This window comes from Acartia tonsa, chromosome 8 (genome assembly GCF_053477335.1).
Source record: "Acartia tonsa isolate MP-2025a chromosome 8, ASM5347733v1, whole genome shotgun sequence".
NCBI lineage: Eukaryota > Metazoa > Arthropoda > Copepoda > Calanoida > Acartiidae > Acartia > Acartia tonsa.
In genome coordinates this window covers 35,658,159-35,802,337 of record NC_137267.1, presented here as the reverse complement: position 1 = coordinate 35,802,337, position 144,179 = coordinate 35,658,159, and the positions used below count along the sequence as shown (strand labels likewise).

Genomic DNA, 144,179 nt, shown 5'->3' with positions numbered 1-144,179 from the left:
ACATCAAGTTATGTGCAATTGTCTTATCCCTATAGATCCCTGGAATTTATGTTGACTAGTTACTTTATATTAATAAGATCACTTGCTTATTCAAATAATTTAGCTTTTATGTATATATGTATATTGTATAATTTACCTACATTTATTTACATCTAATATTCCATTTATGTAATTATTGTATAATAAATTATTTATCATTTATTCTATAAATGTCACTTAATATTCAAAGGACTGTAGTAGTTGTCTGTTTGTCTGTCTGTAATGCAGAAGTAGTGCAATTATTTCAGATAGAGAGGGGACAATGAGCTGTTTGTTTCACTACTCCACAAAGTTTTATAATAACGTTTTCTTGATCGTAGCTAAACAACTTTGGAGACTTTTGATTCGTTTGATTTTAATTCGTTACTTCAAACGATTAAACCACTAATTGTTATCTACAGAAGAGGTAATTTTGTTTATCATCGGCCATTGTCTTATCCCTATAGATCTATGAATTGCGTTTCATATTATCTGGTTTTAGACGGATATTTTAAACACTTTGATTTTACTAGGGTTGGGCCGGATATCCGGTGTGGCCGGATATCCGGCCATTTTCAATATCCGGCCGGATACCGGATATTAAAACTATCCGGCCGGATATCCGGCTCTATAATTTTTTATACTTTACACCAAAAATCTCTGCTTTTTAAAATCTTAAATGGCTATAATTTTCTTATTATTGAAGCTAGAAGAACATTTTTTCTGAATAAGTTTAACTTTATGTAAATTTATATAAGATTTATGAAGAAATTATTTTTTACTACTTTAATTCTTGGTAATTAGGCCGGTTATCCGGCCGGATATCCGGTAATTTGGCCGGATAACCGGCCGGTTACCGGATATCCGGCATTTGAAATCAGCCGGATATCCGGTATCCGGTATCCGGCCAAAAATGTATCCGGCCCAACCCTAGATTTTACCAAAACATTTGATTTCATTCATAAAAGTATATCATAGATTGAATGGTTAATTGATGAAGCAAGAAAAAGTGGCTCCAAGTTTTTTTAGTTTGAGGGAGATTAGAGGTTTCAAAGGTTTTAGAGGGGCAATCCAAAGAATTTTTAAAAATATTAAGGGAGGTACAATGAGGATTTTCAGAGTTTGAGGGGGAAACATACACATAGATAGATAAATAGATTCATGGTTAATAGATTTCTTGATAGATGGATAGATAAATAGATTCATTGTTAAAAAATTTTCTTGATAGATGGATAGATAAATAGACAAACAATAGGATTAAATCGTGTCGGATATTGCCTTTGCAAAAGGATTTTCTTCCTATGGATAAATAAAGGGACACTCCAGGGGTTGAATATGTTAACAAGAATTATAATTTCTAATCCTTAATCCCTTAATCTAAGGGACATTGGACTGTAAATCTTACTATTGACAAAAGCATTATGATCGTGTTCTCTTAAACGTTGGCTTTAAAACTTTTATGAAATCTTTAGTGTGTACTATCAAATATTTTTCACCAATAATTTTTACCTAATAATTTTGTTTATCGTAACTGGGGGTATACATTATTTTAATGTCCGTTTGTCCCTTAAGATCCCTAACTATAAATGAAAAGCACTAAGCGCAGAGTTACTCTTTAATATATAATAAGTATACACAAACAAGAGTATTAACAAACTTATAATTATTATTACATATATTGTATATGTATGTACAAATATATATTATATTAACACGCAAAGTGTGTTATATCATGTTTTCAATCCGTCACTTCATTCAGAAGTATTTCAAATAAATCCAGACTGATAAACATTAAGAAATAGAATATTGTTTTGCATGAATTTTACTTTCCCTCAAATTGCCTTTCGTGCACTTAATCCTCCACCCTTATTATTGAAATCCAGTAATAAGAATGAGGGGAGGGTGATTTTTATCCCTATACTGAAACTCTTCGGAAAGCCTTTATCATGCGAGGGAGTGTAGGCGGAGAGCCTTTATCATGCGAGAGTGTAGAGGCGCCGAATTTTATTCAATGTCTCAGTTTTTAGATGTTATGGATATTGTATTTCTTGTTATAGATTATAATGTAGTATATTGTTCAATAATAGGTTGTATCATGCAAGAAGCAAGTAGCAGCATCTAAATGGGAATTTAAGGAAAGGTTAGAAAACGAATAACGTTATTTTAGGCCCGGTAGAATTGTCTCATCGATTTGAAATTCTATATTTTGATTTCTGTAATATTTAGGATTACGATACCATATGTCCACACAGTACCTTCGAAGGTGCTTTGACTTTAGTGTCAGAACCTAAATTGGGACATAGTGCATTTCATTACCCTAGGTTAGGTAACTTCATTTCACTTTTCAATAAAATCTAAAATGCAGCGGTTTTTGAGAAAATTAGATTTAAAAATTTCAAGTTCAATTTTCACCCACTAGGAGCTACCGCATAACCATGACAAGAAAAGCAAAGATTATTTATTTAAAATTTTGAACAACTTTGCTTTTATAAAGTCAGTCATAAAACCTCTCTATATATGATTTATTTAAGGCTGAATTTCCGTGACCTTAGCAAAACAATTGATAAAAATGGCCATTAATTAACTCACTTCAGGAGTGGTTTTATGAAGAACTTTATAAAAGCAAAGTTGTTCAAAATTTTAAATAAATAATCTTTGCTTTTCTTGTCATTTATATCTTATTTGTAAAGCGTAGATTCTCCATCTTGCAGTTCATTTAAGAATTCTTTCCTCTAGTTTGTATTCATTTTGTATTCCCAGTATATCGTCTAACGCACCTAATTTCGAAGCCTTTTCGTTAATTATCCTTGTCGAACGATACGTATAATTTACTTCTATTCATAATATTGCAAAATCTTGGTGTAGAAGATATAAACAGTAATAGTTAAATACACTAAACTCTGACCTTACATTTAAAATAAGGCAAAATCTTTTAAGAATGTAAAACAAACACATAAATTTGTGGGGAAAAAACAATTCAAAATTTTAAAGTTTTAATTATTTATTATTTATAGAAGACCATTTGGTTTGCAGACATGTAAACAATTGACTCGCATAACTTTTAAAATTGCTTCAGGCTTATAAAAACTTTAATTAAATTTAAATTAAAGTAATTATGCTAATATACTTTATTTTTATTATAAATGTAATAAAATGCAACATAATACAAACAAACAATAAGCATACATAAATCAATAAACAGTTTAATTAATTAATACTTTTTAGACATTTTCTATTTAAAAAGGAAAATTTTATCAAAAAAGAATTCCTTTAATTGTATGGATGTATGTAAAAATTATAGGATAATATTATATTTAACATTTAATCTGTGTATGTTATAGTTCTATGTAATACAATTTGATATTTAATACTGTTTTTAAAAAAGATCAATAAGGTTAAAATTATCGATATAGACCGGATCACGGAAAGAAAATGAAGTAGCGTCTTTCGTTGTATTATCACAGTAGCTTTTGACAGGATATTTTCGTTTAGGTTAATGATATTCATTGCCCCGCAGGGTTAGTGTCCCCTACAAGGGCAAATTATAGGAGAAAAGCTACTGTGAAAATACGACGAAACCCGCTAATTTGTTTTCTTTCTCATGATCCAAAAAAACTTTGCTTTCTAAAGAAAAAAATTTTCTTTCACGTCTTAACTGTACAGAAAAGGTTGAAGGTCTCGTATAATACAAGTAAATTTTTAATAGTATTTTGTGATTATTATAAATACGCTTTTTTTCATATACGCGGACAACTAAGCGAAGAATCCATAGATGAAACTCGCCAGACACATTACTCCAACCGCGCAGACGTTCGTTATTCTGAAATATTTAATTATCGCATCGTATTAAATACAGCTTTCCGCAGATATTATTATTATTAAGGTTTTTGGATCTGAAGGGCAGAAGGCCCAGGCTAACAAAACTGGCATTTATTCTATGATTTTTATAATATTCGTGGAAAATTGACTTCTATTCCTATGCCATACATGATTTTTCAGTATGGCTGAGAACCGGTTCTGATCCATCGTATAATTATCGATTTTGAAGCCATACTGAAAAAAAGATTTTATAAAAAAATAACCAAGAACGGGAAAATATGAAATAAGTGCTGCATGTTCATCTTTAATAAAAGCGAAGCTTTTCTATAATTAGGGTCGGTCCGTTATTAGGCCAACGTTTTTTATTTATTGGCTTAACTTCTTTGAGGATTTTAGTAAATTTGTATTGGTTGGTTTATTTAGTTGGGTGTTTAAACGTTTCTACCACTAATTTTAATCTACAGAAAGGGTCATTTTCTTATCCCTTTAGATCCCTGGAGTTCTGTTAGAATTTCAACTATTCAAAGGTATACTTCAAAATATGCAAAATTTGTAATTTTTAAAGCATTGTTTCAAACATAATTTCTTAGTAATCTTTTCAATGGAATAGGCAAGAATAAAGTTATACTGATATAATATAATTTCGTTCTTACATGTTAATAAAATTTGTATAGCTCTTTATAGTTGCCTTAAAAATGGGTTAAATTTAAAAACTTTTGGCCGAAGTATCCCAAATGACGTCGTATTAGAATAGTCCACAATACTTCGGCCAAAAGTTTTTTTTTTAATTTATTCCCATTTTTAAAGACATTATAAAGAGCTTCAAAATTTGTTTTCGTAAAATTATAAAAAGATGCTTAAAGAACTTTTTGTTTGATTAAAGAGATAATACACCATCAATAGTATACCTTATTTTCACATGAATCATTGTAAGACCTATACACGTCTAAAACTACGCTCAGAAATTTCAATTGTGGATAGATGAACAAACCCAAAATAAAAATAAGTCTTTTTTAGTAGCGGAGATAATCTATAACTAGAGTAGGTTCGTCTGTATATCCCTCTGTTACAACGTCAAATTACTTGACAAGGTTTTGTAGTATTTTTTATTTGCAGCTTATTCAATTATTAATGTTTTTTTGTAATTTTACCAACTTCCAGTTTTTTTAGATTACATTTTACTGTTTTTTATCCAGGCTGTAGTTAATTTCCAATGCTGGGCATAATTGTCATTAATCTTTTCTAAGTTTTCAATTTCACCTTTTCAAATTGGACGTTATTGTCATTGTATCTATGTCTTTATTCCTGAAGTTTAGTTCTTAGAATTTTGAGTAATCTTTTCAAATGAACAAATTCATTATTTATTGTTGTTGGAATATTTTAAGATTTTCAGTATTATATTCAAAATTAAATTCTTTATTCAGGAATTTTATTTAAAGATTTCCTTGAATTAAATCAAAATGAATAATCTATCATGAGTAAAGGTATAAATTTTGCTTCTATCTAATATACTAGCGGCTACGCACCTACATACGGGCTCTATATTTAAAAAGGGGTAAAAATAGCCAAACCCATCCTAAGGTTTAATTCTAAAAATAAAAAAACAGAAAATTATGGTAGGTCCTATATGAAACTTCCCTTGAAGGAAGAACTCAATCAGTTTTGTAGTTATTAAGATTTTAAGCTTTAAATAAAAAAAAAACAACACTACTCTATATAATAAGATAAATTAATCTTCCATTTTCCTCACCCTGTTTCAAGTAACAACTGGAATGTACCACAAACACGAATGTTAAGGGATAAGACAATCGACAATAAATGAATGTAATTAACCAATTTGATAATCAAAATGATCCATTCATAGTTCAAAATTATTGGTTGAATAGTTTTGACAGAACTAGTTTTGATCAAAAAAAATAAAAATTTGAGCCAACAAATAAGATAACTTGGTTAAAAAACTTTAGGTAACAAGTGTAACTTTCAGTCTAATGTACTACCTTCTCGTCTATCTCTCCCAGACCAGAAAGGAATCTTTAATGATAAGACAAAACTGATGCACATCCCCAATTATGATAAGCAACATTTCCCATTGATTAAATATTTTGTTTCATGGAAAAGTTTGGGCACTGCTAGTTTTTCAGTATAGCTTCGAAACCTATTAATATTCAGTGGATTAGAACCGGTTTTCTGCAATACTGAAAAATCATGTATAGCATCATATCTCAGACAATTTTCCAAGAATATTAAACTCAAAATCATAAAAATTGGCCCCTCAGGGCTTAAAAAAAGTTTCAATCTAAATTTTCATATTAATATCCGCAAAAAGCTTTCTATAATACGATGCAATAAATCACTATTATTTTACCAAAAAAATACCATAACAACATTAAAACTTTAGTCTTATATTGATATCATAACAACACGCAAGTTAAGACACAGCCGCTTGTCTAAAAAAAAAATGTAATATATAATATGAGATTGAAAATTATCTTAATCCAGAATGTGAAATATATAATGTAATAATGATTAATGAAAACATAGAGCATGTTTATCAAAGATAGGATATCAAAATATTCCAAAGTTTTCAATTTATTTTGATCGTTGGTTCCAAACTTTTCAACCGTTAATTTCAATCTACAGAAAAGGTAAAATTGATTGTCATTATTCGGGATTTACATCCATTGAACGTCCATTGTCTTATGCCTTGTGATCCCTGGCTTTGAATTTCTGTTTAGTATGTTTCTACAATGCAGAAAATGTTTTATGTAGAAATAAAATAATGTGCCCTTCATCGACATACAAATCTAATTAGTTAATTATGCCATCCATAACATTGATTCTTATACGTTTATTGGTCCTTTAAATTAAAAAACTTTGTCTGGAAGTCTTAATTGATGTTATTAAGTTAAAACTGAATTAGGGTCTTGGAATTCACAAAAGCATAAAATTTAATGTCTTTAGTAAGTTGAACTTACCAAAAATTGTTGTAAAAAATATTTAAAAATCAACTTTTTTAAAATGGACCTACGTACTTTCTAGTAATAATTAGTGAATTACTGAGCGTTTAAAGTCACAGCTTAATTTATCATGAATGATTATGCCAAGTTTGAAATCGATAGGGCATTACTTACTTGCTCAAATAAATGATCAAGACTATCCTAGAATAGCTTTATCAGGAAAATATGCAGGTTAGCATACACATCAGGGATCTAAAGGTATTAGACAATGGCCTATCAATAGATATTCAGTTCATCCCCAATGATGATATCAAAATTACCCCTTCTGTAGATTACAAGTAGTGGTGGAACAAAGTTTGAACAAGGAACCGACCAGTCAAAATTCAGTAAAAAATCCCTAGATGTTAAGCCAACGAATAACAAAACGTTATTTTGGGCTTTGGGACTAATGTAATGAACAGCCAAATGTCCTCTCCCTCCCTGATGTGACATCCTTTTCTCTGAGAAAAGAAATGAATCATTTTAGCTGGTTCTAAAAGTCTTACATTAATTCACTATGACAGTAGAATTCCTGTCTTATTATGCAGCTTTTGTGTTCTAACACCTCTGTATATTGTACCTTAAGTGCCAACTTAATATAGAATATGAAAGTATGGGATTTCGAGTCAGTTAATACCATAAAAAAAAATCCATGACTAGGGTGCGACTGTTCTGTGAATTTACAGTTTCTGAATGACATAAGACCCTAAACATCTCTCTTATGTTGAAGGTTAGGTGTCATTTTTACAAGATTTATGGTAACATCATTATTATAAGCCTAGCCTCTCTAAAATCTATGATATTTATTTTAGCGCCAAAAGTTTAAATTCGCAAAATACTTTTTACAACAAACTAAAAAATGTAGTTTCTTAATTTTTTAAGTCTTCAACAATCCACAGAGATCTTAGACTGTTGCCCTCCAACACTCTACATTCTCCATCCTCCACCCTGCTTGCTATCTATTTATAAACTAAACAATATTTCAAAATTGATTAAATTATAAAGTGAAAAGTGAATAAAATAAAATTAAAATCACCAAACAAGCTAACCAATGATCTAAGAAACGAATTTGCTTTGTTACAAAATCTTTTACTTCTAAATAATGTGTTAATTTAAAATGTACTAATTTAACCTACCATACTAATAAAACAATAATCATAAGTATATTTTCTCTGTATAATGTTTAATTTAATGAAATAAATATCCTAAATAATAATAAAAAATACGTTAGCTACGTTAAGTGTGCTGAAAGAAGTATAGCTTATAATAATACGAATCATCAAATACTTTGTTAAAGTCCAACTATCATTCAAATGCCTTTGTAGTATGTCCCAAGGCACAAACCTCTCAACTAACACTTTGATTGTTTGACCTTTGTCTGGAAGTAATACCTGGTAGTGCGCAGATTATTGGCCAAGACATTCCCCATACTCTTACTATTAATATCACGCCTCTGACATAGTGCAGGTACAGCTCTTGTCATATTTAGTTAAGACTAAATTTAGATTTGAATCCACTCGACGACAAGCGATGCTACTACAGTCGCTGATATCTATACCTATTCATTAATAATTTACAGATATCTAAAGTGATAAATGGCCGATAAATTGATTATGATACACGTAGATTAAAATTAGTGGTTTAAACGTTTGAACACTTAACTTAATGAAACAACCAATCTATATTCACTTAAGTCCCTAAAGTTGTTAAGCCAACGAATCAAAAAACGTTATTATAAAACTTTGGGGACTTGCCTAATAAACAGCCCATTGTCCCCTCTTTGATGATTTACCTCCTTATAGTTTTTTCTTCATAGAGGAATTCAGCTGCGTCTATAGCTTGCTGTTCAGCGCTCAATTCAGGTTCTTCAGTCTCAGCATCCATCTAGAAAAATAAAGTTATCCGAATATATTAACCCATTAATGGCGGCTGTTTTTGACGATTTTTGCCATTCCCGAGGTTTTCATGGTAACTTTTGTACGTCCAACCGGTTTTTGTCCCGATGAATTTTAATATCAAGCGGGTTTTATATTTTTGGAAATTATTGTTACGGCGCTGATAACGGGAAGGATGATAACATCCATAAAAGCGAAACTTAACAATTAAACAGAATTGACAATTTGACAAACATAGTGTGACGTAGGTACTGGTATAGAGATATATTATGAATCAATCAACAAGGATGACAACTTCCATAAAGTGATGGACGAACCAACGAACATAAATTTGTTATGAAAGTGTGGCTTAATAACAGGAAATTTTAAATCGACAAACTAACTTGATTATAAGGTGCTTCGCATATTACATTTTGCCTAATCGTCCTTAGAGTATGAATCACCATTTCAAAATAACGGTGATAAAAAATTTTCTATCTAAATATCGAAGTTCAAAACGGGCAAACGTACTTTTTGTTAACAATTATAGAGTTTGTAATCGAAAGGACAATTCTAACAAGCCTAAATTGACTATCAGGGCTTTCAATGAATGATCTTTCAAATTGATAAAAGATTCATAATATATGCATGTCATAAATAAATATAAAATTAATGTTATGTGATTACATACATATCACATATATAAATTAAACATGATTATATAAGGTCACCGTAAATACATTACATTAGAGGGTCACGAAAAAATATTCTATTATATTTTTCTTGCGGATTCGCCTCTAACCTCTAGTCGGAGTGTTTTTTTAGAAAAGAAATATAGCTATAAACCTTCCCAAAATTTCTATATAAATGAGAATTTCTATTGATCAAACCAAAAACCTTACTTCCCATATTTTCGGAATTAAGTTTATAAATTAAATATATTATTTCAAAAAGTATATGTATTATAATATCCTCAGTATTCTTTTTTTTCAATCTTCATAGATATTTTATTTATGTGCATTTTAAAGTAGAAAATTGATGACAATTAGAATTAGAATTTAATAGATAAATTTACATTTTTAAGCCAGTCTACTGAACAGTTACGCTATGGAAAAAAATACTTGTGGACAACTTTTTTTCTTCAAGAAAAAGTTTTCTTTGTTTTGTTTTTGGTTTTTGTGTTTGAAGATTCATAAAGGTCAATCGCAGGAATCTTAAGGGATAAGACAATCGACTATAAATTTATGTATATAGCCAATGGACACAACCCAATCTGTCCCGATTTTGTATCACTTTTGAAAAGTGCGATTCCTGTGACGTCATATAAAAAGGGAAGGGGGGAAGAAAATCTCTTCCCTTTTCTCCCATCTCTTTTGAAGAGATTTTCTCCCCCCCTTCCCTTTTTCTTTCCCTAAACGTATATGACGTAACCGGAATCGCACTTTTCAAAGTGATACAAAATCGGGACAGATTGGGTTGTGTCTAGCCAATGAGGATACACGTTTTTATGCCCAGTCTAAACTAAAATTATTAGTTTAAAGTTAAGGCACTGCTTTTAACCAACCATTTAAGCAAACACAGATTTAACAAAAGTTTTGGATAGCATTATAATTTACAGTTCTCTCCCTCCATGAAATTAACAAGGATGACAACATCCATAAAAGCGAAGCACTGAAACGGTAGGACAAACGGACATTAACATTTGTATAGTGTCAGAACTGAATAATCAAAATATAAATGTATAATAGTCGAACCAAAATTGTAAGTAAATTTGTTGAAAAACTGCTGGATACAGGATAATGTTTATGAACATACTTACATTTTTAGGACTTGATTATAGAGTTGCTTCGCTTATAACATTATACTTTGTTGTCCCAGGAATTAAAATACCAAAAATCAGATCAATGGGATGATTAGATCACATGAAAATTTGTTGTTAAAAAAGTAAAAAAATCGACATGTTTAAAATGGACGTACGGACATTCTGGTAATGATTAGAGAGTTGCTACGCTTTTTAAATCGTACCTAATTACTAAAGGAATCACCATGCAAAGTTTGAAATCGATAGAACAATTCTAAATTAACGAAAAGGCTATCCGTTACGGACGGACGGACCGACCCTAATTATAGAAAAGCTTCGCTTTTAAAAACCAAGAAATCTAGCCACCCCAAAGAAAAAAAATTTCACCCGTCATAAATTATGCAGCTTTTTTATTTAAACAAAAAAGGGTGTGTGGGGGGTGTAGTAAACCTTTCTATTGGAGAGAGAATCTTGTAAAATAATAAAGCAACGATTCCAGAGGGGGGAGGGGGCGCATATTACAAATATTATGCACAATTAAATATTGATGTAGTATTAAGTGCAGAAAATTATCTTCAATATATTGATAGGAGAAATATTCCAAAAACTAAAATAGTAAGGACATCATTTTATTTTTTGTTTAAAAATTTTCTATTTATGTATTATTCAAACTTAATTATAGTTCATTTTCTTAAAGTTCAATGACATAAATTTATTTCAAGAAAAATTTTCTCTACCTCTGTATAATTATATATGATTAAAAACAGAAAATTTCGATATTGGATAGGATTCCAATAAGAGATTTATTTTCAAGTATACTTACTCTATTCATATCTAATAATCTCAGAATCTTGTAGGATGTAACCAACCAATCACAAAAAAGGACAGTAAGCTTTAATACACTTTTTTTTAAAAACAGTTTTCTAAAATATATTTCTAAATTATTTAGGTAGCTATAGGTGAAAGGAACATGTGATTGTAAATTACACTGGTATCCAAAGTTTTATAACTACATTTGGCTCAAAAACGTTTGGTACTTGTGTTTTCTTTTGACTGGTTGGTCCAGGCTTTTCAACAAGTGATTCAAATCTGCTGAAGGTATAATTTTGTTTGCCATCATTTGAGAATGTTATCAATCAAAAAAGTCTATTGTCTTTTCCTTTAAGATCCCAGTGTATGAAAAGCTTAATTAACAACAGACGAACAGGGACCTAAAGAGATTAGACAATAGTCGATAAATTGATGTACATCCAATATGATGATACAAAAATTATCCATTCTGTAGATAAAAATCAGTGGTTGAAACGTTTAAACAGCCCATTGTCCCATCTCTATCTAACAGATCAATATATTTGCCTATGTTTCTGTATGTGCATGCTTCATTGTGTACCAGTCAGTACGGGTGGAATTGTGTTTTAATGTTATTAAAATTTTGGAACGCAATAGTATTACCTCTGGGCAGATTTTAGGCCATTGTGTTGGATTATTTTTTCAAAGAAGCTTAATGTTGAATTTTGGAGAGAAAAATATTAAGTTGGGAAAAGAACGTAAAACCATCTAATTATATATCATCAATCAAATATTAACAAATTTCTTCACAATATGTTTGTTTACTTTTTAAAAGAGAAGCTTTTCTACTTTTAACTTTTAAGATTTATCCCTCTGTCCGTACTTCTGCTATCGATAGCTCTAATAGTTACTTTTTATCTATTTTCACATATTTACTTATTTCTAATCAGGGCTCGGCAGCCGTGTCTCAGCCGCGTTAAAGCCTCAAATTTAAACCCACTTTTAAGCAAAAAACAAATTCCGAAAAAATAGATTGTCTGTTATAGTTTAAACATCCAGCTAAATTTTAAGTTATAAAATGACAATTTAACTTAGGCTTACAGGTGGCTTACGCGCGGCTGCCGAGCCCTGTTTCTAACATAATATGAAAACTGAAAAGCATTCCACTTTGAAATTTGCAGCATTTAATAGTACATACATCCAAACAAGTATTTATATCATTCTCAGGGAGGAAGGGAGAGGATAATGACTGATGATAAATTAATATAGAAACTGTTCAAAACAATTGACTAATACATATTTTATTACCCAGATATTGTTGCACATTATTCTATTATTCTAATTCATACCAATCGAAACTTACCTTTCTAAGATTAAAAATATATTTTATATATGATATTCGTTTCTGTTGTAAACACAGGGAGGGAGGGGTGAATGGTCTGTTTATCCCACTAGTCTCCAAAGTTTTATAATAACGTTTTTCTATTCGTTGCCTTTACAACTTTGGGGACTTTAAGTGTAACTTGATTGGTTGCTTCATGAAGTTGAGTGTCTAAACATTTCAGCCACAAAAGGGGTAATTTTATGTAACATCATTGGAGATACAAATCAATTTATCGGTCATTGTCTTATCCCTGAGATTCCTGGTTAAAGGGATTATTTTTTTATGTCATACAATAAAAATACTTTCTCTTTCCTTTTCTTATCTTTTTTTGCTAATGAAAATAGTATCATATAAAGGTTCCAGTATTAAGACAAGTATTTTGGGTATTACTTAAAATCTATAAAATAGCACCTTTTTATATTTTGGAAATCCTATTTCCTTGGGTAGTTTTGTGAGTGTGTGTAAGATGTCGAAAACAGTTTGAATATTAGGTATAGAAATTTAAGGCCATATTTAATGCAATAATAAAGTTAATTTTAAAGCAACAACCCCAAAATATTACTGTTTTCCATCAATTGACTTATTGGTCACAAATAACCCCCCCACCTCTTATTTTGGATGAATTTAAAACAAGGAAGGGGGTGTACTTCTTCGTCAGGTCAGGAAGGTTATGTTAAATTGGTACTGGGTGTTCCTAAAGCGTTAGGTACAGTGGAAAATACTTTTAAAATAATATTGGGGGGTTCAGGGGCGCCCAAGCTTTTTATTTTGGGGGGGGTAAAAATTTGTGAAGGGGGGGGGGTAATTCGTGTTTGGGGGGGTAAAATGGCGCGCGAAGCGCGCCGCAAATTTTTTTTACCCCCCCCTAAATTTTTACCCCGGGGGTAAAATTTGCTTGGGGGGGGGTAATTACCCCCCCTGAAATCTGTTGGCAGGGGTAAATTTAGTTTACCCTCCCCCAAAATTTACCCCCGGGGTAAAATTTTTGGGGGGGGTAATTTAAATTTTATTAAATATATAGTATTAAAAATGCGCGCGAAGCGCGCAAAATTTTTTTTATTAGAGATTTTTTATTTTTTTTTTTGGGGGGGGGGGTATTTACCCCCCCAAAATTGTTTGGGGGGGGGGTAAATACCCCCTCCTAAATGGTTAGGGGTGCCTACGGCACCCCCAGGGTAGGGGTAAATTCTAAATGGGGGGGGTAATCGCCCCCCCCTTGGACGTCTATGAGGGGGTTTCCAATAATCGACCAACACTTGTGGAAAAGAACTAAAAAATGTATTTTAAAGTTTGAAACCATTATGTATTCACATGTCTATTGGGTATTGTTTTAGTAAATACAATAATATTGCTGAACGATAGGTTTATAATTAATTACATGGAAAACTATAAATAGAATCACAACGCCAGCGTGAAAAAAGTAATGTGCAGTGTTGATTGGAACATTCTATCAACTCTTAATAATATGTTTGTCAAATTCTGTTGATGTACTGAAGTTGTGATAGTAAAATTGAATTCAGTTATCATATACAACTTGTACAGGCTACCCTCAGGCGGTTTCCCTTAAGGCGCCTAGTCGAGCAAGATGTGTTTTTTTTAACAGACTATTCACTTAAAGAGTTGTCATGCTCAACAAAGTAAAGTGTGTTTCTATTAATTGTTTTTCTTCGAATAAATTCCAAAATTAGACTTTCTGCAAGCAATTAATCTGCTCTTAATAATATTACGTAATCAAAGTTTTTTTTCTTCATAAAATATTATTACTAAATGACTTAGGATTTTATTTTTTTTGTTAAAATTGATTTTGTTTCTTTATTCGTACTTTTAATAAGATTAAATTTTATAATTTGATTGCAATAGATTCTTTGATAGTGAGGTTCTCAGACACTTGTTTTAAAGCTACTAGTTAGCATGAAATAGAATAAATTTTCTTTTCTCAAGCAATTTCGAACTATTATTATGGTAAAAAAAACCTATAGTGGAACTACATAAAACATAGGTAAATTTGGTTTAGCGTTTTCAACTTGTTGTAACATATAATTTGTATTTAATATAAATGTTCACAGTTATAGAATCTCGACTACAAAGATTTTTTTATCCAATCTTGACAAGTGAGGTATTTTTGGAAAGAGGAATATACATAGAAAACGCCTATGTAAATTAGAAAATCCGCAGAAATCATATTTGCAAGTTATTTGCAAAAATCTGCAATTTAATTTGCAAAATTAATTTCATGCCTTAAATGACTTATTTAGAAAAAAATCTTTTATGAAATGTGTTTATCTATAAGTTTAGAACATACTTAAGGCAAAAAAAATTTCTTTAGTGTTACTTTTTTCACCTTATATATGAAAAAAGTAGTTTCTCACAATTTATGATAAAAAAAAGTTATAGGAATAAAAATAATGTTTTTTCTTGATGTAAACACAATAATTGGCATAAAATCTATCATCCTAAATGTAAAAATCAGATATAGACTCCTTTTTAGAGCAAATATAGAGCAAAAAGTAACCAAGTTATTTTTGCAAAGTATGAAAATCTAAAGAAAATAGTTCTTTTTGCTTTTGATATACATATCAGATAAATGTATATAAAATTAGTGATCAAAAACTATAAAACAAGTTATAACTTTTTTCAACCCTATCATTGATTAAAATGCACTTTTAGGTTTACTCATTACCAAAGTTGCACATAAAAACTCTTTTTTTAAAGTTATTAAACAAAATAAATTCAAATCAACAATTGGGCGTTTTTTATAATGCAGTAGGCCATTTTGTATTGTTTTTTTTTGGGATTTATTTTGTTTAATTACTACATAAAAAAGAGTTTTTATGCACTACTTTGGCAATTCTTAAACCTAAAAGTGCAATTTAATCAATGACAGTGTTGAAAAAACTTATAACATGTTTTAAAGTTTTTGATCACTAATTTTATATACATTTATCTGATATGTATATCAAAAGCAAAAAGAACTATTTTCTTTAGATTTTCATACTTTGCAAAAATGTCTTAGTTACTTTTTGCACTATATTGACTATAAAAAGGATTCTGTATCTGATTTTTACATTTAGGATAATAGATTTTATGCCAATTATTGTGTTTACATCAAGAAAAAACATATTTTTTGTTCCTATAACTTTTTTTATCATAAATTGTGAGAAACTGCTTTTTTCCTATATAAGGTGAAAAAAGTAACACTAAGGGAATTTTTTTTGCCTTAATTATGTTCTAAACTTATAGCTGAACATATTTCATAAAAAGATTTTTTTCTAAATCTGTCATTTAAGGCATGAAATAAATTTTGCAAATTAACATTGCAGATTTTTGCAAATAACTTGCAAATGTGATTTCTGTTGATTTTCTAATTTACATAGGCGTTTTCTATGTATATTCTTCTTTCCAAAAATACCTCACTTGTCAAGATTGGATAAAAAATCTTTGTGGTCGAGATTCCATAACTGTGTGTTATATATATTTGAACAAACAATAAGAACTATAATTTATATTTCAAAAGCTAATAATAGAACAAAGTGTAATTATATCAGAGGGGGTAACGGACATTTATCTTTTTTTTGTTGGCTTAACAACTTTGGGGTCTTTTAATGAATTTCAATTAGATGGCATATTTAGTACGATGTCCAACCGTTTTAACCACTAATTGTAATCTACAATTGGGGTAATTTTGTGTATCATCATTGGTAATGTACATTAATTCATTGGTCATTGTCTTATCATTTTACATCCCTGTGTTTTTGTAAATAGCTGATGTGACCGAGTTTTAAGTGTAATTTTTATTGCCTCATTTAATTACAGTAAAAAACTTAAGAAATCAAGAGCAAGCTCATTATTTCTAATTTTAAACGATACAAGGACAATTATTTCCATATGTAGCTAAGCAAAAAACTGGCGAAGGAAGGCCTTCCCATATTCAAATTTATGGGGCTTTTTGTTGACACACACCAACCGCACATCAGTACTTTTTACAAAAACTGATATATTAAAGTAATAGCAGCACTGCCCCTAGCTTCTATGTAGTCTAAACCATCCCAAGATCTATGCCTCAATCAATTCAGTGGTTAGCGAAATTCTTCGGTACACACAGACAGACACAGATCCTGTTACTTTAGTATACGGATAAGGTATAGACTATCCTCGCAACTATAAAATTTACCTTGGGTAGACAGCAAACGTAGGAAACAACTTTGTTCATGGTTGTTGGAGAATTTGTACCTGAAAAAAATACAATTTCAACTTTTTTTGCTTTTTTAGCGAAGAGACCAAAAATGCAGGTTAGCTTCGCATTAATAATAGTGTTTTTCTTGTACAAAATTTGAATGTTGTATAAACTTTAATATAGGATTCCTCCCCCATAATACATAAGGGGAGGAATCTGTCATGTATTCCACTAACCCACCATAACCGCGGGAATTAAACATGTAAAAGTATCCTCTGAACTTTACCCCTGAATTATAATTTTAAAAGGATGTTAGGAAAGATGTTTACATTGGTTTATATTATTATAAAAGTATCAGGATGTTTGTTAATCTATACCAAAAGATTTCTCTGACTGCTGCACCTTTCTCCTATACAATAAAGGTACTGGGAGATATTAATTGATTTCATGGAGAGTACCACCAGCCTCTTAAGATAAATCACCAATAGTAAAAACACCTCCAAAAAATAAACTTATTTTTTCTTTTTAAATTAAACTTAATGTTATGAATTGACTACAAATTTCACCTTTCTCTTTAAAATGACCGTAGACACATTCTAAAATAATTCGTAATAATTAAGGTCTTTCATAAATGCTGAAAATTGCCTGGTGCCTATAAAAAAAATTGACGTCATATAATACCAATGACCAATGATAGACCAGTGTACATTTTATTTGACCAATGGTAAAATGTATACTGGCCTATCATTGGTTATTTGTATTGTATAACGTCATTTTATATAGGAACTTTAAGTTGCTTCCTGCTGCGCTACTTAAGGAGAAACAAACAACTATAAAAAAAATAATAAAAGTACATTATAAATTATAATATTCATATCATTATTTTTAAGTGGCACAAGCTTACATAATTGTTATTAAAAATACACTTAAATACCACTTATAAATTTATTTTTACTTTAATTAGGTATGAAAATAAGAAATCTAAAAATAATGCTTTGGATAAAGTTTTCTATTTTATTAAAATTCATGAAAAACTAGGAAGATTACGTTTAATAGCCGATGTACATTGTAAAAATAGATGTTTGAATGATTTGATTAAGATTTCTAATTTTCAAATGAAGTATAACGTCAGAGCAGGTTTTAGTCTATTTGGCGGAAGGTATTAAACCCCATACCCGCCCCCCCCTAGATATACCACACTTTTCTGGGATCTTGCTGAGTCAAGTATCAACTGTTGGGAATATTTAAGGATGACTCCATGCAAAATTTGAGCCGGATCCGGCCAAAACCGGCCGTGAATTTTATGAAAAACCGGTTTTTTCCGGTTTTTAAGGGGTATCTGTAAATCGATTCAGCTGGAGCAAAACTGGTTGGAGGTACAAAAAATTTTACTTCACATGAAATTTAGCCAATGCAATTGCCTACAAAAATGTACTTCATCATAAACTTGATTGGACAACTCTTTCCCCTCCTAAATGTCCATTAAAACCTCGGAAACGGCAAAAATCGCCAAAAATCACGCCTTCGGCGGCGAATAACGGCTAAACGGTCAGCTGGAGGCGAATGAAACATAAATAAAGAAATGTCCGCCTCAAAAAATTGTTCAATATCAAAGAGATGCTTGAAGTCTCTAAAACGACTCCTTCCCCTCCTTTAAGGGGATAAACTGAAAAAACGTGATTTTCAAAAGTATGCCCACTTCGTGGGTGTGAGGGCACTGAACCCGTCACCCCAGGGTCACCAAATATAAAGTCTACGCGGCCCACAATGCTGAATTTTCACCAAGTGAAAGTCTTGTGTCAATATCTCTTATGAGAAAAAAGTTATTAATTAATTAAAATTTCAAATTGGATTTTTTGATGGATTTATTTGATGAAATGACAGGCTGGTCAATTTTTAGGCCATTTTTTGCGGTTATTGGGCTGTCACGCCCAAACGGTTTGAGATAATCTCACGGGACCTTTTGCCCGACCTAAGTCTGGTTATTTGTGAGGTCTAAGAAAAAAAAATCCCGGATTGGATGAAGCACACCGTCGCTGTGCGCCGTCAAAAATCGCTGGTTGGCTCATTTTGCCCTCTCAAACCCTCACCTCGTGCCATTTTTCTGTGTAAAGATTATAATTATAATCTTTTGCATAAGTCTGATTTTTTTTCCTAGACCTCACAAATAACCAGACTTAGGTTGGGCAAAAGGTCCCGTGAGATTATATCAAACCGTTTGGACGTGACAGCCCAAAAACCGCAAAAAATGGCCTAAAAATTGACCAGCCTGTCATTTCATCAAAGAAATCCATCAAAAAATCACAATTTGAAATTTTAATTAATTAATAACTTTTTTCTCATAAGAGATATTGACACAAGACTTTCACTTGGTGAAAATACAGCATTGTGGGCCGCGTAGACTTTATATTTGGTGACCCTGGGGTGACGGGTTCAGTGCCCCCCACACCCACGAAGTGGGCATACTTTTGAAAATCACGTTTTTTCAGTTTTTCCCCTAAAGGAGGGGAAGGAGTCGTTTTAGAGACTTCAAGCATCTCTTTGATATTGAACAACTTTTTGAGGCGGACATTTCTTTATTTATGTTTCATTCGCCTCCGGCTGACCGTTTAGCCGTTATTCGCCGCCGAAGGCGTGATTTTTGGCGATTTTTGCCGTTTCCGAGGTTTTAATGGACATTTAGGAGGGGAAAGAGTTGTCCAATCAAGTTTATGATGAAGTACATTTTTGTAGGCAATTGCATTGGCTAAATTTCATGTGAAGTAAAATTTTTTGTACCTCCAACCAGTTTTGCTCCAGCTGAATCGATTTACAGATACCCCTTAAAAACCGGAAAAAACCGGTTTTTCATAAAATTCACGGCCGGTTTTGGCCGGATCCGGCTCAAATTTTGCATGGAGTCATCCTTTGATATTCCCAACAGTTGATACTTGACTCAGCAAGATCCCAGAAAAGTGTGGTATATCTACCCCCCCCCCCTTAAAAAAAAAATATAAATCGTTTTAGATTTTAATGACCTCCCCTCCGATGACAAACGAAATTATCCCTTTAATGGAGTAAAATTATTGGTTAAAAAGTTTGGATACTAATAGTTTGAACCAACCTATCAATGCAAGGGATCTCAAGGGATAAGAAATTAAATGATAAATATAAAGAGCCTCATTGATGATAAACAAAATACCCCTTTTATAAATTAAAATTGGTGGGTGAAAACTTTGGACACTACTTGTTGAATCAAACCTATCAGCATTTAATAAAAGTATCCATTGTTTTCAGCCAGCGAATGAGAGAGCTTGTTTATAAGTCTTTTCGTGTAATAATAATAAATTACAAGAAAAGAACGTAAAACGTAGAACAAAAATAACTTGTAGAGTAGTTTCCCTGCTAAGATAAAATCTAAATATAAAGATTATTTCGAATTAATATGTAACTTTGTAAAATATAGAACATTACAGAACAAGGATGATATCATCTATAAGTAGCGAAACTCTTAAATAAAAGGACAAATGAATATTAACACTTGTAGAGTGGCCGAACTGAATAAGCAGAATACTAATGCATAAGCCTACACAAAATTGTAAGTAAATTTGCTGCAAAACTTCTTGAATAAAGGATTTTGTTTGACATACTTACATTTTAAAGACTTGATTATAAAGAAAAAAAGTAAAAAATCAGCTTGTTTTAAATGGACGTAGGACTTTCTGGTAATAATTATAGAGCTGCTACGCTAGAGTTGATAGGACAATTATAACCAGTTCAAATTAAAACGTAAAGATCTAACTATCACGGACGGATGCAACGACCCTTATTAAAGAAAAATTTGCTTTCAAAAATTTATAATCTTTTTAAAAAATACTTAATGACTTTCCCTCCGATGATACATAAAAGTAGAACTTCCATGGATTAAAATTTCTGAACATATAGATCATTATAGAGCAAGGATGACATCATCCATAAATAGCCTAGAACAAATATCATGGATGGACAAGCAGATAAAATGAGTTATAAAGCAGACGTTCAATTGTCATAAAAAATGCTAGGAGAGAACATTCCATTATTCAAAGAAAATCACGAAACATTTAAAAAGAAATAAGCATATTTGTCTTTTTGAGATTGACCGACAAACTGACGGGACAAATAAATTTTGTATTGGATGCTCATTTAAATCTTCAGCTGTCTATCTTATGTAGCAGTCAAGAAAATCAGGTTAACCTCATAGCGATACGGACGAACAGCAAAATCGTTATAGAGTAGCTTCGCTAGTCAAAAATAGATAAGAGCGTTCAATATTATAAAAAAGTAACCCTACATTTTAAAATTTATAATGATTGCTTATTTTAGACAAATGCAAAAACAATTTTAGAAGCTCCTAATAGTGTCTATAGAAATGATTTCATACATTACAAATGACTAATGTTAGGCCAATACACAGGCTTCCAATTTCACAGCAGCTGCGCTACGAAGAATAACAATACCTTCGTTTCTATTCTTTTCTACTTTTTCTTCCTCATTATGTAGACTTTCTCTTACTTCTGTGCTGTATCTAAAAATATAATTGGTATTTCATTGCATATCATAATCACAAAAATTTAAGAATCTTTATGATAAAGTAAAAGGATCTGTCCGTCTATGTGTGTGTGTGCCAAAGGATCTTGCCCTCCACTAAACCGATATGATTCTTCTTTCCAGGGTAGCTTTTTCATCAATAGGTCCTGGATAGGTTTATAACTATTTTTGGGGATGGCATTACCAACCTTGCATGAAAAATCGCCCATTGAAGAAATTACCACCCCCCCCCCTCTCCCCCCAAAAAAACTTCGGGTATTGTCCTTTCCACGACATCCCTCCATAAGGAGCGATTAGTCGTATTTTTAAAATGGCTTTTTATAGGTTATTTTAGGTTAGGTTAGGTTATATTAAGTTAGGTGATTGCCCCACAGGGTTAGGTAATTGGCCCCGCAGGTTTAGAGCCCCCCGCAGGGGCTAGAAATAGGAGAAAAGCTACCGTGAAAAATACGAAGAATCGCTCCTTATGGAGGGATGTCGTGGAAAGGACTATACCCAAAACTTCTTCACACTTCTAGGTCTCAAGACAGTTTTTTTTATCGAGTTTTACTTTTAAAAATAAATCTAAATGACTTTTCCAATTGAAACACTGTTAGATTCGTAATAACAGTTTATTTTTCATTTTTTCTATAAAATATAAGTTGAATGTACGTGCAATTGTTAAAACCTAAACAAGTTTACATAAAAACTTTTATAATAGCTACGCAGCTATGAATGATGTTTACTATCATACCTGGTCCAATATGTCAGTCTCCAAAGTTTTTCCTGAACAAAAAGTTTCCAAAATTATTTCACTTCTTCATTTAATTTAGAATATTTCATTAAAACATATTCAAATTTAGTCGTGAGTTTTCTAAAGTAGCTGGATGTTTGTTTGAATATGTCAGTAATGTATATAATCTGAATGGTCCCTGCTTGTGCTTATACCAAACAACGAAATTAATTCGAAAAAAAATCACGAAACCAATATCTAGTTTTCAGTTGTCTTTGGGGGCAACACTTCGTAGAATTGAGGACCTTTTCATCTGTCCCCCAAATAACATTTTTGATTTATTTCGCTTGTTGGCTATACTTTATTCATGGAATGGTCAATAGTTTGTTGTGCAGGTTTTAGGCTATCAGGCGAAAAGAGGAAGGGTGGGATTGTAATGTAATAATAATTAACTTCTAAAAGACATACTTTTTAAACATAAACTTGAAGAGTAGAATTACCAAAATCTTTGACATTTTCTATTATCAATCTCAAAACTTCATTTTAGGGAAGAATGTTCATTATTCATTTTTTTATTTTAATTAAAAATGATCTTTTAATCCTTACCAAAATATCATGGAAAAAATGAAAAGTATATTAAGATAACAATTTAATATGGACCTTTACTATAGCAAAATCAAATATAAAAATACACCTTAAAATTTCTTTTAAGAAATAATTTTACCATTTAATTGAAATATTTAAAATCAATTGCAAAATGAATACACCTTTCTTAACTTTTACAAACTTTTATTAAACTTTACAAAAAAATGAATACTTCTTTTACGTTCAAATATGATAAATTAAAAAGTGCAAACGAACCCTGCCTTTTCTAATAAGTAGCTTTTTATCTATAAAGAATGGGGGCTTTTATTTAGTAAGTTTGGAGCGAAAAATCAACCAATCATAATTAGATAATAGCACCAAAAGACATTGATCCGACGAATAATGATAACGTTTAGTTATAAAACTTTGGGTGTAATTTTCAGTCCAATGTCTCCTCCCTCCCTGCACATAACAAACTAAATGTAGACACGTAGAGAGTTAAAGAGTAGCTGCTAAATAAAGAATGCTTACAGGGCTTGGCAGTCGCGTCTAAGTTACTTGTAAGCTGCTTATGCTCGTCTGCCAAGCCCAAAATGACAGGAATAAGGTGTAGCCAAAAAGCGAAATAATATCTGGAGGGCAGATAAAAGAGGGTCAATGTGTTGCCCCCAACGACAGCTGGAAATAACGTATAGGTTTTCGTGAATTTTTTTCAATTTAATTTCTTTGTAGGTATAAGCTGCCGAAATACTAACCTTTGGTATAGGTTCCGTGATTAGGGATACCACAGTTGCAACACAAATAACAAGAAGAAATGAGAAAGCGCCAAAATGGAGATAGTGAAACTTGTCTACCGTAGCTATTACAAACTGAGATCTAAAGGAAAAAAAGTGATTTTCCTTTTAGTGACTATCAAGCACTGGAAATATAAATAAGTAATAAGTAATAATCAAACAAACAATCACCAGTCCCTATCATTTTCAATCTGTTTTAAAACTAAGGAGGGAGTGTTTTAGTGCTCTACATTACATGGCACTTGAGGGAAACTAAGGGGGGAGTGTTTCAGTGCTCTACATTACATGGCACTTGAGGGAAACTAAGGGGGGAGTGTTTCAGTGCTCTACATTACATGGCACTTGAGGGAAACTAAGGGGGGAGTGTTTCAGTGCTCTACATTACATGGCACTTGAGGGAAACTAAGGGGGGAGTGTTTCAGTGCTCTACATTACATGGCATCTGAGAGAAACTAAGGGGGGAGTGTTTCAGTGCTCTACATTACATGACCCTTGAGGGAAACTAAGGGGGGAGTGTTTCAGTGCTCAACATTACATGGCACTTGAGGGAAACTAAGGGGGGAGTGTTTCAGTGCTCTACATTACATGGCACTTGAGGGAAACTAAGGGGGGAGTGTTTCAGTGCTCTACATTACATGGTACTTGAGGGAAACTAAGGGGGGAGTGTTTCAGTGCTCAACATTACATGGCACTTGAGGGAAACTAAGGGGGGAGTGTTTCAGTGCTCTACATTACATGGCATCTGAGGGAAACTAAGGGGGGAGTGTTTCAGTGCTCTACATTACATGGCACTTGAGGGAAACTAAGGGGGGAGTGTTTCAGTGCTCTACATTACATGGCATCTGAGGGAAACTAAGGGGGGAGTGTTTCAGTGCTCTACATTTCATGGCACTTGAGGGAAACTAAGGGGGGAGTGTTTCAGTGCTCAACATTACATGGCACTTGAGGGAAACTAAGGGGGGAGTGTTCAGTGCTCTACATTACATGGCACTTGAGGGAAACTAAGGGGGGAGTGTTTCAGTGCTCAACATTACATGGCACTTGAGGGAAACTAAGGGGGGAGTGTTTCAGTGCTCTACATTACATGGCACTTGAGGGAAACTAAGGGGGGAGTGTTTCAGTGCTCTACATTACATGGTACTTGAGGGAAACTAAGGGGGGAGTGTTTCAGTGCTCAACATTACATGGCACTTGAGGGAAACTAAGGGGGGAGTGTTTCAGTGCTCTACATTACATGGCATCTGAGGGAAACTAAGGGGGGAGTGTTTCAGTGCTCTACATTACATGGCACTTGAGGGAAACTAAGGGGGGAGTGTTTCAGTGCTCTACATTACATGGCATCTGAGGGAAACTAAGGGGGGAGTGTTTCAGTGCTCTACATTTCATGGCACTTGAGGGAAACTAAGGGGGGAGTGTTTCAGTGCTCAACATTACATGGCACTTGAGGGAAACTAAGGGGGGAGTGTTCAGTGCTCTACATTACATGGCACTTGAGGGAAACTAAGGGGGGAGTGTTTCAGTGCTCAACATTACATGGCATCTGAGGGAAACTGTCAAATAATTAGATAAAATAGATTAACTAGGATAATTATTTCCATAAGTGCTGCAGCATTAACAAGTTTAAATGAAAAAAAAAACAGTATAGTTGAGCTTTTTATTCAGTAGAATTCTAATAATTATGTTTGATCTAAAGTTTTTAAAATTCGTAAATAAACTAAAGAAGTATCAATAAAAAATGTTCTAAATTTTAGGTTAGGTTTAGGTTTGTTTACGGGTTTCACTTTAAATGAGAACCTTATCGATCCTGTGATAAGCGAGATCTTATGCTTCAAACAAACAACATCTAGCTACTTTTATATTTTAATTACCTTTCATCAATTAATCCAGAACCACAAGCCGGTGCTTTAAATCCAAATGCCAGGATAAACCTTTAATAAAAAAAACCTAAAATTTTGGAGAAAAATTATTTTTTATTAAACGTGTTTCCTCCTAAGTTGATAATACACTAATTACAAGGATGACAACATCCAAAAGTAGCACATACAAATCATGAATGGGTAAATATATGTCTAGATTAAATGTTCAGTGGTTATAAAGAAATGTAAAAGAAAGAGAGAGGTTATGTGTGATAATCAAATTAGAAAATCACTAAAACTTAAAAATATTAATACCGTAATTTGAACATGTCTGATAGATCGACGTACCTAGTAAATTGTAAGCTAGATGCTCTTTGGTATTGGCATCATCAGCAAAAAATCTTTGTTAAATTAAATAGCAGCCTAGAAAAATCACATTTTCTCTGAACTCTATACAAAAGAATTGATTTATAGAGCAGCGCCGCTTTAACTTGGAAAGATTTGTTAGGCATTGACATTGTTTATATTATGCAAGTTAATTTAGTTAAAAATAAATTTTGTTTATTAAACATGTTGTTAAAGTCAAAATACCAAGAATTAATAAGAGTAATAATCTATATATAAGAATATACGTTGATATATTGACAGAGGAAAATTTGTCGTCAATTCAGCTTACTAATGTGGACCTCAATTGTTGGTCAGTTCGATCATTCAGTAGGAGGGTAGGGGATGCAGTGAAGAGAGTGGATGAGGGGTTTCGTTATTTTAGCGAGCATCACTTTATCATAGTACATAAAACTGCTGTAACATTAAAGTAATAATATATCAATTTAACTAATGTATTTACCTAATAATTCCAATGCCAAATCCAACAATTAGTCCCCAAAAAGCACCCTAATATATAAAGTAATAGCCTGAAGTATTACTGCGTTTGTTTATTCATCTAGATATCTAAATATCAAGATATATATTTACTATATTATATATCTATGTAAAAAACTATATTTCTCTCCAATTACTTATCTTACTAGCAAACTATCTATATAACAATCTACTCATATAATTATTCAATATTCATGTGATATCTTTTCCAGTATGGCTTTGAAATTGAAATATCCACTGGTTTCGAATCGATTCTAATTTCTCAGCCTTAATGAAAAATCATGTATAGCATTATATTAGTGACAATTTTCTATGAATAATAAAATAAAGGTAAAAAAATAATACCAATTTAGTAGCACGGTCCTAAGGCCCCTCGGGGCTAACACATCTTATGATTTCTCATTTTAATATCCGCGAAAACCTAACTATAATACGATGAGAAAAATAACTATTTTTTTTTACCTGTTCATTAATTCTGTCCCAAAGAACTCCAATAACAAAAATTGCACTGATGGGCGGACACAGAAAATTTGAAACACTCTGGAATTGAAAGCATAAATATATCAGAAAATGTATGTTTATATGTTTTTCTTCATTTATAAATTTATAAGTTCGTTTGCCTGTCTCTTTGGGGGAGGGTATTATTTATTACTTTTATAATGGTGCTTTCCCTCAAAGTGCATAAGGAGCACAGGACCCCCCCCCCTTTATTCTTATATAAATTGAAAATAAAAGGAAGATTTTTCTTAATGTCTAATCCCTTTAGCCTTCAGGGCCTCTACTCAATATTACCTTATAATAAGAGCTGGATTGGGGGGGGGGGGGGGTCACCCAATAATATGTTAGATGTAAGGAGTTTCAATATTATTGTCATTTATACAGTTAAAATTCAGTTTGCCATAGATACATCCATACTTTTCTTAATGCACTGGCAAAATTGCATTCACTGTATTTTTGCTGGATGTAATGGCATTCCCCCATTCATATATGTATGTAAAAAAAATTGTTAAAAAGAAACTGCCTAATCGCTATAATAATTTTAGTTTTTGGTTTGATTAGAAGTACGAATGTACAAATCTAATATATAGAAATGCTTTGCTCTCAAAACCTTGGGATATATTTAAAGATTAGGAATGTGCAAAATTTAAATTTTATCTTCTTTTGTTTTATTACACATAATTTTTCCTTGATCCAAAATTTAGTATATCTTAAATGTGTATATTTTGTACTTTTAAGATCACAGCTATAATATAACAAGGGTATGGCCGGTTCTCAAAAGGTAGCTGTTTTTTTAATTTAAAATTAAAACACACATTTTAAAGAAAAAAGTATTTCTAATCATGACAGCCGCCTGTTATTACCTTTTTAAGCACATTAGAAAAATTTACCTGGATATAAACAAAAAGCTGTGACTCTTTGAATCCGGTAATAATGGGAACCCAAGCTATACTAACTCCTAAATTATTTAATACTTATATTTGCGATTACTTTTATTTAATGAAATCTTCCAATTTTTAACATTTACAAAACGGCCTGCTGTATTGCATCAAGATCCATGACAGATCTATATAGGAAATAAATGTCTATAAACGAGCTCAAGTTTTCCAAAGGTCAGATGTTAAAAACTCATACTGGTTCAATAATCAATAATAAACTCTCAATGACCACAACGATAAGACCCATTATTTTACTCTATAAAGAATAAATTAAATTTTTTATTTCATGTTGCTATTCAAATTATATTGAAGTATTAAATTTCTATTCATAAAATAGAAAATTTAAGTTTATAATATAGTAAATCAAGGAAAACTAAGTTTTAATGTAATATGATACTAGCGACGCGCCCGAATGTGTTCAGATATTAAACTAAAATTTAACATTTAGCTAAATAGTTTAACCCTTTCAGGACGATAATTTTAAACAAAAAACATTAGGATCCTAAAATATTTTAAAGAAAGAGAGACAAAATTATAAATACGGTTTTAAATAAAAATAATGAAATGAAATTAAAGACGGAAGAAAAGGGAAGTGAGAGAGAGGGACATTAAATATTTTAAAAATGATGAATAAACGAAACTATAAAAGTCGTAGTAATCTTTATGAGTAACTTGATTTGTAGTACGGTTCGGAGAGAGAGATTCAGGGATATGTCAATGGAAGAAATAAGATTAATAGTTGGGGATAGGTAAATGGAAGAAAAAATATTAATAGTCGGGGATAGGTCAATGGAAGAAATAAGATTAATAGTCGGGATAGGTCAATGGAAGAAATAAGATTAATAGTCGGGGATAGGTCAATGGAAGAAAAATGATTAATAGTCGGGGATAGGTCAATGGAAGAAAAATGATTAATAGTCGGGGATAGGTCAATGGCAGAAAAATGATTAATAGTCGGGGATAGGTCAATGGAAGAAAAATGATTAATAGTCGGGGATAGGTCAATGGAAGTAAAATGATTAATAGTCGGGGATAGGTCAATGGAAGAAAAAAAGTTAATAGTCGGGGATAGGTCAATGGAAGAAAAAAAGTAAATATTCGGGGATAGGTCAATGGAAGAAAAATGATTAATAGTCGGGGATAGGTCAATGGAAGAAAAAAAGTTAATATTCGGGGATAGGTCAATGGAAGAAAAAAAGTTAATAGTCGGGGATAGGTCAATGGAAGAAAAAAAATTAATAGTCGGGGATAGGTCAATGGAAGAAAAAAAGTTAATAGTCGGGGATAGGTCAATGGAAGAAAAAAGTTAATATTCGGGGATAGGTCAATGGAAGAAAAAGGATTAATAGTCGGGGATAGGACAATGGAAGAAAAATGATTAATATTCGGGGATAGGTCAGTGGAAGAAAAAAGTTAATATTCGGGGATAGGTCAATGGAAGAAAAAGGATTAATAGTCGGGGATAGGACAATGGAAGAAAAATGATTAATAGTCGGGATAGGTCAATGGAAGAAATAAGATTAATAGTCGGGGATAGGTCAATGGAAGAAAAATGATTAATAGTCGGGGATAGGTCAATGGAAGAAAAATGATTAATAGTCGGGATAGGTCAATGGAAGAAATAAGATTAATAGTCGGGGATAGGTCAATGGAAGAAAAATGATTAATAGTCGGGGATAGGTCAATGGAAGAAAAATGATTAATAGTCGGGGATAGGTCAATGGCAGAAAAATGATTAATAGTCGGGGGTAGGTCAATGGAAGAAAAATGATTAATAGTCGGGGATAGGTCAATGGAAGTAAAATGATTAATAGTCGGGGATAGGTCAATGGAAGAAAAAAAGTTAATAGTCGGGGATAGGTCAATGGAAGAAAAAAAGTTAATATTCGGGGATAGGTCAATGGAAGAAAAATGATTAATAGTCGGGGATAGGTCAATGGAAGAAAAAAAGTTAATAGTCGGGGATAGGTCAATGGAAGAAAAAAAGTTAATAGTCGGGGATAGGTCAATGGAAGAAAAAAAATTAATAGTCGGGGATAGGTCAATGGAAGAAAAAAAGTTAATAGTCGGGGATAGGTCAATGGAAGAAAAAAGTTAATATTCGGGGATAGGTCAATGGAAGAAAAAAAGTTAATATTCGGGGATAGGTCAATGGAAGAAAAAGGATTAATAGTCGGGGATAGGACAATGGAAGAAAAATGATTAATATTCGGGGATAGGTCAATGGAAGAAAAAAAGTTAATAGTCAGGGATAGGTCAATGGAAGAATAGGGTTAATATTCAGAAGTGAGATAACGTAGAATATAATTTTTTAGGTGGTGCCTGCACCACCGATTCACTAGTTAATTATAAATTTAAAATGATAATAAACTCTTAAATAAAAAAAGCAAGAAAAAGGAAAAATTTTTCAAAAATAAATACATTGCTTCATTTATGGAAATATAAACCTCAATAAAGTCTTATTTTGGTCAAAAATTCGGAATAAACTTTGAATTAGAATAAAAAAGGCTAATTATTAATATAATTGAAAGCTGATTTAAAGTTTTGTAGGATATTAAGCAAAAAATGCCATTTTTAGGACAGCTTAATTTTTAAATACCTTACTTAAATCCTTCTCAACTCTATCTTATCAAACTAATTTCTTGGTACAGGCCAAATATGTTTCAAAAACTAGGATTTCATTGTCTGTAGATTACTACCTAACTAATATACAAGGCATAAATAAATTTCACTTGTATTTGAATTGTTACCTAATAGAACAATAACAAAAGATCTTCCAACTATCAACATTTCTCTATCTGAAGCTGATTTCCGAAACCTAGAAATCAAATGATCATTCTTTTATTTATTATCTGTGTCTAAAATTAAAAGTTAATTTCCTATATATGGACTTCTGAAATTTCTCCAAAAGATAATATTTTTACACGGTGCATAGTTTGCTCAATGTTTTTCAGTTTGAAGACTTTTTCTCTCGATGTTTTTTTGAAAAATATTGAAAAACACTAAAAAACATTGAAAAATTAAGTAGAAAAAATACTTTTAAAAAATTGGAAAAAATACATTTAAAGCATGATGTTTATGCGAATCACTAAAACTTAACAGTGTGTATAAAAATTTAAATCTCAAAACATTGAAAAAAACATTAAAAACCTAATCTTTATAGGAATTCCCACAATTTTCTGGTGCTTCGGTAGAAAGCATCCATAAATTATTGATTTTTCACTGCAAATCCAAGAAAAAGTACCTTGCCCAAACATCAATAGTGAATATAGTTGATGCTGAATTAAAGACAGAGGTCAAGGATGACATTATAGCTGCCATCATCACTGCCATTATCATTCCTCGCAATCCTGCACAGAAAAATTCATTAATAGGTTTATTGATAGATTGGATAGATAGATTGATTGATTTATTGCCAAATTGGTTGGCAGATATATTGGATAGATTGTTCAATAGATAGATAGATTGACAAATGGATTTTAAATTGGAATGGTTGATACTGATAGATATAAGGATTGATAGATAGTTCAAAGAATTTATAAATTAGTTGAAACATGGATAGGTGGATTGAATGATAGATAGATAGATAGATACCTACCTACAGGAATAAGATCTAGTACCATAAGGAAAAAGGCTATGTCTGTACATCCACTCTTGTATAGACAGATGGATAGATAGATACCTACCTACAGGAATAAGATCTAGTACCCTAAGGAAAAGGCAATGTCTGTACCAGTGTACATCCACTCTTGTAAAGACAGATGGATAGATAGATACCTACCTACAGGAATAAGATCTAATACCAGAAGTATAAATGCTATGTCAGTACATTCACTCATAGATTGACAGATGAATAGATAGATACCTACCTACAGGAATAAGATCTAGTACCAGAAGGACAAAGGCTATGTCTGTACATTCACTCTTGGATTGACAGATGAATAGATAGATACCTACCTACAGGAATAAGATCTAGTACCAGAAGGACAAAGGCTATGTCTGTACATCCACTCTTGTATAGACAGATAGGTAGATAGATACCTACCTACAGGAATAAGATCTAGTACCAGAAGGAAAAGGCTATGTCTGAACATCTGCTCTTGTATAGACAGATGAATAGATAGATACCTACCTACAGAAATAAGATCTAGTACCATAAGGAAAAAGGCAATGTCTGTACATCCACTCTTGTATAGACAGATAGGTAGATAGATACCTACCTACAGGAATAAGATCTAGTACTAGAAGGACAAAGGCTATGTCTGTACATCCACTCTTGGATTTACAGATGGACAGATAGATACCTACCTACAGGAATAAGATCTAGTACCAGAAGGACAAAGGCTATGTCTGTACATCCACTCTTGTAAAGACAGATGGATAGATAGATACCTACCTACAAGAATAAGATCTAGTACCAGAAGGAAAAGGCTATGTCTGAACATCTACTATTGTATTGACAGATGAATAGATAGATACCTACCTACAGGAATAAGATCTAGTACCAGAAGGAAAAAGGCTATGTCTGAACATTCACTATTGTATTGACAGATTGACAGATTGATACCTACCTACACGAATAAGATCTAGTACCAGAAGGAAAAAGGCTATGTCTGTACATTCACTATTGTATTGACAGATGGACAGATAGATACCTACCTACAGGAATAAGATCTAGTACCAGAAGGACAAAGGCTATGTCTGTACATCCACTCTTGGATTGACAGATGGACTCACAAACCTCGGGGTCTGAACATCCAACTTCGTTTCTACAACAAAATATTAAATTTTTTAGTAGTGTAGCCTCTGATAAAGTATGCAATGTTTATTTATGTATCTTTACCTGTACAAAACCCTGGCGGCCATACCAGGTAGGAACAGAAGTGTATCTATCTATCTATACCTGTATAGAACCCTGGTGGCCATACCAGGTAGAACCAAAAATGTATCTATCTATCTATACCTGTACAAAACCCTGGCGGCCATACCAGGTAGGAACAGAAGTGTATCTATCTATCTATACCTGTATAGAACCCTGGTGGCCATACCAGGTAGAACCAAAAATGTATCTATCTATCTATACCTGTATAGAACCCTGGTGGCCATACCAGGTAGGACTAGAAGTGTATCTATCTATCTATACCTGTATAGAACCCTGGTGGCCATACCAGGTAGAACCAAAAATGTATCTATCTATCTATACCTGTATAGAACCCTGGTGGCCATACCAGGTAGAACCAAAAATGTATCTATCTATCTATACCTGTATAGAACCCTGGTGGCCATACCAGGTAGAACCAAAAATGTATCTATCTATCTATACCTGTATAGAACCCTGGTGGCCATACCAGGTAGGACCAGAGGTGTATCTATCTATCTATACCTGTATAGAACCCTGGTGGCCATACCAGGTAGGACTAGAAGTGTATCTATCTATCTATACCTGTATAGAACCCTGGTGGCCATACCAGGTAGAACCAAAAATGTATCTATCTATCTATACCTGTATAGAACCCTGGTGGCCATACCAGGTAGAACCAAAAATGTATCTATCTATCTATACCTGTATAGAACCCTGGTGGCCATACCAGGTAGAACCAAAAATGTATCTATCTATCTATACCTGTATAGAACCCTGGTGGCCATACCAGGTAGGACCAGAGGTGTATCTATCTATCTATACCTGTATAGAACCCTGGTGGCCATACCAGGTAGAACCAAAAATGTATCTATCTATCTATAACTGTATAGAACCCTGGCGGCCATACCAGGAAGGACTAGAATTGTATCTATCTATTTATACCTGTATAGATCCCTGGTGGCCATACCAGGTAGGACCAGAGGTGTATCTATCTATCTATACCTGTATAGAACCCTGGTGGCCATACCAGGTAGAACCAAAAAAGTATCTATCTATCTATACCTGTATAGAACCCTGGCGGCCATGCCAGGTAGGACCAAAAGGAACAGGGGTAAAAACTTCAACAGACCAGCAAATAAAACTCCACCCTGCAAGAAAAATAAGGCTATAGGACATAGTATTAATAATAACAAGAAAAAAAATGCTAGATATTTGGAAAGATTTAAAAAAGATATTATGTATTTTTCAGAATACAGGTCCACTGCATAGGCTGCTTTACTAACAATTATACGTAAAAAAAATTATGACGTAAGGACATCGTTGTACAATGAAGAACAATGGGTGTAAAAAAGTGAACAGAGACATTGACAGGTATTCAACAAATTAAGCAGTTTTAAGTTTTTTTTCCATAAATAAAGGCTTTTAGGAACACAGTAATAGTGTCTGACTGATTATGACGTAACAAAAAAAATTAGCCAATGAGAGGCCACTATAAATTTTACCATTGGTCAATAACGGCCTCTCATTGGCTAATTTTTTTTGTTACGTCATAATCAGTCAGACAATATTACTGTGTTCAGGCTTTTAGTCGTTTTCTTTTTTATCTTTTTTATCTCTTTTATTTTTTTTACTTTATCCGAAGCTTTTTAATAGTGCCCATAAAAAAGACATAATACTGGCCTACCATTGGCCAATTAAAATTATACTAGCCTGCCATTGTTTATTTTGTGGTTTTATTGGCCTATGATTGGTTAGTTTTTTTATTGTGTCATATTTTATAGGCACTATAAAGAGCTTCACTCTGGCCTTTAGGTGATACATCACACCAATATTATAGATTGAAATCTATCAAAATGTTTTTAAAATATTTGTCTATGCTTAAAAAATCATTTGTTTATCAAGAACTTTCTTGTTTAGGCCTGTATGTTTAATTTCCTAAAAGAAACCCTGTTTAATTGATATTGAACAAGGATATCAACATCCAGTAAAGAAGTAAGTTCATTAGTGATAAATTATATATGTTTATACTTATATTAATATGGGGCAAAATTAAAATATACAAACTATTCCCAACATTTAAAAAATTCTTTCTTTTCTACCGTTACTATTATACTATGCAAAAAAACTTCGTTTATTATTTCACGATTATTGAAAGGACAAAAGCAATAAAAAAAATTTTAGTTTATAAGATACAAATAAAGTTACAAAGAAAAGAAAAGATGTAGTATTAACTTTGTTTGCTTATTTGGCTAGTTAATTGATTAAGACTTCTTAAACAGCTGGGGCTTAATTATTGCTTTTCTGGAAAGTAAGCATATAAAGTACTCCTCCTTCTTTCATAAGTAGCAAGGATAACAATATTCCACAAGTAACGAAGCTCATAAATATAACATCTTATTAAAATAAAAATTTGATTGACAGACAAACGGGCAAAGTTGTCTTGAACAACAAATTAAATTTCCCATAAATTGATCCATCAGAACATTATATATAAACCAACGAACCAAGTAAGATTAAGAATTTTAGCTGAAGAAAAAAACATTTCCCCCAAAGAAATTTTGTGACCACAAAAACATAACAGAAAGACCGACGAACTTAGTTAGTTGCAGCGATACTTATTATGATTAAAATTAGTTATAGTGTAGAAATCACGAAACCTTACCGAGATATTAATACAAACCGTTTTCAATGTCTTTTATCCATGACCGACAGACTGACGGAGAAAGTAAGTAATACACTTGATGCGCATTGATACAGGCAATCTTTACAAAAAAAATTCAGGCGTCTATTTTCAATAGCAGACGAGAAAATTGCATTTCTCTTATAGCGTTACGGAGGGACTGACGGACAGATAAAGTAAACAATTGAGTAGCTTCGCTACTATAAACACTTTATACCACAAGGCATTAATTTGATTAATAATGGGTAAAATGATCTATATTATTACTATCTTAAAGATTAGAAATATGATTCTTATTAAAACTTAACAAATATATTAGTTTTCATAATTGCATAGAATTACCAAGTACGTAGGGAAGGACAGTTATACTAGGGATCTTAAGGGTTAAGACAATGGCCGATAAATTTTATACATCCCCAATGATTATACACAAAATTCCCTCTTCTCTAGATTACAATTATTAGTCTGGACACACATCTTAATAAATCAACTAATCAAAATTCATTAAAAGTCCCCAAAGTTATTAATCCAACGCACAAGAAAACGTTATTGAAAACTTTAGGACTAGTGTAATAAACAGCCCATTGTCCCTTCCTTCCTGCAGTTCGTGAAAGTGGTCATCAGGTTTAAGGTCCTTTCAATTCTAAGTGTTGCCTGCCCCTCCCCCCCCCCCCCAAACGACAGATGATAATAACGTGTAGGTTTCGTGGTTTTTTTAGAGGCTGAGCATACCTTAGCGTGGGATAAATTCTTGGCTGACAGAGTTCTTTGAACAATTACTTGATCAGCACACCAATACCAGATAGAACCTTAATAATCAGGATACAGTTACTTAACCTTGACAAAGACAAATAGTTGGATAGTCGGACAGAAGGACAGTTCAAAAAGTCTTATCCTGGGATGCAAAAAAAAGATGTTTAATTGCATTTTGAGTCTAAAATACCTATAAACAATTTTTGCATGTTTTGAAATTTTTATGAAAATATGTAATAATTATTTACCTATTAACATGCCAGTAAAAAGTCCAGTCCATGGTAAGTCATCATTCGGAGCGTCGGCAGGACGTAGCATGTGCAAGAAATTTTCCTGGTTAGGTAGATAGATAATATTAAAGTAAGTTTTTAAAATTCACTATATTTTATTTTAAAAATCTATAAATGCTATCGTTACTGTCAGTATTAGAAGATAATTGTAACTGAAGATTGCTTTAATGCATGAAACATGATGTTTTAAAAATAATCTTTTCTTATTCATGCTGTGTGGACTATAAAATATCCTATAGGAAGGTAGGTTGTAGGATATCCAGATAGATATATAATAAGATATATAAGTTGGTAAGAATTTTAATGTTAGAGGGAGATTTGAAATCTGCATCAAATTTTAAGGATTTTTTATAAAATTAGTTTTTTATATAATTCTTTATCTAAAAGCGGAAATACAATTTAAGTTAATTAATTTTGACCAATAGGATAGGTGGATTGAAAGCTACATGCGCTCTAATTGGTTGAATGATGTACGACACTTAAGCTTCTCCAATCAGAGACAGATAGTTTTCATCCACCAATCACAGATGTCAAAATTAATAACCTTAAATTGTATTTCCGCTTTTAGATAAAGAATTATACAAAAAACGAATTTTATAAAAAAAAAATCCTCAAAATTTGATGCAGATTTCAAATCTCCCCCTAACATTAAAATTCTTTCCAACTTATATATCCTAATATATGATAGGGCATCACGTTTTTAACTTGTGGGAGGGGGGAGAGGGGAGTGGCATGAGATACACACGAACTCATCGTTTTTGAGGTCACTAGGACCAAACAAATAATAAGAAAGCACTGCACTGGTGGAAAAACAATACAATGTATGCCTTTATGAAGTAAAGAAATAAAATAGAAAGATCGATAAATGTTGAAGCATCTTATAGTGCCAAATAAAAAATGACGTTATACACTGTACGTGATCAATGATAGGCCAGAATACGTTGTAATTAACCAATGGTGAAATGTATACTGCCTATCATTGGTCATTTGTATGGTATGACGTAATGTTTTATTAGATATTTTAAGCTGCTTCATAAACTTTTGACATATTCATTAATAGATGTGAAAATAAGTGGGTAGACTTACTTGGATGGGTTTACAAGAAATATTTTGACCATCTACTAAATGAAAAGCTGAATAGTTTGCGTCTGCCTCCGAAACTGCATATCTAAAAAGAAAAGACTTAAAATTTAATAATTAAAAAAATCAGCTACATCAAGAATTCAGTTTTTCGAAGTGTAAAGGGTAGTTTATAAAACTTCCCTTTCCCTTTTTTAATAACTTTAAATTATTATGTGTTTCTTTCACTAAAGGTATTTTGCACAAATCAAATTAAAGTTAAAAATTTTAATAAACTGTTATCATCTATTAATAAAATTTTCGACTGAACTCGTTTTAAAACTTCAAAATTTAAAGTTCCAATACCTATTCATCAACATCTCATAGCCCCCAACTTCTGTCAAGGCATAGCCCATGACAATAAAAGCTCCAATGACCATAAGGATTGTCTGCACGAAATCAGTCCAAATTACAGCAGACAACCCACCTCCTAAAAAAAATAATTATTGATATGTACAGTCCTTCTTACCAATAGTAAATATTGTAGCTATAATTAGTAGAATAATTATTAAGATGTACAGTCCTTCTTACCAATAGTAAATATTGTAGCTATAATTAGTAGAATAATTATTGATATGTACAGTCCTTCTTACCAATAGTAAATATTGTAGCTATAATTAGTAGAATAATTATTGATATGTACAGTCCTTCTTACCAATAGTAAATATTGTAGCTATAACTCGTAGAATAATTATTGAGATGTACAGTCCTTCTTACCAATAGTAAATATTGTAGCTATAATTAGTAGAATAATTATTGATATGTACAGTCCTTCTTACCAATAGTAAATATTGTAGCTATAATTAGTAGGATAATTATTGATATGTACAGTCCTTCTTCGCCCTAATCAAAATCAAGGGATTAATAGTTATTTATCGCATCGTATTAAAGACAGCCTGCCGCGGATATGAAAATGAAAAATTATTAGGTTTAAACCAGTTTTTTAGTCCCAAGGGGCAAAAAATGCTATGTATGATTTTTCAGTATTTCAAAGAAGCGGTTCTAATCTAGCAGATAATATTATGTTTCGAGGCCTACAAAACAAAATATTATGACAAGTTATTGTAATTATTATATGAAATTTATTTTTTAATTCCTTAAGTCCTAGAGCATATTTGATGTAGAGAGCTCCAGAGTACAGATCAATCTAAAATAGATACATTAATAGGTGGATAGATAAGTAGATAGATTCATAAATGAATTTGTAGTTTCAAAGCAAAGATTTGAAAAATTGAAATATATAAGAATAGTACCGGCTATGCCCGCTAGAGGTCTCTTGAGGCAGGTAAAATGTTTTATTTTCAATCTAAGTTAAGAATAGATGTTTACCAAAAATATTTTTAGATGGCGTTAGTTATGTTTTCTTGTGATTTCTTTTGGGTGAGTGGTGGTACCTTCTCCCAAAATAGCTTTAAACCTTACCAGGACCTATAAGAAGCTTTACTGTAAAAAAGAACCATGTCGGTTAGTGGTTAGTGAGATCCTTCAGTACAGACAAACAGATATCCTGTTACTTTATTATCCTACTAGCGGCTACGCCCCTAGAGGCCTCTAGGGACAATTGAGGAGGGGATAGTCGAATTTAATATTCCAATTTCTTATTTTAGATTTTACAAGAAAACATAAAAAAAAATACTGTGAGGAGAAATTTTTTTTGGGGGGAGGGTGAATTTTTTTTCTAGAGGCTATTTCTCTTGGGAGGGTGGTGGTACCCTCCCCCAAAATAATTATAAACCTTCCCGGGACCTATGAGAAGCTACCCTGTTAAAGAGAACCCGATCGGTTCAGCGGTTAGCGATCGGTACAAACAGACACAGACAGACAAACATACTTTTACTTTATTATAAGGATTTTAAAAAGTAGTAAGGTTTTTTGTCTGTAGCTAAGATTTCGATAACTACTGAACCGATTGAGTTCTTCATTTAGTGGAAGCTTCTTAGAGGTCCTTAGGTGGATTTAGGCTATCTGACTTTCATATCTAACTTTGGTTTTAGGCTATTTTCCTACTTTTATTACTCCTTCGAATATAGAGCTTCTAGATGCTATGAGCGCAGCTGCTAGTAAATATAAAATAAATAGATAGATATTTAGATTTCAGAATGTAAGATTTTCTCTGCATAAAATCAGTAAAAAGTAGAAAAATATAAAATATTTCTTTAGATTTAGGGATAGATAAATAATTATTTAAACAATAGTTGGACATTCTTCGCGTGATTAAAAGGATTTAAACACATAAACAATTATTATAATTATCATGTTTTCTTCTCTTCCTGGGAACTATCCTTATTTAAATGGAAGTAAAGAACATATGGTGGTTATTATACAAAAGTAACAGGATGTCATTGTCTATGTGTCAGTGTGTCTGTCTATCTGTTTGTGTGTTCTGGTATGCTGATCTGATACGGTATTCCTTTACAATAAAGCTTCTCATAGGTCCGGGGAAGGTTTAGAACTATTTTAGAGGAGGGTAACTTTGCTGCTTAGATAAAAATAATGCCCCCCCTCCCAGAAAAATCATTTATTTTCATTCCTATTATTTTTACTTATTCTAATAACTCTGTTGAATAATACTCTGAGTAAAAATATTTTCATCATGTCTTTGGTGGATTTTTTTCTGCCTGTAGTTTCCTAACATAAAAGTTTGCTCCAAATTAAATAGTTTTTTTTTTTGGGGGGGGGGGGGGTTAACCTAGATATTAAGCAATTAGTGGTTTAATTGATTTTTTTTAAATTACTTTAAATATTGCATTAGAAATTCAACATTGATAAAATTATCAAATTGAAATCCTAAGCAATAAATTAAAACCTTTTATGAATGTAAATAACAGTATCATATTCTTCTTAAAAGGTAAATTCCCAATCTTAATAATTTAAATTTTCATTTTTGGATAATTTCTTGGAGGACTAAATCTTTAAAATATTGGAGGCGAAACCAAACAAAGTTTAACCAACGTTTTTTAAGCCAACGAATGAGAGCTGATTATAAAACCAGTGTAATTTAAAAGGCTAATGTACTCTAACTCCCATTAAAAAAATACCCTGTAATAATGTGGCTTCACTGAGAAAAGGGAGTTCCAAAGTAAGATTCCAAGGATACTAGATTTGAAAGTAAAAGTTATGTGCATAGAATTATTAATCTATCCTAGATGTCATCAAAAAGTATGAAAACAAGAATGACAACATCCATACGTAGCAAAGCTTAAAACCATTGAATCTAATTGATTTGAACTAACATAACAAAGGATAGAAAGATAGATAATATGCAAAAATTTAAAGAAATCACGAAACCTTTTAAAAGTAAAGTTTATGTCTTTTGAAGCACTAGAGTTGGCTCGATATAACTATCTCGCTATTGGCTAGTTACCTATTATGATCTTATAGAACAATTTTGTTGTCACCCTATATATAGAAAATATAGAAAAAAATTTTAAGATAAGATAATTTTAATAATAAGACTGTTGAAAACTCACATATGTCTCATGCTAAATTAGCTCTTTTGGTTAAGACAACAGGTTTCAGATGTCAAGGATGGTGGTTCAAGACACACCACTGAAACAATATTATTTTCAATATTATATACTTTAGCATTTAAAATAAGACTGTTGAACACAAAAATATGTGTTATGCTAAATTAACTCTTTTGGTTAAGGCAACAGGTTTCAGATGTCAAGGATGGTGGTTCAAGACACACCACAGAAACAATATCATTTTCAATATTATATACTTTGGCATTTGAAATAAGACTGTTGAACACTCAAATATGTCTCATGCTAAATTAGCTCTTTTGGTTAAGGCAACAGGTTTCAGATGTCAAGGATGGTGGTTCAAGACACACCACTGAAACAATATTATTTTCAATATTATATACTTTGGCATTTAAAATAAGACTGTTGAACACTCAAATATGTCTCATGCTAAATTAGCTCTTTTGGTTAAGGCAACAGGTTTCAGATGTCAAGGATGGTGGTTCAAGACACACCACTGAAAAAATATAATTTTTTCAATATTATATACTTTGACATTTAAAATAAGATTGTTGAAAACTCACATATGTCTCATGCTAAATTAGCTACTTTAGTTAAGACAACAGGTTTCAGATGTCAAGGATGGTGGTTCAAGACACACCACTGAAACAATATATTTTCAATATTATATACTTTGGCATTTAAAATAAGACTGTTAAACACACACATATGTCTCATGCTAAATTTGCTCTTTTGGTTAAGACAACAGGTTTCAGATGTCAAGGATGGTGGTTCAAGACACACCACTGAAACAATATAATTTTCAATATTATATACTTTGGCATTTGAAATAAGACTGTTGAACACAAAAATATTTATCATGCTAAATTAGCTCTTTTGGTTAAGGCAACAGGTTTCAGATGTCAAGGATGGTGGTTCAAGACACACCACTGAAACAATATTATTTTCAATATTATATACTTTGGCATTTGAAATACGACTGTTGATCACTTACATATGTCTCATGTTAAATTAGCTCCTTTAATTAAGACAACAGGTTTCAGATGTCAAGGATGGTGGTTCAAGACACACCACTGAAAAAATATAATTTTTTCAATATCATATACTTTGGCATTTAAAATAAGACTGTTGAAAACTCACATATGTCTCATGCTAAATTAGCTCTTTTGGTTAAGGCATCAGATTTCAGATGTCAAGGATGGTGGTTCAAGACACACCACTGAAAAAATATTTTTTTCAATCTTATATATTTTGGCATTTACATTAAGACTAAAACAATAAATCTACAAAACATGCATACCCCTGTAGAGATTTGGAGGTTTGGTGAGAAAATAATTTGTTTTACCACTGATATTTGGTTTAATGGATGCGAGATTGAGTCTCACCAAAAACAAATTAAAAAAATATTTTAATATTTTAAGTGACTGTATATTGTATAATGTAAATGATTAAAAATATTTTAAAATTTTGTATTACTTATTATCTCAGACAGTGAAAATTAAATTTGGTGTTTGGGTAGTTTTGAACTGAAAACCTTCTGAATGGAACCTCATCTCTACCCCTGAGCTATGATGACAGACATGGAAGAATGTGAAATTTTAAAGTATACTATAAGAAATAAGTTTTTGTATACATTGTCTATTTTCACAACTGATAATTGGTCTCCAATATAGCTCATTTATACAATGTTGGTTTCCTTATCCGTATGTTGTGGGTTCGAGGCTCTCCGAGAGGGGCAGGGATTTTGTTGTTGTTAAAAATTGGGAGTTTCTGTGTAGTAAAAGTTGTTGCAAATATAGGTATTAAATGACCGACAGACAGACAGACAAAACAACATTTAGAGTAGATTCGCATATATAAAAGGAATATTTTTTCAGATTTCAGCTGTCTATCTTAAAAAGCAGCTAAGAAAATTACATTTCTCCCATAGCGTTACGGACTGACTGACTGACAGACGGACGGACGGACAGATACAGTTCATTATACAGTAGCTTCGCTACTAAAGGGAGAGAGAAAACAGGATTTTAAAAAGTAGATAAAGAGAAAAAGACGAGATGAAAGAGATGATAAATGAAACAATAAATAGATTGATAAGAAAGAGAAAGAGTTAAAAATATGGAATAATGGAGAAATTTTAAGACACACAGAAAACTGTCCCGAATTTGTATTAATTTTGAGGAACAAGACTCCAGTGACGTCATATTTTTCTTTCCCGAAAAAGGGAAGGGGGAAAGAAAATCTCTTCAAAAGAGATGGGGAAAACCCCCTTTTCTCCCATCTCTTTTTTCTTCCCCCCTTCCCTTTTTTTTCTTTCCCCCTTCCCTTTTTCGGGAAAGAAAAATATGACGTAACTGGAGTCTTGTTCCTCAAAATTAATACAAATTCGGGACAGTTTTCTGTGTGTCAAATTTTAAGAGATTCAACACATTTCTGAAGTCAAAAAAAGAGTAAAAGATATCAATATTTCCAATTATTAGTTTTATGAAAAGTAATATAATATAAGACGACATATAATTAAATGCGAAGCCTCTCTATATGACAAACAAACTGCTTCGCCCCTAGCCTCTAGGGGTTTAGCTAAATAAGGTTTTATTTAATATTTTTCAAAACTTCCACCACTCCCATCCCCCCTCTCCGAATAACCTAAAACATTTCCTGGACCGAAGAGAAATTCTGATTTGTTGATCTGATCCTTTATGTATGTTGTTATCCTTGTTTATGTGTATGGTAACTATATATCCAAAATTAATGTAATATGATAATCCTTATAAGTTCATTAAAACCTAATAAATGGAAAATTCGCCATTCTTCTGGAAGGGATAGAATTACATAGAAAAATAATTATTAATAGATAAGCTTCTACATGTTCAAACTGGTATACAGACTTTCAGGTAAATATAAAAAGGTCGCTACGCTTTCAAAATTGTACCAAATTCCTACTGGAATCATCCTGCAAAAGCATGTTAGTTTGCAGGCTTGTCTGATTTGTTAATCTTTGCTATTATGGATGTTGCATCATTTTACTAACAAAAGTATTATGTTTTTGTTCGTCCATTAAGATCTCGGTAACCACTGAACCGATTGAACCACTTATTGTTTAAATAAAATAAACTTACCGATATTTTGGTAAAAATGTAGAGTAACAATGAAAATATGGACAACAGCAATTGTATTCTCGTTCCTCCAAATCTTAACAGATAATAAATATGTTATCCTTATAGAAAAGTGGCATGATGTCTTTGTGTTTGTCTGTCTGCCTGTGGGTAGCTAAGGATCTCGCTAACCACTGGAACGATATGTTTCTCCTTTTCAGTGAAGCTTATCATAGTTAAAGTTCAGGGTCACTTCGTTTGTGAATAGTATCATAACATTCCCAAGAGAACTCGATCTAGAAAAAAAAATTACTCCCTTCCCATAAATAGATAGAAGTGTTAATTTATGACAGCCATTTTTAAGATTCTTTTTTGTTCAATCCATCTATCTTTTTTATATCTTTTTATCTTTAGTCTGTTAAAATAAAAATAAAAGTACGGAATAGTTAAATGTGTTTTACCTCATTTTTAGATACTCAGGCATGGTGTAAATTCCTAAAAGAAAAGACATTAATAGTTATTTCTCGTATTCATTCGAATCCGGTGGATAGGAACCGGTTCTCATCCATACGAAAAAACTTTGTCTAGCATCGTATTATATCCAGCTTTCTACGAATATAAAAATTTACAATCATAACATTAAAACCAGTTTTTTTTAGCCGGAGCCTTCGGCACCTCGGGGCTAAAAAAACTAGTTTTAATCTTATAATTTTACATTCTATATCCGCGGAAAGCTGTTTATAATACAATGCGAGAAATAACTATTATCTCATCCTAATACAAACAGCTTCCCGAGGATATTAAAATAAAAAATATAGAGTAAAATACAGCTCATTTCCCCTCTATTCTTTTACTTTTATTAAATAGTATTGATTCGACATACGCCCTAGTATATATGTATTATATGCATATTGAATTGACATAAAGCTACCAGTTTGGCAGAGTAAACGTGGTAAAAATCAGGGAGTAAGGGAGGGGACAATGGGCAATTAATTCAAATTAAGAGTTTTCGCTGAAATGCAATGAAAACCAGATTTATCCAGAAAACTTGACCAAATATGAGGGGGGTCATGGTAATATAATTTAGAACCAAATTAATTCCAAGAAAAAAATCATTTACTTGAAAATTAAACTACCAGTACATCACAATGTAGTAAACATTTTGTAATTAATCACTAGAAAAATCACCCTTAAAACTTCGTCAACCCTTCTCATATATTTTTAACTGCTACCTAAATTCAAGGGGTTTTCAGATCGTTTAATACATAAATATCACAGTAGAGTTTCTATATGAAATGACATTTTCCTGGGAAAAATATTTGTTAAAACCCGTCATCTATCCGTCTGCTAAATTCAAAACTAATGCAGCTAGTTAACGGGGCATTGATGCGCTAGTACCCAAAGTTAGCCAGAACCTGCTGAATTCTTGCCCATTCCCTTTAAGCCAGTACCCAAAGTCTGAGACTCGATCCATTGTCCCCTCCCTTACTCCCTGGGTAAAAATACTCATCTAAAATCTAAAGAAAAAAAATTCACCTGAAGAAAGATAGACTGGTACAAAAATCCATCCCAGTAGCATCAGAATAAAAATAGCATTCATTTCGTACGAGGCTATGGCGATTCCTGTTTTTTTTAAATAAAACAAATATTCACAAAAAAAGTTTCTAAAAAGGGATAAGAGAATGGCCGATTAATTGATGTACATCCCCAATGATGATGCACAAAATTACCCCTTAGTCGTTGAAACATATGGACACTCAACTAAAGGAACCAACCAATCAAAATTTAATAAAAATCCCCAAGGTTGTTAAACCAACGAATACAAAAACGTTATTAAAAGATTTATAAAAGGTGTAAGAATTGAACATTAAAGTAAAATACCTCAAACTATTGTTTCCACATCACAATATCTTAAAATTAGCTTTTTACAAGAAATAAATTTTCTATAAGTATATTAGGCTTCAAAGTTACAAATTTATTACTGCAATAAATTGCAGTTAATATTTAACTTATTTTATCCTTGTTTAAACATTAAAGTACACCAGTGACTCCCCCTATAGCCTCTAAAATAGTTTTTTTTCACGGATATTAAAATAAAAATTATGTTATTAATTTATGCTTTGTTGTCTTTGAGGGGCCAAAGGACCGAGCCAATAAAATAAAGATTTATTAAATATTATGATTTCTAATTTGATTTTTCTGTTCAAGATAAATGATTTTTCAGTTTAACTTATAAATTTCAACAACCTCTTGAAAAAAAAACTTTTTTTTCTCTTCCAATAGAAAAATCTTTGGTATACTTGCCCTCCCTCCCCCCCCCCCCCCAAAAAAAAAATGTTGTAACATGTAAAAATGTTTGTTTTATTTTCCTGAAGCAGCGCCGGATCCAGCCAAACCTAAAATAAACAAAATAAAAGGATGACATCCTTCAATGTGTCAGCCTTTAATAAGAAGAATATTATTATACTATATTACATTTTTTTAAAAAATTGAAAATAATAGTTTTTTTTTATTTTAGATCATTTTAGGTTAGATTATTGATTACACGGAGCCATTTGCAGGGGTTCAGCAAAGAAATATCAATTTATCTAAAGCATATGGCATTGAGTTTTTTTTTTGGCTCTCTAGGCACTTTGAACTAGAGCACCGCGGTGTCAACAAAAATTACCTATTAAATGTTCAGAACCAATGTTACTTGAAAACAGTGAGGCTCCAACTGGTAGCCAGTGCATGTTTCTATATAGATAGATAGATAGATAGATAGATAGATAGATAGATAGATAGATAGATAGATAGATAGATAGATAGATAGATAGATAGATAGATAGATAGATAGATAGATAGATAGATAGATAGATAGATAGATAGATAGATAGATAGATAGATAGATAGATAGATAGATAGATAGATAGATAGATAGATTGATAGATAGATAGAGCAGTAGGTAAGCATCTCAAAAATACCGTTGGTTATCAAATGATAATACCTGGAAGCTAGAAAAAATCCAGAAACGGATCCTCTTTTGCTGAACTTGGAGGCCAAAAATCCAACCGTCAACACAACTTAAATTATTTGTGGTTTTAACTTATTTTTTTGGAGGAGGGAGGGGAAATTGGTGTATTAATTATACTGGTACCCAAAGTTTTAAAAAAACATGTTCTCTCATTCAAGTTGGCTTTAAAACTTTGTGTACTTTTATTAAACCTTGATTGTCAGAGTCAAATCTTTTATTTTGTTTTTAGTTATTGTAAGGGGCTATCCTGAGCATTACTTGACTTATTATAATCTAACCTGATGGAAGAATAATAGTATGTATGGTCATTTTTATCACAAAAAATTAAATGATAAGGAAGCAGGAGCTTAGGTTAGGTTTTAGGAGAGACCCCGAAATGTTTAGCACTGCCCAGGGAGTTAGGCATACAAAAGAAAATGTCACTCTTATTTTTATTTTTGAAGGAATGCGCCTTCTATTCGCCATAATATTTGAGACTAATCAACTCTATAGTGAAGGTGACAAACTTACTTATAAAATAAACTACAATAACTACTATGTCAGGTGTTGTCAAAGCTCCTTCTTCTAAAATCCTAAAAAAAAGTCAAAATTAAGTAAAATTATTATAGCAATATCAAGAAATAACATTGAACCTAGGTCTTATCACGTATTTTTTTAAAATTATAATTTAAATTATATTTAACCTTTAAAGTAAATTGTGTAACTGAAAAGGATTAATATCTTAAACATCTTGAAATCTTGGAATTTTTATTTTGTGTTTAAATTTAATTATTTTGAGTATTCTATTAAAGAAAATATTCCATAAAAGATTTTACATGAGCGAAAGTTTGGCGCTTTCAAACAAAGTATTCCGTTGAACACTTATAAACCCCCCGCCTCAAATCTCATTTTGAGATATATTGAAAATAATCTAAGGATAGTTTGTTTGTTTATTACTTTAGGTCAGGTTTGGTTAGGTAATATTAGGTACTGGATAGCCCCGCAAGGTTAGGGCACCGAAGGTATAAACCCTGCACAATACCTCACCTATTTCTAATTCATTTCCAAAATAATAGGGAAGGGATTAATAGTGCACAACCGGCACTTTGTGTGAAAGCACCCAAAAAATTACCTTGTAACATCTCTTTCAGATCTCACTGATTCCTCCATTTTATCTCTGAAAGCAAAATTCACTTTTATTCTACTGACAAAGCTGTGGAATATATGCCAGGGATGGAGGGGACATTGGGTTGTTAATTACACTAGTCCCAATCGTTTTATATTAACGTTTTTTATTCGTTGCTATAACAACTGTGGGCTTTTATTGAATTTTGATTGGTTGCTTCATTAAGTTTAGTGTTTGGCCAAACGTTTTGCAGTTTATCAATTTAAAAAACATGAATAGCTTTATAAAAAATAAATTTTCAAGTCTGTCAAAGTTAAAACATATTTATAAACTTCCATTGTTTTAAAATTTGTACATACTCTTCATGTACTATTTACTTTAACTTCTTTGTTTATCCGTCACTAGTGGCTGCGCCTCTAGCATCTAGGGACCATATATTTGAAGGGAAAGAAAGAACATCCCTTCCGAGAGTTAAATAAAAAAATGAAATAGCTTAAAACCTCCCTGGGAACTATGTGAGCTTACCTAAAATAGAGAACTCAATCGGTTTTGTGTAGGGGCGTAGCAGCTAGTAGAAAATAATGGAATATTGTTCATTATTCTTAATTTTCTAATTGTATAAAATCTTAAACCTTTCAGTGTTATTAAGAGCAAAGCTTTTCTATAATTAGGGTCGGTCCGTCCGTCCGTCCGTAACGGATAGCTTTTTTCGTAAATTTAGGCATGTTAGAATTGTCTTATCGATTTCAAATTTTGTATGGTGATTCCTTTAGTAGTTAGGTACGATCTAGAAAGCGTAGCAACTCTATAATCATTACTAGAATGTCCGTACGTCCATTTTAAACATGTCGATTTTTTTACTTTTTTAAACTGTTTTTAACCTATTTTTGAATGGGGGGTCAAAAATATACTATGACACTTATAGAATCAGACTGCAGAGCCCAAATTTGAATTAAGTCCCCAATAAACTTTTTTTGGGGGATTTAAAAATTAATTTTTAGTGTTGCTGTAATCATTTTGACCGAAGCAAAAGCTCGTTTTTTACTTCGGGTAATATTGTGGCTTACAGAACATTTTTATATAATTCACTTTATATTGATACAATAAAAAAAACATTACTCTGTTTATTGGAAATAATTTTTTTTTCCGAAACAATTAATTTCATTGAAAAATCTAACATTTACAATAAAACAAATTATTCTGAAATCTAACCAATAAGAAGACTTGTTTTATTTCAATTCCTAACAATTCCAAAAAAAGAGTGTTTTCACAAAGTGACTTATTTCCAATGTAGTTAAATAATTTTTATTTAATTAAAATGAAAAGAATGAAAACCATACACATAAAAGATACATTCTTTTAAAAATTATTTTAAAAAATAAGTTTGAATAATCTTATTTTATAACGCATTTGTATATGTGACAAAAATAAATTTGTTGTATTGCATAAACATTTGTTGTCATTTAACCCTTTACAGCCATTTTTTATGTTTTTAAAATAAGTGAGAGAACACAAACATGTTAATGTTAATTCGTTGATATATTATAAAGAATTAACTTTTTAGTGAATTTTTATAGTAAAATCATAAGGCCTAATTTTACTCTATACCAGAATACAATATTTATGAAGCAAAACACTCTAAAAGCTACGAATTTTACCCAAATAAAAAAAAACCTTTTGCTTCGGTCAAAATGATCACGGCAACAGTAAAAATTAATTTTTAAATCCCCCCAAAAAAGTTTATTGGGGATTTAATTCAAATTTAGGCTCTGCAGTCTGATTCTACTGGTGTCATAGTATATTTTTTATATACGTTTTAAAGATAGGTTAAAAACAGTTTAACAACAAATTTTCATGTGATCTAATCATCCGATTGATCTGATTTTTGGTATCTTATTTCAAAGGACAACAAAGTATAATGTTATAAGCGAAGCAACTCTATAATCAATTCCTAAAAGTGTAAGTACAACAAATTTACTTACAATTTTGGTTCGACTCTTATACATTTATATTTTGATTATTCAGTTCTGACACTATACAAATGTTAATGTCCGTTTGTCCTACCGTTTCAGTGCTTCGCTTTTATGGATGTTGTCATTCTTGTTAAACTGTTTTTAACCTATTTTTAAAACGTATATAAAAAATATACTATGACACCAGTAGAATGAGACTGCAGAGCCTAAATTTGAATTAAGTCCCCAATAAACTTTTTTGGGGGGATTTAAATATTAATTTTTACTGTTGCCGTGATCATTTTGATCCGAGCAAAAGGTCTTTTTTTTATTTGGGTAAAATTCGTAGCTTTTAGAGTGTTTTGCTTCATAAATATTGTATTCTGGTATAGAGTAAAATTAGGCCTTATGATTTTACTATTAAAATTCACTAAAAAGTTAATTCTTTATAATATATCAACGAATTAACATTAACATGTTTGTGTTCTCTCACTTATTTTAAAAACATAAAAATTGGCTGTAAAGGGTTAAATGACAACAAATGTTTATGCAATACAACAAATTTATTTTTGTCACATATACAAATGTGTTATAAAATAAGATTATTCAAACTTATCTTTTAAAATAATTTTAAAAAGTATGTATCTTTTATGTGTACGGTTTTCATTCTTTTTATTTTAATTAAATGAAAAATATTTAACTACATTGGAAATAAGTCACTTTGTGAAAACACTCTTTTTTTGAATTGTAAAGAATTATATAAAACACGACTTCTTATTGGTTAGATTTCAGAATAATTTGTTTTATTGTAAATGTTAGATTTTTCAATGAAATTAATTGTTTTGGGAAAAAAAAAATATTTCCATTGAACAGAGTAATGTTTTTTTATTGTATCAATACAAAGTGAATTATATAAAAATGTTCTGTAAGCCACAATATTACCCGAAGTAAAAAAAAGCTTTTGCTTCGGTCAAAATGATTACAGCAACACTAAAAATTAATTTTTAAATCCCCCAAAAAAAGTTTACTGGGGACTTAATTCAAATTTGGGCTCTGCAGTCTGATTCAATAGGTGTCCTAGTATATTTTTGACCCCCCATTCAAAAATAGGTTAAAAACAGTTTAATATATTGTTAGACGTGAATATAATTAAAACTATTGCGCAATAACTTTAAGAATTTAAGGATGGACAAATAGACTAAAATTAGTTGATCTAATAATTAAAGTAAATAAAAGTAATAACAATAAACGTAGCATATGATGGTCATTGAGGAGGTGATTGGTTCGAATCTCGACCATAACCATGTCATAAAAAGATAAAAAAAAAACATAAAGACATTAAATTATCCTTTCTTTAAATACAAAAAAAAATTGGCCATGTTGAATTTGTACAATAACTCTTATTACAAAAATTTAAAGTTCAACCCAAAATAAAATTTCCAGTATGACATCGAAACCGCTGGATTAGAACAGGTTCTCAGTCATACTTAAAAATCATTTATCATTTTTCATTTTGATATCCGCGAAAAGCTATTATTAATACGATGCGATTGATAACTATTAAATGGTTCCATTGGAATTCAGTCCACACGGGATTCAACCCACGGAATTCAGCCCAGCGGGATTCAACCCAACGGGATTCAGCCCACACGGAATTCAGCCCACACGGGACTCAACCCACGGAATTCAGCCCACACGGGATTCAACCCACGGAATTCAGTCCATACGGGATTCAACCCACGGAATTCAGTCCATACGGGACTCAACCCACGGAATTCAGTCCATACGGGATTCAACCCATGGAATTCAGTCCACACGGGATTCAACCCAATATATATATAAAATTAATAGTTTAAAAAATAAATTTTAAATTTGAGAACAAAATTTTTAGACAAAAAGTTTTTTTTAAGTTTTGAAAAAAATTAATGTAAAATTTTTTTTAGAAATTTTCTTATAAAATATGCTTTAAAAAAAATAGAGAAAAAAATTATTTTCTAAAATTTTGTTCTCAAATTTGAAAAAAAAATATTTTTTAAGACTGAGAATTTTATATATATATTGGGTTGAATCCCGTGTGGACTGAATTCCATGGGTTGAGTCCCGTATGGACTGAATTCCGTGGGTTGAGTCCCGTATGGACTGAATACCGTGGGTTGAGTCCCGTATGGACTGAATACCGTGGGTTGAGTCCCGTATGGACTGAATTCCGTGGGTTGAGTCTCGTTTGGGCTGAATACCGTGGGTTGAATCCCGTGTGGGCTGAATACCGTTGGGTTGAATCCCGCTGGGCTGAATTCCGTGGGTTGAATCCCATGTGGGCTGAATTCCAATGGAACCCTTTGACCACAGTAGCTTAAAATAGGTTTCGCAATATTTGGGTTATCTGCTGTACACATTTGGAAATTATTGAAGAAATAGGCAATCCATTTTCAGCACATCAAATTTTGAGTCTTAATGTTTTCAATGAGAAAATTAACAAGTCATTTTCAGGGATATAGGGTTAGGACTATGGGCATTTAATATTAGTTTCAGAACTTTTTAACCAATAATTTAAATTTACAGATGGGTTTATAATAATAAGAGACGTATTGTCTTATACCTTAAGTAACCTGCATTGTACACGTCCATAAGACTAAACCTCCTACACCTTAATAGTTTTTATTTTAAGTGCACAAAAATTCCGGAATACCTGACTAATTTTATAATAAATGTAATCATAGCTTAAAATTAAAGTCGATTGATTTTTTAAAAAAAGATAAAACCTATATACTAAGGACTATTACTAAGCATTTCACTGTTACAACAATTCAAAATTGTTAGAGGTCCTATCATAAACAACTTTATTCTAAAGCATCATCCTTAAGTTAGTATTAAAAGGAATTACATATAAGATGTAAATTAAGTCTTCTTGAATAACACAGCCATTCAGCTAAAGTTGCTTTGGTAACATATATAATATATCTTAAAGTTTCTTGGGAGTTATAATTATAGTTGTTTTAGATTCAAATACTTCAACTTTTATTTATATATTTTGAGCCTTAGGTGATGACTTTGATTATTTTTTTTATTCATTGTGAACACTTTACACTTAGAAATTTAGCATTGTTTGTTTTTCATATTGTTCTTTAATATATGCTTAGTAATATACACTTTGGAAATAATAATAGCTTCGCCCGTGCCATCGAGGGAATAATTTTAATTCACGAAATTTTCAACAATGATATAAACAGGTCTATCTTAAATAGCAGGCAGGTAAATAATTCTTTTAATTCTCTCCTACTTTAGAAAAATATTTTTTAAAACTTGGATCAGGCGCAGTTCACGGTAAACTGTCAGAGATTTAAAGGGATAAGACAATAGCCGATAAATTGACATCCCAAACGATGATTAACCAAATTACCCTTTCTGTAGATTACATCTAATGATTTAAACGTTTGGACATTCAAGTAGATGAATGAACCAACCAATCAAAATTTATTAAAGTATATAATATATTAACCGACAAAAGTAAGCCTACATATAATCTGGAATAACCATTACACATTAATACTCAGGCAGGGCACATTAATGCGCGAAAAAGATTTATTTTAAGCATATTATTAAATTTAATCTTTCCTTGTGCATCATCGGATTTTCCTGATTAATCATAGTCCATATCAAGCTGCGTATTACTATTACTATGTGCGGTCATAACATGTACGTTATACCGTTTGGCAGCAAGCAGTCTTTAAAGTTCATTCCAGATTTTTAGATGATATTGATCCAAGGAACATTTTATCCTAAACTGCATTGGATCCAAATATCTAATCCTCTTTTAATATTATTTTTTCCACGCCCCTTTTTTTGCATATAAGGCGCGACAGTGAATAAGTCGGCGAATTTAAATCACAAAATAGGTGGGGATTGAACAAATAATATAAAAAATAGGAATTTTATTTGAGTTCTGTTAATAAAAAAAACTTAAACATGACGGATAGTATATAGTTATAGAATAGCTCAGCTTTAAAATTAGAATTTATAACACATAAAGTATACATTTACGACCAAAAAATGTTATATCAAAATAAGGATGACAACATCCATAAAAGCGAAGCTCTGAAACGACAGGACAAACAGACATTAACACTTATATAGTGTCAGAACTGAACAATCAGAACATAAATGAAGAGTCAAAGCAAAATTGTAAGTAAATTTGTTGAAAAACTTCTTGATACAAGTTAATGTTTAAGAACATACTTACATTTTTAGGACTTGATTATAGAGTTGCTTCGCTTATAATATTGTACTTTGCTGTCCCAGGAATCAGTATAACAAAAATCAGACCAATCGGATAATTAGATCACATAAAAATTTGTTGTTAAAAAAGTAAAAAATCAACATGTTTGAAAAGGACGTACGCACATTCTGGTAATGATTATAGAGTTGCTACGCTTTCTAAATCGTACAGACGGACGTACAGACCGACCCTAAGTATAAAAAAGCTTCGCTTTTAATAATTGAAAGTAAAACTTAAAAAATTTACACACAACTTTAATGAAAATGCAACAAGAGCTTGTAATCAACTGAATAATCAAACTAGAATTTCATTACGGCAGTCTAGTTAGTGCTTTCCCACAAAGTGCCTTTTTAACACTGCTGCCCCTACCCCATTAATATTTTAATAAATGTTAAATAGGGGGAGTTTAGTTTTTTACCATGCCTAACACCTGCGCGGGGGAGGGACTAACTCTGCAGTGCTACCCAATACCTTATGCCACTATAACCTAACCTAACCTGATCTAAAGTAAAAATCAATTCTAAAGTAATAACAAAAAATTCCATCCCTTTCTCCTATTTCCAATTTAATTCAAAAATAAAGGAGGGGTTGTCAGTGTTTTACAAGGAACCATAAGTTAAAGGATAGAGTTTAACTTAAAGTCAAGAAAATAAAACATTATGATAACCCGTTTTACCCCATCCCTTATCCTCTACCCCACTTTTGCTTTCATTACAAAATTCTTCCATCCTAACTTAACAACGCTACTCAATAATTTAGCTCACCAAATTTACACATAAGGTGACGTTAACATGGGAAATACATATAATTAATTATGAAAATAATATATCCAAGTGCGTCTGTCGATAAAAAGAGAAAGACGCAATAAATCATTTAGCTCTTTATTTTTAATTTTTTAAGTTTAAAAATATTGTACTCGGCTATTCCTTGGCCGATTTAGGCTTTTAATCATATCCTGGCCGAGACAAATTTAGACCGTTGACTAATCAAAAATCGGTTCAGTTAGAGGGATACCCAACGTCTCAATTTATTGCTACCAAAAGTCTTATAACTACGTTGCAATTATATAAAAACCCGTAAATTGAGTTTAATCAAAGGAGTATACTACACATTTCAATCACGCCCCCATCCCGTGATACAGCGTGGCATTAATTTGTCATCGACCAAGTTAAAGCACCGCCTAATATTTACAAACAAAGGGATTGTTAAATAAGTCAAAAAATAGTTTTTATCTTTTCATTGAAAGAAGTACGATGTCTTTCTATCTGTCACTAAAAATCTCTGAAATAGCTGTAGTCCCTCACGTTATTTTTTGTCCAACCAGCGGCTACGCCCCTAGAAGCCTCTAAAGGCAATTATGTGGGGAGACGGAGGGGGTTTTCAGAAGAAAAAAATTTGTGGGAGGGGTTGATTTATCTGAAGGGGGGGGGGGGGTGGAGTTACCCTACCCAAAAAAATAGTTAAAAATCTTTCATAGGCCTAAAAGAAGCTTTACTGTAAAGGAGAACCATAAAGGTTTAGCAGTAAGCGTGATCCTTCCCTACAGAATAACGAATAAGAAAACATCATTATAAAACTAGTGTATATAACATCCCATTGCCCAATTCTTCTCTGACATGATAGCCCTCATTAAATTATATTATTAATATGAATAGGGAAAGATTCAAGTAAAAAATATGTTTTTTCAATTAATGTATGATTTTAATTATTGGTTGTCTTTTTACTACAGCTTGAATTTCTTATCTAATTTCACAAAATTTTTGTAATTCACTTAAATTTTAAATAACCTGTCTTCAGTAAGGAAGGGACCGTTGTCTACTAAACACATATTCCTATGTAAAGCATATATTATTTTATTTAGGGAAGGTTATACAATATATAATATATGTGTTTATAAAATAGTTAATTTTCAGGCTATTTAAGTAGCCTAATGGTTTTTCAGCTTATAGGATTCCTTTCTCATTTAGATCCTTAATTAGATAATTAAGTTTAGTTAAAGCCGAAGAACTGAAAAGGAGATTTTTAAGTGACAAATGGGGTGAACATTTTATTTTCATGATGTAGGTGTTTTCTTAAAGGATTTTTAAATATTTTTTATTTATAAATTTTGCTAAGTTATTTTTTTAGCTTCTTTATATGTCATCACGGCTACGACGCAAAGTTCTAGTGGTCTGACGAAGGGTGTTCAAAGTCCTTAAAGTTTGATGTGTGGCAGCATAATTGTTTGCTATTTTGCTTTGCATTAACTGTGATATTTAATTTGTAAGGACTTTAGGAATCTCACTTAGGCAACATAGAGAAAGGTATATAGTGAACGAAAATAGCCTCCGGCGATTTCAACGCTGTCCCCACACATTGGTCTAAACGCGGTATAAAAAGATATAAAACAACAGTAAAGTAAATAGTAGAACAAGCAAACTACAATTATCAAATAACATTGTCCATAAAAAACATTTCCCCAATTGTTTGGTAAATGATTGATTTTGAATTTTGTCTATACAAGATAAATGTGATTAACTAATGGCAAAGGAAGCCTGCAAGAAATACACCGCGTCTTTTAAATAATGTCTGGTTTAATATAAACACAGCAGTGTAGACTAAAACATATTTAGTAAATATAGTACAGCAAAGTACCAATCATAAAATAGCAATAAGTAATTGGTTCCAAATATTATTATATTATTAAATTTTGTCCATACAAGGCCAATGTGATTCAATAATGACTGGTTAAGTATGAACAGGGTAATTTAGAATAAACTAAACATTCATGGTTAGTTAGAATAGGACAGTGAAGAAATGTCAATCATATATTAACTAGTTTCAAATATACTAGTGATTAATAAATTTGTCCTTACAGTACCAATGTGATTTAATACTGACTGGTTTAATATGTACACAGTAGTATAGAATAAACATTCATAGTTAGTTAGAATAGGACAGTGAAGAAATATCAATCATATATTTACTAATTTCAAATATTTCAATTTTGTCCTTTGAGTACCAATGTGATTCAATACTGACCGGTTAAGTATGTACATTGTACACTGTAGTATAGAATAAACATTCTTAGTTAGTTAGAAAGAAACAGCGAAGTATTAACCATATCCATATATTTACTGATTTCAAATATACTAGTGATTTTTAAATTTTGTCTATTCAAGACCAATGTGATTATATTCTGACTGGATGAACTGAAATTAGTTTCCGAATGTGAACACATTTTCCTAGGTGTTTCCCAATCCTATCTCAATATTTGCTACTAGCTAAAAAACCTTCAAACTTAAAAAAAAAAAAATCAAAATTTGAATGTATTAACGATTTATACATTATACATTCAAAGTTTTAATTTTTCAAATTTTGATTTTTTTTTTTTGAAGTTTGAAGGTTTTTTAGCTAGTAGCAAATATTGAGATAGGATTGGGAAACACCTAGGAAAATGTGTTCACATTCGGAAACTAATTTCAGTTCACCTCTGACTGATTAAAAATGTACTCAGTTGAAGAATATAGGCTAGGCACATAAAGGAAGTTGAATCATAAACAAACACTACCTAGTTTATTTTAATTTTTTTTCTCGTATTCATTTGAATCCGGTGGATAGGAACCGGTTCTCATCTACGAATATAGAAATGTACAATCATAAGATTAAAACTAGTTTTTTTAGCCGGTGCCTTCGGCACCACGGGGCTAAAAAAACTAGTTTTAATCTGATAATTGTACATTCTATATCCGCGGAAAGCCGTTTATAATACGATAAGAGAAATAATTATTCAGTGATTTACCGATTTTAGAAAATTGTTTTTTTTTTTGTTGAAATAAAAATGGCCTGACAATGTTTTCTATAACAATAGAAGGAGATATAGGTTTTTAGTAGTGATACTTAATTAGTATCATTAGATAAATTTGCTCATAATATCGAGGGTATATTGAAAAATATTTAATGTTGAAAATTCGATGTATAAATTGTACCTTTTTTAAAAGTAATGCAATTTAGATTTAAACTAAAAATATATATTTTTTATTTTAATATAATATTGTTTTCATAGGAAAATAAAAATAGAATTTTTTCTTTTTGTTAAAAGTGATATTGTGATTAACTTATAACTTCCAGTCAAGGTTTTGCAATCAAACATCGCCCCTTTATTTTAATACGTGTTTGCTACATAATATTCATGATTATGTAAAATTTATCAATAAAAATTATATAATTGAATTCCAGATAAAAAAAATACTAATAAAAATGGAAGATCAAATATCTGAAATACCTTACTACAAGGAGTATGGGGTAAGTAAATTTTTGGTGGTTTCCCCCAAAATGTTTAGTCGAGCACAGAAACCTCCTCTCCTTATTTTTGTAAATAAATATGCAATAAGGGGAGGATTGTAGTATTCTTCGCATTACCCTTTATGGGGCCCTAAACCTACGGTACCTTAAACATGAATTTCTATTCTGTACCCAATATCACCTAAACTAACTTCAGGTAAAACAATAACACTTAATGAACCAACTGCCCCCCCCTCCCTTTATTTTTCAAGAGGTGAGAGGTTCTGTGCTGGCTGGGTATTGCTTATTAATTTATCCTGAAATTAGAGGACAAAATGTTTTAAGGTTTTCTTTATTACAGTTAATACTTGTTCTTTATTTTGTTGTTCCTACAGTGCACTGCTTATTGATGTAATCGTTCTTGTTTTTATTTCAGGCCAATGTTGGCCGAGGTATTGGCGCAGCCGTTGTGGTAGCAGTTATATTTATTGCTTACGGATTAGTTCAAAGGTAAATATTCGCATTACTGATGTTGCAATTATTATTTGCAAATACATGCACACCACCCAGCCGCGCGTATAGCTATTAAGCGCGCAGACCCCTATACCAGGCACAGAGCTTTTGCGCAGTCTTTATATATCTAACTTTTTGTTTTAAAATATTTTATGTAAAAAAATCTGAAAGTAAGTTACCCTTTTATTCTTGTTAATTTATAACACTGACCAATTAACAAAGCAACGGATTGATTATAAATTGCTATTTTTAGTAAATCGTACGTAGAAGTTTCAGGCATGAAATTTAGATAAAACAATTATAACCTGATGCCTAAATTACCAATAAGAAAGCTGTCTGTCAGGACGTACGTACGAACTGACCTTAATTATAGAAAAGCTTTGACGTTAATAAAGTTTGTTTTGTTTCAGATTTGTTTTTGGGCGGCGGACTGAAGGGCGGGATCCCACTGCTCGCCAGCCGGACATTAGTATGGTGTATTCCAAGTCCCAGGAGGCGGCTACCACCAGAATCAGAGGCGGTCATGTCAATTATGGATTGGAGTAGTGGCAAGAAATTGTTATGGTGTACCATCACTACCATCAAATATATCACATTATCATAGCCTAAAAAACTACAAATTATTTATATAACAAAATTCAACTTCCCTTTTGCTTTATTAGAGGCCCCTACATGGGTTAGGGAAATAAACTTTTTTTGCCAGGCATTTCAGGAGAAAACAACAAAGTAAAATTTTAATCTAATATTTAACCTTTCATAATACCTGATCTGAAATTAACAATGCAAACGCTTTTTTAATATGCATGACTTGATGGAAGCAACTTTTCCAACTAATTACACGTCCATTATGCAATAACTTGCAGACATGGTGGAGCTGCCCGAAAAATAAGCAGCTATCGACCCCTCATTAAATGAATTTTATAATTTCTGTGAAATTTATGGCCTAAAAAGCAATAATTATTATTATTTTGTAGAAGTTTTATATTTTCTTTCAATTTTAATATTATATACATCATATGTATTTGTGTAAAAACGAAAATAAAAAGTAAATATTAAAAAATGCAATTTTTTAGTAACCCAAATCTTTGTAAAGATCTAATTGCACTATACATTCCAATTATTTTCAGACAGACAACCCTATATGCAGAACTTATTTAAATGCTAAGGTTTTCCCTTTGCTCTACCCGTAAAAACGAGGAACCTGACAAAGCAGAAGCAATAACTGTTACTAGCTTTATGTAAAATGCGGATTTGGCTGGGATTCAAACACATCACCACTCTGACATGAAATTTAATGTAATAGGTATAGATGTATGATCCAGACAATTACCTGGCCGGGCTGTCTTGGGAACCTTTTTCGTCTGCTAGCAAACTGCTTTTACTATTTTGTAGCTACTTGGCTTTGTCAATATTTACTACGTTATTGCCTGATATTCAAAGACCCAATTGAAAGTCGGCACAGGGTCAAAGAGGTGGGGACATTCAGTTATCTAACTTCTTTTCCCTCTATTGCTTTACTCTAATGGCATGATATAGTGTGTCGTAATTTTAACTTTCTATGGTTGTATTTCATTCTTGAAAATAATAAATAAAAATAATTTCATTAGGTATTCAATATTTCAAAAAGTTTATTAATAAATAATATGTACAATAATGAAAATTTTGAAATAAAAACAACATAATATATATAATATTAATATTATAGATCATAGTATAAATATAAAAATATTTCATAAATTTTAATCAATTTGAAACATGTATGAAAAAGGTTTCAATAGATAAGCCACTAAAAATACATGATTCAAATAGATTATAATAGCTAAAATTGCATATATTAAAACATTTCATAACTACTCCATAGCTTTTAAGCATTACAGGTTGGATAATTCATACGGAAATTATTCATTGCAAGTTATGGAAATTTCTGTCCTTGTTTGTATAAAAGTATATAAATGCAACAAGTTATCAAATAATAGTTGAACTAAATTTATAAAGTAAACCTATCTTGCTAGATAAGTATAACAATGGATTTAATATTACTAGGATCTTACACCACATTTTCATGCTCTCTAATAAAGTGAACCTTGTAGTAGGCTAAAATAACGATCCCCCATTACCCCAACCCTACCCTACTAATGGGTAAACAAACTGACCAATAAATAACAAGGGAAATAACAACATAAATTGACGTCAGCTTTTCCCTGTTAAACTTTCCTAGTATCTTCTACATCCATTGGTATACCTTAATTTTTAAGACTTTACATCGTGATATTAGCGCAAAAAAAAACTTGATATTGTTATTTTTGGGTCCCAATGTGCATTTTGGGGACCTATATTCAAGATAAAAAGTAAAGTTATTTAGTCCTGAAAAAGGAGTCAGTCATTTAACAATTAAATAGAACTTCTAGTAAATGTTTAATTAAAATAATTATTATTTAAAGAAATTATTTTAATCTTAAAATAAACGGCACTCTTGGCTTAAATATGTATAGAAGGGAGAACAATTTTGTATAAATTTAACTATTTAGAAAGCAATTTTACATTAGAATTAAAATTAAAGCCATTTACTATATATTAAAACTATTGTATACAATAAAACAAAATTAAATAATTGAACTAAGAAGGTTTAAATAAATCGTTTAAATAGATATTTTAAAAAAATAATAATTAAAAAATTTAGATTTTAAATATTTTTTTGTAAAATGTGCTCTGAAATAAGGAATTATAAAAACTAAACTAATAATTCAAAAACATGATCTGTAAAACTATAATCTGATAAAAACAGGCTTTAGCAGATATAGACAAATAAAGATAATTTAATCCGCACCCAGATTTCGGGAATAGTCCCTTTCGTGGCAACGCCCCTTAAGGGTCGATTCGTCGTATTTTTAAAATGGCTTTTTATAGGTTAGGCTAGGTGATTGTCCCATAAGGTTAGGCAATTGGCCCCGCAGGGTTAGAGCCCCCCGCAGTGGCTAGAAATAGGAGAAATCCTACTGTGTAAAATACGAAGAATCGCCCCTTGAGGTGCGTTGCCATGAAAGGGACCCCAGATTTCAAACAAAGTTTCTACACAGTGATAACTTTTCCATTACTGCTGTCAAAGAAGAAAGGTTGAAAATTTTCAACTGAGCTTCCTAACTGCTTTGATTCGGCCTGAAAAAAAATAAAATTTTAGTTTTTCTATATCCTATAAACTGATTTTATTATTAGGTTTATTAACACCCATAAGACTACGAACTCTTTGATTGCACGACCTTTGGCTGAGAATTCCTAACTGTGTATGGTATTGCATTGTGCCTGTTTTGGGCCACGGCATTCCCTCTTCTCTAACTATTATTAATATCGCGCACCTGACCTATAAGCAGTAGCAACTATTTTTAACGTCTTTAACGATCCATGGTCTAGGTTGAATTTTTAGAGATGCTATGCATCTTCAACTGAATTTTAAATTTAGTTGAAAAGATTACAAATTGTTTACATTTACTTAAAATGATGACGTAGCAACATGAATATAATTTTTCAAAGGTTTAGATTTTACTCAGGCAAAAGTTTTATTTGTATCATTTATGATTTTTATAGAAATTTTTAACTGTAGCATATTTTTGTTTATATTTAGTGTAATACAAATAGCTACACCCCCCCCCCCAAAAAAAAAAAAATCATAATAATCGTCACTTAAAATTGGTTATATCAGTTAAGCTGTTAGCATACGCAGACAGACAAACAGCGTTCTCTTTTACTTATAAATATAGATGGAATATTTTCTTAATTTTATCTTCTTCAATCATTTTCTACCTATGTAAAATTAGATTTTATACTCTTAAATAATACAAGGATGACAACATCCATATCCTTTTAAGAGTTTATCTGCGTCATAAGTTATAAACAAGTCTAAAACCACTTAGATTGGGGGATGTTCTAAGGTGTAAAATTCCAGGGGTCTAAAGGGATAAGACAATGTCCGATAAATTGATGAAATTGTACATCCCCAATGTTATAACACAAAATTACCCGATCTGTTGATTACAATTAGTAGCTGAAAACTTAACTAAATAAACCAACCAATCAAAATCCATTAAAAGTCCCTAAAGTTGTTAGGCCAACGAATAAGAAAAATCTATAATAGAACTATAATAGGAGACTAGTGTAATATACAGCCCATTGTCCCATCTCTCTCTGATAAAGTTCTGCCTTTGTAGGCTTTTAAAAATTGGGGGGAAAGTGTTGTTGTAACTGTTGACATATATACTTTAATTAGGAAAAGTTTCGCTTATTGTAACTTTTCTTTTATAAAAATGAAAACTCAACAATTTTATTTTACTTTGTACTCAACAAAATTTGTATTGTACAATATGATATTTTTTCTCAATAAGACTTATTTTCCCATTTTTTATTCATTTTACTAAAAAAATCCCCCCTGGATAAACAAAAAGCACAAAAAGAAAATAGATGTTTCAATCCTTATAATAATGTAACAGGATCTGTGTTTCTGTATCTCGCTAAACGCTGAACCGATATGGTTCTCCTTTGCAGGGTAGCTTCTAGGTCCTGGGAAGATTCATATCTATCTTGTAAGAGGGTACAAGCAACCTCCTAAAAGAAATCGCCTATAGAAAAAGACCCCCGAATTTTTAAAAAAACTTTTTCTTTTTTATGCTTCAATGAAAAGTGGGGATCGACAACCCCCCCTCCCCCCCCCCCCTCAAGGGCCCCTAGAGGCCTCTAATAGGTGTAGCCACTAGCATTCAAATAATGTTAGGAATTAAAACAAAAAAATATTACAAAAGGGTTAGTTTGCTTAAATTGTTTGGATGAAACATGGAACGTTACGTTGTTTAGGGGGGTCTTGGCCCTTTGAAAATGAAATAATATGGATATCATTAGAAAGTAAGTTTAAAGGTAAATTCTCGACTTTTCTCATGTTTTATTGCTGTAATAAATTGTTTAAAATTTGAAAAAAGTTAACATTATTTTGTTATTTTGTAACCAAGTTTTATTTTACAGGTTAAGCTAACTTAAATTAATGCTTTAATAGTTATTTATAGAATTGTCTTATAAACAGCTTTCCGCGGATATTAAAAAGAAAATTTTTAAGATTCACGCCAAGTTAAACTAACAAGTAATAATTCTATGATTTTATTTTAATATTCGTGGAAAATTGTCTGTAATATGATGCTATGACTGAGAACTGGTTCGAACCTAGTATTAGTGTCTAACTCTTTATCTTTGTGACGTAAAAAAAATCCATCTCTTTTTTAGTGGTTTCCTTTCCCACCTCCCCTCTCATCCTTCGATTTTTGTTACGTTACAAAAATAAAAAGTTAGACACCATTAGTAGGTTCAACCGGTTCTAATCCATCGGATATTAATCAATTTCGAAGCCATGACTGGACTTTGTAATTATGTCCATAAATAACGGAGAAAGTAATAACATTTTGGATGAGTAAAATAATAAAAAAAGGAATAAATGAAAAATGTTTCCTACTGCTGCTATCAGGGGCGTCCAAGCTTTTTTTTTAGGTGGGGGGGGGGGTAAAATGGCGCGAAAAGCGCGCCACAAATTCCCCCCCAAAAAAAAAAAATTTTACCCCGGGGGTAAAATTTGCTTGGGGGGTGATTACCCCCCCTGAAATCTGTTGGCAGGGGTAAATTTTGTTTACACCCCCCCCCAAAAAAAAAAAATTTACCTTCGGGGAAAAATTTTTTGGGGGGTAATCTAAATTTTATTAAATATTTAGTATAAGTTAGAGATTTTTTATTTTTTACCCCCCCCAAAAATTGTTTGGGGGGGGGGTAAATACCCCCTCCTAAATGGTTTGGGGTGCCTACGGCACCCCCAGGGTAGGGCTAAATATTTTAAATGGGGAAGTAATCCCAACTTTACCCCCCCCCCCTTGGACGTCTTTGGCTGCTATGTCAGGTGCGCGACAATAATAGTTCAAATAGGTGTAATGCCTTGGTCAAAACAGGCGCAACTATGTCATGCACAGTTAGGACTTGCAGAAAAAGGTCGTGCAATCAAAGAGTTGGTTGTCTAATTGGTGTTAATTAACCTAATACCTCGAATGTTTGGAGAGAAAAGACGAGATTTGGCTTCTCTTAGTTATCCTGGTTTGTTGGATCAGATGTTAGAGTTTCATGGACAGACGCTTAGCCCGTATTAGGTTATAGACAGGTAATAGGTATCTGGCCCCTTCATTACAAAGATCGAATCTACTGCAGTTCACGGTAAAATATTGCTGGTAAGCAATATTTCCAAAAATCTATGAATTTTAAAGGCTGCTAGATGCCCAACGGCTGAACGTACAGATCATGCCCGCACACTGTTTTAAGCGGCATAAGAAGGCCTACAAATGATTTGGAATAGCCATAAATCAATAATGCATAATTATCTCGCAGTGCAGAGAAATGCGCGAAAAAGACCTTTTTTACGCGTTTTTTCTTTAGTGAAGCTTTCCCTGTGCATAATTGGATCTTGGCTATTCCAGATTATTTGTAGGCTTTCTTATGATGGTATAATCTGTACGTTCAGCCGTTTGGCAGCTAGCAGCCTTTAAAATTCATAGATTTTTGGAAATATTGCTTACCAGCAATATTTTACCGTGAACTGCAGTAGATCCCAAAGATCTTATTAACACAAACAGACTTCCAACCACTTTGGAAAAAGAGTATAAAATGAAACCTGTATTTCCGTGAGCAATTGGAAAATTTTCTTAGCATCTCTTTTAGCTGCTTTAGTTGGTGAGCCTTCCACTGAGGGGAGAGGGGATTTTCTTTCATTTACTGATCCCTCATTATTTTCTAAAAATAAGATATAAAATTAACATCATGTGTCAGGACGGCTTAAAACAAAAATTCAGGAATATGAAGGATAAATAAAGGATAACATAGAGAATAAATTAAGTACACTCACATTTAGGATAAACAAAAGTTTGGACACTTGTGGTTTGTACTACCCGATCAAGATTTATTAATAAGTTTTAAGAAGCCAACGAATGAGGGATTAGAGTTATTGGTAGAAAACTAAAAGTTTACACATTGATGGCTTGTATATTTTATAACCTATTCAGATTTATTAAGTCCCCAAAGTTGATTGACTAATGCGATAAGAAACCAGTCGACAACTAACACTTAGATTTGAATCAAAACTATTATGCCTCAATAAAGAAAATAAATAAAAAATAATTATTTCAGGAAACAGTAAATGCTTACGATGCTATGTCCCTCCCGTCCCCAATGAACTTTACCTTGATTTTCTTCTAAATCCGTTTGCGGATTTTCTGTAGTATTTTTATCCTCAGATGTAGTTTCTACTTGTCCATTTACATGAGCAGATGTATCATTAGGAATAGTTGAGTTTTCAACCAGTGTTTCAGGGACATCCTAATTTAAATAATTATTAGTATATTCTAAAAATAAAAACAATGGGGTATGGATAGGAATATCATTCTCATTTAAACAAAAACTCATTTTTATGCTAAAATGTGGTTTAATTTTGGTTTTTAATTTCATTTATTTCTCCAAAGTAGTCATTTTTTCCCCGAGGTTATTATGCTTTCTTTTAGTAATTAATAAAAATTTAAAATCTTCAAAAAAAATTCAAAAATCTTCTAAAAATATTTTCATATAAATATGACTGTATAGACATGGGAACTTCAGTCGTGCGAGGCTTGTGGTGCAGAACTGAGATTCTGTTCACCGGTTGCCATGCCAGTAGATTCCAGTGAATTAGAACCGGTTCTAAGTCATACTTAAAAATCATGTATCGTATCGTATTATATCCAGTTTTCTACGAATATAAAAATGTACAATCATAATATTAAAACCATTTTTGTTGGCCCGTTTCTTCGGCATCTCAGGGCTAACAAAACGAGTTTTAAATTTTACTGGTACATTTTTATATCCGTGAAAACTGTTTATAATACGATGCGATAAATAACTATTTTATCTTGACAACGCGCACTTACATATGATTTTTCTGTAAAACTTGATTATATCAAGAAATAAATTAAAGCCTTTGATCAAGTAATGACAGTGATCTAATAAACATAATGAATTAGATATTCAAGGGAAAGAATGAAAGGGATATAAGAAAGAGCGAGACAAAACTAAAAAAAGATTAATTAGTACTTTCCCTCAAAGTGCGTATAGAACCCTCCCCCTTATTTTAAAAATAAATTGAAAGATAGGTAAATATATTTTTCCAAATGACTTAACCTTTTGGGAAGCCCTGACCCTACAAAGCTACTCGGTACACCATAAAACACTGCCAAACCTGACCCAATGACAAACAAACTGCACACGAAAAATTCCCCCTCCCTCTTCGATTTTTTAAATAATGAAGGGGTTTCTGTGATCCACTCGGGACTTAAGAGGGAAACCGCCAATTATTTGAATGCCCTATCCATGTATCCCTGCTGCATACCTGGTCCTGGTGATGTAGTAATTCTTCCACTAAATGATGTAATGATGATAGTTTGGTCTAAAATATTATTTACATCATTTTAATACAATCAAAATTGTTTATAATAACAAAAGCTCAGCAACCGCACGTCAGCCGCGACAAAGCCTCAAACTTAAACCTTTTTGGATGCTTTGAAAATGTTTTCAAATGAGGGATTGTCATATTTGGGTCAGATTTAGACTTCCAGCTGATTTTTAAAGTTTTGAAAGGTTGATTTCCCTGAGGCTTACAGGCAGCTGTCGAGCCCTGATTAAAAGAACAACTCAGAATCCAGATATAATAAAAACAGAGGATAGATTTTTCCAGTAAAACAGCGGGTCAAAATAGGATATTATATCAAAAAGCATCATAAGAAACCAAGGCAAGTTTAAGGCTATCCATTAAGGATTATGGACAGAAAGAAATAATTCTATCCCAAAAAAACAAAAATAACTAGAATATTTTAATAAAATAATGTATAACAATGCCTGTAAATTAGATTTGTCTCTGGCAAGCTGCTGTAACTGCTCTTCTTTCTCCTGAAATAAAAATAAAATTTTAATTGATGGAAGAGTTATGTAATAACTATAGAATGTATACTTAATAAATGTAAAAGTATAGATGTATTACCCAGACAACTACAAGTGGTAGGGACCTTTTTTCGTCTGCTGACAAATTGCTTTCTGATCTTTGTATCGACTTGGCTGGGTTTAAATTTCCGACACTATTGGCTGATTTTCAAAGACCCGATTAGAAGTCGGAGTCTTAGTCGGAGAAGGTAGTTCCATATAGCTTGTGTCCCCTCTATTCTTTTACTTTATATGTACTTAACATTGTACATAAAACTTATTTCATCTTCAATACATAGAAACGAAAATTGGGAAAAGTTAGAAAATTCAATTACTAAAGAGAGGTAGGGCCAATTAGAGATCCCGTAAAACAATGTTTTCAGTTCATTAGGAACACCCAGGAAAGCTAAAAATTATAATATAGCTTCCTACTAAACAGTTATTAGAAGATAAGATGAAAAAACACAACTCTCATATTTTTGTGGGTTTTTTTACTTTTTCGAAGTTAATAAAACCAAAAAAATATATCCAAATGCGAAATTTTAGCAGCCAAAAATGTCTTAATACCTGTTTATAGGACACTAGATATGAATTTTTAGCTGAAAATGATTTTGTTAAATGTACCAAGCACTTAATTTACGTGATCTCTATAAAGTTACTTCTCCCCTTTATAAAAGTAAGAAAGATGTTGGATTAAAATATGATTCCAGGAAATATTTTAGAATCAACAAAGTTGTAGATGAAAAATTAAATAGCGCAGCTACTCTCTAATTCAATCCTTGTTGGTACATCTGTTTGTAACTGTTATGTTTATCAACTGCTAAGATAAAAAAGGTTGGGAAAAATAGAAAAACTATTGTATTTATAATATAAGTGATATTTGGATACTCAACGATATCATTAACTATTTAGAAACTAAGATATTACATACAAAACGTTGTGGATTTTTGCATTTCGTTTGTTTGTTATATACTTTTGGTAAAGTTAGGTTTACTTGGTAGCCACGCAGGGTTAAGGCACAACAGATATAATAGATCACGTAGAGGTTAAGCATAAGAAAAAAATACCCCCCTCCCCTTATTTTAATTCATTTTTAATATGGGGGAAGGGGAACGATCGGTGCTTAACACGCAATTAATATCAGAGCACCACTTTTTTGAAGCTGTGTTCTTATTGACCATATCATCCTTGTTTTACTTGAGTAACACTCTCGCGAGAACATTTTGTTTTCAAGTTTTCAATTTAGTGAAACAATTTATTTACTTCTCACTTGGTCATACAAACAACCAGGGAAGAAGGGATAAGTCAATGTGTAGGAAAGTGGGAAATAGAAAAAAAAGTACTTTCTATCAAAAGTGGGGGTCAGTCTTGTTTTCTTCCTACAAAAACCATGGATTTCATCCCCTCTTAGCGTCGATCCTGTTTTTGTCGTTTAATCTTTTATATCATAGTTGTTGTTGTTTAGAAAAACGACGTGCAATTCTTTAGATGAGAAAAATGGAATAAAAAAGTGGAATAAAGATATTATTTTTTACTTTTGCGGACTTTAAGTATGAAATCTAAAACCTATGCTCATTTTCAACATTTAGAACCATGCCAAGTTTATTTATCCTTTCACCCTGCAACACATGTGTCTCAGGACACTTGTTGAAAAAACTTTTAAAAACAACAATTCTTTTACTTTTATTTAACAATTTACAAACTAAAATATTCTGTGTTGCACAGCTACTCTAAGACTAGCATATGTCCGTATGTCCGTCTTAAATGCAAAGTTGATCCATGAGCTAAATTGACTGAAGTTTCCTTGCTTGTTAGCGAATTTTAACAAATGCTTGAAATTAAATAATATTATAAGAAATGTTTTTATTCTTCTCAAAAAAGAGTTTTCTTTATTTAATGGTTGCCTACTATTGCTTTTTATGGACATAATTGTATTTGTTTTGCAAAGGTCTAGACAATTCAAATTTATGGGTTTAAGATAAAAGGAATCATAATTTTTAAAAGAATTTAGTTGATATAAAAAGAGATATATTAATTCTTAATATTAGTTTTAAAAACTTCTAGATCTACTGCAGTTATTGGTAAAATGTTGCTAGAATCGATTATAATAAGATCAAATAATATTTAAACTTCGTTAAAAGAAAAAAGTTTAGGTATTAAACAGCACTACTAGAAAATAATTGTACCAAATGTATCTTTACCTATATAAAGAAGAAGATTAATTTAACAACTCTATCAGTGAGTAAAATTTTCTTATTTCAGAACGTCATCAAATATTTTATAGTAGTGTAAGGATGATTAATCAATGGATTCTAACAAATATTTGGGGATACCATTAACAAATATGGTACTATTAGGTTTGTATTAGAATGTTATCTTAGCTACGATATCTTTATTATTTAGTTAAAGAAAGAGTCTTATATTAATTCAGGCATTATTAATCTTTCTCTTTTATATTTTTAAGTAGGTATAATTTATCATCATCATTCTCATCCAAATATTTACATACTAACAAAGGCACTGTAAATTTGGGTAAGAGACATTTTAAAATTTAATGTCCTATTCTTGTATCCAGTGGCGTAAACAGTTTTTTTCGGGGGATATAGTTAAAAAATGGGAAGGTATAGCCATCCACAATTTCAAGAAGGGTATAATTGTAGTTTATGCTTGTATTAATGACCAGGGAGGGAGGGGACATTGGGCTGTTTATTACACTAGTCACCAAATTTTATAATTACGTTTTCTTATTCGATGTCTTAAAAACTTTGGGGACTAAATTTTGATTGGTTGCTTCATTAAGTTGAGTGTCCAAACGTCTTATCCCTTTAAATCCCTGATTTGTGAAAAAAAAATTTTTGTAGATGAAATGAATATGAAAGTGTAGGTGGAGTGTACTTTAAAAAATTGCATATCACGCTGTGTGCATGCTTATTTCAAGTGTAATGTAGTTATGCTTATAATTGAATTCTTCTTAATAGGGATGCTTATATATAATTTTGAATTTCCATCTGTCTTTGTTATTATTAGCTGTAGGTAATGAAATAGGGAATGTTACATTTCTTCAATTTACTTGTCTGTTATTTAAGATAGAAGACTGAAATATTCAGTCAAGTCTTTGTATTTTATTTTATAAAGTCCACTGGTAATTATATAAGGAATATGTGATATTAAAGAAAGATTTATGAAACTTTCTATTAAGATTACCAAGACCAATATTGAGCAACTATGGATGTTATCATCCTTGTTTCTATTTCTTAAACGAATTTTGTGTACTACTGTGGTACGAAAGCAGCATACGGACATGCATTCTACAGAGTTGCTACGCAGCGGCTTATCAAATCAAGCCTTCAGCACTAATCCTATTATCACCATTTCACCCCTGCCCCTCCGATACATCACAAGCAGCGGTCAAATTGGACATCTCTGATAGTGGGATGTTCTGGGGGTTTCCACCAACCTACCCCAACGCCTACATGCCAGGGGAGAACCTGTAGGACTCCAGGCGGACCTGGAGCTGGACAATACTGAATTCTGGGAGACAGACCCCATGCTCAAGATTGGGGGACCAAGCGCTCCAGAACAATGCCAGGACATCAACTACCCTTTTAACCCAGGAGGATGGAAGCTTCAGCCCGATACAGCCCAGGGCGGTAGGAAGAGGCCATCACCCGGCACCAGGAGTAAGGGGGAGCCAACCCCCCTGAGGAGAATCCAGGCCCCCACAGGATCAAGGCCTGGGGAGGACCCCTGCCACAAGCCTCAGGACCGCCTGCCGGGGAAGCTACCTGTAACATCAACCCCGTACGGTAGGGTTGCCCCTGGAGGCCCCGTTGCAACCATGTCCTTTCACTCGGACCTGCCACTACCTGGTCACCTGGCCCCGCTCATCGCCGGCCTTGGGCAAACGAGACGTCCCACTGTGCAGCAAGAAGTCAGGGATGGCCAGCTTGGGACCCTCAACCACCTGGCATCAATGACCACCGCCTGGCTGCCGGTCATCGTATTGTTAATGTTGAGTGGTTGTACCTGGCTCTTACCCCTACATCTCTCAATATTCTTACAAATGTTCACTCAGATTGGAAAGTCAGCGATTGAGTACAGCAGCCGAGGTATATGGCAGCGTAGGAGAGTCCAGGCATCCAGCCCGTTGCCATATCCGGTGCCATCACAGAGACCCAGAAGATCCCCTGACCAAGGCTCAGGGGGTTCGAACCCATGCCAGCGAATTGGTTGCCTACAAGAGAGGTACCAGACCCCCAGGACGGGCCAGAGGCCACCAGAGGTCGAGCACCAGGCCGGCCCCAAGCAGCTGCCGGCCATTGCAGCATCTCAACCTGCCCTGACCCATGCCACCACCCCCAGCTGTGGACTGGGTCAGAGGTGCAAGGGGATATCAGAACACCACTCCCCAAGAGGCCTAGAGGCCCCTGTGAGACGACTGGCCACCTGCCTCTGCACAGACCCAGTAGCGACCAACCTGCCTGTTCCTGGGAAGGATTCACAAATTCTACCCTCGACTGCCAACGAGGGGTCACCTCTAGCCAGACACCCCTGTCCACGGCCAGCCAAGAAGAACTTGCCAGCCAGGGGAGACCTTTCACAACCTACGCCTCCAGCTGAGAATGTGTGGGAACCAGGAATACCGACATCAGCCACCTCCAGCAAACTGGAAGAAGCCGCCCGGAGAGAGAGAGGAGATGCACCCAGTAACGAGTCCAACGGCCAAAGACCTTGTCCTAGCCCAGAGGGAGACAGAGTGCCAGATCACCTCCCGGCTAGGGGAGAGAGCTCAGGATGCGATACCTCTAGTCCCCTCCCAGCAGGGACTGGGGAGCTGTCTGCCCAGATACCGGCCAGATCCCCGCCGGACCTCCAGACCGGCGCTGATCCCCGACACAGAGAACTGGCCTACCCCTACACTGAAGATCTAACTGCCGGTCTCCTACCTGCCCCTGTCCACGACAACCCTAGGGGAGACAAGGTGGCCGCCAAACTGCCACCACCACCTGCCAGCGTTGTCCGAGACCCTGGAAGCTGGATACTCCTGGACCAGTCCAATGGTGGAACGGTTGCGGCAACCTTACCAGCTAGCAGTCAACTTGGAACCTCGGACCAACTGCCCCTGTACCAACCAGCCGAAGTCACTGTCCTGCCACCGCCAACTGTGGACAGGAGTCTGACCTGCAACCCTACAGGAGGAGGAGAGCAGTCGGGGCCTGCGCCTGCACCGCCAACGGGCGCTATATGTAATCCCACAGACGAACTTGAGTTTGAGATACCTGAGGACCAGACCAACCACCCTGGAGGAGAAGAAGAGAACCTGACCAGCCAACCTGCAGAACTGGGAACAGTCCCTCCGGCGCTACCCACCAACGCAATATGGAACCCAGATGCCGACATGGAGCTCCTACCTGCCAGCAGCGAGCCCCCAGGAAGAAAAGTTGCCACCGAGATGGAAGTAGCGGCCCCCGAGGGTGAAGCAGAAGCGATGTGCCCCCTCCAGGTGACCGCCGTCCCCATCTGGGTGGGAGCCAAGAGGCCGAGTAACCTGGGCAAGACGGGCGCCCCTATGGAGTTCTACGCGCCTACTACCATCGTTATCCCTCCCCTGGGAGCCTCTAGAGTGAGCCTGGGTCTCCGTGTCCAGCTGCCCGCTGAGACAGAAATAGTCCTGCAGACAAGGCCTTACTTCCAACGCCGGGGCCTGGCCGTCGCCAACCCCCAGCTGGGAACCAACCGGGAGCTGACCATGCTGATATCCAACCACAGCCAGACCGAGCAACGAGTGTCCCGAGGGGCCTGTGTAGCCCGAGCTGTCCTACACCGCGCTGTGCCCCAGGGAGAAGCTGCCGTCCCCCACGGTTCAAGGCCTGATGTCCCGGTGGTCCCGCAGCCCTTGAAGGGGAGGATGTGGTACGACGGCAGCATACGGACATGCATACTACAGAGTTGCTACGCAGCGGCTTATCAAATCAAGCCTTCAGCACTAATCCTATTATCACCATTTCACCCCTGCCCCTCCGATACATCACAAGCAGCGGTCAAATTGGACATCTCTGATAGTGGGAGGAGCGTTGCCCCTCTACAACCCCAAGCCCCAGTTACCTGCCTTGCCGGGAGATGTCTACACCCCCTTGCCGCAGCCGGACCTTCCCCTTTCTCTGCCATCACCTGCCTACCCCAAGGAGGCAGCCTTCCCTCCTACCTTTGCGCCTGTGGACACAGCCCCCAGCTCAAAGGAACCCATCATCAGCTACCCCTCATCATCTATTATTATACTTCTATTTGCTATATAAACCTGTATATCTTTTGTAATGAATCAGTTAGAAATATATCCTTTAATCAGTAACTCCTTGTAGTTATTATTGGTAGGATCTTTAAGGCTAGGGGCTCGTTTGAACCGAACTCGCTCGGTGGGGTTGAACTGCTTCACCCCGAAATACCACACTACATCTAAGTTATTTAAATTTAACACGTACCGCATCCGCTCGTTGTCGGAAAGATGATAATTTCTAATCTCGGCCCAACCCGCTTCTTAACCAAAGACGTTAAAAGCAGTTCATTATGTTAGGTACGCAAAATATATTATTAGAGTAGGGGGAATGCCTTAGCCCAAAACGGGCACAACTCATTACCATGCACAGTTAGGACTTCCAGACAATGGTATGACTATATAATCTCCACAGCAATTAAGCAAGATTTGGATCAGAGATGAACCGAAATAAAATTTCATGGTGCATCCCGTCCTCATAGACTATCAGGCTAAATTATTTAAGACATTTTTTAAGGATTTGGGGGGGGGGAGGGGGGTGGAGGATTTCTAGCTTATTTTTTCAAAAGATATAAACAAACAGGTAAATAATAGAAATAAGTTTTGAAAAACTCCACTTACAAATAAAGGCATCTTGTTTTCATACTATCAGAAGCCTTTCAATAAATTATTACTGCAGTACACACATTTGCAAAAAAGTAATTGAATGTTTAAAAAAAAATAGAAAAGTTAAAGTGTAATAGTTCTATAGAATTTGTAATTATGAAAACAAAAGAAAAAGTTCGTAAGAATGTATATGTACATTAGGGTGGGTCGATTTTGGACATTTTTTTTCTGAGACCAAAGCGGGGATCTGCAAATGATTTTTATGAGTATAATACACCTCTGGATGATTTAAAATTTATCCTAAGTCTTAAAACTGCTGACGACCAGACATTTAATTGTATAGCTTTTTGTCAATGAGTGTCAAAAATTTATTGAATCAGAACTATGGCTTCATGGTGCTCCCAGGAAAGGCATTGAGGAGTAAAATCAGGAACTTTTGACCGTTTCAAAAAATCTCGTTCCTAGCAAGAGCAAATCTCAAAAAAACTCTACAAATTGGACAATTCTCAATAAACACTAAAAAAATAATGTTTTTTAGTAATTTCTAAGGCTAGGAACGAGATATTTCTAAACAGACAAAAGTTCCTGATTCTACTCCTCAAGGTCTTTCTTGGGAGAACCATGAAGCCATAGTTCTGATTCAATAAATTGACAAATAGCTATACAATTGTATGTCTGGTTGTTGGTAAAAGGTTGGTAAATAAAGGATAAGGAAGCGAAATATGACTTTGACTGACTTATAGTCGGAAATTCATTATATAACTGGGGCAATGCACAAAAATATTTAGCCCTCTAGCACTAATATGAACTGAGATAATAAGTGGAAGGATTTTCTCATTCTAAATATCAATTTTAAAAAAAAAATTTTCAGTCAGAAATTTTATTTAGTTAGTTTTATCTGTTGCACATCCCCTCTTTGTCTAATTCCGATATGAACCCGCCCTAATGTACATTAGGGTATCCCGAAAATAAAACTTTTTTAGCACACTATTGTAAATCATTTCATTACTTATTACTTAAAAATGTTTTAAGACTTTGTTTAGCTTTATGTAAAATTTGATATTTTTACTTCCCCCCCTTATGGGAAATTTATAAAACATTGACCCCCATAAGGAAAGAAATAGGAAATCGAAATTTACATAAAGCTGAAATAATGGACCTAGAACTTAATTTTTTAGTTCCATCGCTATGGTGCGGGTTTAGATAATGTGGTTGTCAAAATTCCAAAATAAATGGGTTTCCTGGGACACCCTAATGTACATAATGTATAACTATTTAATATACATGTGGATGAACTAATCCTAATGACGTAATTCTCAGGGAGGAAGGGAGGGGACAATGGATCGAATATTCATATTTTAGGAGTCTCAGACTTTGGGGACTGGCTTAAAGGGAATGTGCATGAATTTAGCAGTTTCTGACTGACTTTGGGGACTAAAATATGAATGACGTCACGAGAAATCATGCAACATGACGGGGCATTCTTATAAAAACTAGCGCAATAATAAAAATGTAAACAATAAACAAACAGACAGAAATTTTTACTTTAAAAATTTAGTGACACGTTGCGATTTTTGGTTTCCTTTTTCAAATGTTTTATTGACAAGATATAATATAATATTTGTATCCTTTTATATATAGTAATACGTTTTTTGTATGTTGATATAGTTCTCCATTTTAGAGGGCATTACATACAAGATAAAATTTATTCTAGTGATGATTTTATAAAAATTTTAAAAGCGAAGCTTTTTATAATTTAAGGGTTGGTCTGTCCGTACGTCTGTCCATTACGGTTAGCTCATTTTGTTAAATTAAACAGATTAGAATTGTCCTATCGATTTAAAACTTTACATGATGATTTCTATAACAATTAGGTATGACTTGGAAAACGAAGCAACTCTATAAGAATCTTTAATATTTTTCAGATGAAATCTTGTATAAAATGCAAACAAGCAGAAAATGTGATACTGCCTAGGTTTCCAGGAGAACAACAAAATGGTTACGGTATATATACATTTTTTATCAAAACAAAGTTGACAACTACCAAAGCATAGAAATTTAAATATTAAGAAAATATGTTGTAATTAATGGAATGTTAGGAAGGGAAAGACATACAGATTGACATTTTTAATCATACTGTACCTTTGCCACTAATTATTAACAATTAGAAGATTGCTTTTCGGTTATCATTTCATTCTTATTAGGTACCTAATTTTGAGAAAAGTAAGGGAATAGTGAATAGTCCCTTATGTAACATCGCCCCATATGGGGCTATTCTTCGTATTTTTAAAATGGCTTTTTATAGGTTATTTTAGGTTAGGCTAGGTTAGGTTAGGTTTTATTGGGTTAGATGATTGCCCCACAGGGTTAGGTAATGGCCCGTTGGGTTAGAGCCTCCCGCAGGGGCTATAAATAGGAAAAAAGCTACTGTGAAAAATACGAAGAATCGCCCCATATGGTGCGATGTTACGAAAGGGACTATATCCAAAAGTAATTTCCAGTTATGGTTTTTAAAAGCGAAGCTTTTCTATAATTAGGGTCGGTCCGTCCGTAACGGATAGCTTTTTTCATTAATTTTGACATGTTAGAATTGTCCTATCGATTTCAAATTTTGCATGGTGATTCCTTTAGTAGTTAGGTACGTTTTAGAAAGCGTAGCAACTCTATAATCATCACCAAAATGTCCGTACGTCAATTTTAAACATGTTGATTTTTTACTTTTTTAACAACAAATTTTTATGTGATTTAATCATCCGATTGATCTGAATTTTGGTATATTGATTCCTGGGACAACAAAGTATAATGTTATAAGCAAAGCAACTCTATAATAAAGTCCTAAAAATGTAAGTATGTCCATAAACATTATCCTGTATCAATCAGTTTAAAAAAAAATTTACTTAGAATTTTACTTTGACTCTTATACATTTATATTCTAATTATTCAGTTCTGACAATATACAAGTATTAATGTCCGTTTGTCCTACCGTTTCAGTGCTTCGCTTTTATGGATGTTGTCATCCTTGTTTAACTAGGTAGCAGTAGGTAATGATTTCATTGGTATTTATATTAGTGCCGAATTAATATTTTTGCCTTTCAGTTAAGCCTATAAATACTAAAAAAAATATTTATTTCAGATGACTAACAAAGAGAAAATTAACTTTCCTCAAAGAAGAAGTTATTGATATGGTGCGAACGTGCAAGAAAGAATTTAAGTTACATCACGGAGGGTATCTGCAGCGTGTAGGGGTGGTCCGTAGTTTGACATTTACATAATTTTATTTTTTTTTAAGCGAAGCTTTTCTATGATTACGGTCGGTCCGTCCGTACCTCAGTCACAGAGAGTTAGCTCTTTTCGTTTATTTAAACAGGTTAGAATTGTCCTATTGATTCCAAACTTTGCATGATGATTCCTGTAATAGTTCGGTACAATTTAGAAAGCGTAGCCTCCCTATAATCAATACCGGAATGTCCATACATCCATTTGAAACATGTCGATTTTTAACTTTTTTGATAACAAATTATCCGATTTTTCAGATTTTTTGAAAACTGATTTCTATTACAATAAGGTACAATGTTATAAGCAAAGCATCTCTATAAACAAGTCCTAAAAATTTAAGTATGTCCTTAAACAGTATTATCTATTTATGCAGTTTTGCAACAAATTTACTTACAATATTGTTTGTACTGAAGCATTAATATTCTGCTAATTCAGTTCTGACAATCTACAAGTGTTAATATTCGTTTGTCCTTCCATTTCAGAGCTTCGCTTTTATGGATGTTGTCATCCTTGTTTAATTCTATTTTAAAGGGGGTCATTTAGAAGTTTATTTTACTTTTATCAATTTGTTTTATCTGATACTTTCCAAAATATGTTTTATTAAGACTTTATCAATAAAAAGTAAATTTTTTGTAACTAGACCAAATATAATTAAGAATTAGAACCATAAATCTAAATACAAAACTAAAAATATCCTTGAGACATTCTATTCTGCAACCTTTTTTATTCATAAACAAATTTTAATCAAGTTATTTTGTTTATACCTAGTGTGTGTAACTGTGTTGGTACGTCTTAAACTGACAATTTTTTTAGATTTTAAAAAGTTAATCTAATTGATTTTATTTATATTTATTATTTTGTTGTAATTAAATCAGGGTAGCCCCTTTCGTGACAACACCTCTTAAGGGGAGTTTCTTTGTATTTTCACAGTAGCTTTTCTCCTATTTCCAGCCCCAAACAATTTTGAAAATACGACGAATCGCCCCTTAAGGGGTGTTGCCACGAATAGGACTATACCCATAAATCATTTTTGATTCAATTGTTTTATATTTACCTAACAATTCTATTGTGATATGATATATACATATATGTATTATTTAAGTAGAATTTGTTGTTATTTTAATAATTTTTAATACAATTGTTTTAACTGATTCTTGTTTATTATTTATTACGATTTAGAAACCATAAAAACTCAATTGTCACTAGAAAATCCGTACGTCCATTTATAACATGCTCATACGCATATAAATAGTAAGCTGCGCTAATATCCAATAAAAAGTAGCAAGTTTTGTTTATATATAGCTTAAGAATTTGGTTACCGATCCGATTAAGTTCTACATTTTCTACATAAAGCTCCTGAAATCCTTTTAGACTGTTTTTATCATTAAAATCTTAAGATGGTTTTATGCTATTTTTCTCCGCTAAATTCTAAAACTAATATTCTTTAGTAAATGAATTGCTACCAAGTTCTTTATCTTGATAATCAGAGGCTTTTAGTAAAGTAGAATTTGGGGGATGGTGCATTTTGAATTAAAAATAATTAAAAAATGAATAAATTTCCAATAAAAGTTGCACTATCAGAAATACTCGTTTTATCTGGAATTATCTGGTTTTTCAACCTTAAAGTGTCACAACTATAAAATTGAATTAATTGCCCATTGTCCCCTCCCTTCCTCCCTGCGTAATTCTAGATAACTACACCAAGGGATTAAAAGCTAATTTTTACCTTCATTCATTACTATTTATAAAGTTCAGGATAAGAGACATTAAATCTACAAACCTTTTTGCCCAACAACCTTTATTAGCTACAACTTTTACACTTAAGAGTTTATAATGCATAAATTTAAGGGTCTTTAGTTTGGCAGGTTGTTTTTGGACAGCTAACTCCATTGTTAAGAAGTTTTTATCTTAAATATCTCTTTTTGAAAAACAGAAATATATAGTAATATTTGAGCCTTGTACTATTTAAGTAGAAATGTGATAATGATAATGTACAGAAAAATATGGTCTATATAATATTAATATATTACCAAAACTACTTTTTATCTATATGACGTAACTCATAAGTAAATTATAGGTATATTACAGATGAATGACTGATAACTTTTCGTGATCGGATTAATAATGTTTGTTTATGAGAAAATACCAGGGATCTAAAGGGATAAGACAATGGCCGATAAATTGATGTTTATCCCCAATGAGGATACACAATATTACCCCTTCTGTGTATTACAGTTAGCTGTTGAAACGTTTAGACATTCAACTTAATGACCCAACCAATCAAATTTTTAAACTAGTTGTGCTTGATACTTTTGAGACAAATGTTCATCATAAAATAACCTAAACAACTTAATTTTTAAAGAAAGGCAACTTTAAAGCACAAAAAAATATGTAAAAATTATAAAAAAATATTTTTTTCAAATGTACCCAATTTTTACTTTTTTCTAGATCAGTATTCATTTATTATTTCTAACTAAGAGGGTAAAATCCTTAGATGATATTTTCATTTATGAATATTATATAATAATATATTGGATAATATAAATATGTTTTCACAATGTTGTCAATAAGTGGCGTATCAATCAGAAGCTAACAATATTTGGAATAAAAGAAAAATAGTATACTGTAGGTAATACATTAATCATCTAGATAATCTTAATTCATATATTTTTAAAAAATGCTAACGTTTCAACTACTAATTTTAATATACAGAAGGGGTAAATTTGTGTATCATCATTGGGGATGTACATCAATTTTTCGGCCATTATCTTATCCTTTTATATCCCTGAGTATAAATCCTTTCCCTTGATCAAATTGTGCTTAATTAATTTTATTATTCATACCCAGGTGTATCACAGATAAAGTAATATCTAAAATAATATAAAGAATAATATAAAGCTTATGTCGAGACGGTCAAATGGAAAATTTTGCACTTGTATGCCTGATTTAAAGATTATTAAAGGTTTAGAAGACAGGGATACAGCATCAGAAGAGGAAACTAATTGCTTTTGTTCCTATTAGCTTATTTTCAAAATGTATTGCATTATTGTCTTCGTTGAAAGATTACGAGTAAAGCAATCGAGGGGGTTAAATAACTGAGCTGGAACTTTAAATGTGTAGCTGTTACCGTAGCCGTGGCTGTAGTCGTAGCCGTCGCCAATACCAGTGCTGCCAATAAAACATGGATTTTTGAATGTTTGAAGTTTTTACGTATTATTATTATTATTTTTTTCATATTTTTACTGAAATTTCAAAAAGTGGTTGTGATTTAAAGATCACCACGCTTAGCCAATTTGATTTAAAGATCGCTATTAGGTTAGTGGCTGTACCTCTGGCTACGGCTACGGCAACGGCTACACATTTAAAGATCCAGCTCAGTATGACCCTGAGACGACTTTCAATTGGGTCTTAAAATAACAGCCAATTGCATCGTAAATATCAAAACAGCCAGGTCGCTACAAAAAAGCAGAGATAAGTTTGCTCGCAAAAGAAAAAGGTCCCCAAGAGAAAGGTAGTTTTCTCGGTTATACATATGTATATACATATTAGGTACATTTATAGTTGAAAGTAAACCTTATAATAAAGTAACAGGATGTTTGTCTGTTTGTTTGTCTGTATATTTGTACCGAAGGATCTCGCTAACTGCTGAACCGATCGGGTTCTCCTTAACAGGGTAGCTTCTCATAGGTCCCGAGAAGGTTTATAACTATTTTCTTGGGGGGTGGGACACCCCCAACCCCTCCACCCAAAAAAATGAAAAATCCCCACCCCCCCCCAAAATTTTTTTTTAAATTTTTTTAACTAAAATTTAAAAATTTTTCGCCCATCAAAAAAATTTTTTTTTACTTTTTTTAAAATTCTAAAATAAGAAATTGGGTTATCAAATTCGACTCTCCTCTCCTCAAGTGCCCCTAGAGGCCTCTAGGGGCGTAGCCGCTAGTAATTGCATAAGGAATTGCAAAAAAATACTTTTAGTCTCAATAATTCTCATTTTATATAACAAATAGTTTAAAAGCAAAATTATTTTTTTTTTAACGACATCACATGTCCATTGTCCATGATATACTTTCTATTAGTTTAAATTTTTTCTGTTAATTTTCCTATTCCTTCATTTGTGAAGTTTAGAGTAAAAGGAATCTAACTAATATTTTTCTTAGAATATCTCATGTTTCTACATCAATATGCAGTTAGTAGGAATAAGAAATTACATCTTTTCAAGAACGCCGCAACTACTCTTCCTGTAATATCTGTTCTATACCGGTCATCATAGGATTATAAGACACTGCATGATAAATTCATTTACATCCCTCAAGATGATAAACAAAATTACCCCTTTAGTAAGTTTTTGAACCAACAAATGAAGTAACGTGATTTTAAAACCTTTGGTACAAGTATAAATTACCATCTAATGTCCACTTCCTCTCTTCTGTGGATTAACTAGTCAAGATTTTTATAAAAATTAAGCCAACGAATAAGAGAACGTGCTTTGTAAGAAATTAAAGCCCAGTTGTCCCTCCCTTCCTGAGTATTCAAGATATAACAATGTTTTATTTGAATAATGCAAATGAGTGGGGGGGGGGGGGGTTAATGCAACCATCTTTAATCAGTGATTAAATGGCACTTAGAATTCGAATTTAGATCTGAAATTTTGCATGAATAATCCTTGGTAGGTCTATTTTCCCTTAATCGAACAAAAAGTGGGAAAAGTATCGGTTAACGGCTGGCGGCTCAGCCGTTTTGCCAATTTTTGCCAATCTTAAGAGCATATTAGTCACGAATCTCCACATAATACTTTTTCTCGCTCAAAAACCTTACCAAACGGTTCTAGCCGGTAGCTGTTGGTACTAGAAATTTAAAATATGGCTATTGCTATCATTTAACATAAATTAAACCAAAAATATGTTTTAAAAAGTTGATTCCTACATAATTAATGATGAATTTGCCCTGAAAATAGGCAAAAAACGGCTAAACGGCTAAACGGCTGAGCCGCCAGCCGTTACTTTTCCAACTTTTTGTTCGATTTAGGGAAAATAAACCTACCAAGGATTACTCATGAAAAATTTCAGATCGAAATTCGAATTCTAAGTGCTATTTAATCATTGATTACGAGATGGTTGCATTACCCCCCCCCCCCCTAATGCAAATATGCGAAAGCAATAAATGTTAAATCTGACCTGCAATCTTAATTTTTGTTGTTTACGTTGATGTTGGTACATTATTATGTAGTCTGTGATTGTATCTGTTTCATCCTAAATAAATATATCAATATAAAAATAGGTGTTTTAATTTAAAGTGCGATAACCAAAGTACCACCTCCCATAGTTTTGTCATGTTATATTAGGTACTGGGGAGCCCTGCATGGTTTAGGGTCCCCTCTAGAGTAGTAAGACACAAGGAAAATAAACTAAACCCTCTTTTTTTCCAAAAAGAAGGGGGTGTGGGGTTCTAAAGCATCTATTATTTCTTAATAATTCCAATTTTATAATCTAGCTCATCATACATAAGATTTTTCTTTTGAAGTTGGTTTAGTTGATGTAAGATAAAATTACTTAAAATGAAGTGTTTTTTTTTAATTTACTTAACATACAACGTAATTCATAGACTTACTAAACATCGTCTAATAAAGTACCATTTTAAAAACGCGTAATAACTTAAATCTATTAAGTCGTTATTATGAGTAAAATAATATTGAGAAAAAAAAATTTTTAATTGACCATCTGAAAGTTACTATATTGAGAAGAAAATACCCTATCGATACAGAAACATAGAATTGAATATAACAAGCTGAATTTTATAACACATTTTTAAGGACTACATTATATACATCCCAAACGCTACGCTACTAAAAATGTACCTGTAATCTAGCAACCAGATGTTCCAACTGTTCCTTGTCGCTGGACAGAGCTGCAACACGATTCATTGCACTGAAAATAAAAATTATGTCTAGTGATTTCCCTCAAAGTGACTATCGAGCACCGAATACCCTCCTATTTGTTTATATTCAGGGTTCAAGCAGGGATCTTAAGGGATAAACAAAATTGCCCCTTCTGTAGAATAAAATTAGTGCTTGATTGACTCTTCTAAATTGAAACAAATCAAAATCTTAAGCCAACGAAAAATTTTGGGTACCAAGACAATTTAAACTTCAATTTCCCCTCACCTACCTGAGTTTCAATACATTAGTGTAGAAAAAACCTTCAAATATCGTATATTTGAATATATTTTCTAAATTTGTAATTGCAATTCTTATAAATTAGAGAGAGGTTTTAACCATGTGATTATGTATTGGATTTCGTCGTATTTTCACAGTAGCTTTTATCCCTTTTCTAGCCCTGCGGTGAAAAAAAGACAGAAACCCGTACTTCGTATTTTTTCCATGATTCTAACTAACCAAGTCACTACGCTCTTCATACTGAAATCTAGTAAGAAGACTTTTTGACAATCAATACCAGCCCCCGCCCCCCTAAAAAATAAGAAATAGACTCATAGAAGATGAATGAATATTCCATAAATTGTTTTAAAATATGAAATGGCAAATTGTAAGATTATTTGAAATACCTGATGAATCTTTCTTCTAATTTCTTCCAAGTATCCAAATTTGGTGATACTATGTTATCCTTCATACTTGCTACACCTATAACATTCAATATTTTTATGCACATCAGGGATCTAAAGGGATAAGACAGTGGCAGATAAATTAAAGTACATCTCCAATAATGACAAACAAAAAAACTCCTTCTGTAGATTAAAATTAATGGTCATACTATTACTCAACTAAACGATCCAACCAATCCCATTTATACTCCCAAAAGTTGTTAAGCCAATGAATAAGACAACGTTATTATTAAACTTTGGGGACTAGTATAATAAACAGTTCATTGTCCCTTCTCTTTCTGAAAGTACATAAAATAAGACTTTATCATTCTGAAATCGAAGTTTAACCAGTCATTTTAATTAAAAAAGCGCTGGAGATAAATTATTACCCAATGATGATAATTAAAATTACCTCATTCTGGTTAAAAAGTTTTAAAACTGCTAGTTTGTACTAACCAATCAAGATTTCATAAGATTTCCCTGTCTAATAATTTGTTGCAGAGCAACTGAGGTAAATCCCTACCTAATGTTTTGTTTAGTGGAGTTTTGCAAGGTTCACTTCCCGACTCTGTGATATTTTCAGAACCTTCTTGAGCCTCCTCAGCTTTTTCAACCTTAATATTCAGTCAAACTTAGTGAATTTTAATATAATTAAAGTAGAATTTAACTCAGCAACGTTAATAAGTTAACAATGTTAATAAATTTTAACATTCAGATTTAAGATAAAACAAATTGAAAATTTCACTCTAATGCTAAAATTAATTTAAAATTATTAGTGGGTGGATACAGAATACTATACTTGATGTGACTATTACTTTGAGGAAAATACTTAAAAATATATTAAGAGACAAAATAGGTATATTTCATAATGTAAGATAATATGATCCTTCAATAAAATTTAGAATTATGTAAAAAAAATCTCATCCTATTAAATAAATCAAAATATAATGAATTCTGTTTTTAACCAATGATGCCTTCTATTTTTTCGTATTTTATCTCATTAATTCTGAAACTAGGAAATGTATATAAATTTTGCTAACCTGGGTTTCAGGAAAATTCTGGTTTGTATTTGCATCCATATCTTGGTGATCAACATGATGAACCTAAACAATCATAAATAATTGTGGTATGTCTTTATATTTTATTGTATCATTCATCTTAATTTAAGTAGTACCTAAGGTTTATTTGTTTGTATGAAGCTAACTTTTAATGGAGGCTATAAAAATGTCTTGGGGTAGTTTAAGGCAGACCTACAACCACCACCCTACCCTAGAAAGAAGAGGCGAGGCAAATAGTTTGATTACATATAACATTGATTTACTACTTACGGCAATGGATATTGAGTTTTTAGTCCAAAGTGGTATATTAAAATTAGTGATGGCAATCCGTCGAATTTTTGGGTCGGATTCGGATTCCGGATTCTTAAAGAATCCGTCAAAAAAATGGCGGATTCCTGCGGATTCCGGATTCGGATTCCGGATTCTAGCAATATTTTAAAAGGATTTTTTTTAAATTAAAAAAATTAAGTGCTACATATGTCCTAAAAATCAATGTTCTTATTGATGTTCTCTATAATTTACTTCCGAGAATCGAACCAGATTTTAAAAGATATTATATATAATGATGATAATCTTTGCCTTCAAAGAGGAGGAGTTGAAAGAAAAAACTCAAGACGCTAATTTTAGCCTACCAAATAAAATCCGGAATCTGCTTTTAAAAACGGATTCCGGATCCGGATTCGGATTCCAAAATTGGCCAAAAATTGGGCGGATTCCGGATCCGGATACGGATTGCCATCCCTAATTAAAATACATAGAAGATGAAAATTTTAGACTCATTACCTCAAAGTGGTGGTTTTATTGGTTTATCGTGTTTTTAGGTACGTTAGGTTATGCTGGGTACGGGGAATTACCGCTTGAATATCAAATCATTTATCATTTTCAAATTATTTTAAAATAAACGGGGAGGTTTCTGTGCTTGCTAATGCATTTTTAGGGAAATCACCAAATTTTGTTACTAATGTCAGTGAATCAAAAACATAGGTATATTCTAAGCAATTCTAAGAAAAATAATCATTAACATCATCTATTCTTTTATTCTCACTTTAGTTTATGAATCAAATTATCTTAATTAATGTACTTTAGACATAATTAAAGCGATTGACTCCGACTGAAACCTTTTATAGATAAATCTACTACTTAGAAAAGTTTGCATCCGCTTTCTATTTAAAGCCTTAAAACTTTTTAATCTATAAGAGTTATAATAAACTAATCAACTATACTAAATAAAAGTATCTTTTTCATTTAAAACATGTTAATCATTTTTTACAAAATAATTAGCTTAACCTACATTAAAAACAAATTAAGTAACAGTTATTTCTCGCATCGTATTATAAACGACTTTCCGCGGATATAGAATGTACAATTATAAGATTAAAACCAGTTTTTTTTAGTCCCGAGGTGCCGTAGAAAGCTGGATATAATACGATACCAGACATATTTTTTTCGTATGGATGAGAACCGGTTCCTATCCACCGGATTCGAATGAATACGAGAAAATCTATCAAATTAAAATAAAGTAAGAATTAAAGGGGTAGTTTCACGAAATGCAGTTGAACTTAATTTAGTGAACCGCATATTTTTTGCTAATTAATGGGTTAAACTATATTTATATGGCATATATTTGAAAGAATTTAAATTTTCTACCAAAAAGACGATTTTCAAGTCTTGATATTTTAAAAAACAAAAAACTACGTGGTAGAAAAATGTAATTCTATCAAATCTATGCTATATAAATGTATTTTAACCAATTAACCAGGGAAAAAAAGCGGTTCACTAAATTAGTTCAAATGCCTTTCATGAAACTACCCCTTTGTTTTTAATCTAAAAAGCTTAACTTAGCCATTTAATTTAACCATCCCTCATGCCCTATGTTACGTGACTTGAACGTGCTTTTATTTGATAACCGAAGTAATTCCAACGGAGAAACAAATACATGAAATTAGGCTCCAGAGCTGAAAACTAACGCTCAACTCAAGGAATTGTAATTACTGACTAATAATGGATATAGAATAGACGTGGATGACATGGACCTCATTTATTGGTCTGTTCTTTCGTCCAGTCGGAGGTGATGTGATGGAGTATAAGGTAGTATAGAGTACATGATTGCTTCAAGTAATAATAAATCCATTCTCAGCATAAAGATTTCTGCTTGTTATGAAAGGGGATTGGGCAAAAGGGCTGGATGTGGTTTATAGTTATTCTAGCCAACTGCGAATATCACTTTATTAGAGTACATGTAAATCTGTTGCAACATCCATGTAATTATATTTTGATCTGACCAATCTACAGACCAAACTTCTAGGGATCTAAAGTGATATTACAATGGCAAATAAATTGATGTAAATCCCCAATTATGATACACAAATTAACCTTATATAGATTACAATTAGTTGTAAAAACGTTTAGAAATTCAACTTAATGAGCCAACCAATCAAAATACAATAAAAGTCCCCAACGTTGTTTGGTCTACGAATAAGAAAACGTTAATATAAAACTTTGCAGACTAGTGTAATAAACAGCCCAATACCCCCTACCTCCCTATCGCACTTACCTCAACAAAAGATTCCGAGGAAGTAGACACTGAAGAACTTGTCTGATCCATATCACAACTATAAATATTACCATACAAATACAAATGTTTGAAGAAAACGTAGTGGGTTTCGTCGTATTTTTAGAGTACCCTTATCCTATTTCTAGAACCTATGGAGGCTCTAACCATGCAGGGCCAATTTCCTAGGCCTGTAAAAATAAGACAAAACCTACTACTTCATTTTTTTTCAATTAAAAGCAAGTCATGCAATGAGAAAACTACCTATGGTAATTCTAATAGTGAAAATATTGATTAGGGAGTTAAAAAAAACTGCCTTGACTCAATTAAAAGCAGAATTACATTTTTATACATATACTTTTTGATACTAAAGAAGGTTAATTTCCAAGATACCTTTCATCCAAGATCACGAGACCTCGTATTATGATAACAAAATTAACCCTTCTGATTTAACTTTTTGTTGGACATTTTTGACACCACCCAGTCAAGACTTTATAAAAGATACCTTTCATCCAAGGTCATGATTAATCATTCTTTATGGTGGAAAATTTTGGACACCTCCAAATCAAGACTTTATAAAAGTTTTTTTTGAGCCAATGCAACGAATACAAAACTTGAGGTACAAGTATAATTTACAGCCCAATTAACCATCCCTCCTTGTCTGTAACAAAATGTCTCTACCTTGAAGAAGTAGCACTATGAGAATTGGTTTGTTCATGGCCAAGATTCAACTCATCTGGAGTCCTGTTGGCCATTGTTGGCGATCCTAAATTTTGCATTTAGTTTTTTTAGTAACAGATAAATAAGTTTTTAATAAATTATTCTATTTGGACAAAATAATACTCCAAAAGTGAGTAAATTGCTTATTTTATATGAAATGATCTAAGAAGTGTAGCAACTCTATAATAATTACAAAAAGGCTAAAACGTCAGATCTGAACAACGTTTGGTTTTTAACTTGAAAATGTGATTTATTAAATGATAGAACTAGAAATTGTCTCATCCTACTCCATGACTACATTTTCAATTGCTACACTAGAACTCAACAGAAAAAAATACAATTATTTTACCTGGACTGCTGTTATTTGTTCTGGCCTCAGATCCTTCCCTTGTCTGACTTGATAGGACCTCCAGTTGACTTCGTAACTCACTAAATAAATAGTTTTAGACTCGGACAAAGCTGCTTTTTTTATTTTCAAAAATTAGACAAGAAAAGTATGTTTTTACAGTGTCGTGCACTGGGTTTGTAAGTGGGGGTGTTTTTCTTGAGTAGGTTAAAGAAGAAAAGGACAGGCCTTCCAAATTTCAATTTTAACTGTGAGGGGGTGGGAGGACACCCATTTTCCATATGCCTATTTTACAAAAAGAATCTTATCCTAAATAGCATTACAGTAAATTTCTCATATTGTTAACGCTCTACGGTCAGAGAAATCTTCACAAGAAAGGGGACTATGCACGAATGAGAGCAAGTGATCTTGGCAACATAAAGCTTTGATTTTAAGTTTTCTTTATCTTATACCAGGTTTATGTTAAGAACCTCAGTAATGACTAAGTTTTTAAGAAAAACATACTGATGTACAAACGAAATGCGTCCAAAAATCAGCAAATAATAAAACATGAGAACATACCTACGCTTTTAATAGTTGCTATTTAACTATTGAATGGAAAGACAATTTGTAAATACATACATTAGGTAGTTTGATTAATACATTATTGAAACATCTATTTTATTTCTTTAAACTATTACCTGTTTATACTATTCAAGCTTCTGATGGTGTTTAGAGCTTCTTCTAGTTCCTTTTCATGTCCAGACTCAATCCTCTGTCCACCAGGGGAATCATCCCTGAAATATTATAATATTATCTAATCTAGCACAATTATTTAGATAAGAAGCTATTTTCTTACTTTACTAATTAGTCAATAATATTTCCTTCCTTTCAAGAAATATATTAAGTATGCATACTTAAAATATTAGAGTAAAACACTATAGGGGAAGGGGTTAAATAACTCTATGTCCCCATTCCAAGGACCTTGTTCCGACTTACAATTGGGTTTTTTAAAATCAATCTAAAGTATCGGGAATATTAAAACAGCCAAGTAGCAGAAAACAATTTGATAGCAGACGAAAAAGGTCCTTGCAAAGTGGTGCAGGTAGTTATCTGTATATATACTATGTTATAGATCAGTTTTTAAATGCAAGAATTATTCAATCTTATTTTATATTTTCTCTGTTCTTCCTGCACAATACTTTAATGTTTGTTTATCATCAAACTGTTGTTATTGTAACGCTACTTATAAACAAAAAAGTAATTTTTCTAAACCTTAGATCTGTGTATTAAAAACAAAGTATTTATAAAGATTAATATAAGATTATCCCAAGATTAGGATGCTACCAACATATTAAAATCATAATAAGCTATGTAAATGTAAAACAAAGATTTACACACATATATTTTAAAATTATGTTTATTAAAATAAAATACGGAGTTTCAAAGATTTTATGGGGATAATCTAATGTATTTGGAAATATAAAGTAACTGATAAAAAACAAGTATGACAACATCCATAAAAGCGAAGCTCTGAAACGATATGACAGACGAACATTAACTTTTGTTGAGTGTCAAAACTGAATGTACAAAATTTGAAAATATAAGGTTTGAAAAAATTATACATAAATTTGTTGCAAAACTTCTTAAATACAGAATTCTGTTTAAGGACATACTGACAGTTTAATACTTGATTATAGAGATGCTTCGCTCATAATATTGTACCTTATTGTAATAGGAATCAGTAATAAAAAATCAGATCAATCGGATGATTTTATCACATAAAAAATTGTTATTAAAAAAGTCAAAAAAATCAACATATTTAAAATGGACGTACGGATATTCTGGTAACGATTATAGAGTTGCTACGCTTTCTAAATCGTACCTAACTATTACAGGAATCACCATGCAAAGTTTGAAATCGATAAGACAAATCTAACATGCCTAAATTAACGAACAAAAAATAACTATCTCGGACGGACGGACGGACGTACGGACGGACGGACCGACCCTAATTATAGAAAAGCTTCGCTTTTAAAAAGGTTCGAAAGGTTTAAAACATAATAGATTAGGCTTAACTTCAAAAATTTTAATATTTCAACATTCAAATCAGTAAAATATAGAATTAATGTTCATTATTTTCATAATCAAGTTTCTAATTATATAAAGGTACATAATTTAAATAAACTCTAAAAAAAATTCTTCCAAAATCTTATTTTAAAAATTAGGTAAAATAAATAGATTTTATAATTAGATATTGTAAGTAAAATGAGTCTTAATTAACATATATTTAAAGTTTTAATGAATACCTATTTAATAAAAAAGAACAAAATTTTAATTTTTGCGTAGTTTCTTTTTAAAGGTCAATTTGAAATTTGAAAAATCCTGAAAATATCTTTAAAATAGCATATTCAACCATGAATATACAAAATGTAAACTTATTTATAATCAGAGAAATCACTAAAAAAAAGATAGGTATACTTTTTTATTTCATGGCCATTTCAAGATTCTATGATATATTTCATTTTCCCCTTGGATTTGTCTCTCTAAGCATGGTAAATTTTTCAAGAATTTACCCCCCATGATTCAAATATTTTGAGAGTTAACCCCCTGTTTACCTATTCTGGTGAAGGCTGATCTGTGATTCTGAGTATTTGATTGGTTTATTTTTCTTGTGGATAAGCAATGATGACATTTTCGAGATTTTACCCCCTCCCACGATTCAAATATTTTGAGAGTTAACCCCCCGCTTACCTATTCTGTTGAAGGCTGATCTGTGATTCTAGGTATTTGATTTGGTTTCTGAGTCCCGCAATAATTCCCTCGCGTTCACTAGAAATAAAATTCAACTTTTCAAACTTTTCAAAATTGTTTTAATTTGTTATTTTATTATTTGTACTGAGGTAGTTAGATGTTTAATTGTACGTTTGTCTTAGAAACATTTTTTATGAAAGCTCATAAATAGTTGAGGGATGGAACAATGGTCGAAAAATTTAGGTATCCCCCAATTATGGTAAATAAAATTACATTTTATATTAGATAAAAAATATCGCTTGAAATCCAATCAAGATTCAACGTTATCCTAAAAAGTTCTTAAAGGTAAAAAAAAACGATGGATGGATCAAAATATTTCATTTATTTTGAAAAGACAATGAAAGATAATATTTCAATGAAAAAAATATTGCTTTCCATAAATGTTCTAATTTCTAAGATATGAGTTATATTATCAACCTATTTACTATATTAATATTATGATTAAAGTTGTTTATGATTTATTACTCTACTTAAGTATCATTTACAATAATTAAAAATTCATATTCTTGTTGTTTTACAAATGCGCTACAAGATTTGACGGATTTTGGGATCGTTTCAGGATCGTTAAACCATATGAACATTATTAGTAACCAAAAAAAGGTTTTGTAGTTTTGAAATTAAAAGAACAATAAGTTGAAGTAAAAGACTTAGTAAAGGTACCCAAAGTTTTTTAATCAACGAATGTAGGAACGTGTAAATAAAACTTTTGGAAACCAGCATGATTTGTATTCAAATATCTCCCCCCTCCCCTCCCTCTCAGGGCATAGTATTAGCTATGCTATAAATATATGTATTATCTATAATACAAAGTAGAACGATGTCTGTTTGTTTGTTACGAAGGATCTCGCTAACCGCTGAACCGATCGGGTACTCCTTAACAGGGTAGCTTCTCATAGGTCCAGGGATGGTTTAAATTATAACTATTTTTGGGGAGGGTTCACCACCCTCCCAAGAGAAATCGACTCTAGAAAAAATTACCTCCCCTCAAAAAATTTTTTTCAATTTAGGTTTTTTAATTAAAATAAAAATTTAAAAACCAAAAAAAAATCCTCCCCCCTAAAAAAATTTTTGTTATTCAACTTTTTCTTTTAAAATTTAAATTAAGAAATTTGGTTATCTAAGGGTTAGAGTTCTCTAGGGGCGTAGCCGCTAGTGAAAATTGAAAGTATCAGATTGCTGTTCTGATAATTTGCCAAAATGTAGAAACAACATTTAAGAAGGGATAAAAAGATTAGGTCTTCAAGATCGTCATTATTTAATCTGATGCACTTGAGAAAGTAAAATAATTACATCCGTCTCTAGAGCAAGGGATTTTTAAAAATAATAACAATGCGATGTATTTTTAAACCCACAAAAATCATAATATCAAAGTAACAGGATGTCTATGTGTGTGTCTATCTGAACCAGAGTCGATATGGGAAACTTTATCACTGTGGGCTAGAATTGAATCAAAACAAAAGTAAGTGCCGAGCCCTGGGACCTATGTATGGTGAAAATAGACATAAAACCATGATTATTCCAGGTAAAACCAAAATATTTCAGCGGGGGCTTTTTGAGAAAATTAGATTTGAAAATTTCAAGTTCAATTTTCACCCCCTAGGAGTTGCAGCATAATCATGACAAGAAAAGCAAATATTATTTATTTTAAGTTTTGAACAACTTTGCTTTTATAAAGTTCTTCATAAAAACCACTCCTGAAGGGAGTTAATAAATGGCCATTTTTATCACTTGCTTTGCAAAGGTCACGAAAATTCAGCCTAAAATAAATCATATATAGAGAGGTTTTAAGAAGGACTTCATAAAAGCAAAGTTGTTCAAAATTTAAAATAGATAATATTTGCTTTTCTTGTCATGATTATGAGGCAACTCCTAGGGGGTGAAAATTGAACTTGAAATTTTCAAATCTAATTTTCTCAAAAAAGCCCCCGCTGAAATATTTTGGTTTTACCTGGAATAATTATGGTTTTATGTCTATTTTCACCATACATAGGTCCCAGGGCTCGGCACTTACTTTTGTCTTGATTCAATTCTAGACCAGTGTTATATATTTATTAGGGTTGGCATTCCGAATCCGGAATCCGAAAACCGCAATCCGCCCAATTTTTTTTTACCTATTTTGGATCCAGAATCCGAATCCGCAATTCGCAATTGAAATTTAAAATTTGAAATTGCAGATTCGGATTGTTAATTTATATGACTTTTGTAGCACTTCAAAAAAATATTTAAATGTGGCAGAAAAAAAACAATTCAAGTAAAATGGTGGGTAGCATTTCAATTTTTTGTATTTTATTTTCACAGTAGCTTTTCATGCTTATTTTAGGCTAGGTTAGGTTAAGTATTAGTAAGGGTTAGAAAATGGCCACTTTAGGGGCAAATTTGTTTTATTCAAATGGACCTTTACAAATATTGCTAGAATCCACAATCTACAATCCAAAAATCCACAATCCGCAAAAAAAAACAAGAATTCGCAAGCCGCGGATTAATCCGTTATTGTTTGAGCGGATTTTTGTAAGAATCCGAAATGGGCGGATTTCCAACCCTTATATTTATAAAACCTGCGGTAGCCAATATAATCTAACCTAACATGTCCTAAGGTAAAAAAATAACAACCGAAATACTTGATTTCAAAATAGGGGGCGGGGTGTTTCTATGCTCTGCTAGGCATTTGAGGGAAACCACCAAAATAAATTAAACGTTTTTGTAATTATTGATAGAAAATTCTAAATTATAATTTTTATAATGAACCGGAAGTATGATATTGATTTCTAAACCGCCTACATAATGTTAAAGTATGATAAATATCTGGCCCTTTTTGCTCTTTGCCTCAGTTCTTGATGCATAATTTTTCTATGAATTCATAATAGCAAAGCTACTTTGTAAAATGGGAAAAGGGTGAGGAAGGCAATTCTTGCTTTTACTTTTGTATTTATGAATAAAAAACAAATTAGAGAACAGGATTGCAGGGGGACAGACAGACACGAAAACTATAGTGTAGCTTTGCTACTAATGGTAGAAAATAGAGACAATTTTCGTCATGCTTATAATAAATGATACTAAAACTTCAAACTAATCAGAATAAAATTCGAAGGAATAACATTCCGGAAATTGTCTAGAGACTAGATAGATACTTCAAAATGTATCACAAATTCACAATTGAAAAATAATTTAATACACTAAACTATTTCCAGTGTGGCTTCTAATCCGAGTACTATCCACTGGAGTATAACCGGTTCTGAGCCATACTGAAAAATTGTGTATCGTATTGTTTTACAGACAAATGCGCTGCAATAAATAACTATGAAGAAAGTAACTGATTGAAAATTGAAGTTAATCAAATAATCTAATGTTTACTTTGAGAACATTTATTGCATTTTGATTAGTTGATTAGAAAGTAGTAGAGTTTAACCTTTTCAACCTAATACTTTAATCTACAGAGTGGATTATTTTGTATATCATAATTGGGGATGCATACCATCTTATCGTCAATTGTCTTATCCATAATGTTCCTGCTCTGGTTGAAACATAAAAAAAATCTATTTTAGTCAATTTACTTCTCTTTTATCTTTTTTATTAATTTTTATATTTCGATAGAATAGTTAACAGGAAAAAGATGACTACATTTTGCTTCATAAAATTATCAAAAGAAAAGTTTTTTAGAATAGAATTTCGATTTAATTTACATAACTACATAAATAATTTGATAAAAATTATGAAACTTTTGTCTCAAAGTCCTTTTTGAGCATTAGATAAAATGATTGTAGTAGACTTGTAAAGGCCTTGTAATTAACTCTACTTCACATCAATGTCACGAGCCTGACATAACATTAGCAGACAAAGTCTACAATTTTAAGTGCATTTCGTTATCGGCAATGACGCCGAATCCCACAAGGATCTAAAGGGATTAGACAATGGCTGATAAAATGATGTACAACCCCAATGATGATACACAAAATTAGCCCTTCTCTAGATTACTATTAATGGTTGAAACGTTTGGAAAATCAACTTAAAGAATCAACCAATCAAAATTCAATTAAAGTCACCAAAGCTGTTAAGTTAAACGAATAAGAAAACGTTTTTCTTTAACTTTGGGGACCAGTGTAATAAACAGTGTCTACTCCCTTCCTGGAATGCCCCCAACTGACAACTAGTTGACACTTTACACCATACGCAAGCATAAAACTTACCCAAGGGCTTCCTGCAGGGCTTTTATTTCCGAGTCTGCAGCTCCTAGCTTGTTTACTCTTCTTTTATAGTCCTCTAATTCATCTATGGCTTTGGCCTTTATATAAAAATATAAATGATGGGATGAATGAATAGATGGATAATTAGATGTATGGATAGATTAAGGGAACAATGGATAGTGAATAGATGGATGGATAGATACCTAGATAGATGAATGGATGGATTGATAGAATCAATGGAAAAATGGAAGGATATATTAATGGACAGATGGATGGATAATTATAGTAAAATTGATGATAGAATAAAAAAGTCAAATAATAATACCTAAGATAGATGGATTGATATAAAAACTTTTCTATAAGGCAGAAAACAAATTTTCATTCTGAGAATGGATTTATTATTAGGTACTTAGATCTTACACCAGATTATCATGTACTTTAATAAAGTGAAACTTGTAACTGGCTAAAGTAATGATCTCCCCACACAATCCCATTACCCCATCACATCACCTTCTACAGGATGAAAGAACTGACCAATAAACGTTGTCCATGTTAGCAACCTATTTGATGACAATTTTTCCACTGTCATAATATCTAAGTATATTCTATATCCATTATTCTGAGAAGGACAGACAAACATTACAATACTTTCCATTTTACCTTTGAATTAATGAGATTAACCAGTTCCTTCTGTAGCTCCTCTATCTGGAGTTTCATAGAGTTATTCTGTTGCATGGCCCGGCTGGCCGCTACCTTGTCACTCTCCATGGCCGCTAGAATTTCGGGGCGGATTTGGGTTTCACCGGCCTAGAAAAGGAAAGCACCTTTAATACATGCGGTGCTCTCCCTAAAAGATTCTAGAAAGCATTATATTATGTAAGGTTTTTCTAACATAGAGAGCTTAATCGGTTTAGTGGTTAGCGAGGTCTTAAAGGACTAACAAACAAAAATTACTGTTTTGTATAGTAGAATAGGTAAGGGTATATAAAAGCGGTGCTTTCCTACACGCACTAGTGGCCGGTTTTGTATTGATATCCCCTCCCTACCATATTTTTAAAATTAATTGAATGTAAGGAAATATGGGATTGGAGATTTTTTCCTAGGCATAAATAAGCAACCAACAAAAAAAATACTCCCCCCCCCCCCCCCCCGGCCCCTTTCTTTTTTTTAAATTTATTTCAAGAGAAATATGCAAGGGGGGGGGGGTGAAGTTAGTGCTCAAGAGGGTACTCTGTGTGATAGCGTTATGAGAACAAACCTGTGATTTTAACATTTCATTGCTGTTCTGAAGTTCACTGATGACTGTGGCTAGTTCATTTAATTTACTTTCCTTCACTGCCAATCTCTTCATTACATCTTCAACCTAAACAATAAATATTATCCTGTCTTGTTCTTAACTAGGTATAAATTTCCTCCTTTTTTGGTAACATCCTGTAAATTGAACTATTTTTATGGTTAAATCAACATTTTCATAAAAATTCACAAAATCCCATTCACAGTATTTTGTAATGATCAATATGTTTGCTATAAGGATGTACAATGAGTGGGGGTAAAGTCTGTTTTCGGAGTTGTAAGAAAACATTTTTGAATGCGCCATTTTCCTATCCCCCCAAAAAAACTGATTATCACCCCCCCCCCCCCCCTCAAGAAAAATAGGCTTGGACGTCTTGGTCTGCCATTCAGTCATACCTGTTGGGATCTGTCCGTGTACATCTGCTCCAACTTGTTTGCAGCCTCCCTGGCCTGCCTGGCATCTGTCTCCAACATCATACACTTCTCTTTCAACACAGTATTCTCCTCTTCGGTAATGTTCTTCCCGCCTGATAACAAAAAAAACAAGGATGACAACATCCATAAGAGCAAAGTTCAATGAAACAGAAAGTCAGACAAGAGAACAATAACGAGAGTGACAACGTAATCATTATTTCATCATGTTTAAAATGAATTTCCTGGTAGATTATAGAGTTGCTACACTGTCTAAATTATACCTATATATGTTACAGGAATTACCATGTCACGTTAAAGTCAATAGAACAATTGGGCCTAAATTAATGATAAGAGCTATACGTTATAGATGGACTGTCCATAAATATAGAAAATCTTTGCTTTTAAAAAGACTAACATGAGGGCTTTTTAATAGTTTTCAGATCAAGTATGTATACATTGATGCATTTTTGTTTACTATATATTTATCTATAGACAAATTGCAATTTGAATTCACCTTGAACATATTTCTGAAGCTGCTTTTCCATTTGTTCAATTTGTCCAACAAGTCCAGATTCTCTGTGTATGAGTCGGGCATTTTCATCTTGGTATCTTCTTACTTGTTCTGATAGCCTCTCCGCTTGGCTAGCTAGATCCTAGATGTATAATAATCTAGATATTAAATTGGATAGTTAGGGTGTCTTTGAACTTATAGATCCTAGAAGGGAAAGTAATAAAAAAGATAGTAGGTACACAGGGCCATGAAGGCATGAACATCACCAAAATGATAATGAACAAAATTATCCTTTCTGTAGATAAACATTATTACCTTTGAGTAGCTTCTATATTGTTCTGCCTGTCTGTCTCTTTCCATTGCTAATTTATCTCTAGCTGCGCTAACAGAAGCCAAAGAATTACGGGATTCCTAGAAGTAGAAATAAAACATAATTAATCTTTTACATAAGCAATACAATGTCAAAATTCAAATAATCTTATATACCTAGCTTTCATGCAACAGTTAATTTGAAGTCATATTGTATTAAATTTTCAGAAACAAGGATGACAACATCCAAAAAAGCGAAGAACTGAAACGGTAGGACAAACGGACATTAACACTTATATAGTGTCTAAACTGAATAATCAGAATACAAAAGTATAAGAGTCGAAGCAAAATTGTAAGTAAATTTGTTAAAAAAACTGCTTGATACAGGATAATATTTATGGACATACTTACATTTTTAGGAATTGATTATAGAGTTGCTTCGCTTATAATATTGTTCTTTGTTGTCCCGGAAATCAATATACAAAAAACCAGATCAAACGGATAATTAGATCACATAAAAATTTGTTGTTAAAAAAGTTAAAAAATTAACATGTTTAAAATAGACGTACGGACATCATGGTAATGATTATAGAGTTGCTTTCTAAATCGTACCTAACTATTACAGAATTCACCATGCAAAGTTTGAAATCGATAGAACAATTTTAACATGCCTAAATTAACGAATAAAAGCTATCTGTCTTGAGCGGACGTACGGACGGACGGACCGACCCTAATAATAGAAAAGCTTCGCTTTTAAAAAGGGATTATAAATGTAATTTTTTATGACTGAGTCATGTATTTAATGGTATTAAATGTGATAAATATACCAGTAATAACCATTTTACTGGTCAGTAGATCCTTAGAATACAAGATACAATAAGTATGACCTTCATTTTAAACTAACAACTACGGAATAAGTTCCTAAAACCTACATTGATATATAAAATTAAAATGTCTACCTTTAATTGTTCAGTTAAGCTGGTTATCTGTTGGGACTGAGAGGCATCGGTTCCCACTCCTCGTAATTGTGTCAAGTGTACCTATAATAAAAGGAAATTCAAGTTTAACGACTGCGAAACCATAATAATTTTAAAAAACAATCTTAAATCTGTCTAATTAGGTACCTACTTATGAAGTCTTATTTGTTCCTTAAGTTCTCTAAATAGCAAAACCTATGGACTGTAATTTTCACTGGTACCCAAAGTTTTTAAACCACGTTTTCTCATTGGTTGGTTTTCATTAATTGAATCTAATTTCGTTGGTTCCAACTAAAAGAATCCAAACAATAATTTTAATCTACAGAAGGTGTACTTTAATTTATGATTATTTGGCATTTACATCAATTTATCGTCTTATCCCCTAAAATCCCTGGGCGTAGTGCATGAATTAAATTGGTTACCTTGGTCATTTCCAGTTCTGAAGATAGAAGCTTAATTTGTTGTCTCTCTTTGTTTTGTTCTTCACACACACGTTTCAACTTCAACTCCAGCTCACTCTGAAATATTAAAATTATTTGGAGAACAGAAAGCTAATCTAAAGAAGAGGGAGGACATTGGAATATAAAATACACTGGTGCCCAAAATTTTATAACCACCTCATCTCATTTCTTTGCTGAAAAAAAAATGGGTGCTTTAATTTAGTTGTGACTTGTTGGTTTCAAAAGACACAGATTTGGTAATTTTGCTTATCATCAGTACTACAGTAGGGATGTACAATGTACATCAATTTACTGTCCATTGTCCTATCCCTTTAAACCATGGTTTATCTACAACCCTATCTTAAATAATGATATTAACCATAGTGCATTTTTCTAAGACGACATTGTCAGTATCTTTTTTAACATTGAAAATAAGGAGGATGGGGGGTGATTACTACTTTAGGCCAGGTTATATTTGGTACTCTGTAGTCTTCAGGGTTAATAGACATAGGGGAAAAACTAACACCCCTCCATTCCCCTCCCCCTTATATTCATTGTTTTTAAAGGAGGGGAGAGGGGGGGAAGTAATAGATGGGCAATTTGTGGGAAAGCACCAATAAAATTTCAGATAGGAAACTTTACAATTACCTTCTCTGTTTTCAAATCTTCCAAGTCATTCTGCAGTGTCATGGCTCTCATATTTGTTTCCTGAACGGCTACACTGGAGGTTGTATTCTCATCTGCCTTGGCCTTGCACTCGTTTACCATGGCCCGCAGAGAGTCTATTTCCTAAACATAAAGGATAATTCGTCAATAATTCGTGCAGCAAAAATAAGCTTTATTAGGTATTATTTACATGAACTAGCAGCTTCGCCCCTAGACATTAAGCTACTTTGTATTACAGATATACGTTTCAATATTGCTATAATATTTTCTATTTTATTAGGAATTCCAATATTGTAGACTTTAATTTTGAAATCAGAGTCTTATGTGGTGGGAAGGACATTTGATATCTTTTGAAACTTGGAAAAGAAAAATTTTCAGCGAGCTTGGTCTGTTATATCCTTATAATAAAGTAACAAGATGTCTCTCTGTCTCTTTATTTGTCTGTACCGAAGGATATCGCTATCAGCTGAACCGATGTGGTTCTCCTTTGCAGGGTAGCTTCTTATAAGTACTGGGAAGGTTTACAACTATTTTGGGGGAGGGTACCACCACCCTCCCAAGATAAATCGCCCCTAGAACCCTCCCCCCTCAAAAAATATTTTTAATCTTTTTTTCTTCTAAAACTAAATAAAAAAAATAGGTTATCGAATTCAACTCCCCCTTCTCAAACTTCTAGGGGCGTAGCCGCTTGTTAGTAATAAATTGCTGCATTCTGTACTACTACCCAAAGTCTTGAAAGTTAGCCAAAATATTAAAATTTGAGTTGTTTCTAGCACTAAAAGAAGTCCAAGACAACCAAACAATTAGTTTTAGATCCATATCAATGTCTCTGTAAGTTAGTGTTTGTCTCTGAATCTGATTTATACCTGTGTTAGAGCCTGTTTTTCCTGGAGCATTAGTCTACACTGCTCACCAAGATACTGAGCCTTCATCAGAGAATAATTAGTGTTTTGATCTTAGTCTATTAATAAGCTGGGGTGAAAAATGCAGGGACTAAATGGATGAGACATTGGCCGATATATTTATAAACATCCCCAATCATGATACACAAAATTACCCCTTTAATAGATTAAAATTAGTGGTTGAAATTGAAACCAACTAATCAAAATTCAAATAAGTTCCTCAAGGTTGATAAGCAAACGAATAAAAAAACGTTTTTATAAGACTATGGGGAGTGGGGACTAGTATCATAAACAACCAAATGTCCTCTCTCCCTCCCTTTGAAAAATAACACTTTTAACTTATTTTCCACATCTCAGACCTAAATCATTATCATAATAAAAATGGTCCTAAAATATAAAATATTTCTTAAATTTAGCTGTATGGGGATTACTAAAACAAGTGATAACCCCCCAAAAACCATGCTGAAAACACAAAAAAAATTATTCTTAGGTAATATATTAAGTTGTTGGTGATACCTATTAATGATTACAATCCAGATGTTAGTTGTCTAAAGATTTTCTAAATGTATCCATAGGCGATAATGGGTAAAAGTACCAAAGTAAAGATTTATTAGACATTCTAATACATATTAGTCTCTGCCTTTGATTCGAGCTCTGATTTCTCAGCAACTACAAGTTCTAGCGTGTTATTCTTGGTTACAATGTCTGCCTGCAAAGTCGATAATTGCTGGGTTAGGTTAGTTACGTGTTCCCTAAAATAAATGCATAAATAAATATGATTACATTGCTTTATTTTTGTATTGTTTGTGTTGTAGTGAAATATATTAAGAATTAACTTATAACAGGAACTTTAAAATAAGGGCAAATTAATGAGATTTAAACAGTGATTTAATGTCTTTGCACATAAAACCATAAATATTAAAAACTCACTGAACAGCGCAATCACAATCTAGTGATAAAGACGGACCTTGCAAAAAGATTTTTATTTTTTTACTGCACAGCTAGTCGAATATTGTTTCTATTTTATATTTCTATGAAATTGTTGTTACGCTTCTTATTGATGATATTGTCTTTATATTTCTACTCTCCTAATAAACTATGCAAATCAGATAATACTACCTAAAAAACTACATTTTGATTCGATAATAAAAAAAGAAATTACAGAAAGCAACAAAAACAGCAGTAATAAAATAAACTTAGAAGAGAGATTTAACTGAAACGCATAAAACTTAAGTTAATTTTTACTTGTTTTGTACCCATTAAGTATACTTTGTGTGATCTGTTCATACCTTCAACATCTTAATAATATGTGTCCCTAAACCAACCTGTCTTGTTCATAATTAGCCGGGGCGCCTCCCTGTAGTCCTCTCACTCTCTCAAGCTCTTGCAGAAGATTAGATTTCTCTATCTGCTCCCCATGTAAATCTCTCATGGCAAATTCTTTTTCACTTCTCTCCTTTTGTAACAATAACTCGAGGTTGGAGATTTCTTCTTTATAACCTAAGTAGATGGATAACATTATATTAAAAGTTTTTGCACAATATTTTTAAGGAACTGTGTTCTAAAATATCTCAATTTACGTTTAAAAAATTCTTCATAAGAAATATGACACCTTTTAGTAAAGAGTTATTCTTTAGTATATATACATGTAAACAAAACCAAAATCGGCCATAAAAGCGAAGCTCCTGAGATAATAGATCAAGGATGTATTGTACATGGCAACTTTTGTGGTGTACAACTATAACACTTTTAAATACATTGACAGATGCATTTTTTAACATACATATTTTCAAACCCCTAAATTCTGTACGCAACAATATAAAGGCGGTTTCCCTCAAAGTGCCTAGCGACCAAAATCGTGATCTTAATATACCTTCAATTGTAGATTTCCAACTCTCCTCATTTAGTTGCTGTTGATGAAAATTTTGCACCGTTTCAGGAATCATAATATTCCCGCCATTCCCAGCCAATTGACTAGCTAAATCACCGTTATTAATCACTGAAGAATTGGAAGAGACATTCTCCTCATTCTCGTTGACTGGATCACTGGCATTTGTATCACTTTCGGCGTAGGTTATAAAAACATCTTCAAGACCGACTTTGACCATAGCAGTTGAGCTATTACCACTAGAATAGCTTGGCCTGTTAATAAAGATAACTATAGATTACAATTATAACCGCGCCATTAAAATTAAGTTTGGCTAAAATGTGATTTTAGTAAAAACTACATTTGTTAATCTAGATTAATCTGTCAAAAGTAGCTATATATAGAAAAGGATATTTGGTAGAATTTAATCTTAATAACTAAAGTAACTAGATTATTTTTTTTAATGATATTTTTTGGATGAAGATCTTAAAAACTACATAATAAATTCATTGATAATTTTTTCAGAGAAACTTTATGTTGCTACCCCATGACACGTGAAAAAAATAACCCCCCCCCCCCCCCATCGCTAGTTTTATCCATACTTTATCTTTACCTTGCATAAAGATCTTGCTGTATCAAATTACTTGCTTGACTTACATTTGACAGCAAACTTGGATTTGCTGCCGTTATGCTGGAGAAAATATCATTGCTGCCGGCAGCAATCGGATTAGGGGCTGCAAAGAAGTCAGCAGTGCTAGCATTATTGCTGCTGTTGGCTGATTGTTGTTGATCCATCCCAAAATAGGAAGATAACCCAGATGTTTCTCCCTAAAATAATGATTTTTTTTTGTAAATATAATAGTAAAAATATTACTCACTCATAGATCCAGTGAATATAGGTTTTTATATATTTAAAAACATCTCTTTTACAGCTGAGAAAAAAATATTCATAGACATACTTGGGCTTCCTTGTACCTGTCTATAGGAAGCTTTCAAGAATGATATTAAATCATGTTCAGTTCAAACCAACAGTGTTTTTAAGATATGAGCATGTCATGAGGTCTACCTTACGTAAGCTATTTTTAGGGGTTATACCTAAACCCACAGCAATAGGGTGGTAGAAAAAAAATTTATTTAAGTGGTTCAATTGTTTTTTGTCTGGACATTAAAAAATTGCAATTATATTGACCATTTTACCTTTTGAGAAGTTTGCGAAGGAACGGGGCTGGGAGAGTCCATATTACTTCGCTTCCGCCGAAATTTGTCCAATTTTTCTCGCGCTGCGCGCAACTTTTCTTCTCGATCTGACATTTTATTGGTCTAAATCTGAAAAAGAAAGCATTTTGAATTAATATCATAAGTCAACAGGGATGTACACAGAATTGAAGTGTCATGCTTAACTACTTTACTTGCATAATTGCATGATGTACGTATATCTACTGATTTGTTTCTACTCTTTCAATTCGATCAGTTAATCCTTATGTTATTTTAATCTATATACATATAATATAAAATAAAATGTAATTTTAGAAACAATTGAAAAGGTATAAATAATAAATGTAAAGCAAAAATCTTGTTATTTTATAGGTCAGGTTTAAATTTTTCGTATGTTTTAATATGTAGGTCCATGGAAAAGCAATAATTGAAGGTTTTAATATCATTTTTGCAAAAATTCATTCATAAAATAGTATAATAATGTCCTAAGTTTATTTTTCGTCTGCCAAGTTGGCAGTCATAAGTGAGAGTTGGTAAACAAAGCGCAGAAGGCCTTGAAATGCCGCGGATATTTTCGTATTTCGTCTGCTTCCAAGATTTTTTAGTGTTGCCAGATTGACTTACACGTCATCGTGATTGAGTATAAAATCAATTTTAAAAAGTTGAAAGCATAATATTTTTTCGTAAGAACATAAAAAATCAAAACATTGTATATTTAGGCACCTTTCAATTTAAGAAGTAAAACCATGCCCCTCAATTGACCAAATAAACAACTCCAGGCCATTTATGAAACAGGTGGAACGTTGGAGCGGGTTAGAATGTCGAAATCGAGTTATGTTTTAGGTGTTTATTTTAGAGATAGTTAGTGGGTTACATTTCTTAACTTTAATTTGTCAGTTATTTATAATGAGAAAAAATATATATATATATATGTTTAGGCTAAAATATATAAGCATAAATGGTAACATGTACTGAACAGTGTCACAACAAACGTTTCTAAATGTCGTATTCTTTAAAAACTTGATTTTCGTGTCCGGCAAAAAGTAACTTGAATAAAGTTCAACCATGTGATTTTTTCATTAAAACATGAACCATTCATGTGCTTAAAACCATGAGATTAACATGTCTATCAATTTAAAACAAAAAATGCTTGAACCGTGTCAGACTAAAGATGATAAGAAATAATCTCCCCGAAGTTGTAAAAAACCTCCGCGGCAAATGATCTTGTGAACAGCTGATCAGTTGAAGAAGGGATGAGGTAATGATATAAACAAACATGTAGGATAATTTTTAAATAATTTTTGTTACTAGCTGCCATAGGATAGAATAATCTACAAAAAAAAAATACACTTTTAAAAGCTTTTATTAACTCCTGTTAGCGTTAGCTTTTCTTTTTAGTCAAATCACACTTATTTATATTGATTATATTGCAATTTTTTTGGAACTTTTTAAATTTTTTGTTATCTTTTTAATAGTGTTATTTAAATCTTATTAATTATATAGTAATGAGGACACATGAAATTGTGAGGCCTGAAATATTTGTGAAGTAATGCCTTTAAGTCAAGCAGAACAAGATGCACTTTGGGGCAAAAAGGTAAAATAAAATTCATAATGTCATTCAATACAATCAGGCACATACACACCGAATTAAAAAAAAACAGTCAAGTCTCTCTCCCTTTTTAAAAAAATACACATGCAATTTTTGTTTAAGCAATATCATACAATCACTTTTCTTAATTTCTACGAATTATATCATGCAATAAATAATTTTTTTGTTTCTGCCTTTATTAGACCAAACCTTATAATTTCGATCCTGGGGCCTATTGAAAGCCCGGCCCTTTAAATGGAAAATTCATTCGTCCAAAGCGGAATCTTTAAGGACATACAAAAACCGAAGTACGTTACATAATAGAATTAGCGGTTGTCTTCACCCATAAGATGCCTCTATGGGCACTTGAGGGCAGGGTTTGTTGGGTCGTCCTCCTCTTCATTTTATCAAGATTCTTTGGTTCAAACACACTGAAAGACTTCGGTTACTTTAATATAGAGGACAACTCTAAAACAATTTAAAATAACCTAGGGTGTTTCACTATCCGGACAAAAATCTGCGGACAAATACAGCATTCTAGAACCAGAGGAGAAAATTATCATCTCAGAATGTCAAGATGAAGCATTTTGGTTGAGGTAAGATGTCTTACTTTGAAACATATAATGTACAATTTTTTAGTTGATTATTTTATGACATTTAATGGAAAGAAATAAATGGTGATATATTTATACAGTCAATAAAATTATGAATAATTTTAAACTTTAAACTCTTCATGCCTCCTCTATATATGTGAAGCTGTATATGTATTTATGTTTTCTTGGGTGGTTAATTCGTTACTAGTGAAGAATCAAGAATTACTGACAAAAAATCATCTCTCCCAAGGGTTGTTTAAAACTCGTTTTCTTTTTTCAAAACTATCATTTTGGGTGTTATACTTATACCTAATGAAAATGAGAAGATAATATTTAACTAAATGTAAGAAATATTATAGGAATACATTTTCATTTACCAAATTTACAATTAACTAACTTAATATATAATAAAACCCACTGGGTTTTTAAAACTACCTAAAACCTTCATGAAACCAAGGTTTGAGTTTTTTTTAGATGTTAGATTTTTTTAGATCTTTGCCAGTGTCTATAAGCTTTGCATTTGGAACCCATATTCTACATCAGAATGGCCTTTTGAAAATAAATTTAAGTAAGTACCTAATAATTTATAATTTTATTGTAACATCATAAAAGTTGGAAGCCTGTTAAGTGCGTCCATCTTTGAAAGCTTTAATTGGTCCTCTACAGGATTTTGTATATTTTGAAATAAAGTCTCCAGCATAGAAATAAATCTTCATCCCATCCCACAGTAACATGTTTTGTCTGAAAGATGAGTGAGATAAAATCTCAACCCTCAAGGACGCACCCAAGGGCACAAGCACAAGCATGATGCTATTATACATTTATATTTCAGTTCCACCGCCTTTGGCTAAGGTTGCGTTTATAGCGGGAGCAGGTGTGATGGGCTATATGTTTGGACAAATAAGGTAAGATTAGAGCATTTGCTTTTTGTTGGCTGATTTCATGGAAATGTTCTTCTTTTCTATTAATACCCGTCTCTATTAAATCAATGACAGAATTAAGTATTTTAACAAGGGGTGGTTATCCTAATCCGTAAAAATCAGAATCCAAATCCATTATGGATGGATAATGATATGCCAATATTTTATCAACCTAATTTTTAAAAAGTGTTTTAGATTGCCAACCTTGTTTGAAATATTATATTTTAGTTATGCAAATGTATGTCGTGATAAGTTTTTAACAAGATGTCCAGATGGCGTTGTAGCTACAGACATCAGACTTAAAAGTAAGACAATATTTTGATAATTAACAATATGAATTAGAAAAGAAAGGTCTAGCTTTTATAGTAAATAAGTAAATACCATCCCCCCATAGCGTTACGGACGTGACGGACAGCCAATGGGAATTATAAAGTAACATGGATACTAAAAACTGATCTTATTTTGTTTTGCAGATGGTATTCAGACAGTTCCTTATTCAATATTTTCTCCAATAAATCAAGAAACATGGAGGCAACTTGCTAAACAACGAGAAATGGTAACTATACGTTTTTTTTGTACTTTCCCTCAAAAAGCCTATCGAATGTAAAAACCTCACACTCCTGTAATTTTTAAACAAATTTTTGAAAAATAAGGTAGTTTTTTTCTTTATTATTGGCTACTATGAATCCAATATAGTAAACCTAACTTTTCAAAGTAAGGTTTCAGTACTCGACTAGGTACTTTGAGGTAAACCGCCCATTTTTAAGATGTAAAGCAACTTAATTACCTAAAATATTATATATATAGGTTACGAGTTCTCTATAACGCCCCTCACCCCCTTCGACCCCTATGTATCTGATTTTTCATACACAGTATTTCATGCATACTTCCATAAAATTATTTGTTTATATTTAAATATAATGCATAATAATATATCTGTACATAATTCTACATATGTAACCTAGTTTCATTGTTTATCTTTTAAATTACTATAATTTTTTCAAAGATAAAAATACAGGGTGACCACTATGTACGTTATGTTCATATTGAACACCACTTTTAGGTTTTTTGGTACGTTTTTGTTCGTTATTGATTTTTGTGTACAATATGAACATTTCAGCGTACGTTATTGTACGTTTTTCTGTAATGTATTTCATAAAAACTACAAAAAAACTCTCTTCGACTCTATAGGATCTATAGGAATGAGATACTACTTTTTATAATACAAAGTAGAACGATGTCTGTCTATCTATCCGTTTTTCTTAAGCTTAAGATCTCGGTAACCGCTGAACCAATTGGGTTCTACTCTTCAGGTAATATACCTACTGGTCCTGTTGTGGTTTTAGGCAAAGAATCCCCCCTCCAGAAAAAATTTCTTTTTCTTTTTGTAAAATATAACAAGTAAGTGAGGGGGGGAAACTCCCTTTAAAAAAAAAAAAACTTTACAATACCTCTTTTGGCGATGCCCCTAGAGGCTAGGGGCTAAGATGCTGGAATATTTAATCGTACTTAAATAAATGAATATAAACCTCATTATTTGTTGGTACTATTTACATGATTAAAATGGGGTCAATTTTTTTAGGGGAGGTAATTAAGGGGGGGTAGTTAACACCAAAAACAGATTTCAGGGGGTAAAAAAAAGTAAAAAAAAAATTTGGGGGGAAGGAAATTTTTTTTATAATTTTTTTTTTTGGGGGGGGGGCGGGTTACTCGAACCTTCCTTTTAAGATTTCAGTTTTAAAAAGAAATTTTTTTTAGGGGGGGTATTTTTCATTTTTTGGGGGAGGGGTTGGGGGTGTCCCACCCCCCAAGAAAATAGCTGAAAACCATCCCAGGACCAGTAGGTATATTCCCTGAAGAGTAAAGCCCAATCGGTTCAGTGGTTACTGAGATCTTAAGCTTCAGACGGACAGACAGACATTGTACTACTTTGTATTATAGATTTACTAGCGGCTTCGCCCCTAGCCTCTAGGGGCTTTGCCCCAAGAGGTTTGATCAACCTAATTTTTCGTACTTTAGATTTAAAAAGAAAAAGTAAAAAAAATTTTTTTTTTTTGTGGGGGTATTTTTCATTTTTTGGGGGGGTTGGGGGTGTCCGACCCCCCAAGAAAATAGCTTAAAACCATCACAGGACCAGTAGGTATATTCCCTGAAGAGTAGAACCCAATCGGTTCAGTGGTTACTGAGATCTTAAGCTTCAGACGGACAGACAGACGGACAGACGGACAGACAGACAGACAGACAGACATCGTTCTACTTTGTATTATAGATATGTGTTTTAAGGTACGTTATTGTACGTTATTTTTTCAAAAAATGTACGTTATTGTGTTCATTGTAATTTTTTTGCAGTACGTTATTTTCAATATTAATATCAAAAAGGCGGTGGTCGCCCTGAGAATATTACATGTACAATGTACATAAAAAAAATACATTAATTTTAATTTCTTTTATGACTGTCTTTTCATTTATCTGATGATATATTGTTTCAGACCAGATACAGAGATAGTATAGATCCAGGTTTCGAAATAGATGATGAATTTAAGGTAGAACATTATTATATTTTGTGTTAATACTTCTAAATATTTGATATTACAATTTATACATTCTTTTTTAAGGACTTATGTTATGATATACTTTTAGGATATACAAAGGTTTCCATCTAAGTGCCTAGTCAAGCACAGAACCTAACACCTTAATTTGAAATTGATAAAAATACATAAGGAAGAGTAGGGGGCAATTTTCGCTCATTTTTATTTTGTTTAGGTCTTGTTTGGTAAAGGGTAGCTCTAGAGGTGTTAGGCATTTAGAAAAAATAACCCCCCCCCCCCTGCTTTATTTTCATTTTTTTTTAAAGGGGAAGGCCAGGGAGACGGTGCTCGCTTCTCTTTGAAGACACCAAAATTTTAATCAGTTAGATATTTATGTTTATAATTTAGGATCAGAACATTACAAGTCCAAATCTGATTAATGATGAAAGATTAAAACATAAAGTTGGACCTGTCAGGTAATTTGGAAGAATAAACAGTTGATTTAATAGCGAGGCTACTCTACTTTTCTAAAATATATGTATTAAATGTTGCTTCGAACCTTGATTCTAGAGGAGGATGGGGATATCAGGAAAAAGGCATAAAACCATCCCAAAACAATAACAAAGTTTGTCTGAAAAGTATAACCCAGTTGGGCCAACAATTACCAAGATCTTGAGCTTCAGACAAAAAAAAAACATACTACTTAATGATAGGATTTTAAAATCACATCAGTCATTTTGATCAATGCATTTATTCATCTTTTTATTCACTTTTCTTGTGCTTATATCATAATAGATGAATGAGTAACATCTTTTGTCACTATAGATAAGATATTCACAATTAGATTATTTTACACAAGGGTGTATATTTTTCAACCTAGTTAAATTTCTCCCGCTCCTACACACCTCTCTATTTGTTTCCCTAATTTGAATTGTAAATTAGGTAAAATTATAGAAAATATAATACACCAGTGGATAATAATGCTAAAATCTTGGTTTATTTTAGGTATGGTGTATTTAGAAAAGACGACCAAGAACAAAGTTAACCAAAGAAGTATATCCTAGCTTTAAAGGAAGCTGAATATCCATCTGAAAATTTACCATTGCAGAAGTGTCTATTTAAAATCAATAATCTAATTTTATAGATTTATTAATTATGAACAGTTTACCTAATCAGGAAGAAAGGGGACAATAAAGCTAAAATTAAACCATTTCCTTACCCTCCTAATGTATGAAAGATATTTTAATACAAATATTGGAGGGAAGATTGATTAATCGTCGTTTGTCCTATCCCTGGTGTAAAGCCTATATCACCAGCTTGTGGTAGTTACAGCTATATGGATAAGTATATTATATACTTTAAATAATAAACTAAAAAAATTTGCATATTTTTCGTTATTATGCCATTTCTGAAGAGTCCCTCCCAGTAGGAGTCATTGAGTCTATAGATTATCTTGAGACTTTCCTTTTTTGGAATTTCCAAGTTCTTCATTTTGTTACTCAGTTCTTATTGAGGCCAAGTAGATTTGTTTGGTATACATTTTTTTTATAAAAATTATATTTTCAGAATACTCAAAAATGGCCTTTGTAAACCAGTTGTCCAAGAGGGCTCTGTCCACTAGCGTCCTCAGAGCTGCCAAGATCCAGGTAAAGAAAAAATCTTATCCATCTATCTGTACATAAATCTATCTTTATTTAGAAATCAAAGTCTACTTTTTAATTTACTAGCGGCTACCCAAGCATCTAGGGGCAGCGAGTAACAAAAAAATAACTCAAAACTATAACATTACCTGAACTAATCTGAACTAAGTGAAGCTTACATAAAGTAGAGAACCCAATCGGTTTAGTTCTTATTGAGATCTACAGCTTCATACAAAAACACACTACTACCTTCTACAAATATAAAAGGATGAATAAAATATCTACACAACTTCTTATCCATTTTTATCTATTTAGGAATTTGTTGTAATTGGAGGTGGCTTGATGGGTGCTGGTATCGCCCAGGTTGGAGCTCAAACTGGACACAAGGTCACTCTTGTAGACCTGAATAAGGAGGTCAGTTTAATTATCTCTATTGCTATTCAAGATAGACGGCTGATTTTTTTTATGATTCCATTGTTTGTTTGTGTAGCCGTAGTTTCTTAGTGTTTGGATTAGGTATGGCAATCCGTCAAATTTTTGGACCGAATTCGGATTCTTACAAGAATCTGTCAAAAAAAAATGGCGGATTCGGATTCCAGATTCTAGCAATATTATAAAAGGCTTTTTTTAAAAAAAATAAGTGCTACATTTGTCCTTAAACTTAATGTTCTTGGTGTTCTCTATAATTTACTTCCGAGAATCGAACCAGATTTTAAAAAAAATTATCTAATGATGATAATCTTTGTCTTCAAAAAGGGGGAGTTGAAAGAAAAAAACTCAAGACGCTAATTTTAGCCTACAAGACACTTTTGTATAGCCACTAGGGCTATCAAGCTCCACGCTCAAGTACATTATGCCTTGACCCGCTGTCTCAAGTGAGCTACAGATATCATGTACGTGACTATTAAGTATCCAAACCACTCAATAATTTCCCTTCTTACACAACCAGGGGAAGTTGCGTGAATGAATTCAACTGAGAAATTCGAGTTGCCACATGGGGACTTGAACTCGAACACTTATTACTGTTACTTAGTGCGTTACCACTGAGCTACGACGCCCCTTTTTTCTGAGTCCCACAACCAATAAGTATCCAGTTTATAATTTACTTGGTCCGTTGGTCTGTCAGTCTTGCTTCAAAAATATTGATAAAATATATGTGTTAGGTTTTGTGATTTACAATTTTCTGTTCTATTTTTATTACTCTTTATTTCCTAGTAGCGACTGCACCCGTAGCATCAAGGTGCTTTAAATGTAAAGGAGTTAGGAAAGTAGTTATTGAAATCTTCAGCTACTGTCAAAAAACCTTACTACTTTATATAATAGGATATAATTTATTTGTGTAGGTGTTGGAGAAGGCAAATAAGAGGATTGCTGATTCTGTTTCCAGAGTTGCTAAGAAACAATTCAAGGTACTTATACAAGCAAAACTATTCTCAATCAAAAGTTGGGTTTGTGTGTCTGTCAAATGGATATAATGAAAGGTGAAAAATTGTCGTCATTTTAGGTTGCTAACATAGACATCCTTTATTGGTCATTCATACAGTAGGAGGGGTAAAGGGGGTGAATCTTTATTTTAGCCAACTACAAGTTTCACTTTATTAGAGTACATAATATTCTGGTGTAATATTCAAGTAATAACAAATTCCATCGTTTTTAAGCTAATTAGTCAGCTGTTCATTGAAGGACAAGAGGATTGTCAAAGAAAGTTAGTTTTTTTGTAGCAAAGCTAATCTGTAACTATTTGTTTGTCAAAATTAAAACTTTACAGATTTCCTGTTACAAAATGTAAGGCACCTATTACTCTTTCTTAGATAGACTTAACTTCTCCTTTTGAATATTACATTTATTGGGGAAAAAAGTTTGTGGAAAGGGGGAAAAGCCATTTGCTGTCCCTTTTTCCCCAGGGAGGGAGAGGTAATTGGGCTGTTAATTACATTAGTCCCCAAAGTTTTAAAATAACGTTTGACTCAACAATTTTTGGAGCTGATTGGTTGACTCTTTAAGTTGAGTTTCATAACGTTTTAATTACTAATTTTGTATAACATCATTGGGAATGTATATCAATATATAAGCCATTGTCTTATCGCTTTAGATCCCTGCTTGTTCCATCATTCTCTGACTATGATGAACCATTTCTAGGATGACGCTGATGCAGCTGAGAAATTCAAGGCTTCAGTTATGGATAACATTTCTACTGATACTACTGCCAATAAGGTAAATGAAGTTATGCAATAATGAGGCGTTTCCAGGAAGTGCATTATAATGAAATAATAGATGATATTTTACCCATTTTCCATAATCCTTTTATAGAAGTAACAGGATATCTTTGTGTCTGTCCGTCTGCTGCCTAAGATTTAGCATTAACGGTAACCGATATCATATGGTTCTTCTTGAGAGTGAAGTTTTTATAGATTTAGGGAAGGTTCACATATATTTGGAGGCAGGGTTTTCCGCCTCTTTTTCTTGTTTTTGTTTTAAAAAGTGGCGAATTCGCCTCTCCCCTTTAATATGGCATTTATTCAAAAAAAAGTTAATTTTCATGGAGTACCTATCACCTAAGACTGGAAAATCATACTCATGTGATATTTGCAACTATTAAATGTGTTTTATTTTTGCAAAATCCGCTGGATAAAAATTACCTCGGTGTCTTTTTGTGTTTTGTTTATGGGAATGGCGTGACTTATACAACCACCAATTACATACCTATTTTTGAGGATTACTGTGTGATTTTCACCTACTTCTTGTGTTTAGGCTCTTGAGACTGCCGATCTCGTTGTAGAAGCTGTTGTTGAGAATATGGGCCTTAAACAGAAACTATTCAAGTAAGAAAAGGAAAACTAAAAGGATTTAATTTAAAATATACCTACATACCTACTATGAATTCTATCGTTACTTAAATTATAAAATATGATGCTAAACTTAAAAACTTAATTATTTATGGGGGAAAAATAATTCGATACTTATAAATAGTTAGGTAGGTATTTAATATTTGTAATGTGAGAATTTTAAGAATCCTTCCATTTTTGTCTTTAGGTAAGAAATGTCGTATTAAGTGGACGGAAACAACTTAATTAAAGAAAACTTCGTTTTTAAATTATATTCAAAAAATATTTGTTTAGGGAATATGACGGTATTGCCCCTGCCAAGACCATTTTTGCCTCCAACACCTCTTCCCTCCCTATTGCCGAGATTGCCTCAGCCACCACCAGGTAGGATTCAGGAATTGTATAAATTTGCGAGGAACTGTAGACCTGTAATGTCTCGTCTTGATGCATACTCTCCCTTTTCTGTATATTTTTTGGCATAGGTTAGTCAATAGTAAATAATATGCTATTAATTTAATTCATTGAATTTGGGGTGATCTTAGCTAAAATAGCAATATTCCTAAAATTGGTCCTACCCCAAACGTAGGAGTCCCAAACGTCGGAGTGGACAAACGCAAGAGTCCCAAACGCAGGAGTCCCAAACGTCGGAGTGGACAAGCATAGGAGTGGGAAAAACGTCGGAGTGGACATGGCTTAAGTAAAACGCAGGAGTGTCTGCTATTTTAATAATATGACAATTTTGAAATTTTTTTTACCCCTGTCTACAAAATAATAGTTATGGCCGCAGCGCTCGGCTCCCTAGCCTGCCTAGCCGCAGCGCTCGGCCCCCTGGCCTATAACCTAACCTAACCTAACTAAGAAAAATAAGGGGACCGAGGGAGGGGGGGGGGATTGTATAAAAAAAATCAAAATTGAAAAAAAAAATCAAAATTCAAATCGAAAAAAATTTTTTGGGACTCCTGCGTTTGTCCACTCCGACGTTTGTCCCACTCCGACGTTTGGGACTCTTGCGTTTGTCCACTCCGATGTTTTTCCACTCCTACGTTTGGGACTCCTACGTTTGACGTGGAACTCTAAAATTATTTTATATTATACCACTGTAATGTTGAGGTTTGACATTAATAGTAAGAGAAGGAGGTCGTTGGCTGGTGATTGAGTATAAGTCAATGATATTAAAATTGAAAATGGTTGTTTCGTAATCTTTTAGTTTAAAAAATCTTCTAACAAGTATAAACTGCTTAGCTGTAATTGATTTTTACCTTTTTGTAATCCTTTTCTTACATACAAATAAAAATTTTGTAAGACATTCATAATTTTTTTTAGGCTGGACAGATTCGGTGGTCTCCACTTTTTCAACCCTGTACCTGTCATGAAGCTATTGGAAGTTATCAGGTATTAATACTTTTTAGCGGGTTCCTTCAAATAATTTGAAATAAGGAAGGTGGTTAGTTTTTCGGCTATTACTTTATGTCAGGTTGGGTTACATTGGGTATTGAGAAGCCCCGTAGGGTTAGCCCCCCCACCCCTTATAGGTTAGGATAAGGAAAAACTTTGAATTTTATGCTATAGTATTTCAAAATGATTTTGGAATATCTAAAGATAATTTTTAAAATGGCAATCAAGTAACAGAAAATATTAATAAAAAAATGTCTTTTAGAATTCCAGAAACTTCTGATGAAACCTTTAATGCTATGCTTGCTTGGGGCAAGGCCATGAAGAAGGTAAAATATACTAAAATGTTTTTTTAACTTTCTAGTTGTTTTTTATTAGGGAGGGAGGGGACATTGGGCTGTTGCTTGATTAGTTCATTAAGTTGAGTGTCCAAACGTTTCAACCACTTATTGTAATCTACAGAAGTGTTAATTTTTGGTATCATGATTGTGATGTGTAATATGTAGTATGTACAACACTAATTTATCTTATCCCTGCATATCTATCATGTTCTCATGAACAGGTATGAGACACACTCATAGGTTTACAAAGGAATTTTTAGTGTTTTATCCGTGTCTTACAAACTGTTACGTAATTTTTAAAAAAAGGACCCAATGGCTCAATTAATCTCTAAAATCTGTGTTCTTCTTTTAAACATATGTTGGATCACAGATTGTTAAAATTACCTAAAGTAGTAGTGCAGCTACACCAGCACATAAAATGACATGTTCACATTAGTCTAAAACACATAACAGGATTTTATCAATTTGGACACCCACATATAAAAGTTTAAACCCCAGTAAATCTGCAATAGACAAAAGCCAAATCAATGATAGAATAAAATCTTATTTACAAAGAACATAACATAATAATATATTTAATTTGCATGACATGAATAGCTTGTTATCATAATCAACTAAGCTTGGTAGGGAAGTGTCCTCATGGGCATATCGTCCTCTTGCCCACACACTGGTTTGTTATAGTTCTTGCTTGCTATCATAACCTATAAATAGGCATTAAATTAATTATCAGAACACAGATCTAATTAAGAATCTAACGCCCATATTTGTAGGTTACCGTAGACTGCAAGGACACCCCTGGCTTCATTGTGAACAGACTACTGGTGCCTTACCTCATGGAGGCCGTCAGGATGGTGGAGAGAGGAGATGCTAGTGCTAAGTAAGTACCACAGATAATTTAGAGTATGAAGCTTCGTGCTAGTCATTTCGTGATTGGCCAGTTCGTTCAACCAATTTGAGGGGGTGGATGAGTGGAATCGTTTTATCCAGCTACAAGTTTCACATTATTAGAGTACATGATAATCTGGTATAAGATCCAAATAATGATAATTATATTAAAACATTTAAACAGCTGATATTCATTTATTCATATATCATTTATCTATCATTGTTCTATGTAGGGATGTAGACACAGCTATGAAGCTCGGTGCTGGTCATCCTATGGGACCCTTTGAACTTGCTGACTATGTCGGTCTTGGTAAGTTGTGTTAATTATGAATATAATTGACCCAGTTATTATTATATTACTAGATTTCGGGGTATTTTCCAACGAAGTTGAATTGCTTTTCTTTCCCCTCTATTTCATTTCCAATGTATATGATAAAACTAGATTAGTAGATACCTAAATACAGTTTTACCCTGTATTTCTTATGGATTCTTAATTAGCTAAAAGTGTACCTTGATACTTGAGGTTCTAACCCCAGCATAAAGTAAATAATATATTTTTAGACACCAACAAGTTTATCATGGATGGATGGAGCTCCAGATATCCTGATGAGACACTTTTCAGGTAAATACAAAAAAAAACAAAAGTTAGGTTTGGTTGAGTAAGGTTAGGAAGGTCTTTAATGCCATTTTTTTTAGAAATTTGAGATTGGAGTAATTTAAAACGTTTTATGAACCGAAAACAAATGTCGTAGTCCTTGAATTTCCATCTTTCAAAGATAGAAAGTAGGACAAAGGGGAGGTAGGTTGTGCTAAAATTTTGTAAAGGTGTGAGTTTTAAGGCTTAAAAACAGTAGTAGAACGATAATATTCACTAAATATAAATATATAAAAAAAAATTCTTTGGTTCTATTCTACAAGGAATACACATATTTAGTGAATATTATCGTTCCACTACTGTTTTTAAGCCTTAAAACTCTCACCTTTACGGAATTTTAGCACAACCTACCTCCCCCTTTTTGAAAACTTGAGAATTAAATAAGTCTTATATTGATTGTTATTTCTGTTAGCTTATGATGATATGCTTCTGTTTTAAAAGTTTTGTCGTCAAAAGTGATGTAACTACAATTTTTCCAATTGTTATTCGCTGTAACTTAAAATTCATGTTGCTTTCATTTGCAGAGCTAGTGAGATGTTGAACAAGTTGGTTGCTGATGGTAAACTTGGCAAGAAGACTGGCGAAGGATTCTACAAATACTAAGTTCCTCTGCTTTACCACGTCCTTGTTGAAGCCATAATTATCAAATCAAGTGCCCAGATCCTAAATCCAACTATAAGAGGACAATTTATGAATGAGTTATTGTCTAAACTATTTCTCATTCATGAATATACCTCTTTTAATGTCTCTAAATTGTATAACAAACTTATGTATTTTTAAAACCAATTTTACATAAATTTTAACAATAGAAATAAATGAAAAAAAAAAACTTAGATTTGCATTGTTTGAAAAGATATATGAATAAATGCTATTTTATTAAAATTTAGATAAATAAAAATGGAGTACAGGGTGGTTGACACTTTAAAACAAGAGTTGGAAGCTAGAAGGTTGGTTTTACTTTAAAAGTTTAAAGCCAATGCATAATATCAAGACGGTCGCAATAAATTAAACTTATTTTATTCACTCGCATTTATTTTCAATTTTACTCTCCATAGCCGAGTCTATTTTATAGCTGCTCTTAAAAATGTTCCTTGGATTGGAGCAACATTGTACATTATTATGTTTTTTTTATGTAATTCATTAGTTAGACTAAGAAGTTATGAAGCAAAAGGGATAGTTGCATGAAATGCATTTCAGAAAAATGATTTCAAGAATAAGTTACAAGTATACTATCAAACTCATATGATTTTCATTACAATAAATAAACAGTTAGACAATACTAAATTAGTCGTCATGCTTTTTTTGTAAAAGTAAACCAGCTTTATAAACTGTACAGGTATGTGACAAGAATTCGATTTTCAATTTTGATATTTTTAAAACTTTATAGTAGAAAATTAAAAATCTTTTAACTGTATGCCCTTTAAATGAAGCTTAAACCATTGAATAGGTAAAAATATGCAGTTCATTAAATTAAAGTTTAAATGCGTTTCGTTGAACTACCCCTTTTGTTTTCTTACCTTTTTCTCGAAAAGTTTTACTAAAAATGACAATCTTAATCCATGTTAAGTATATCAACCTCCAAGCCTGTACAAGCCAAGAAAGACGACCTTGGTCTTGGAGACCCGGGTGATTGTAAGGTTGGTTTTGCCTCTTTTGTAAATGTTTGAATTATACCCTTTTAAGAGTGTAGGGAATAGTTCGAATCTCTCACCCAATGTGCTTTATACTTAGCATGTTATAAACTAATAAATCTAAAGGGATAAGAAAATGGCCGAAAAATTGATGTACATCCTCAATGGTGAAACACACAATTACCCATTGTGTAGATTATAATTAGTGGTTGAAACATTAGGTCTCAACTTATTGAACCAACCAACCTTAATACAATAAAAGACACCAACATTGTCAAACCAACCAATAAGAAAACGTTATTATAAAACTTTGGGGACTAGTGTGATTAACATCCTAATATCCTCTACATCCCTGTTATTACCTACTCCAATCTACTAAACATATTCTGCAGCTCTGTCTTTATACACCTTAACATTAATACTATTGATAAGAATTATAATATGATTATAGTGTTTCTATAAATAAATAATAAAGCATCTATAGAATAGTAGAGTATCTTTATTAAGCATAATTAATTACCTTCTAATTGACTGATCTTCATATACATACATATTCATTATCTTTTTTTACGTTACATACCTCATTTCATATTACTTTATAACTAGCGGCTTCTTCCCTAGGTATCTTCTTTTCTAAAAAACTAGTCAAACAATAGAAAAATAAGAATTATTTCAAAACTAATAGGAAGTTTGTTGTTATAACCTTTTAGTCATAGAAATCCCCTTACAAGGTATGGAATCAAAAAGGCCATTCTAACATGTCTAAGCAAATTTTAGGTTTCTAAAAAATGTTGGGATTTTTAAATCAAACAACTCGACTTTTTAGGAACTTAAAATGATTTTCATAACTTTATAAATAATTTTTTCTGTAAATTATAAACAGATTATTCATTACTTTATACTTTTCCAAAGATCTAAAGGGATAAAGAATGGTCGATAAATTGATGTACATCTCCAATATTAATACCTACACAAAATTACCCCTTCTGTAGATAACAGTAAGTATTTGAAACGTTTTGACATTCAACTTAATAAAGCAACAAATCAAAATTCATTAAAAGTCCCCTAAGTTGTTAAGCCAATGAATAAGAAAACGTTATTATCAAACTTTGGGGACTAGTGTAATAAACAGCCCATTGTCCCCTTTCTCTCTGACTTTACCCTGTGTTGTCCCACTGTCCAATATTAAAGAATTAATATTCTAGGTATGTCAAGAATTACAAGATGAATTCAGAAAAAATCCAGGGGGAGTAAAACCAAAGAATATTGGATTAATAAGTAATTTTTATTATTTATAAGCATGTTTTAAGGGTCATCGATTGTTTTGTTAAAGTCAAAAGTACATATATTTCTTTAGATAGCATACATAAAAACAAATCAAATGATTTCAAGGCGATTTCCCAAGCCAAGATCAGATACCCCTCTTTTTTTTAGTCGCCGCAGGAATTGGAGGAGTTGCTGTAGCCATCAGTGCAATTTGTGTTCCATTTGTAGCACCTGCTTTGAGGTAATCACTTTTATTTCTTTTGGATTCGTTTTTTAGAAAACCTTAGTCTTTGTTTTTTGAGAAGCAAAAACCTGTCCATTAAAATCCTAGGAACAATTTGTGATTATAAAAGTTAATGTATGTTATAAATGGACGAAGAAAATATTATAAGTAGAGTAGCTACGCTATCAATAATATCTTTTTTGTTATAAGGAAATATTGTCTGCCCTATGTACCTGCCACTGACACACAGGTGAGTACGTTATATTGTTTAGTAGCTACGCTGATTTCTTACATTACATTGTACATCTTTACATTGCATTGTCAGTGCACATACTATACACAATTTAGACTATTTAACTTTCATTGTTTTTTTTTCGTTTTCTTCTTTTTAATGACTTTTAATTAATAATTTATATAAAGTTAAATCAGGAATAAGGTATAGCCAAACTTGCGAAATAAATCTAAAATTATATTCAGTTCGTCATTACTTCCAAGCGTTGACCCACAAATTTCACGAAAAAATCAGCTGAAATTACCATATTTTTTCAAATTAATTTAGTTGTTGGTTAGAGCAGAAGTTAAATTAATAATAATTTCCAATGATTTTTGTAGGTGTCCAATGTTTTGAAAGCTTTAAGTAACAGATCTGGCACTGTTCTTGACATAGGTAAGTTATTGTACAATGTATATTTATTCTAAATTTACAGGTTTACATACTGTTACTTTTGAATTCATATTTTTTCCAAGTAGGTAATTAAAGAACAAAGTTATTAAAACTAAAATATTTTATTTATTACCGTTCTACTAACTTTTTTATAAAAGCTTGTCTTTATTTTGTAAGGTAATATTATACTTGTTGCTCCGCCCCTTACCTCTGAAGGAGGGCGGGATATGTCTGGAAAATAGCCTAAAACCACTATAAGACAGTGATTTGTAATTCTTCTTGGAAAAGTAACATTTTCTGAGATCTTAAGCTCCAGACGAAAAATCTTACAACTTTATGATAAAGGATTTAAAAGGTTCCTAACTTACATATTGTTAAGGATCTGGAGACGGCAGGATTGTTTTGGCAGCGGCCAAGCAAGGTTTCTTTGCCACTGGAGTTGAACTAAATCGTTGGCTTGTCTATTATAGCAGGTAATCTAAATTGTTAAACCCGCTACCGTGGCTTAGTAGCACGCAATGCGACATTAATAGTTAGAGTAAGGGGAATGCCTTGGCCCAAAATTGGCCCACCTTATTACCATGCATAGTTAGGATTTCTCAGCCAAAGGTCGTGCAATCAAAGAGTCGGTAGTCTGATGGGTGTTATAACCTATTACCTTGGACAGAAAAGGATACATTTGGCACCCCTTAGGTGTCCTGGGTTGTTGGATCTGGCGTTTAAGAGCTTGGACAAAACACCCGTCCATATGAGGTAGAGTAGATTTTAAAGTCTAATTTTCCCTCCCTCCCTAGATACCTAAAAAAGAACAACGCTGTTATTTTCAATGCATTGTTATTTAGGATAAGGGCAAGGTTGGACGGCCTCTCCTCAAAAACCGGTTTTTACCGAACAGATCTGTGGAAGCATAATCTCAATCAATATGATAATATTGTCATCTTTGGCGTTGAACAGATGGTAAGTTTGATTTTTAGTATCTTTGACTTTAAAAACATGTTTAATAACACTAGTGTTATATGTAATTCATAGCAGAGATCGTACATTCTAAAACGCAAAATCACTCCAATCTAAAACAGAATTAGAGCTTTATAATTTGTATTTGGGGTAATATAAAACTCCCCAAAACCTGATTTCAAACCTTTGTTCCTTTAGTCACCCATATTATTTTTCATAAATAATTCGGTTGGAATTTTTTGGAATCGAACTTTATATTTCAAAGCAACGAGTCAGGTAATATTTTAAGAAACAACTAAGTTTTGATTAGTAGCGAAGCTTCTTTATAATATAACAAAGACGGCTACAAAAACATAAATCATTCAGACATATACTTAAGGAACATGTGTAAATATTTTGTGATTTTCTATCTCATCAACATTGTCTTGTTTAAATGTTTTTTTTAGATGTCAGACTTGGAAAAGAAAATGTTGACAGAAGTGAAATCAGATTCTCTAGTGGTTGCCTGCAGGTTCCAGTTTCCAGGTACAAAAACCTTATTAACTCTCAAAAAAAAAGATTATTCCATTTTAATAAAATGATTCTATATTTATGGCTGTGGTCATTTCTTTGTAATTTTCATCTTCATTATATAAATGATTAACCTTTCAGGACAAACATGCTGCTTCTCTAAAGAAAATGTTAACTTCTTTTAAGAGACCTATATTACAAACATTTTCTGTATACGATTTTTGTGTTTTAAATGTGGCATTGCGTGTAATTGTTGCTCTTTCAAACACTTTTCATAGGATTAAGGCTATTTTATGAGGTAAATAACCTTTACCCTAAATAACAAATCACTAGGAAAGGGCTATTTTGAAAGCATGATACTATAAGAAAAATTTATTTTGAACTTTGGACTCGCACATTTCCTAGCAAAAATTCCATTGGTATGTTTTTAGATCAATGTTTTGACAAGATTGATCTTAAGTTAGTTGAAATTATTTTTAAAAGGAATGAAAATTAGTTTAAAGGGAATCAAATTAGGTTTCTGCAATGAATAAGAGTAAGGGAACATAAAGGGACACTATTCTTATACTAAAGTAACGGGTTCTCTGTCTGTCTGTACCGATGGATCTCGCCATACAGGATAGATTATCATAGGTCCTGGGAAGGTTAATACCTTTTTTGAATGAGGGTACCACCACCCTCCAAAGAGAAATCGCCCCTAGAAAAAAATCACCCAACTCCCTAAAAAAATTATGTTTTCTTTTTAGAACTAAAATTAAAATTGGGGAGTTGTCGACTCCCCTCAAAAAAAATTTTACCTTTCTTTTTAAATCCAGAGGCTTCTAGGGATGTAGCCGATAGTTTCTCATATCTAAGGAACGTATGTTCATGGAAATACATCTTGCATCATCAATAAATATTTTGAAAGTGAATAAGCAGCATAAACTAAAAAAGACATAGGTATGTAATATGTATACTTTCTAATGTTTTCATGTGAAGTTATGTCTTTGTTATTGGAAGAAAATTTAAGTTATGTTTTAATAACATTCATGTAACTATTTATACATTTGTTTTTGTATAAAAATGCGCAAGTGAATGAGTCTACTTTGAATTGTAGAGGTCTTGAGATGAAGAGAGAGTTGATTAATTTCATTTACCCACACTTAATTTCATTCAACTCATACAGTGTGGCGTTTCTATTAACCATAGTTCAGTTGTGTGGATATCTACACACACTTAATTTCATTCCACTCATACAGTGTGGTATTTCTATTAACTATAGTTTAGTTGTGTGGTTAATAAGGTTATCTACACACACTTAATTTAATTCCACTCATACAGTGTGGTATTTCTATTAACTATAGTTTAGTTGTGTGGATATCTACACACACTTAATTTTATTCAACTCATACAGTGTGGCATTTCTATTAACTATAGTTCAGTTGTGTGGATATCTACACACACTTTATTTCATTCCACTCATAAAGTCTGGCATTTCTATTAACTATACTTTAGTTGTGTGGATTGTGTTGGTTTTTTACTACACTTTATTTCATTATTTATTTGTGTAGAATTGATTTTGTCTTTGGATTCAAATTCTCCACCATCAAAACTAGTAAACATACAGTGTGTTACTAAAATTTCCAAAATTTGTATCATAATTGATTTTTGCTGATTATTTAAATTTTTGCCGCCATTTTAGGTGCAATTTTCGAACCCTTATTTAAGTAACGCTATACCTAGTTTATTTATTGTAATATATTTTAAATGTACAATGTACTTCAGTCTTTAATTTGATTAAGTTTAATTGTAAAAATAATTGCTTTATTTTAATTGAATTATCTCTAGACAATTATTAAGTATTATATTTTTATAATAAGCATCCAGTATATAATTTACTTGGTCCGTCGGTCATGCTACAAAAGATTAGCACGTATTATATGCAAGAAGGTTTAGTTACCTTTGAATATCTGCTAATTTTTTGTGCCACTTTAAATTGTAGTTTTAAAAGGAAAATTTTCGGCTTTCTTGTACGTCCAGTAAGTCATAGAAATTGGTATTTCTTTTCTAGGGGCGATTTCCCTTGGGAGGGTGGTGGTACCCTCCCTCAAAATAGTTATAAACTTTACCTGGTAACTTTGGAAAGGAGAAACATTTCGGTTCTACGGTTAGCGAGATTCTTTGGTACACGCACAAAGACACACAGAGATCCTGTTATTTTATTATAAGGATAATATTGCTTTCAGGATTGAAGCCAATCAAAGAAATCGGTTCTGGTGTTGATACGGTTTGGACTTATAAGGTATTCTATGCACATACGTAGTTGTTTGTTTCAAGAACCACTAAACTGATTTGGTCTTCCATTTCAGGGGAAACTTTCTTTCATATATCTTCTAAGCTTCCCATAGAGGCTAGAAGCACAGCCGCTAGTAAAAGTATTAAGGTGTGTTACTGTTCTGTATCAATTAAAATCGTAGAAATAGATTGATTGACATCAAATGTAAATTGTAAAACTATCATTTCAATTCCTGAATATAAATGAATATCACCCAACCTTTAATCTAAAATTATTTGCAAGTTTTGTGCATTAGAGGACCTTAGAGAAACTACTCTATAACGAAGAACCATATCGTTTAAGTGGTTAACGAGATCCTTCGGTACACACACAGAGACAGAGATCCTATACTATAAGGATGACAGATTCATTATTTAACTTTAATTACTTTTAGATTCCCAGTGAAGACAAATCAAAAAGTACCTAGATGAAACATGAAATCTTAAATTTAAGAAAGCTTTAAAAAGTTGATTTAGAAACATGTAGGCATTTTTTTGATAAATGCAATAAAGAAAGCTGCATTATACGAAAGAATTATCCCCTTGCTACTTTATTGTTACATGATTAATATTACTTTTATTATCACAAACACTTTATTTTATAACATGTGTGAGATTAATTTTGAAAATAGCTAATCTTGTTAAATAGACTTTATGGCACTACCTTTTACAATCAAAGATAAAGATTGGGGCAACGCCTCTTAATGGGCGTTTCGTCGTATTTTCACAGTAGCTTTTCCCCTATTTCTAGCCCTTGCAGGGCGCTCTAATCCTGCGGGGCAATCACCAAGCTAACCAGACTTAAAGTAACCTATCTAAAGCTTCTATGAAAATACGACGAAAAGCCCATAACAGGCGTTGTCACGACAGGGACTATACCCAAAGATTGTTATAGAATATTTATTTTTGTAACATTAAATTAGCATTAATGAAGTATATGTTGAAATATTTTTTATCTAGAAAGATATTTTTATGGTGAAGAAAAGTTAAACTTCTATGAAGTAGAGTGCAAATCTAATATTTAGCAAAAAAATACTTTTTAACTTTTTTGAATAATACTTTTTCTAGTTATATCAATGGAATTGTTTTTGATATTTATTTCCGTAGATAAAAATCGCCAAATTTTATCTGGTAAAGAAGGTGTATCAACTTTTTCACTTTTTATTTAAGATAGCTAGCCGGCTCTTTTAGTAAGAAGTAGATGTAAAAGAGGGAGGTCATTTTCTAGTAAATCCCGTAAAGGTGTGTGTTATAAGGCCTAAAAAAAAATAGTAGTAGAACGATAAGGTGCTCTATATTTGTATTCCCTATTGAATAGAACAATAGGGAAGAAATTTTTTTTTTTTTTTGATAACCTTTCCTGGAATATCTTTAAAAAATAAGAAATTTCTATCAAACGCTTTGTTTGGCTCAAACTGACACAAATAAAAAAAAATATAATTATAATAAATCAACCTGTAAAGAATGACTTCTTCCTTTGTTTAATGGTATAGATTGTTCTTAACCTTTACCTTGTACCTATAGAAAACATTATTATCATAATTATATTTTTTTTTTAATTTTTGTCAGTTTGAGCCAAACAAAGCGTTTGATAGAAATTTCGTATTTTTTAAAGATATTCCAGGTACGGTTATCAAAAAAAAAAAAAAAATTTCCCTATTGTTCTATTCAATAGGGAATACAAACATATAGAGCACCTTATCGTTCTACTACTATTTTTAGGCCTTTTAACACACACCTTTACGGGATTTACTAGAAAATGACCTCCCTCTTTTTCATAGAATTCAGATATGCAATCGGTTTTTTTGTAGACCTCTTATTTTTTAAGTAATTTAAGTTTTTAAAAAAAATAATTAAGTCGGTTTTAAGGTACTAAAACGCAACAAAATAAAAGAAGAAAATGGCCAGTATGAACAAAAATAGTAAGATCTTTAATTTGTCACCTTACTTTTAAAATTCTGTTGAGTAATTATTGAAAAAATCAATTTTTTTAATCTCGGTTTAATAAAAACTTTAAACCTAAATATTTTATCAAACAGACATAAAAAATATGGGTTCATATATACCTTTAGAATCAGAAAAATATTACGAATCCATTCTAAGCGAAATTGAAAAAGTTTTTAAAAATTGTAATAAAAAATAAAAAAAAATAAAAAGTTTATTTTAAGAATTGTAACTACTAAACTAGCCAATCACAAATCGCGAAAATTGACGAATCGCGAAGCTTAACCTATAAAGTTAACCAATAGAATTGCCAAAAAAAAGGAGAACGTTCATACAATATATACAATAGATACTACAATAAATATAGTGATATTACAGAACATGTAAAGAATGAAAAATTATGAACAAATATGCATCAGTCTGCTTATAAACTTCAAAACAATGCAGTTAAAAATACATTATTGTTTCTTGTGTTTAAAAAATATCTGCTACATTGCATTGTCTTTTGTTTAGGTTTTGTTCAGGTTTTATTCAAGCTAACCCTTTAAAGCCGAAAATTATGATTCTTAAAATAAACTTAAGTTTTTCAATTTTGCTTAAACTGGATTCGTATTATTTTTCTTATTCTAAAAGTATATATGAACACATACTTTTTATGCCTGTGAGAGGATATTTTTAATTTCAAAGTTTTGATTAATCCGAGGTTAACAAAATAGATTTTTTCAATAATTACTTAACAGAATTTTAAAAGTAAGGTGTCAAATTAAAGATCTTACTATTTTTGTTCATACTGGCCATTTTCTTCTTTTATTTTGTTGCGTTTTAGTACCTTAAAACCGACTTAATTATTTTTTTAAAAAACTTAAATTACTTAAAAAATAAGAGGTCTACAAAAAAACCGATTGCATATCTGAATTCTATGAAAAATTTTACATCTACTACTTACTAAAAGAGCCGGCTAGCTATCTTAAATAAAAAGTGAAAAAGTTGATACAACTTCTTTTCAAAAAAAACTTTGATATTAAATTTTCATCTAATTGTTGTGTTTTTGTAATATTGACTGTTATTTATCAATTATTATGATTGCTATGTATCAAGAACTTTTGTCGTTTCTACTTATTTTGAAATAAACATTGAATTTTTATTTAATTCTGTTGAGGATGATTTTTCTAAAAAACGACGTTTTCATGAATGGGATTAAGAACAGACCTAAAGGAATTAGACAATTGCCAATAAATTAATGTACTTCCCTAAATACACAAATTAACCCTTCTGTAGATTACAACTAGTGGTTCAAACGTTTGGACACTCGACTAAATGAACAAACCATTGAAAATTCCCAAAAAAAATCCCCAAAGTCAACAAATAAGAAAACGTTATTATAAAACTTGGTCTGATTTTATAAACAGCCCAATGTCCCCTCCCTCCATGTTTTTCTGGCGTATTTGTCGGAGCACCCATAAATTATTGTTGTAAACTTGGAACATCCTAAGTTTGACAAGTTTAATAAGACGTTTCTACAATACAGTAGAACAAAGTGTAGTAGTTACTCTGTAAGTACAAAGAATTAGCATTTTTTTCGTTCATTCAGCAACATCAAACCATTTGACATTATTACCGATGTATTTTGAACAATTATTACAAATATGTAACAATTATTGCAAGTATTAAACTCGCGGCTACGCCCTTAGATGCCTCTAGGGGCATTTGACAAAAGAGGGAGGTGGAGTTGAGTTTGTAAAAAGTAAAAAAAAGTTGATTTCACTTATCGTTTCAGCGGTATCGATTTTGATTAACACAAACAGAAGTCCTGTTACTTATATGTTAGCATATTTAGCGGATTGTCTGCTCTTAATATGTTTTCTTATTGACTTGAAGCTTCCAAAATAAATTTTAGAAGCCTTTCCATACAAACACAAGAAATCCCCAAATTTTACAGAAAGACTTTCTGAAGATTTACAAAGGTACCTTTTTGATGCGCATTAGGTTTATCTTCATAAAATTAAGACGATGTTACTTTGCTCTAGATTAATTCCTTTTTTTCCCCATTGCGTTACATACTTTGGACAACAGTTAAATTTTCAGCTGTTTTATTACGCCTTCTTCATTCCCAATTTAACATACGGTTGCGCTATCTGGGCTAACAACAAAGATATTGTAGAGACCATCAGCAAACTACAAAAAAAGGCCATCAGATCTATAAACGGTACAACATCTAAGAGACATAGTGAACCTTTACTAAAAAAACACAATCTTCTCAAATTTAAAGACATAATTGAAATTAACAAATTATCTATAGCACATTCAATTGTTCATAACTACGCTCCAGCTGCACTTCAGGAACACATCCAAAAGGAAATGCCTCATGAAAGATTAAGACGAAACCTACTCAACATCAAAATTGATGGCTCCAATACAAAATCCACAACCAAATACACCATTCCCCAGTCCTGGAATAATCTCAACAGTGAAATAAAAGAAATTTCATCAATCTCTAAATTCAAAAAAGTAATAAAAAAAAATATGCTACAAAATTACTCCAATATTGAAATATGTAGTCTCAACACTTGCAACATATGTAAATAATTAAGATGCATACAGACTCCACTATCTAAATCCAAATTGACTAATATCCAATCAAAGCTCACCAAAATAAAAAAAAAATCCGGTCAACTCTGGTCCATTACCCTGATCTACACCTTACTCCCCTGTGCTCACTTGTTCGCTACACCCTTAAACTTATTATCATAACTGAGTTTAGTTGTAAAACCTCTACCAGTACTGACTGTACTAAAAGAGGTGTACTAATCTCTACTATCTTTGTACATTAACCTATTTCGTAACTTATTTTTATATTATTTTATAATAACTGTATTAACGATAGTAAAAATTTTGAAATACATACATTATTTTTAGCTGAAAAGTTAAAACACATTGAAGTGTGAATCTTGCGAATATAATTTCAAATTAGTTTCGGAGATTTCATAAAAATAGCTCAACTTTTATTAAACATTAAACCATAGAAAGAAGAATTTTATGTTAATTATTCATGAGTGCCCTTGCTATTAACCTCTGGGGATTGACTTCTATCTTTTTCAATTTTAATGTTAAAACTTAAAAGGTTGAGTGGTTAACCTACCACCTGCAAAACGGCCTTAAACCTGCCGTATTTACTACAATGCTTAAAATACACGAAACTTAATTTTTCCATAGAATTCAAATCTGTAGATGTATTTTAATAAAAATGCTTTCTTATATCCTGTTTAGAACAGTAAACGTGCGTTTCTTATGACTTCAGAATTAATTATTATTCATTTTTTTACTATTATAAAAAGCTTTTTTTTTGGGGGGAAACGATCATTCACCAAATACATACGGGGACAAAGAGAAGTTTTAGGGGGGATGATTCTATCTCAACTTTGTAATTTATGTCATCGTAGTGTGCATATATTACAGCATATCTAATTCAGCAGTAGATAGTCTTTGTTAACTTATTTCAAATGTGAAACAAATTAAAGCTGAAAATCTACCTTTTCCAAAAGTTTTTAATGTAACTTAGGTACTATATATTTTATTTTATTTAAACTTTAATAGTTATTTCTCGTATCGTATTATAAACGGCTTTCCGCGGATATAGAATGTACAATTATAAGATTAAAACTAGTTTTTTTAGCCCCGTGGTGCCGAAGGCACCGGCTAAAAAAACTAGTTTTAATCTTATGATTGTACATTTCTATATTCGTAGAAAACTGGATATAATACGATGCTAGACATGGTTTTTTCGTATTCATGAGAACCGGTTCCTATCCACCGGATTCAAATGAATACGAGAAAATATAATATTCTTTTTTTCACAAAATATTAAGCTCTTTGAAAAAAAAAATATTTTGTTTTCCTTCCGTGGCGTCCAGAGGTGCTATTGCAAGGGAAGAAAACAAAACACAGTCGTATAATTAGCAAACCAATATCGAGAGGGGTTGAGATAAATTTGTTATCATACTTTAATTCCTTGTTAGGTGGGGTAGTAATCAGAATTATCGTAATAAATTTTAAGGTGGCAATATCAATATAAATTAAGTGTAAAATATTTTTAATTCTTTTCTGACAAAGTTTGGTATTAACCTTAATTTATCTGTGTATATAAGTATTTTACTATGATTTATCTCAGGTTTAGGGGAATATTTAGGAATATTGAACTTAACAGAAAGTTCATACATAACCCGAGACCGCAGCTCAACATGTAGTGCCTCCGCTCATAGTCGGGGAGGTGATAGGTATGATCTTGTACTGATACTGTGTCATACCTAAAGACATTAAAAATTGTTACTACTGATGCTATGTCAGCCCATAAACAGTCACAACTCATTATCATGCACTTTTATGACTTCTCAGACAAAGGTCATGCAATCAAAGGGTTGGTTATCTATTAAGTTTTAGAGTATGACATCCCATCACAAGCGGATAATGCTCTGGATTCTCTTGATGTTTGCTTTAAAATATAAGGATAATCCCGCCCTTACCAGGTAAGGTAAGGTAAGTTAATACATTGTACAAAAGTTAACTAACTTTTCATTTCTGTTGTAAAACTACTTCAATTTGTTAGAAAAAAGCCTTTTCTCTTAAACAAACTATCACTTTCCCCCTTTACTTCTAATTATGCTTTTTATAATTTGGATTTCTTAATTATTCGCTTATGAATAAATGTGCTTAGTGTTCATATTTACCATACTAGGTAATCTTATGCCTATATAAAAAAAATATGAAAATTGTATTAGAAATAAATTTAAAATCCCAAACAATTTGATATTCTAATTTTAAAAGTTGAACAGAGCATGTCTGTTCTTTGTTTAAAAGAGACATATGTTACCATTTTATCATTTGTTTCATACATACATTACTACTGATAAAGTATTTTAATAAAGTTAAAAACATCCATAAGTAGTAAAGTACAAAAATCATGGATCCTCAAACAAATAAAGTGAGTTATAGAGTAGCATTGAGTTCATAAAAGAAAGATTGAGAAAAGTACAAAGGAAATATATGAATAGAAAATCCTGGAACCTTATATAAATATACACTTGACTGACATACCAAGGATGATTACCCCATTCCTATCAGACAGATGGACAGACATTTAGTATTATAGAGTAGCTTTTTTACCTAATACACCATATTTTGAGCACAGGACTTAAGTGTAGACCTGAAACTGGTATTGCACTTTTGGTAAAATACAATTCTTTACATATTCATTTTAGATTATATTTATATCAACATTGAATTTTAAAAATTAATTATTAAAAAAAATATTTCCAAAAAGATAACATGAACACATATGAAAGATATAATTATTGTGTTTTTTATATATTTTTACAAGATAAGCAAACATCTTATTTTTTTGTTTATGTTCTTCATTATAATGTAATATGCACAGATCAGCAATTTTGTGTAAAAAATATGAAAAAATTGTACAATTTTCTTTATTCTTTGATGTGTTTGAACTAGTTATTGAGATTTGAGTTTGTGTAAACTTTCATATGAAGAACTTGTATGATTTTTTTACTTCAATGAAAATAATTTTTTAAATAACACATATTATTAGTGTAATTACAAGTATGAAAAAAATATCATGTAAGGTGTATTGTCTTAGTTCTTCATACATTTGCTGCACACAATTCTGTTCTTCAGAAGTCGTATTGTTACATCAGCAAGATCATACAGACCCAGAACTGACAACCCCAGCCATAGTCCTAGATTACTTCCAATATCTACAACAAACTTGAATAGGTCATAGTTGAATTTTTTCTCTGTGTACAAAACTGTTTGATCAAAGTTGATGTGGACTATTTCACTTCTGATTTTTTCATCAAATATATCTCTTGTGTGTACTTCTGTTTTCAAAGACTTGCAAGAGTTTCTGCATTCTGTTTCTTCTTTAGTCTGACCTAGAGTGTATAATAAGTCAGTGTATCTATGATCAAAGTCAGGAATTTTATGTGTGAAAATTCTGGGGTAAGTAGCATTACATTGGTTTGTAGCAGAAAGCCATGGAGGATTACATCCCAGAACACTGCCAACATTATTTTGAATTTTCTCATCCACACACTTCTTGTAATCAACATCATCTAACTCATTTCTATCAACTTCACAATTGTTGGTTACTGCAAGCTGCACATCAAGATAGTGAACTTGATCTGGCCTTACAACTGTTTTATCTCCTCTGTGTGTTGAGAAATTTGGTGAAAAGTAGCTTCTTTGATTTCTATCGGTGATGAAAATCTTAAGATTTTCTTTGTATTCACTCTTTATACTTATTTTAATTGGAAATTCGGGACTGTAGTTAATAATTTCTTTACAGAAGCCATATCTTGGTAGAAAAGTTAATACCACAGAAAGGTTAGGATTTCCAGGTGAAAGCAAGATCTCTTTAGCCAAAGACTTGTTAAAAACCTGTTCCAATAGTTGTTCAAATGTCAAATTGACACTCTTACCCCATGACATACACAGTCCAAAATCACATCTAGCATAACCTTGCAAAAGTTGCTTAACAGATTTAGCTGTTCCTAACTCATGGAGCTTAGTCAGATTTGTCTGGTTGGTTGGGCAAATTGTGATAATAGGTAGATCTACATCTGTAATATTCTTTTTAACAGTGGTGTCAACTGTTGGAGGTGATACTAGACTTTGTACAGCTGTTTTACATTGAAAACAAAACATTGCAAATGAAACTAAAGCAACAAAAAACCTCTTTAACTCCATTATGTTAAAACCGTTTTCAACTCGATGTCTAATTTTTTATGTGTTACTTTGCATATGAGTCTATTAGTACTGTAATTTATTTTTTTCGGGTAAAAGCTTTAACTATCAATATTGGAAAATATTCAATAAAAAATTACCTCTAAAATATTTGGAAAATTGTATGAGAACAATTTTAAAAATAAGTTTATTTTGTTAAAAAAATTATATTATTGTTTATCATTAAAAGTTTTGAAGCAAAACAATAGGCATGTTTGAATTGTCCTATTGATTTAAGGTTGTTATCATCCTTGTTTTACCTTTAGAATTTTTGTTTTTAGCTTGTATTCCCCATTAAAAAATTTCTTAAATTTTTATTTCAAATTATTTCTTACATGGCATGAAAAGATCTTAAACGATCAGCATACATATATAAATAATTGCAATACTTTTAACAAAACTGCCATTAATTGCATATTGATTATCTGATATCAATAATTGACCATAGAAATATATCAATGTTTGACGTCAGAATAGAAAATTATTTATTTATAATACAAAGTAGCTTGATGTCTGTCCATCTGACCATCTGTCCGCCTGTCCGTCTGTCCATCTGTCCGCCTGTCTGTCCGTCTGAAGCTTAAGATCTCAGTAACCGCTGAACCAATTGGGCTCTACTCTTCAGGGATTATACCTACTGGTCCTGTGATGGTTTTAAGCTATTTTCCTGGGGGGTGGGACACCCCCAACCCCCCCAAAAACTAAAAAAACCACCCCCCCCCATTTTTTTTTTACATTTTTTGTAAAATCTCAGTAACTGCTGATCAAATTGGGCTCTACTCTTCTGGGAATATACCTACTGGTCCTTTGGTGGTTTTAGGCTATTTTCTAGGAGGGTGGGACACCCCAACCCCCCTAAAAATAAACAAATCCCAATTTCCAAATTTTTTATTTTTTTTATTTTTGTAAACAAAAACCAGTAATTGGGTTGGGGGGAACCCCACTGCACCATAGGGCAAAGCCCCCATGAACCCCCCCCCCCAAAAAAAAAAAAACTTCCCCAAAAAAATTTTGTGGGCTTTTTGTAACTTTTAAAAATTGACATCTTTAAAAAGTTGTTGCAATTATAGGTATTAAATAAAATTTACAGAGGAGAGTTTTCAATTTTTGTGTATATGTGGTCCTATCAGTGGGACTATCAGAGCTTGCACTGCATACAGGGTACTCGCTTATGCTCACCCCGTACGAGATATACGGTGAACAACATGGGTTTAATTTTACCAAAGAGTAATTCGGCAAAGAATAACTTTTTTGAAAATATAACTATAAAATTATTCTGGAGGGTTGACTTTCCATTACCTCATGGGGCGAAGCCCCTAGAGGCTAGGGGCGAAGCCACTAGTTTGATATATTGCATCAAGAACCCAAAGACAAGTCCAAATTAAAGTCACAAGAAAATTGATGGGAAGGATGCAAACTCAAATTCCCGTCATACCAAAGATGTTAAATATGATTCTCAACTTCTTTGTTCAGCACAGAACATTTATGAGTTTGGATAGGGGGAATGCCTAAGCCCCAAACAGGTGCAACTCATTACCATGCACAGTAAGGATCTCCAGAATACGATCGGGCAATCAAAGTTTTGGTTGTCTGCTATGTACCTTGCCACATGTATAAGGTGAAGGACCAAGAGTCATTCCTCTGAGTTGACAAGTTGACTGTTAGCAATAACGGAGAGTATTTAAATTGAGCATTAAAGATATGTTTTTTTACTAATAAGTTTGTTTGTTGTAAATATACAATTCGCGATAAACCGCTAAAATTTTAATACAAAATCTAGTTTTTAAAACAGACTGGCTTCAAATTTCAAAGTAAAAGTTGAACTTTGTGCGGTTTACCAAGATCTAAAAGGATAAGACAATGGCCAATAAATTGAAGTATATCCCCAATGACGATATTTTTTAGATACAATTAGTGGTTAAAATGTTTAGACACTCAACCAAATGAACCATCAAAACTCATTGATATTTCCCAATATTGTTTAGCCACCGAATAAGAATATGTTTTATAAAACTTTGGGGACTACTTTAATAAACAGCCCAATGTCCCCTTCCTTCCTGGTTCTTACCCAATAAGCTCTCCCTCCCTATTTTACTTTTCTCTTTTTTTCCTAATAGTCTTTCCCTCCCTTTAATTCTGGTTTTCCAGTTTTTCCTAAAATATGTATTTTGGTATAAAATTAGAGCATAATATTTCAGTTTACAGAAAATAATTGATTAAATATTATAATCAAATGCGCTCCTCAAGTCAAGCTGTTAATAATGTATCTTTATTACCGTATACGATATTTGTGTCGTTTATCTAGAAATGTACCTATTTTTACAAATATACATCTCAAATTCAAGAGCTGTAGCCTTCGAAAAGGGAGTGGAGCCCCCTTAAAATCAAAACTTAGTAGACCTAAGGAATAAGGTATACCTAGCCAACAAGCGAAATAAATCTAAAATAATACTTGGGGGGGCAGATAAGAAAGTCATAAATTTTACTAAGTTTTGCCCCCAACGATAGCGTAATCGCGCATAGCTTTCGGGATTTTTTTCAAATTAATTTCGTTGTCCATACCTCTTTTTTCACCCCCTCCCCCCCCCTTTGGTGACTAGCTGTGCACGCCACTGTTTTATGAGCATCTACGCTGCTAAAAGTTAGAAAAAGATAAGTTGAGAGAGAAATAGTGAAATATGACTTCATGACAAGAATTTTACATCTATTATGCATTTTCCAACCAAGGACAATATTGACTGGAGTGGCTCAGCAAGAAATTAATGCTAAAGTTTTTTTTAATAGCTTAATTAATGGTTTGATGTTATTTTTTGAAGTATTAAGAACTTTTAAGTGGTGGTCAGAAAGCCAACATCAATCATTCATAGTTTGAATCTACATTTGACAAGGACGATTACATCCATAAGTAGCAAAGCACAAAAAATAATTTATGGGAATAAGGATAAGGAGATTTAATAAGCATTTATAAAAATTAAGAATCACATAAACTTTTATCACATAATGAAACTTTTTTCTTGTATTTCTATATTTTCTAATATCTATATTTCATATCATGACTGACAGACCGACGGCCAAAGTAAATTGTATACTGGATGCTCATTGGTATAGGGAATTTATACCAAAAAAATCAGCCGTCTATCATGAATAGGAGCTGAGAAAATCGCATTTCCCTCATAACGTTACGGATGGACTGACGCGACAGACAGATAAAGTTAATTAGAGACTAGCTTTCAGCTAAAAATGCGATTATCATTTATTTAAGACCCAGCTTTTCAAAAAGCTGCATCGAGGATGGCTGAACGACACATTCATACGTTACATTATGAGAAATGCGTCGGTTTATAAGAAAATGTAACACTATTGCCTTATTAACACGTCAAGAATTTGATAAAATTGTTACTTGTTACACCTTTTCATTTTCTTCCATAAAAATTATAACACACACAACGCACAGAAACGTTGACAAATTTTAAAAAATGTAGCTAATTTGTTTGTGTAGTTTAATTTTAAAAATAACAACTTCTACGTCGTATATGACGTTGTTAAATTGAAATAAATGTGACGTGACTTTATGAAATGATGCAAGCAATATTATTTAAATAGGGATTTTACTTACAAAAAAATGTGTAATTTCTTTATACTCAACCGGTAATTTGCGTCGATAAAAAGGGAGGATTAAAAAAAATATAAGGATATAAAAATGAAAATTAAGAAACAGGCAATACAACCTTAGATGTCAAATGTAATTTGTGTGAAGATTAAATCAATTAAAGAGCTTCGTTCGAAATTGCGATGGGGGAAAGAAAAATGATTTAAAAAAACATTTTTCTTTCATTTGTTGGGATATTTCGAAAGGAGAATTCTAATCGTCATATCTTAAATATAAGTTTTATCATTTCTAAAGGTAAGAATTTTATTAATATGACAATTTCAAGAGGGGGGTAGGTTTCTGGTAAAATCTGTAAAGGTTATGTGCTATAAGTTAAAAACAGTAGTTGAACGATAAAAATTTATGTTAACTTTAAAAAAAATTTTGTCATAGTTCTTTTCAATAAGAAATACACATAATTAGCGAAGCCATTATCGATCGTCCTACTACTATTTTTAAAGCTTAAAAAATACACCTTTACGGATTTTACCAGAAACCTACCCCCCTCTTTCTAATTCTTATTTTATGCCAATGCAATGGGAGGGAATAAAGTTTCCTCTCCTAATAATTTGTATCGTTTGGTCATTAAATATTATTTAATATTTTGTAGCGTCTAGCCCAAACCAACACGATGCAAATGGCTAATTTTATTTTTTTTTTCTCAAATAAATAAACCTGGCATTTTATAATATAACACCAACCAATTTCATAAAAAAAAATGAAGTACTCACACGATGCATACGCCGTAATTTTATTTTTTTCCCTCGAATAAATATTAAATAAAACCCAACGCATTTTTCATTTTTCCATCGCAAAACTGGTCCAAATTGCGATGCATTTAAAAACACGTACGTTGTAAGACCATATCGTGAAAAATAATAAAAAAGCATCGTATCAGCTCAAATGCGTGCACATGCAGCGTTTTTTTACATCGAGGAAAATAATAGTATTGCGTCGTATGCATACGTCGTTCCTTTAGTTTCCATGCGGATTTTTGAACAGCTGGGGATGGACTGCACATAATTAAAATCATTGCTGTGAATTCTAAATTATTTTATTATTTGTGCTCTAAATATTCAAAATTGAACTGCTTATAAAATCCTAGTACGATATAAATTAGGAATCTACATAATGTCACTTAGAATCTTTATAATTACTAGCTAAAAGACATGTCCCTACTTTTCAATTGTATTCAAAGCGATCATATGCTAGTATCATGCTAATTTTCTACAATTGTCTGACAAAAATTGTTGTCAAAAATAGGACATGCTATTTAATAAATATTTAGAAATATCGTTTGAATTTTACCTTTACATACATTTTATAGAATTAAAGCTTTCCACCATAAATTTCCACTTCCATTTGAACATGAAAATTGTAGTGAAACATTTTGAATATTGTAAAATTAATCAATTCAGCAATATTGGTTTTCATACGGCCACTTTCCTTAAACAGTATATAGATTACATTTGTACAGTTAAAATTAATATAAAGAATTTGTTTAGTAGTGAAAATGCGACAAAACGCCCCTTAAGAGGCAATGTCACGAAACTGACAATACCCACGTTTTCTTAATAGTTGGCTCAACATCTTTAGGGGCTTTTAATAAATTGTGTACATTAAGTTGTGTGTACAAACGTTTTAACCACTAATTGTAATCAACAGAGGGGTAATTTTGTGTATCATCATTGAGGATATATATCAATTTAACGGCCATTGTCCTATACCTTTAGATTTAGATAAAAAGGACCCCTCTTGATATGAGAACAAGGATGACAACATCTATAAAAGGTAAGCTCTAAAATCAGACGGGAGGACAAACAAACATTAAAACTTGTAGAGTTTTAGAGTTCAATAAGCAGAATATTAATTTAAGTTTAAGTAGAAATTGTTTCACTAACCGATGTTTTTACGTTAGACTAAAACAATAGAGGGGGAAGGGGTTAATTAACTTTTCTTGAAATCAACTGTTAGTGTCGGGAATATTAAGACAGCCAAGTTGCTACAAAAGAGCATAAAGCAATCTGCTAGCAGACAAAAAATTTCCTCAACACTGGATCCAGGTAGTTGACTGGTTAAACATCTATATTAATAGATTTATTGTGTTTATAAATAAGGAATTCTGCGTGTTATAGCCGTAATATCATGTTATTTGAGAAGGTGTGAAAAATTGAATCCAATGTAATTCAATCCAGGGGTAGGGTAATGGGTAAATTGACAAAAATAATAACATTTGATATTCAACTTTGAAATAGTTGGCTTGTGTGTTTGCGCATGAATATGTATGTTATATATGATTTCTGAGAGAGCAGATATATTCGGCAGGCATATTTATCACCGAGTTACTTAATTACATATTGTTGGAGTCTAAAGCTTTTAGAACCCTCTTTGGGTGTTACAAAATAAGTAAAAAACAGCAATTTTCCATAAATAGTCAAACTTTCAGCTTTATTAATGTTCTCTAAATTATATTTTAGTTCGAGGAGATCCCCCATCACAAGGAAAAGAGAGAGAGAGAGATAGAGAGAGAGAGAGAGAGAGAGAGAGAAAGAAAACTGGAATATAAGGAGGGGGAAATGATATTCTTTATATAAAATGGATTGGATCAAATATTTTAAAAGATAAAATTTGATTCTAAAGTCATCATTGTCAATAGTATAACAACTAAACAACTGGCCAGTTATAGCTTATTTTTTAACTGTCACAGTTTGTTCAAATTGTTCTTTGTACCCGACCTTAAATGTTTCATTTGTGTAACCATATGTCACCAGAACTCAAAATTCTTATTCGCTTTCTTCCTTACCCTATCATATAATATATACCCTAGTAGTTTTTACCCCTTTTCGGTCAGATTAGAAATCCACAGTCACTAGATTTCAGATTTAAATCTGTCTCAATATGACTCTTTGTTACCAAAGTTCAGATATGACAAAATTTGACCAAAGTTCAGATTTCAATCTGAAATTTAGTGACATTATGTCAGGTTATTTTCTCATTTTTGGCAATGCAAACAAATCTGACACAATATCACCAAAAGTCATATATGACATTTAGTGAAATACAGTCAGAGTTGGGGAAATTACCTAATCTGACACATTATTGCCAAAAGTCATATATGACATTTAGTGAAATAGAGTCAGAGTTGAGAAAATTACCTAATCTGACATAATATCACTAAAAGTCATATATGACATTTAGTGACATAGAGTCAGAGTTGAGGAAATTACCCAATCTGACACAATATCACCAAAGGTCATATATGATATTTAGTGACAAAGAGTCAGAGTTGGGGCAATTACTATATCTGACACAATGTTACCAAAAGTCATATATGACATTTAGTGAGATAGAGTCAGAGTTGGGGAAATTACCTAATCTGACACATTGTTACCAGAATTCATATATGACATTTAGTGACATAGAGTCAGATTTGGGGCAATCACCATATCTGACACATTGTTACCAAAAGTCATATATGACCTTTAGTGAAATAGAGTCAGAGTTGAGAAAATTACCTAATCTGACACATTGTTGCCAAAAGTCAGATATGACATTTAGTGACATAGAGTCAGAGTTGGGGAAATTACCTAATCTGACACATTGTTACCAGAATTCATATATGCCATTTAGTGACATATAGTCAGAGTTGGGGAAATTACCTAATCTGACATATTGTTGCCAAAAGTCAGATATGACATTTAGTGACATAGAATCAGAGTTGAGAAAACAACCTAATCTGACACATTGTTACCAGAATTCATATATGACATTTAATGACATAGAGTCAGAGTTAGGGCAATTACCATATCTGACACATTGTTACCAAAAGTCATATATGACATTTAGTGAGATAGAGTCAGAGTTGGGGCAATTACCATATCTGACACATTGTTACCAAAAGTCATATATGACATTTTGTGAGATAGAGTCAGAGTTGGGAAAATTACCTAATCTGACACATTGTTACCAGAATTCATATATGCCATTTAGTGACATATAGTCAGAGTTGGGGAAATTACCTAATCTGACATATTGTTGTTAAAAGTCAGATATGATATTTAGTGACAGAGAGTCAGAGTTGAAAAAATCGCCTAATCTGACACATTGTTACCAGAATTCATATATGACATTTAGTGACATAGAGTCAGAGTTGGGGCAATTACCATATCTGACACATTGTTACCAAAAGTCATATATGACATTTAGTGAGATAGAGTCAGAGTTGGGGAAATTACTTAATCTGACATATTGTTATCAGAATTCATATATGACATTTAGTGACATAGAGTCAGAGTTGGGGCAATCACCATATCTGACACATTGTTACCAAAAGTCATATATGACATTTAGTGATATAGAGTCAGAGTTGAGAAAATTACCTAATCTGACACATTGTTGCCAAAAGTCAGATATGACATTTAGTGACATAGAGTCAGAGTTGAGAAAATTACCTAATCTGACACATTGTTACCAGAATTCATATATGACATTTAGTGACATAGAGTCAGAGTTAGGGCAATTACCATATCTGACACATTGTTACCAAAAGTCATATATGACATTTAGTGAGATAGAGTCAGAGTTGGGGCAATTACCATATCTGACACATTGTTACCAAAAGTCATATATGACATTTAGTGAGATAGAGTCAGAGTTGGGGAAATTACCTAATCTGACACATTGTTACCAGAATTCATATATGACATTTAGTGACATAGAGTCAGAGTTGAGAAAATTACCTTATCTGACACATTGTTACCAGAATTCATACTAAAGATGTAAAATTAGTACCTACTGCTGCTCTTTCAGGCGTTAGAGATTGGAATAAGAGTAGGGGGGAAGCCATAGCCCTAAATCAGGTATGCATGGGTGGTCCTTGGCATGGTGCACTAGTGATTGAAAAACGCTGTAAGGTCATAGGTTGATTGAAAAATTGAATCCACGTCATACCAAAAATGTTAATAATGGTACCTACCTGCATTGTGGGGGAATGCCTTGGCCAAAAACAGGCACAACTCATTGCCATGCACAGTTAGGATCTCCAGACAAAGATCATGCAATCAAAGGGTTGGTTGTCTGTAATGTACTGTACTATGGGTATGAGGTGAAGGACCAAGAGTTGACAAGTTGACTGTTCAGTCCAGGTTCAACTCACCCACACGACATTAACCCTTACAGATTGGGGGGGGGGGGGTCAATATGACCCCCCCCCCCACTAGTTTTTTCAATGTTATTTTTTTGTAGGTAAGATAGAGAGTTGTGACTTCATGACTTTTTAAGTTTAGTAATTACACGTCGGCAAGAGTTGATCTTATAAGGATATCTGGTCTGTGTCGGACGTGGCGTCCTGTAAAAATCGGTTAGGTGGCACCAAATTTAGAAAAAAAATCTAAATAAATCTTAATAACTACATTATGACTTTTGTGTATAAGGTAGAAACCTAAATTTTTTTTGGTGAATACTTAGATATCAATGATCTTCTGAGAAAAGTGGTGTTATGACCGTTTGACCGCTCCCTGACCAACTTTATGACCGATTTTTGTCAGGCTTTTACTACAGACATATATCATGAATATTGTGGCCACTAAAAAGCGGCTAAGGAGCGGTCTGACCGCTATGACTTGAAAAAGTAATTTTCTCTAAAAATACACATGAACCACCAGAAAAATTTTTTACGTCTTTATCTGTAACAGGAGCCGAGATAGGTGGTAGGGGGCAAAAAATTGCTTGTGGTGGTGGGGGGGGGGGGGGGGGGTCTGAAATCTTTTGGGTG

At 32.4% G+C, this 144,179-nt stretch overlaps 5 protein-coding genes and 2 long non-coding RNA genes across 8 annotated transcripts; 5 read left to right on the top strand and 2 right to left on the bottom strand.

Moving 5' to 3' along the window:
- Positions 1-3,131: 3,131 nt before the first annotated feature.
- LOC145326589 (sodium/glucose cotransporter 4-like) lies at positions 3,132-48,131 on the bottom strand. Its single transcript, XM_080169960.1, has 28 exons — positions 48,091-48,131; positions 47,490-47,551; positions 46,953-47,028; positions 46,635-46,702; positions 46,339-46,362; positions 45,503-45,592; positions 44,428-44,461; positions 43,991-44,063; positions 38,488-38,536; positions 38,169-38,234; positions 37,696-37,819; positions 37,357-37,438; positions 36,229-36,313; positions 35,960-36,036; positions 33,610-33,695; positions 32,346-32,455; positions 30,931-31,036; positions 30,437-30,504; positions 27,639-27,706; positions 26,713-26,790; positions 26,216-26,262; positions 25,381-25,440; positions 23,474-23,594; positions 22,155-22,186; positions 21,331-21,398; positions 16,853-16,911; positions 8,626-8,717; positions 3,132-3,838 (listed from the first exon to the last, which is right to left on the bottom strand). The coding sequence occupies exons 1-28, from the start codon at positions 48,126-48,128 to the stop codon at positions 3,772-3,774; spliced, it is 2,010 nt and encodes a 669-aa protein (XP_080026086.1). The 5' UTR covers positions 48,129-48,131; the 3' UTR covers positions 3,132-3,771.
- A 10,386-nt stretch (positions 48,132-58,517) lies between these two features.
- LOC145325550 (uncharacterized) lies at positions 58,518-59,797 on the top strand. Its single transcript, XR_013881508.1, has 3 exons — positions 58,518-58,596; positions 59,012-59,085; positions 59,499-59,797. It is a non-coding gene; the product is annotated as an uncharacterized LOC145325550 (long non-coding RNA).
- Positions 59,798-60,701: 904 nt separating this feature from the next.
- LOC145326817 (golgin subfamily A member 2-like) lies at positions 60,702-105,201 on the bottom strand. The gene is made up of 30 exons (XM_080170246.1): positions 105,076-105,201; positions 104,492-104,706; positions 103,885-104,153; positions 103,337-103,511; positions 102,652-102,763; positions 101,976-102,035; positions 101,092-101,232; positions 100,426-100,521; positions 99,986-100,066; positions 99,033-99,128; positions 98,721-98,859; positions 98,189-98,319; positions 97,758-97,862; positions 97,160-97,306; positions 96,503-96,597; positions 92,259-92,336; positions 90,206-90,301; positions 89,529-89,608; positions 89,141-89,225; positions 88,463-88,520; positions 85,891-85,953; positions 85,374-85,464; positions 84,815-84,890; positions 84,111-84,180; positions 83,431-83,505; positions 68,023-68,073; positions 67,517-67,573; positions 66,339-66,474; positions 65,774-65,892; positions 60,702-62,244 (listed from the first exon to the last, which is right to left on the bottom strand). The coding sequence occupies exons 1-30, from the start codon at positions 105,187-105,189 to the stop codon at positions 62,158-62,160; spliced, it is 3,198 nt and encodes a 1,065-aa protein (XP_080026372.1). The 5' UTR covers positions 105,190-105,201; the 3' UTR covers positions 60,702-62,157.
- Positions 76,303-79,407, top strand: LOC145326816 (uncharacterized). The gene is made up of 2 exons (XR_013881981.1): positions 76,303-76,984; positions 78,114-79,407. It is a non-coding gene; the product is annotated as an uncharacterized LOC145326816 (long non-coding RNA).
- A 729-nt stretch (positions 105,202-105,930) lies between the features above and the next one.
- On the top strand, positions 105,931-111,866 carry LOC145326815 (OCIA domain-containing protein 1-like). 2 transcript variants are annotated; one of them, XM_080170244.1, is made up of 10 exons: positions 105,931-106,351; positions 106,597-106,687; positions 107,174-107,277; positions 107,766-107,842; positions 108,107-108,179; positions 108,423-108,499; positions 108,668-108,750; positions 110,684-110,737; positions 111,131-111,198; positions 111,728-111,866. In XM_080170244.1, exons 2-10 carry the CDS (start codon positions 106,643-106,645, stop codon positions 111,765-111,767), a joined length of 621 nt encoding a protein of 206 aa, XP_080026370.1. In that variant the 5' UTR covers positions 105,931-106,351; positions 106,597-106,642; the 3' UTR covers positions 111,768-111,866. The 2 variants fall into 2 exon arrangements, with proteins under 2 accessions (XP_080026370.1, XP_080026371.1); XM_080170245.1 differs by having other exon boundaries at positions 106,338-106,371.
- Positions 111,867-112,267: 401 nt separating this feature from the next.
- LOC145326813 (hydroxyacyl-coenzyme A dehydrogenase, mitochondrial-like) lies at positions 112,268-119,345 on the top strand. Its single transcript, XM_080170242.1, has 12 exons — positions 112,268-112,368; positions 112,678-112,776; positions 113,706-113,771; positions 114,502-114,576; positions 115,114-115,184; positions 115,482-115,571; positions 116,511-116,579; positions 116,845-116,908; positions 117,691-117,797; positions 118,039-118,115; positions 118,367-118,427; positions 118,985-119,345. Exons 1-12 carry the CDS (start codon positions 112,300-112,302, stop codon positions 119,061-119,063), a joined length of 927 nt encoding a protein of 308 aa, XP_080026368.1. The 5' UTR covers positions 112,268-112,299; the 3' UTR covers positions 119,064-119,345.
- Positions 119,284-126,601, top strand: LOC145326814 (ATP synthase subunit C lysine N-methyltransferase-like). Its single transcript, XM_080170243.1, has 11 exons — positions 119,284-119,407; positions 120,028-120,097; positions 121,297-121,369; positions 121,526-121,598; positions 121,791-121,830; positions 122,193-122,247; positions 122,624-122,717; positions 123,087-123,201; positions 123,645-123,723; positions 125,934-125,989; positions 126,417-126,601. The coding sequence occupies exons 1-11, from the start codon at positions 119,358-119,360 to the stop codon at positions 126,447-126,449; spliced, it is 738 nt and encodes a 245-aa protein (XP_080026369.1). The 5' UTR covers positions 119,284-119,357; the 3' UTR covers positions 126,450-126,601.
- The last annotated feature ends 17,578 nt before the right edge of the window (positions 126,602-144,179 follow it).

Coding starts and splice junctions, on each gene's coding strand:
- LOC145326589 (XM_080169960.1), bottom strand. CDS start 48,128: ATGGAGGAATCAGTGAGATCTGAAAGAGATGTTACAAG. Junction 26,263..26,712: donor GGGACAGAATTAATGAACAG/GTAAAAAAAAAT, acceptor TTTATATATTAG/GGTGCTTTTTGGGGACTAAT. Junction 16,912..21,330: donor AGAAAAGAATAGAAACGAAG/GTATTGTTATTC, acceptor TATTTTTTTCAG/GTACAAATTCTCCAACAACC.
- LOC145326817 (XM_080170246.1), bottom strand. CDS start 105,189: ATGTCAGATCGAGAAGAAAAGTTGCGCGCAGCGCGAGAAAAATTGGAC. Junction 100,522..101,091: donor AAGATTTGAAAACAGAGAAG/GTAATTGTAAAG, acceptor TTAATATTTCAG/AGTGAGCTGGAGTTGAAGTT. Junction 83,506..84,110: donor ATCTGGTTGCTAGATTACAG/GTACATTTTTAG, acceptor ATATTTATTTAG/GATGAAACAGATACAATCAC.
- LOC145326815 (XM_080170244.1), top strand. CDS start 106,643: ATGCCTTTAAGTCAAGCAGAACAAGATGCACTTTGGGGCAAAAAG. Junction 106,688..107,173: donor ATGCACTTTGGGGCAAAAAG/GTAAAATAAAAT, acceptor AAAATAACCTAG/GGTGTTTCACTATCCGGACA. Junction 108,751..110,683: donor TTGCTAAACAACGAGAAATG/GTAACTATACGT, acceptor ATATTGTTTCAG/ACCAGATACAGAGATAGTAT.
- LOC145326813 (XM_080170242.1), top strand. CDS start 112,300: ATGGCCTTTGTAAACCAGTTGTCCAAGAGGGCTCTGTCCACTAGCGTC. Junction 116,909..117,690: donor GGGGCAAGGCCATGAAGAAG/GTAAAATATACT, acceptor CCATATTTGTAG/GTTACCGTAGACTGCAAGGA. Junction 118,116..118,366: donor TGCTGACTATGTCGGTCTTG/GTAAGTTGTGTT, acceptor ATATATTTTTAG/ACACCAACAAGTTTATCATG.
- LOC145326814 (XM_080170243.1), top strand. CDS start 119,358: ATGGAGTACAGGGTGGTTGACACTTTAAAACAAGAGTTGGAAGCTAGA. Junction 121,599..121,790: donor TTTGTAGCACCTGCTTTGAG/GTAATCACTTTT, acceptor TTTTGTTATAAG/GAAATATTGTCTGCCCTATG. Junction 123,202..123,644: donor TCTTTGGCGTTGAACAGATG/GTAAGTTTGATT, acceptor TGTTTTTTTTAG/ATGTCAGACTTGGAAAAGAA.